Below are 140947 nucleotides of genomic sequence, written 5' to 3'. Positions count from 1 at the left end.
TAAACCTCTGTGTTTTCTAGCTGGACTAACACGCTCTGAGGCTGGCATCTGGCAGCAATAATTTTTTTGCAGGTTTCCTTTCAGTTTGCTTTGTTTTCAATTCAGAGTTAAAATAATAAGAGTGAAATCCGGATAGCTTCTCAGCCTGGTAATTATGTGAGCAAGAGAAGTGAACAAATGAAAATACCACCCTCAGTCTCCAAGACTGCAAACATGCACTATGTGACCTGAAATTTCGCATTAAACCGATGTGTCTAGAGGGCTTCTCGCTGAAGGAGGTGAGCAATAAAGGACAGTGGTTTCATGTAACCTTCATGCATCTGAGCCAGATAACCACGGAGGCTCCAGAAGCGCCGTAATGACCACGTCAGTTAATGTAAGTTGCCTGGGAGGAGCAGGGGCTGAGCTCAGAAATGGATCTTTCTCCCAGTGTTTCTGCACTTTGGTGGGAAAGGAAGACTTTTGTTTTGTTTTGTTTTGTTTTTGAGGTGATGCTGCTGTTGATTTAAGCTGAGAAAATGAGCCTGATGGTAGAAAACAGAGTATGGGTGTGCGAACCCCATCACTCGGTGCTCTAAGCAAAAGAGGATAAATACACAGCAGTGCGGCTGTGTCAGGTTCTCTAACCAAGTAATGGGATCTTCTCTATGGAGCAAAAACCCCAATAATTTAGTTTGTGGGTTTTCTTGGTGTATGTATGTGTGTGTGTGGGAGGCTGGTATGTTGTTGGTTTTTTTGTTTAGTTTTTTCTTTTTAAAAAAGGCTGCTTTGGACAGCAGATCAGACAAGAAAGCTTATTTGGCTTTTTTTTTTTTTTAATTTATTCTGAATGTTAGCTCAGATGCGATACCTAATATTTTGAAGACAAATGTGACATGAAATAGGATCTCTCCCATTTATAGATGAGCAGCTTGAGCTCTTCCCACCTGCCCGTCCTTGAAGGGCAGGTTTTAGAAAATGGAAGTTTTGCTCCACTTTTCCCCCACGGTCCCTGCAGGGTCCCAGCCTTTTCCTCTTTCTTTGACCAGAGCTGGCACTTTGCAGGCAGTGCCCATTCTGCTTCCCGCAGCCTCCCCTCCTCTGCCGCTTTCAATAATTTATCTGCAGGAAACCCATCTTGCCAAGGCACCAGCCCAACACGTGCCAATTCCCTGGGAAAACTGTCAAAAAAAATCAGGAATAAAAAAAAAATAGAAAGAAAAAGCCCTCTGTGAAATTCATTTTGGTTGGAGGCAGCTCCCAGCAATCAAACGTATTAGTTGTATTGTCGGCATGCAGTGGTGGCATTAACTGGCTCGCTCAGCTCACGTCGGCGTTGGAAGGCTCATAAATGTAATGAAGTCCCTTTGACACCTGCTCCTCTCCACACTTTAAGCGTGAGCCATTGGTCCGCAGGGAACCAGGGCTTTAAAAATAGAAATTATAGTAATTGTCTGCTGTGTTATTGGGAAGATTGTAATAAACGTGGAGCACAACACCACGGTGCCATGAGCTGAATGCTGACAGGATGCATAAATTGCTCCAGGTTTTGATTTTTATTTTTTTTCCCTCTCCAATCTCGCCATCTAACAAATCACATAAATCACTGTGTGTTAACGCTGTGTTTCTGGAGGGTGGGATGGATAGAAGCACTTGGGGACCTGTCATCTCTCTCCTTTTCAGCTGCGGTGTCCCATCACCTGGGGACATCACTCTGTCCCCTCTCCCTGCCTGCCCAGCAGCCTCCCTCCCTCTCCACCACCCCCAAACTCAGGGGAAACAAAAGGGTCCCCAGCCATTAGTGCATCCTCTGAGAGGGATGGATGAGGACCCCCAGCCCCTTCTGCTGGGTTTCAAGGCGCATATGGGGCTGTGGTGGAACATGTCATGGGTGCGTTGTCCCCTCGTGTCCTTCCTGCCCATTGACCAGGGGGAGCGTCCACTAATGTCCCACCTCTGGAGGGTTTATCCATGGATCCTCCTCATTTAAGGATAACGCAGGAGCTGGATGGATCCCCCTCCAGATGGACCTTGTTGAGGATGCTCCAAAGAGCACACATCAAAGAGAAGTTGTGTTTAGTACAGCAAATCCAGGTTGGGAATGGTCCTTCCCACCTGATGCATTCTCCCTCCTTCCTGTTATCCCAGGAAGAAATGTCCCAGCCCATAATATTGTAATAAAAAACAAATTGCCTTGTTCCCAACTTACCAGGCTCTGATCCACCTCCCTGCTCACTCTCCAACCTTCTGCACAACCCTGGCATTTGCTGCCGAATGAACCTGCCCACAAGAGCATCTATTTTGAGATGTAGAACCGGCTCCTTGACCAATTCAGCAACTTCATTGACAAGTTTAACAAAAATCCCATTGCTCTTTTTCTGGCCATGTTTCTTTACCCCACTGTGGAGTCTCCAGCTTTCGCTGCTCCCACCCCGGACACAACCTGATTTCAAAGCCCCCGACGCTGGGACACGGAGCCCATGCTGCACCCCAGAGGTGGCTGCACTTCAGCCTTCTGCTTCCGTGTGGCATGTTGTGATGTTTAATTAATATCAAGCTCTTTGAAGTCCCCGATGTTACTTATTCATGCCCGTATTCCCTGCAGACCCTCCTGTTTGATGTCTGTGTTGCAGGGGTTATTTAGATGCAACCCTCTTTGTGTCAAATTGAAGCGGAGATGAGAGGTTGCTCTTTAGGGCACTGCATGAAAAGTCATCATTCCCAGACACAAAATCAACTTGGTTGCAAATTCAGAGATTTCTGAATATGTGCTGGCTACTCACCCAGGTGCTTACAGCACTTCTGTGGTGTAAATCCAGATAGATCAGTTCTGGCTTTAATAAGCAATACCTCAGACATAGCTGTTTTCTATCTTAGGGCATCACATCTGGGTGTTTGTCCCTGTGTGGTACCCAACCAGCAGAGAGTCTTTGTTGTGTCCCAGGATGTGGAAATTAATTTAAGGTTGCTAAATTTGAACACTGTGGGTTGAATGATAAAAATCGATGTAAGAAACCTCTGCTTCAAAATTGTGGGAAAGATTTCCCTGCCACCCGGGTATTCACACAGAGCAGCAACCACGGGTGAGGTTGTCCTTTAACAATGATTTTCTTGTTATCTTTCAACAATTATCTTTTCTTTCCATTCCAGATGAGTTTAGAAAATGATGATAAGAGAGCACGCACGCGATCGAAGTCTATCAGAGGTGAGCAGCTGGTGATCCCGCAGTGCAGGGATGTTTAGACCTGAGCTCCCTGTACTTTGCTTGTTCCAAATAAGCTTTGATTTTTCACGTCCAGGCTTAACTCTAAGTTATGCCCACTGTCTCTCCACCAAAATTTGTCTAGGAAACTTTACAAGTCCCCCTAACATTTAACCCTCTTCCACTACACCCAGGAGAAGAAGAAAAAAAAAGTGGGGGTGGGGGGAGAAAAACGCCTTTGCATGCTTTGCTTTAGGGGAATCGCAATCACCGGAGCTTCAGATCAGTTCCTGGGGCTTTCATCACACACACTCTGGCAGCAGCTTTGAAGTTGCACATCTGAGAGCGCCTGGCAGAAGCTGTGCGTGCTGGAGAGGCAAACAGGGTTGTCCCTGGCAGGGACGTGAGGACAAACGGCTTGTTAATGCAAAGCTTGATTGCTGTTTATTTTCCAACTTTAAAAAAAATGTGCAGGTCTGTCTTTGGGTGCTTTCTGTCTGGGAGAAGGTTCTGGTACAGAGCACAGGGTGGCACCTCGGGTGGTCCCATCGCCACGTGTGATGGTTACGGACTGGCTTCACCATTCTGTTTCCTTTTTGTGGATGTGGATTTGATGAATTTGAAAGGTGGCTGGAGGAGAAAAGCAAACAAGGCTGGCTGAAAAAACACAATAGCCACAGGAACGGCAGCATCACCACACAGCCGTGCTGGACACCTCCCTTTGTCCTGACCCACCTTCCTCCTTGCTCTTTTCAGCATCCGCATCTTTTTAAAAACAAAACCCTGATGCTGCCACTTGTGCTGAAATGAGCTCAGCTATTTGAGTTTCATCGCTTTGTTGCACATATATAAAGGTGCTTGCTCAGGTTGCTAATGAGTGTGCCCAGATTCTATTTATTTTCTCGCACCCTGCCTTCCTCACACTCGAATCTGGATTTCTTGATGTGAAAAGGTAATTTATTGCATACACCCTGGGACTTGCCACTGCCTCCAGTTTGTTGAAGCTTGTGAGTCATCCCACCGGGAGCTGGATCCCAGGAAACCAATTAGCTCAAACAAATTGAGCAAGCGTGTTATGGTTTTTAGCCCAGGCAAATTTAGACTTGTGGGTATTTTTTTTCCCCCTGATTATTTGGATTCCTGGCTGGATGTAAGGTTTTAGTAGCAATGAGCTGTTGTTGTATGTTTTTATTGTAAGCATTGACATGTTCCCTTATTCACAAGTGGGGAATAATCCCTAAAATCCCTACAAACTGTTGTTGACTCTAAAAGCCAAGTAGCACATCCCTATCACGTGTCTGAGCATAGTCAGGGGCTCCCACATCAGTATGGTGTGACAAGGAGAGAAAAACGTGCCTGTGTATGTTAGAGGTAAATGTGGCCACTGCAGCAAAACAGTAGTGAACTGTGCAAACAGTAACTGAGGGGCATCTTTTACAGGCAGACATAGAGACGAAGGCATGAGAGAACTCAGTCTTTTCTTAAAAGTGTTGGAGTCATATGCATTTGTATCACTATAGCATCATGTATTTAGAGAGAGATGTGGTCTCTGCTGCTGCAAACATGCACTTACACGCTTGAAATTAAGCACAGCCATGAGGATTTACAGGCAGGATTATGATTTACCACAGGCTGGCATGTAGTAAATGATGGCAGGATAGATTTGCCCTTTCTTTCCCAAATGGGATGTCTGAGGAGGCAACAGAAATGCAGCAGCAGGCAGGAGAAGATCTCCAGGGGAGGGGGATGTCTCGGGGGGCTGAGCATCCCTCTTGTGTTTTTGACCTTGTATTTGTTTCCATTGCTGTGTCCTGTCCCCTCGCCCAGTGCCCACGGAGCTCATCGGCCAGGAGGTGAGGTAAGGACCCTGCTCCTCGGTGCCGGGAGGGAGGCGGGGACCTGTGCTAGGACAGGCTTGGGAACTGGGGAATAAGGGGGTGAAGGGCTTGCTGAGGAGCTTATATTGGTGGTACTTGCGTCCAAGTTCTTGGGGCACCACTTGACAACACACATCAGAGGAACCCTGGGAGTTAAAGGGATGAAAACACAAGCTCTGGATGGTTCACATTAGATGCTCTAGCCATCCTCTGTCCCACCTTAGGTCTAAACCCTGGCAAAACCTGATGCGCACCTTTTGTGTTGCAGGGTCATTAGGAACAACGTCCTAATAAGCAGAGTTTCTTCTCTATGTATTTTGCATCCTCTTGTTGCCCCTAAATGATCTTGTCACATCACTTCTCGTGCCAGACGCTCCTCCTTTGGCCCTACATCCCCTGTTGTGTCACCGAGCTCCTGTTGTCACTCAGCAGTGCTGGCATGCCAACAGCACCAGCCAAAAGAGCCGGAGCAAGCCTCTGCAGCCCAGCAGAGTTTCTCTTTATAAATATCAGCCTACCTCATCTCTAAGCTCCCTTTAAACCCTGCACAAGGGCTTACACAAGAGGTAGGAATCTTTAACCTGGACTGGCGCTAATAGCAAGGGATGCCTCTCCTATCAGCCTCCGTTCGAAAGCCGTGTGTGTCAAAGAGTAATTGGACCTTATCCAACCCAATTTCAGAGCATTTCTGCTCTTTCACTCTCCCATTACTCCGGAGAGGCAGGAGGAATGAGCAGTGGACAAGCCACTTCTTCAACTTTTATTGCTGAACACTTGAGCGGAGGTGGTAATTGGAGCAGGTGACATATATAAGGGGCAGGACAGAGTGCTCCACAAAGCCATCTCTGCAGCTGTCACCTAATTGCCTGATTAACTGGACGATTAATCGACTAATTGGAAGCAGAGCATCGTCTGCATAACAATAAGAGGCCCTTTTGTCAAGCATATGAAGGCTGGGGAGGCGGGGAGAGCAGGTCGGTGTGGTGGCTCTTTTGGGGAAGGAGAGCAGCTCTAATGGACATCGAAGCCATTTTCCCCTTTTGGGACTCCTGCCAAAATACATGAAACCTCCCTGGAGGAGACTGGGGACTAGAAAGCCTGGCCATGTTGAGCATCACCTCTGTGCTGGTGTTTTCTAAAGGGATTAAATTAACCCACCAAAGCCCGAGACATCCCAAATCACCACCTGCTTTGGAAAACCTTGATGCTGAACCACTTGGCTCTTTCCTGCTCACTCTTTAGTGCAAGCTTCATTTCACCACATCAAAAATGGGATGGGAGAATCAGCCTTAATTGATGCAGGAAAGCTTATAAAAACCTGTAACATCTTCATCAGAGCTGCTCTTGTTCCCCACTGAATAAGGCCTTTTTCAGGCAAGTCACTGGTAACATAAACATCACTCTGTCTTTTGGTGCAGAGTCATTTAAAGTGTGTCTGGGGCTGCTCAGGACAGAGCCGCCTCAGTCAGGGCTGAGGGCAATTAAAATTAAATAAGACTTTCAGATCATCAGCAGAGGGAGCAGCAAAGGAGGGAGCTCCCTCTTCTAATCATGTACGTTAGCGGGATCAGATCTTTTTGTGTATGACCTGGGGCGTTTTGCTCAGTGGCCAGCAGGACCCCAGGCATGGTGGGGCTCAGGTTGTGTGCACACTGCAAAATTTGGGAGCTGTTCCCCAAGTGATGGCATTGGAAGATGCTCAGGATCTTGGGTTGACATTGGGCCATGAGCAAAGGGGACAGCAGAAAGGGGGAACTTTGTCTTGGAGGGGCCAGGAGGTGCAGCTTACAGCTACACATCCACCTCATCTAGAAATTCATGTCCCCTTAGGAGACATGCTGCTGTCACTTAACCTCTTAGTATTAGCTTTACTAAGCTAAAGCAAGCCAGTCTCCCCAAAGCAATTGTTCAGTAGCCCTTTCCTGTCCCTGTTTTGGGTTGAATTCTGTTCTTTGAACGCAGATTTGACTTGTGCAGGGTGTTCTGGGGAGCGGAGCCATTAATAACTCACTGGTGCACCCAGAGCTGCTGCATCGATTAGTGCACTTGGATCCTCCTCATCTTCAGCTTTCTGCAAGGACTGAGCTCTCTGCTGAGAGCAGGAATTCTGTGTCCCTAAAGCCTGACTTAGCACTTGGTACTTATTTAATATTTTCCTGTGTCTTTTACTCCAAGAATAACAGGCTGGCCAGATGCCCCCTGGGCTGGCAATGCCTTCTCCTTTTGTACTGTCATCAAGAGATTTCATTAGTGCTTCCAACTTCCCGGGCTGAGGGTGATACGGTGCTAAATGAGGTTATTAATCCTACATGACTCCAGGATTCCTCAGACGGCAGGCAAGTCACTTGGGCATCCTATAATCAATGCCATAATCTGGTTTTGCCAGAAAATGTTTGCTTTAATGCTTCTTATCTGAGGCCTTTATAGCTCCCGGAGCTGGGACTGATCGTGGCTGCAGGGGAGGTGTGTGGCCCCATGCCTAGGGATGCAGTGAGCAGGAACATGCTGCCGAAAGCTCCCTGGAAACCTTTAACTCATCCTCTTCTGCAGAGCAGCAGGAACAGATGTAGAGATTTGGGAGATCTGGTCACATAAATCCCATCTGTTCCCCCCCAAAATTAGGTTCTGAGGTTGTTTTGCAGGTTTTTGTCCTGGTGTTCTCCATCCAACGTACTCTTGCTAAAAACTTCTTGATCCATTCCCAGCCTGCTCTTTCCAACAAGCCACCCATTTCTTACTGTAAGGAATCCCAGTTCCCTGATAAGCCATCAAACCAGTGAAAAGCCCGTGTTTTCCTCCTGTAGCAGCAGAAAAGAAAACTGCAGAGTGGCAGTGGGGAGGCAGGGTGCTGTAGTTGTCTGCTTTTTTAAAAGCTTGCTCTTACACATGCAAATCTTTAATTAAACATACTCATAAAACTATAATGAACCATTCATCTAATTAAATGGGGTGAGTCATTTCATTAATTTTTAGCAAACTGCAAGGCTGCTCTCCTGCCCTCCTCCCTTGGAATTCAAAGGGACAAGCTGAGCCATTTGCGGGGAATTATTTTCCCTTTTGCGGTTATTTTGTTCCTTGTGCACAGGATCTGTTTAACTGACCATAGTTTATACACTTCTAATTAAAAATGAATTCTCCAAGTCCTATTGCTGCTCTTGACGGTTGCCTGTTTCCCTCTCAAGCTGTCCAACCCCAGGCTGTAACGGCTCAGGACACATCCGTGGGAAGTATGCAAGACACAGAAGGTGAGGCTGGGTCGGAGGTATCTGGGGTGGAAAAATGCAAGAAAGGAACCCAAAGACAGACATTCACTGGAGAGAAGCTGGTTCAGAGCATCAACCCAACCCACCTGCCCCAAATCTGCATAAAAGAGCCCATTTTATGATAGAATCATAGAATGTCCTGAGTTGGGAGGGACCCACAAGGATCATGGAGTCCAACTCCTGTCCCTGCACGGCACAACCCCACAGTTCACACCATATGTCTGAGGACGTTGTCCAGTTTCCTCTTGAACACTGTCAGGCTTGGGGCTGTGACACCTCCCTGGGGAGCCTGTTCCAGTGTCCAGCACCCTCTGGGTGAAGAACCTTTTCCTAATGTCCAACCTAAACCTCTCCTGGCACATCTTTTCTGTCTCTCCATCAGTCCAGCAGGGATCCTGGGGGAGCTGCTTTCCCAGGCTGCACAGAACCTTCCCACACACCCCAAACCAAGGCAGAAGTACCTGGCTCAGGTGCCTGGGGTTGACAGGAGCTGTCTGCAGGCAGAGATTTTGGTCTGCTTGGTGCCTCTATGGACATGGAGGGGAAATGAGAGCATGCTGGCTGCCTTGGAGGCTGTGCCAGCCTTAACTGATGGATTTCATCACCCTGTAATGATGGAATCGGAGTAGCGGGTAGACATGTCCCAGGGGCTTGTTCTGCATCCCCTACCTGGTTTCATGATGGCACTGGTGGCTGTCACCAACAGTGATGCTGGGAGCTGTTGGTCCTGCTACTCCCTGGACAACCACTGCCCGTGGGCCAGATGGTTGGAGTGAGCTCAACATCATCCTTGCACTGACTTCTGAGCAAAGCTGATGAAGCTGCACAAAGTCAAGGTCTGAGAGCACATCTTCTGGCCATGAACGGTTCAAACAGATAAAAATCTGGGTTGTTGAATAATTATTTTTTTAGTATTTGTGTATTTGTCCCCCTTGCTTTTGCCTAACGGGTTCAGATGCCATAGCCGTGCCTTTCTCACTTGGCAATGCCTCCTCTCTGCTCCTTGATCCCATCTGCAGTTTACAAAGCTGCCCTCTGGCAAAGAAGAGGAAACTTCAGGATGTGGAGACCGAACATCTGGTGTCAAAGAGAAAATCCCATCCACTCAAGCTGGCCTTGGATGAAGGCTACAATGTCGACAGTGATGGCAGCGAGGAGGCCGAGGCGAAGGAGGAGTCCGGCTCTGAAGAGTCGGAGGGGACACTGGAGGAGGACGAGTCAGAGGTGGTGGAGCAGGAGGAGACCCACAGCCCCGAGTCGGCAGAAGGTACTTTATCGTTATTGATTGCAGATGAATAAAGGGCAGAGAGTGTTAATAACCAGGAGTTATAGCTCCTCTGAGTTATATATAGGATGGGTCCTTCCATTATTACGTTTGGTGGAAGCACAACAGCAAAGCTCTGGTTAAGCTGAGAGGGGACATGCACAGATTGTCTCTGGTGTCCTAAAAATGAGAGTTTTTCCATTGAGGATGCTCCCTGGGGAAAGACCCATGGAAAGCACAGAGGAGGTGGCGGTGTGGCTCAGATGGCAGTGGGGACGGCAGCTGGGGTCCCACCAATGGTGCCTTGAGGATCTTGGTCACCTCTCCCAGGGCAGGAGTGACAGGAAGAGGAACTGGGGTCCAGCCGCTGTGTCAGACCCTAGTTTGGAGCCCCTGGCCTGGGGAGCACTGGGAACAAGGCGGGCAGGTGGCTGTTGGTGATTGGGAAGCCATGAGCATCTGAGCCTCGTGAAAGCTTCCACGTGGAAATCCTCTTCCTACCTGCTGTTCCCAAGTGCAATAAATTAGGCTGCTCGAGGGGTATAAGAGCCAGGCTCTGGTTTCAATTAGGCTTAAGTAAGACAAAGAGATGTTTATGAGCTTCTATAATTACTTTATTTTCCTCCCTTTTAAAAATTTTCCTCCTTTTTTCATTTTTCTTTTCCCTTTTTATATTTGCTTTTTTTTTTTTTTCTATTTTCTTTCTTCTTCTTTTCTCCTTTTCTCACCTGTTTCTCCTTTTCTTTCCCATTTCCCTTTTTCTTTTTTCTTTTCCTCCCCTCAGAGCGAAGCCCAGCAAAATCAACCCATTATGGACAAAACACGGCAACAAGTACATCTGGGCCCAGCAAGGCCAACTACAGCAGCTATCAAGAAATAATTGCCAACTCCCTCCTCAACCTTGGCCAGATAGCGGAGGAAACCCTCGCCATCGAAGGGCAGCTGCCTGAAGCTGAGCTGCAGGTCTCCAAACCACCATCCAACGTTGTGCACCTGGTCCATGAGGATGCGGGAGAGGAGCTGGTGGAGGAGGAGTGTGACAAGGAGATCATCATCCAGACGGAGGACGCAGAGGAGGTCATCGAGGTTACCAGCGAACGCAGCAGTGAGTTGTATCCGGAGCACCGGGACGATGCAAACTGCGAGGAGTCCTGCAAACTGCAAAAGGCGGAAGCAGAAGAAGAGGATGAGGAGAACGAGGAAGAGGATGAAGATGATGATGAGGAGGAGGAGGAGGAAGAAGAGGAGGAGGAAGAGGAAGAAGAAGAGGAGGATGAAGAGGATGAGGAGATGGCTCCAGAAGTGATCTGTGAAGAAGCTCCTCACACTTCTCAGGACACCCAGAAAAGCCACTGTGAAGGGCAGTTCAGCCCAAAGCCCGAGTACTCTGTCATTGTGGAGGTCCGGTCGGATGATGACAAAGATGACGATGCCCGCTCCCAGAAATCAGCAGTGACTGACGAGTCAGAGATGTACGACATGATGACGAGGGGGAACCTGGGACTGCTGGAACAAGCCATCGCCCTGAAAGCTGAGCAGGTCAAAATCGTGCGGGAGCCCAGCCGGCTGCCAGGAGAGCATGTTAAGCACTTCCAGGTGGATGAGAAACAGAGCAAACCGCTGGACAGCATTCGAAAGAACTACTACGGCAAAGGTACTGGGATGAGCCTTCACGTGTCTCCTTCCTTCCCACCCCTAGTGAAAAAGCTGAATTTTTCTGCTCAGCACCTCATCAAAACTTGGCTGCTGGGGGGTTTCACAGCCCAAAGGGTCATTTGGCCACAAATCCACAGTGCCCAGAGGGATGGGGTCAGAATCACAGAGTGGTTGGGGTTGGAAGGGGCCTCTGGAGATCATCATCCTAGAGGTCAATAGTGAATGTGCAAAGTAACAGTGTCCTTACATCTCAGCAGGGGAGTTGCCTGGCTAATTTTTTTGTTTGCTTTGAAAGTCTCAGCCTGGTCAGTGGGGCTGGTTTTAAAATCCAAGTGAGTTTTAAAGTGGTGGTAGGAGTCTGGCCACAGCAACACGAGGGACGTGGCAGGGGCTGCAGAGTCCCCTGGCCAGGCTGCCTGCTCGGTCGCTGTGAGCAGCTCCATGCTCCTAGCCCAGTTAGATGCTAAAATTCACCAATTTTAATTTTTGAAATTTCCAGTGTTACGATTCCACCTCCAGTAAAAAAAAAACTTCAAACCCAAAGGTTTCAGTGTTTGACTGGAAAAGCGGTAAGAAGCATCCTCAGTGATTTTTCTCCCTCTTCCCTTCCAAATCACTGACCTGCTTCTCACTATTCTTTCCCCACAATCTCTAGATCCCTCAAGACCTGAGAAGCGAGAGATCAAATGTCCGACTCCTGGCTGCGATGGGACTGGCCACGTCACGGGTCTCTACCCTCACCACCGCAGCCTTTCTGGGTGTCCGCACAAAGACAGGATCCCTCCCGAGAGTGAGTACACGGTGGGATAACAAGGGTGGCTGAAATTACTCTGAATCCTTATTTCCTTAGGGGAAATTCACACCTGATGGGTAGAGCTGTCTCAAGGCCAACGAGAACTCCAAACAGTCCTGAACATGTGAATTTTGTGACTAAGTCCCTAGCACAAGCCTGATGTTAATCCTTGGAGTATAACAGAGTATCTGGCATGGGACAGTGCTTTTCCAAATTGTTTCAGGATGCTTCCATCTGCCAAAGTGTTATCACTCTTCATAGGAAACGCTATGCAGATTACTAAGAAGTTTCTACTGTTCTTAAAGATTTTTAGCACCATCCTGTGGAGAATGAGGTCCCTTCTCTGAAAATCAAAGAGATGCTTTACAAATGATGCCCCCATCTCCAGAGGTGTGTTAAGGAGTTCCCATCTTGCACTGAATGTCACACATTTTTCCCTATTTGGGATATTGCACTGGGGAGAAAGGGACACTTCTTGCTTGCTGTCCAAATGTGCTGAAGTTGTTCAGGATGCGCAGGATTGTTGAGTATCCTGCTACACTCGCATCACTGTAAAATTCACAAGGTGCTATACTGAGATTCATCTATTCCACAGAAAATATTTATCGTCAGTGTAACAGATTTATATATATATATATATATATATATATGCACATAGAGAGAGATTCTATTTCTACCTCTCTACCACCATCCTAAATAGCTTTCCCTGTACATATACATAAAAACCAATGTTGTATGTTTATGATAACAGCATAATAGACCAAAAAAAAAAAGACCCCTTCCTTATCAGAAATTTCAAAGGTTGCAGGCCTGGCATAAACACAGAACTGCAGGAAACAGGGAGAAAGTACAGCTACCTTCATACAAGCTCGAATGCAAGAAAAAAATTAATAAATAACTAACACAAGCAGTGTGCTTTAGAAAGGCTTGCAAATCAAATGATTTTCTTTACTTTTAAGGTCAGCACTGCAGGAAGCAATAATCCTGAAGATTAAAATTAGAAAAAAAAAAATCAAACAAAGACTAGTCCTAAGGATAAAAGCAGAGATACAACTTCAATCACTTAAAACTACCTGAAATTAGGAGACCTGGCTCCAAACCAGTGGTGGGCAGGAGGGGCTGGGTGGGGGGAAAGCGGATTGCAATCAGCAAACGAGGAGAAAGCCCAAGCTGTGTGCAGAGATGCTAATCTAGTGCTGACCTGAGCACTGCTGCCTTGTAAATCTTTTTTTTTCTCTATGCAGACACATTCTAATTACAGCATTTCACGTTCCCTGATTTCTAGGAAACCAACGTACAAGACTTGATGATTTTGTCTTTTTTTTTTTTTTTCTTCTTCTTTTCCTCTGATTTTTTATCAAGTTGTTTTTGCTTCCCTTCCCTTCTCCCCTTCCCCTTCTTGCTCCGAAGTCTTGGCGATGCACGAGAACGTGTTGAAATGCCCCACGCCAGGCTGCACAGGACAGGGTCACGTCAACAGCAACCGCAACACGCACAGGAGGTACTGGCTTCATCTTCTTCTCCTTCATGGCCAGGGCAAGGATGGCAGGAGGGCAACCAGCCCGAAAAGCCTTGGCTTTGCTCTTGCACTGGGAGATGGTGGAACTAAGATGGGTGAAGTAGGGATGACCCTAAAACAAAGAAAAATATAGTGAAAGCAAGACAGGGTAGTGATTTCTGGCTGGATAATAGAGCATAACAATGCTTCCAGGTGGAACTATGGAGCGGTAGATGCAGATGGAGGTTCAGGGAAGAGGTATTTGTCATTAGGGAAGTAGAGGGTGTTCAGTGAGGGTGATGCTGGTGTGGCACTTGGCAGGATTTCTAGGAATTTCCACAATATTGGGGCTGAAATTATTGATGAGCTGGGGATTTAGGTCCTCTTGCTGTAGGACCTCAGTCCCAGGAGAGGACAGAGTTGTGTGTTGGGACCTGTAATTATACCCCGTGCTCTGGCTTTGGTTAAACTTGAGCACTTTCACAAATGAGAAGGCTGAAAGTGGAGAGGATTGCGCACTTAAAAGCTAAAAACCTTCCAAAAAGCCAGACTAGCTTGTACTGCGGGGATGCACTCATGAGTTTATGGTTTACCATTCGTTGCACTTGAGCTTAATTGGCAGAGTGTGATGACTCTGCAAGTTCCAGCGTGTTCACAGGTATGAGGTGAGTTTGTGGTGTCCCTTGCTCAGCCATGCAGGAAGCTGCTGGATGCTTCGTCACGGCCATAGCTGCTAGAGAAAAACTGGGGAAATCTGCTTGGTTAATGGAAAAGCTCATTTTAATGCAGGCAGCAAGTGATCGCGGTGAGGATGAGGTTGATCCATTGATGTTGGTGGGTTATGGAGTGAGCTTTAGGCACAACACTTTGGGTTGAGACCCAGCGGGTTTGGAACCTGGAGATGAAGATCCCTCGGTGCTGGCTGCTCCAGCGATGCCTGTGATGATTTGGGGTTGGCTGGGAGGCTTTGAGCTCTGCTTGTGAGGCGTTTTTACCTTCCCTGAGCAATCACCGTAAGATCCAAGCTGTCCTGAAGAGGCAGAGCCAGGCTCGTGCCCAGCGTGCGAGCCAGCAAAAGCCATTACAGCCCCTGACGTCCCCAGGCACCGGTGCGCTGGCAGCCGTGCACATCAGAAGTGCAAATGTTTCCCTGCAAGTGCCCCTCAGAAGGCTGCCTTAAAACAGCCTCTGCAAAAGATCCAAATAAATGCAAATCAAAAATGCCATTTAACTGCTAAAACCACTCCAAGAAATCAACCCCTCCCCTTCTGCCCCTACTGTGTTCAGCCCCGGGACTTGCCTCCATGGCCCCCTCAGGCCCTGGGGATGCTCCAGGGCTCATCGTAGGGAGATTTGACACTTGAAGTTTGGCTGCTTTGCTGCTTGCCAAGACTAAAAGTAAACTAGGATAATGATAATTAAAAAAACCCTTAAATGCAAACACTATTCTCATGGGCTCAGTGCAGCTCTGTGTTGCTGAAATGAGTGAAGATGTTCATGCTCAACCCTCATGCTTCATTTACTTCTCCTTTTTCTTCCTTTAAAAAAAAATATATCTATATATCTATATATATCTCCACAGTTTATCTGGGTGCCCCATTGCTGCTGCTGAAAAATTAGCCAAATCACATGAAAAGCAACAAACCCAGTCTGGTGATCCCACGAAGACCAGCTCTAATTCTGACCGGATCCTCAGGTAAATGGGACCGCGCTGCCCCAGCCCCCCCCGCGGGGCCACGCTGGCACCGGCAGCTGTCACAGCTCCCTCAGCTGCATCTTGATACTGCTGAGCCCTGTTATTATCATCATAGGTTTCGCCAAGGTGGGGAGATATTTAATTGATGATCCCAGGGAGGGCATTGAGGACAATGAATTGCTTCTGTAGCATCAATTAATGCTGAGGCTACAGGCCAAAGTGTTTTACTGGTGAAGCAGAAGGCGTTTGTGCCGATCGCCCTGCAATGCAAACTGCCAGAGAATGACGGCTATTATATTAGCATTATAAGTAGGGTGGGCTCGGGGAGGGGGAAGAGGAGATTTAGGCTACATATAAATCACTCCATGGCAGTTTCGCATAAGTCCACTCGCTATTCTTCCTTAGCCCGCACGTTTCAGAGGAAAGAAACCTGCCACTCATTTCCAAACCAGTCGCATTTATTTTGTTATTTCACCCATCTCTATCTTCCCGGAAGAAAGGGCTGTCGCACATTAAGGATGTGCCTGATAGATTCTGGCTTCCGTAGCTGATGTGATTCATGAGGCTACAGATGGATTGTAATATGGTTAGTTATTTTGCAACGAGAGCAGGACAAAAACCGCAGCACGAGCCCTGAGCAGCGCTTCCACAAAGGCATCCAGGTCTGATTAATTTATTTCTTTGCTCCCCAGGGCTCCTGAGCACCCCAGTGCTTTGGAAAGGCCATTTAGGGTGATTACTTATTTATTTGCAGCAAAGCCCACGCTGGGTGCTGAGCGTTCTGGGCGCATCACGAGGACGGTCCATGCTCCAAGGAGCTCCCGCTCCGAGGATTCACTGGTGCAAAGAGGTCAAGGGAAGGAGAATAACAATAAGCCATTTATATACAATTTATATGCAAGACAAATTGATTCATGATAGGCAGCCCAGCATAAGCGGGGCTTTAAGAGGGACTCTGCAGGCAGGGGGGAGGCCCTGGTGCCTTTGCAGTGAACATGCAGCAGGGAGCGGAGCTAAACTGGGGTCCTCACACCTTGATGTGCAATCCCGTGGCATGGGTCCTGTCAGTGAGGGATGCCCAAGTTTCTGTTGCTGTTGGAAAATGCTGCAAGGATATTGTTTTGAATGGGATCAACACCTTGGTATTTTGCTTAAAAAGAGAAGGAAAAAAAAAATGAAAAAAATGGAAAAAAAAAAAAAAAAAAGAATCTAAAAGGTCCAAACCAGATGCAGACTTGCTGAGGGAGAACAAAAGGGCTGTCACTGCCCCTCTTCCCCAGTAACACCTCAGGGACAAGATGCAGCCATATATCCCCATCACGTCTTGTCCCCTCCCAACAGTCATCTTGTTGAGGGAAAGAGAAATCACTGTTGTTCATTGTTTAATCTTCAGGCCTATGTGCTTTGTGAAGCAACTGGAGATCCCTCAGTACGGAAGCTACCGGCCCAACATGGTCCCAGCAACCCCCCGGGCCAACCTGGCCAAGGAGCTGGAGAAATACTCCAAGGTCACCTTCGATTATGCAAGTTTTGATGCTCAGGTTTTTGGCAAACGCATGCTTGCCCCAAAGATTCAGACTAGCGAAACCTCACCTAAAGCCTTTAAATGTAAGTTGGGAGCAGGGATGGGATGGGTTTTGCATGGCTTTGGGGTGATGGGGGAGTCCTGGGGCTGAGCTGCTGGATCCATTGCGCTGCTGTGGATCCAGGGGTGAGAAATGAGGCTGGGGAGGCTGAGGTCCCAAGTTGTGCACCTTTGGTGGAGAGAGGAGCCTGTGGCTGCTGGAAAAGCTTTGCTTGGGGAGAGTGGCTTTGGCTTTGGGAAGAATTGCATCGAGTGCTGGAAACATTAATCTGAGCGACGTCTTTAGGTGGGATAAGTTACACAGTTGTCCTCAGTCGATCCCCGTTGCTTTGCAGTTCATATCTATTGATCTGTCTTGCCTCATCTGGCTAAATGGATTACAGTTTTCTTCTCTTCCATCTTCTATATGACCCATTCTGCCCATTTGTCTTCTCTGCCCTGCTCCACAGCTCTGCTACCTATCGATCACCTACCTCCTGTCTCCCAGCTCTTTCCTAGCGTAGCCACCCACCTCTGCTCTGCACTGAGGACCTGGTGCTGGTTACAACACCATGCAATGAAAGCGTGGGGGAAAATGGAATAGTTAAATAAACCCTCAGGGACTGTGGGGACAAGAGGGAACCTGCATGGGGAGCCAGGCTGCACAGGCTGATGCTCAAACTCCTTCTTCCCTTGGATATCAAATGTGCACCTGAAGACATTTTTTGAGGAAAAAAACATAGAGTTTAGGAGCCCAGTTTGCAGAAGTCAGCAGCCTCAAGAGGGCTTTCTGTCTGGCTAATCCCGCTTCCACAATCCTGTTTAATCCTGATGCAGCTGCTCTCTGAGAAGTGCTCGTACTTGAAAGCATCCTGGTTGTTGCACTACAATGCAAGTGCCCTTTATTACAGTACTAAATCTGTAAAGGATCAGACAATGAAATTGGATGGAGGCCAGAGAGCACAACTGCCACTGTCATCCTGGGTTAGGGCTGATGGAAAAGTAATTTGTTTCCCAGCACAAGTGATTCTCTTGCTAAATAGATTGTGTTATTTGCAATATTAGCGAAGAATTTTCAGGGTAATTGTACTGACAAAAATAATTCCAGCAGACCCACTAGGATAATCCTTTCTATTTTTTCTCATCACTTATTTTACTAATTTGCTGATTGCGAGTCTATAAATGGTAGAAATACTTATGAAATGGAATAGCATCGCTGAGCCTATAGTGTGAAATTGCAATTGGCATCTCACAATCCTGGATATTGTCAGGTTGGGCTGGTGAATACCCGCACCCTGCCGCAAAGACATGGATTAAACTGGACTCAAAACCAAGTAGCCATACACAAGAATAACGATTTGGGCATATCTCCAATGAGTTAATCAAAGCGACAAGATGAATATGATTGCCAATCATAGTGGGGAAATCTGTTCCTTTCACTCATAACTTATTTTAAAGAGATCTTCATCCAGAGGGATTTATATTCCCCTGCATGTGTGTGTATAACTCCCATTAATGTCAATATGCATTATATACGCACACAACGAGGAAGAAAGCAGTCCTCAGGAAGATTAGCATTTTATAGTGTCTTATATTATGAGTTTGTAATGAGAATAATGAAATCGCTTTGCTCTGTAGCCACATCAGCCAGGATTGTCTCGCTGCTTTGCCATTGTCAGGCCAAAGCTTGTGAGTCTTCCCCGGTGAAACTCTTATTGAAGGGGTGGATTTTTTTTTCCATCAAAAAGGGAAGAGTGAAATGAATTAGGAATTTGAAGATTTTGCTAATTGATTCAGAATACAATCTTGTGGTTGTTCGAAATCGGATGATCCCCAGTTTGCACCCACTGAAATTACTGATCCAGATGGACTCTGTGTGGGTCAGGACCCTCCTGAATGGGTCCAGGTTCAAGACTAGGGCAAGTTTTATTGTGGGTTAACCCTGGGAAGTACTCGCTCTTTACACTCGTAGGGTGTAAAGAGAAATTGTCTCTCCGGGATTGTGCTGCTGCATGGTGTGACACACAGAAGCCGTGCGGTGCTATGGCTGTGAACGGCTGTGTAATAAATCCTGTTATTCAGGCATATTTAAATGATATGTCAGCTGCCAGAAAATCCATATTTCACTGGTGTCTTCACTGGAAGCTCGTATTTCATGGCCACAGTTTTGCTATTAACGTAATTTTTTATATTGTAAGTTTTCAAACGTGCTACAAGAAATCCCCCTGTAATTCAGCTCTGCAGATAGGTTATGAACAGTTTAAAAAAAGAGCCAGGAAGATTCTCTAAGCTTTCTCTTTTAACTGCTTCCACTGAGGAGTGTGGAAAACCACACATGTTTTGGGGACTTGATGGCAGAGTCAGTTAATGAATGAAGTTTTCACACTGAGAGACGCTTTGCACGAGCCACAGCCAGGACCATTCCTATTGCACATCCCGGGCAACAAAATAGCTCATGAATGGCAAACCACCACTGAAACTGCCTATATATTATCTGTATTGGACTGACTTAACCTTTCAATGCTGCCTGTGCCGTGATACATGAACCTTGTGTTGTTCCTCCTCTTTTTCTTCCAGCCAAACCTTTTCCAAAGGCCTCTTCCCCCAGCCACAGCCCCTCCGGCAGTTACGTGAAGAGCACTTCATCTTCCTCCACAGCCTTCGACTACTCCCACGACGCCGAGGCCGCGCACATGGCGGCCACCGCCATCCTCAACCTCTCCACCCGCTGCTGGGAAATGCCAGAGAATCTCAGCACCAAGCAACAAGAAGCCCCCGGCAAGGTGAGCGTGGGGACCACCCCACCACCATGCAGCAGGGGGATTAAAATGAAGTTTGGGATGGGATAAATACCCCTTTTTTACATTCCTTTTCATTTTAATCTTTAAATACTGAGAAAATCCAGAGACTCGTATCACCCTTTCACTCCCTGTATTGGGTGATGTGCTTTGGAGGAGGTAATCTTGGCTCTTATTGTGTTATGGAGATGCATCATGGTTCAAATTACCCATCTGAGACGAACGCTGCTCCCAAGCAGAGTCTCAGGGCTGGTTTTAATTGCTCGCTGGTTTGTATCTGATGCCATTTGAGATTCTCCAGTTGCACCCAGGCTGACCTCCAGCTGTTTTTCAGAGGAACATGGGTTTTCTAGAAGTCCCACATTGCACCCCCAGCCTTGAGCAGATGTCATGGATGTTGTGGGGCATCTCAAATGGCACTAGATGCCTGTGTTCAAGCAACTGAGTCAAAATGCCAGATTGCTGGTAGTAGAGGAGCGCATTTGAATGGCATGTTTCTGAAATATTTATGAAAGAGCATCCCTTCCATTCTGTTCCTTTTAACTGACTGTGGAGAGGATGGGACATGAATAACCTGCCCTGCACATGGCAAAAGCCAAATGGGGACAAGATCCCTGTAGGGAATTGCTTGCAGCTGCTAATGTTGGGCATGTTTCCAACCTTCCAGTCCATGGACATTGAGGTGGATGAAAACGGGACCCTGGACTTGAGTATGAACAAGCACCGCAAGCGGGAGAGCACCTTTCCCAGCAGCAGCAGCTGCAGCAGCAGTCCCAGCGTCAAGTCCCCAGACGTGTCCCAGCGCCAAAACAGCACCAGTGCCACGAGCAGCACCATGACCTCTCCTCAGTCCAGCCAGACCTCCCGCCAGGATGAGTGGGATGGGCCCATCGACTACACAAAACCAAACCGGCAGCGGGAAGAGGAGCCTGAAGAGGTGAGCAGTGACTCTTGATGCTTAAATAACATCTCATGGGGGACTAAATGCCATGTGTGCTTGCACAGTTGTCCTGTTTGTCCCCAGAACCTCTAGTTTGTCCTTTGAGCATAGCAGAGAAGTATTATTAGCTTCATCGGTGCTATTAGACACCATCTGTGGACAACCAGGAAGGAGGCAGATGCTCTTGCCAAGGAAGATCCCACCACTTGCCTTCTCCTGGCTCTGCAGTGTTTTCTTCATTGTAAATACTTTCAACCCATTGCACCAGCGCTGCTCCTGGTGATGTTCCCCTATTTGCTCTCTGGTTTCGGACATTTCAAGGTGCTTGCAAAGGGCTCAGGGGTGTCAGCAATGCTACACTAACAGGGATGAGCCTGGGGTCCTTTCCCACCATGGCTCAGAAGCAGTGACCACCACTACAACCGCTTTTTCTGGCTGTTTTCTTGCAGTCAGAGCCTGCCGCCCACTCTTTTGCCTCCTCAGAAGCTGATGAGCAAGAAGTGTCAGAGGAAAACTTTGAAGAACGAAAATACCCCGGGGAAGTTACTTTAAGCAACTTCAAGCTTAAATTCCTCTCCAAGGACATCAAGAAAGAGCTGCTCACGTAAGTCTTGTCTTCTTGGCTTTTCCTTCAAAATGTATAAAACATGTACCCAGCACAGGCAGGCTGGCAGGAGACAAAAGTTGTTAGCAAATATGTTTTAAAAATTAGAAGTCTAGTTCTCTTTTGTATTGTGATTTGTCTTATCTAAGCAGTTCAAATGAAAGCTCAGAGAGAAACTCTCTTTTCACACAATTGCGGATCATTGAGGCAAAGTACATTCTCATGTGGCCTTGAAAGTCTGCACTGATAAGGGATCTTTCTGAGGAGCTTGGTGCCCTCAGGATTCATGGATGTGGATGTGGAAACTTCCTCATAGAGCCTGTTCTCCCTGGTATTTTACTGCAACGATGTTCCTGGCACAGTGATGGAGACTGCCTGATCTCCTGCCCCCTCATTTGGGGACACTGGGCTGAGATGTCCCAGGACATTCTTGCAGTGTCCCAGGACATCTCTGCTCTCCCACATACCCCTGGCTTTGGGCAGGCAGTGTTATCAAGCTATTTTTGCAGCTATAAGGGCTAAAATAAAAAATCCCTTCAGAAAGCTGAAATCTGATGCTTTCAGGGAATAAACTGATTCCCGCAGGCAGAGCTTCAATATTGGCAGCACTGAGACACTGGTGTTCATGCCACACACAGGCTGCTTTATGTCTTCCACCGCCAAGCAAACCAAGCAGCTAAGTATTTTGAATATTTTCTACACATTTTCCACAATTTTTTTCACTTTTTTTTCAAATTTTTTTCAGGATCCTTGTGATCTTTTGGGAACAAAAAAGGGAGGAAAGGGAGCTGAGAGGGAAACAGCTGGTTTATTTGCATGCAAACATATGCACAAGTGCTGCGGTCGGATTGAAGGAGCCAGTGTTTGGGGTCTGGATGAGCCGCCCCAGCCAGACCGGGGGCTCGGGGTGACTGTTTCTTCCCAGCACTGACCCTCCTGTTATTGTTGTTGCCCAGTTGCCCGACCCCAGGCTGTGACGGCAGTGGACACATAACGGGAAACTATGCCTCTCACCGCAGGTGGGTTGACCCTTCTTTCACAATTGGGACTCAAAGACAACATTTTTAATTTTTTTTTCGTATATTTTTTGACCATGTGGATAGTTTGGTTTTGTTTCCTCCCCACCTTCTGTTGCCCCTTCCCCTCTCCCTCCCCACACCCTGGCCCTTTTTCTTTCTCCTGTTTTTTTTTTTTTTTTTTTTTGCTTATCCAGATATTCCATCTCTTCTCTTTCAGCCTTTCTGGTTGTCCTCTTGCTGACAAGAGCCTCAGAAACCTCATGGCTGCCCACTCTGCTGACCTCAAGTATGTTTGCGCTCAACTTGGAACTCCCTTTTTCTTTTCTTTTTGTTTTTTCTTCTTTCCACCCTTTTTTCTCTCTCCCCCCTCCCTGCTTCTCTTCCTCTTGCTCTGCTTTGGCTTTTCCATCCCCTCCCTTCTCCTTTCAAAGAGCCGATCAAAATCCGCCTGCAAGGAGCTCTGATGGAGTCCAACCTCCAGCTGCTGCGTTGAGAAGAGGTTTATTTTGGGGAGGGGGGATCACGGCAGCGACTGGAGATAACCCGGACCCCTGGCAGGTTTCCTTTGGGCACTGTAGGAATCCGTATGCTATTTTTTCCTTCATTTGACATTTTTTTCCCAAGCCTTTGTTCCCTAGTTTGTACCACAACCCTTTTCATTCAGCATTTTTTGTGTATCTCTCAAGTAATCCAAAGCCTAGATAAAGGCACACGCTTTATTTTTGGGTAGAGACACAGCTGGGAAAACACCTCCAGGACACAGCAAAGCCAATGCTTTTGGAGAACCTGATTTTAATGCTAAATTTGAGGAACCATTTGGGATGTAGTGACAGAGTTTCCTGTTCATTTCCACGGGAGTTTGATTTGTGAGGGAATGGAAGAAGGAGCAAGAGCAAGCAAACCTGGTTTTGACATTTTCATTCAAATATCTTCCTCTGAATCCTGTTTTGAGCTTTACTGCTGTCTTCCCAAAAGTCGTCATTTTCAGGAGGAGCTTATTCTTCACAGAGGGTTTCGCAAATACTCTCTTAGGTTGCTTCCCCTAAAGAAAGGTTTGATAGAAATTGTATTTAAAATAGATGGAGACACTTGGGGGACCCTGACCCCCCTCCATGCAACCTGCATCTTTGGGGGAAAGGTATTCGTGAATTTTTTTTCGACATCTCTTCCACAGAGCCAGCCTGCCTTTGGAGTCCAACTCTCCCCCGAGCTCTCCACTTTGCTGAATCCAGTTTCAGGATTATTTAGACACCAAAATATTCATAACTATAATTGAGGAGCCTCTACTGAGGATAAAACCTCATGGAGGACTTCACATTGCACAGGCTCGTAATGAAAAAAATTATAACACCCTGTGTCCTATATATGCAAAAAGTGATGTCTGGAGTCGTAACAGAGGCAAGTGGGAGCCCCTTTGGTCATTAGGGTGGTTGGTAAAGTCCCAAATCCTTTTGGTGGCCTGGAGGGCGGCGTGGGTCTGGAACCAATGTGGGTGCTGATACCAGGAAAAATGTTCATTAACCGTCTGCTACTTATCACAGAGGTGGAAAAAGTAGCTGGATTAGTTGATATTAATAGAATATGCCAGTGGATGGAAAGGATGCGCATGATTAGCGCTAAGTACGCTTAATCATGCATTATTGGCGATATACATTTTGTAAGAACCTCTTAAGAGAGCTTTGCTGAACTGGTGTTTCTCCAACAGCCTTAAAGAATAGCCCAGTGATCAGGCAATTAGTGTTAGAGATATTAAAAGCTCTCCGGAACGGTGCCCATTTCCAGTAAGGGCCCCAAGATAAAGCAAAAGGGCTTGTCCCTGAGACCAAGCATCGTGCCGAGCTTTGCTGTGCAGCATCCCCTACTCCCCTTGGGCATCGGATGTCAGCGCTTTTTATCAAAATCCTCTGTAAACAAGGAGATTTTTGGCCAAAGCAAAGCTTTTTAGTGTTATTTCCCAAGTACTGCTTTTTTTTTCCTAGTGAGAGTGGGAACAGAGGAGGGAGGAAGAGGATTTGGAGATGATATTACAGATAGCGCAGTCATACCTTTTCACAACTTCAGATAAGGCCATGTCAGTGTTTCTATTATAAATTCTATTTCAGGCGTTAATATCCTTGTTATAAAAAAAAATAGCTCCAGGCTGGAACATGCAATAAAAGGTCTCTGGTGGTATGATTTGTCTCCAGATAATTAAAAATAAAAATCAAATCACTTCTCTCCCCTCTTTAAAAGTCCTGAAAGGCAAAAGGAGTTCAGTGTTAGTGTTTCCATAATTTCATCCCACCCTGCAGCTAGAAAAACAACAATAAGTAGTTTTGGTTTCTATTCCAACAGCTCCAAAGTGAGCGGTTGAGCATCTCCCACTCATCCCGTGGCAGCTCCGTGGATTTTCTCCCCATAGTCCTAATCACTTGACTCAAAAAGCCCTGGCTAATTGATATGTCCTCGGCGAGCACTCCTCGCCTCTCGTCCTTGTCCCCATGACAACTTTTATGTCTGCTGCATCACCTACAGCATTCGGAACAGATCTTTGTGCACATGGTACTTCATAACCCCACACCTTCCTCGCTCCAGCACCTGTGGTGCTGAACTCGTGCCGTTATCTTGGCCCCTGCCAGCCTTTGTGCAGGTTTGTGTGATCACAGAATGATTCTCCAGGCTTTGCTTTCAACCACGGCCCGGAGAGCTGGATGCTTTACCTTCAGCCCCATGATCACGGCTGCATCTTCAAAGTCCCCTTCGTATCACCAGTAGTTGAGGACTGAGGGGCAGATTTTGCACCGAAGCACCAGAAGCTGTTGGTGCACAATGCGTGGTCACCTGGTGATCCCCAGCCCAAGATGCCATTGTCCTCCTACATACATCCCTGTCCCTTGCCCATGGTGTTACGGAAGGAGGAGACCCAAGGTTCACCCAACCTTCTCCCTCCTACTCCTCCATCAGAGATATCTGCCCATTTTGGACCCCGAGGACCCTCCTGCAGTGGGGTGTCTGTCTGTCCTCAGTGACATTGGCACCCACCAGGTCACCTGAGACCTTCTGTTGGGCTTCCCCTTCGTGGTGGCCAAAGTGGCCTCTTTGTCTAGAGCTGTAGGCTGTGCTTCTGGTTTCTTGTCCATGTTTGAATCCAGCCCAACAGCACTGGGTGGTGCCTGCTGTCTCCTTATGGCTTCCTCAAGATGACAGACAATGTCCTGGAGGTCATTTTGTGCCTATTGTTATCTCTTTGTGAGGGTGGGGATGGAGGCTGGAACCTGTGACCCTGTGCTGGAGAGCAGCCACCCACCGTGCTCCCAACATCCCCACTGTGTCCCACTAACATTCCTCTCCAACGCCAATATCGTGCCGCAATGCATCGACTTAGGTGCCATGGATATTACAGACCAGACCTTGTTCTTACAGAGGGAGAAGGGGCAGGAAGAAAAAAAACTCCCTGTGTGGTGATGGTCCGAGATTTCTCTTTGAAATGAACTGTCGTAAAGTGTCGATCCCCTGCTCATGTCCCCGGGCTAATCCAAGCATCCCTTTCCTCCGCAGGTGCCCTACTCCTGGTTGTGATGGCTCTGGTCACATAACAGGAAATTATGCATCGCATAGAAGGTAAGATCTCCCTTAAATTATTTTCTCTGTAACCTCTTTCTGTTTTGTTTTTCTTTTTTTTTTTTTTCCCTGCAGTGGGCAGAGTTGTAAAGTTCTGAATAAAACATTAATGTTACTGACAACTGAAGCCTATTTTCATCTCTTTAATCTGACTTCTCTTTTTTATTTTTTTTGATGTTTCCAGCATCTGATTAGAAGCTCCCTTCAACAGAATAAAAGACAAAGGGTCAGATTTTAGCTGATGCAATGTTCCTGCTAATAATGCTACCTATTTATGACTTCTATTATCACTTTAGAACATTAATAGCAGAGATCTGAGCCTTCTGTTTCAACAATTCCATTAAACATCGCAGGCTGTTAGCAGATATCGTCTCATCTAGACACCATTAATTACTGTCCATTTCTCTCAATTTTTTATTATATTTTTTTTTTCCTCCTGACTTCTCCTCATGATGTGAAGCTGCAAAATGAGAGAGATCAAAAAATACTGTGCAAAATTCAAGGGAGAGATGACTGAAGCGGGGGAATAGGAAATGCAGTGATTCTGCCGCTCAGACAGGCCTTTCTTCTCTTTTTAACCACAGTCTGTCAGGCTGCCCTCGTGCCAAGAAAAGCGGGATCAAGATCACACCGACAAAGGATGATAAAGAAGACCCCGAACTGATGAAGTAAGTCTGGATGAAACTCCCGAGCGGAGGCTTTTCCTTGGCTTTGGCTCACACAGATTGACGCGAGGGGAGCAGCATCCATCCTGCATCCCCCCTGGCTCGCGCTGCTCCGAGCATCATCTGCCTGAGCTCTTCTGCTGCTTTCCGGGGAATTTCTCCCTGATCCCAATAATGGTGTTGTGATTTTGAAATTTGCTTGGAAAAATCAGGTGATGGGGAGGTAATGGTGTATTTTTTTTTTAGTTGTTTTTGTAGATGTGCAAGGTGGGCTGGTAAAGCATAAACAGTTCCTTCCTACCTGTGCTTATATAATTCTTAAAAAACCCCACCAGTGTTATAAATGTAAAATCCCACGTTTATTAGGGTTTATTCCTACTGGGAACAGAGATTTTAAATATCTCTTGGTCTGTCTCAGGAGCTTTTATTTGCTGTGAAATCCATTTATTCTGACTTCAAGCAAGCCTGAGCATCACGGGCTCAGGTTTGGGGACTGTGCCTCAACCCCACACAGCTACAGGACATCAAAGCCTTTATGGCCCGGCCAAGGCCAGCACTGACTCCAGCATCTTACTTTTGGTTAACCCAAAGCATCCCCACTCACTCAGCAAGTGAAGGTGGAGGCGGGTGAAAATAAATGTGGAAAAACTTATCAACACCTTCACAGAGTCTTTGGATGCCCAGGAGTGCTGGCATTTCCATCCAAACTCCTTTGGCTCTGCGGGCTGTCCCCAAATGCATCTGTTTTTCCCCATTTCAGCCCTGGTGCTGGTCTTGTCCTTGCGGAGCTGAGTCCCTCCGCAGAGCTGGGTTTTGCCCTGGAGCAGAGACTGAGCTGGATCATAAACCGTTGGGTGCAGAAGAGCCCCAGGGGGGCTGCGGAAAACTGGGATGCAGGAGCCGTGGGAAGGCCCTTTAAGAAAGATGATATTTGAGCCATCTGCTCTGTTCTTACTCCTCGGTCTACAGGAAGGAAAGCCTCCTGGTTCAATGAGCCATGTGATAATTAGCAGGAGTTAGCAGAGTTTATTAAAAATTAAGCAACCTACTTTAGAATTTGTGGGAAAAAAAATCCTGTTTTGGCTGAAATACGCTGAATACACTGGTGGTATCATAATGCCGTGCCGTTCAGCAGTGACATAGTGAGGGAAAGGACAAACAGCTAATGCTGCTGTGCAACTGCCAGCTTTTGCACATTTCATAGAATCACAGAACAGTTTGGGTTGAAGGGATCTTCCCAGCTCACCCAGTGCCACCCCTGCCATGATCAGGGACATCTTCATCAGCTCAGGTTGCTCACAGCCCCATCCAGCCTGGCCTGGGATGTCTTCAGGGATGGGGCATTCACACCTCTCTGGGGCAACCTGGGCCAGTGTTTTACCACCCTGGGTAGCCTTGGTGACATGACGCCATTCCCCAAAGTCTCATGGCAGGAGCAGGAACCCTGCTCCTCCAGAATGCCCAGAAGGAGCAGAAGATCCTCTGAGATGTGCAAAACAACACAGTGCAGTGGTCCCTTCACCACCACCTTCCCCCAGCCCTTGGAAAGCTCCTGTTCCACCTCCTGCAGCAAAATGTATCCGAAGCAGGTTCAGATGCTCCCATGGCAGGTTGGGATGCTTCTGGTGCAGGTTCAGATGTGCCTGGTGCAGGTTTGATGTGCCCAGTTCAGGTCTGGATGCTCCTGGTGCAGGTTTAGATACTCCCGGTACAGCTTCGGATGTGCCCGATGCAGGTTTGCATTAAGGAGCTTCGGCTCTATAAATCCATCCTCTGTCTGCACTGAGTGCATCTTGGAACCCGGCCGAGTTTTGCACATCGTCACCGAGGAGAAAGTCATTTACTCCGTGTTGTTTCTGCTGTTCATCCTTCAAGTAATTTGCTCAAGATGGGATTGAACAGATCACCTCAACCTCCAGCCCAGCCCTGCCATACAACGGAAGCGTCTGCCACTGCCTAATTGATCAAACGCTACCAATGCTTCCGTTAAATGATAACAGTTTAAAAAATATATATTAAAAAGAAGCCCAAGCCAGCTGTTTTGCACAATAAGGCTCTAGTTTATTTTTTTAACAATGAAAGTGTAATGAAAGTTAAATTAACAGTGTAAAATATGTAATGGTTGGACCGTAACGGCTGCGTTCTAACTGCTGGGGTTTGTCTCTTTCTTTCTCACTCTTTTTTTTTTTTTTTATTCCCTTTTCCTCCTGAGGATTCAGTAATTTGCTCGTGATCATATAAAAGCAATGATGTTATGAATTTACTGAAGATCCTGCTGGCAGGGATATTATAAGTGAATTGTGCTGCATTTGCAGCTGATTAAAATCGAGATCAGCATTTTTCAAATTATCTTGGGAAAAGGCTGGGTGTGCAGCTCCCCCCGCTTCTGCTGTCATCTCCCTTTTGTACAAAATATAAACAATCAGGGTAATCATTTCTGCGGCGAAACGCAGCTTGCGATTTGCAGGAGCAGCTCAGCGGATATTTTGCTGGGGAAACTTAAGCCCCTAATTGCTTTCAAACCAAGGACACGGGGTTATTTTTGCCATTTCTTACCTATTTTTCCTCCCACCCCTGCTTTTTTTAGAGTAGCCTCCCTTGAGTAATAAACTTTTAAGTGTATTTATAATTGGCTAGCATCTTTAAACAAATGCAAACCACAGCAGAAACCTTAATAGATACACCGGGCTTTGTTGAATGGCTGAATTTAGTGAGTATATCATTAGATGGGGAGTTTTGTGAGCTTTTTAGAGGTGTTCATCATCCTCCTGGAAATTAGCAGCTTCCACCTCTCACACCTCCCACCCACCCTAACCAGTAAATGTTGGGGGTGGGAGGGTTCATGTGCTGGTTTGATGGTAATTCCCACTTTTATCCCCTTGCGAGAGCAGGTTGATCTCTCAGTAGAGCAAGAGGAGGGAATCATAGAATCATAGAGTCATTTGAGTTGGAAAAGACCCTTAAGATCATCGAGTCCAACAGTTAACCCACCCCTGGCACTAACCCATGTCTCTGAGAACCTCATCTCCGCGTCTGTTCAACCCTCCAGGGATGGTGACTCCAGCACTGCCCTGGGCAGCCTGTTCCAATGCCCGACAGCCCTTTGGGGAAGAAATCGTTCCTGATTTCCAATCTCAGCTTCCCTTGGTGCAACTTGAGGCTGCAGGCTGAGCAATGCGCTGGGTTCATTCATCCTGTCTGGTGGGTTATGGGCTCAGAAACCTCTTGGACAATCTACTTACAGGAGCTGGTTTGCAGCTTTTTGGAGCACAAGTTGCAGCTTGAATGGTTCCCAGTGCAGGGGCTGGTCCCCAGGGCAGGGTTGTATCCCCAGAGGCAGACAGTCTTCTGGATCTCATTGACCGTGCTGGTGTAGGGTGATGAAGTTGATGACCTTGGGTTCCTCGGCAGTAACACTGGGCAGAGCCAGCTGTAAATGTGTGATGGTTCAGTGTGAGCGTGTCAGGCTTGAGGTGAAGTCAAGTAGCCCAACCTGCTGTCTTTGTCCACAATGAGGCACCACACCCATAGTTGTAGACACTCTTAGCTCTTCATTTCCCATCTGCCATTTCCATCAACTAAACATGAAGCCCAGATGAGATCCCCAATGCAAAGCACTCTTCCCAGGCTCCCTTGTTCCTGCTCATCCCTCATTTTCTTACATCCCTCTTCATTCCCATGCTGTAAATGTTGGTAATTCCCTCTGCCCAGGTGTCCGGTTCCTGGTTGCGTTGGGCTTGGACACATCAGCGGCAAATACGCCTCTCATCGGAGTGCATCAGGGTGTCCCCTTGCAGCCCGCCGGCAGAAGGAAGGATCGCTCAATGGCTCCTCGTTTTCCTGGAAATCGTTGAAGAACGAAGGTCCAACCTGCCCTACCCCAGGATGTGATGGCTCCGGCCATGCCAACGGGAGCTTCCTCACTCACAGAAGGTAAATCCTGGGGTGGGAATCACCAGGAGAGTGACAATATTGCCAGGGACAGTTCCACCTGGTGGTAGTTGCTGCTTGAGCATCGCTCAGCTCTTCATGAAGGCTCAGTGTCTGGTGTTTTTGGTGCTGGCCTCAGTCACTTTGGTCCAAGGTTGGAGCCTTCTGCAGGGAAGAAATGCGTAATTGTTTTAATATTGCAACAGTGAGATGCAGATTGGGCAAAATAATGAAAATTAATAAGACAATGTCCTTTTATGAAACGAACTTGGGCACCCCAAACAGGGTGTTTGACACCCAAACCAGCCAGACTCATCTCACTTTCCTCACCTGTCATGTCCTGTCTTTTAGGAAACAATGTGTTTTTAAATCTTTGTTCAGAGAAAATTGCTCTCGCTTCATAAATGGGGAGTTTTGTGACATTATTCATAAAGCAATTTCCTCTGTACCGTAAAAAGCTTTTAGAAGAAGTGTCTCGCAGCATGAACTCCACCAAATGGTACGTGCTCTTGTTGGGAACATAAGCACCTATAAATACCGAGAGTTTATGAAACCCATTTTTACTCATTTTTCAGTTTGTCAGGGTGTCCAAGAGCTACTTTTGCTGGGAAAAAAGGAAAACTCTCAGGGGATGAAATTCTCAACACCAAGTTCAAGACCAGCGACGGTAAGGATTTTCACTCCTCTTGCCTTGTGGGTGTGTGTCAATGTATTGAGCCTGTTTATCTTTTTCTTTTGCAGACTGGGGAGGTTTCAAAAACTGAAATCTGGCCTCAGGTTTTCAAGCTTGTCAAGTGCTATGAACCCCCATTTCTCGGTTGCTCGGCTATGGGGGTGTGGTGTGGTACCAGCACTGCTCCCCAGTGACACCCTGGGAGGGAGTAGTTGAAATGATAAAGGAGTTTCCAGGGTGAAATTCCAGGCAAAAAGAATTCCTGATGAAATGGAGATATTTTTTGAAATATTCACTGACATTTTTACAAATCCCTTACAGTCATTCAGCTGTTTTCACCTAGTCAGGGCTTTTAACCCCACAGATATTTCTGGATCTGGAATTTTGTTAGCAATGGCACTTTGCGTTTCCAGTGCTATTACTGATTTTTTTGTGGTATTTTACTTGAATATTTATGTAGTTTGGAACCTATAAATACCTGTTAAAAATACTCTGCTATAAATATTGTTTTATTTTATGAACCTTGGAATTTCTAACAAAGACATGCATTCGTTTTTTAAATGGCATCTTCCCAAACTCAGGACTGGAGAGAATGACCTGAGTTTTCAGGGCAATCAACCTTGTAGGGTGCATGGAGATGCTGGGCTCCAGCTGCTACGCTGTCATTGGCTTTTGCATTTACATATTGACCTATAAAATATCATTGAACCATGATGCTAAAAATGTTACTAAATAATAAAAAACACAGGTGAGATGTGCATCCTGTTATGAGGACACAAAGGTGAGGACTTTGCGAGTGGTGATGTCTGTGATTAGGATGGGCTCAGCAGAAAACCCAACATTTTTACTTTGCCCATGAGCATTTGCTGAGTGCCCATGACCTCTCCTGCAGTTCTGGAGAACGATGAAGAGATCAAGCAGCTGAACAAGGAGATCAGTGAGCTGAACGAGTCCAACTCAGAGATGGAAGCGGCCATGGTGAAACTGCAGTCACAGGTTTGTGCCCTCTGCCGCGTGCCCAAGACTGGGGACACATGGCCAAGCCATGGGTGGTGGTGGGTGCTGTCGCATGTGGGCTGGTCACCCTGCCATGCTCGTTGCTCTGCAGATCTCCACCATGGAGAAGAACCTGAAGAACATTGAGGAGGAGAACAAAATCATAGAGGAGCAAAACGAAGCCCTGTTCCTGGAGCTCTCAGGGTTGAGCCAGGCTCTAATCCAAAGTCTTGCCAATATTCGCCTTCCGCACATGGTAAGAAACTTTGAGCCAGTGCAATCGAGGGAGCTGTGCCAAACCAAATTCGCTATAAGGCCTATGTACAATTAAAGTGGGAGAATTTCTCTCCATACGCCTATGTGTTCTTTATAAGATCAGTACTTTTGCCTTATCTCTGAAGCTTGCATTGTATCTCCCTTTTGTTGTCATTTTTTGCCGATCTCCCTTTGTATCTATTGTTCTGTCTCATTACATCTGGGAGCATTATCACAAAATAGGAAACTTTATCAAGGGCATTCGGCGCCTTTTAGGCTAAGACAGCACCAGCGGAGATCAGGAGAGATTGGATTTCAACGTCACAAAGATCTTACAGCTCCTATTATAATGCAGGTAGTTTCAATTCAGTTTTGAATAGCTGGCAGCCAAAGAATAGCATTCTTAAAGAGAGTGTATTTTGTTTAATTTAACAAGGTCTAACAGCCCACAGCATGTTACCACAGAGTTACTGCAAAATGAAAAGACTGCATTAAAATAGTAAAACCACAAAAGGCTATTAATTACCTCCTTGCTATTCACAGCGATGTAATTACTGTTGTCAAAACCAGGTGTGCAGAGGGGGGCTCGTGTTGTTGGGGAATCTGTCCTCTTATAACTCATAAATACCATCACAATGATCAGAGGAATGAGCTTTTGATTTTTTTTTTCTGACATCATTTTTTGGGGGTGGGGGGAAGGGAAGTGCGGAATCTTTTTCATTGGGGTTCGTATTTAAATTCAGGCTGGTTGGAGAGGAGCCACCCTCCAGCAGAGCGGTTTTGGATAGTATTCACCCAGCTGTCTCACTGGCAGAAAACCGCTCGCTGAGTGCTTTTCTGTAAAGTATTTGACACATAAAGGTCAAATAAACTGCTCAGCAAATATTTTTTTAAAGGTTTCAGGCAACTCCAATTAAATCATGCCCACGAGACCTGTATGCTCTTTTCATTCCTGTTCTTTTTCCTCCTCCTCCCTTTCTTTTCCTTCCCGTTAACTCCAAGTTAGATATTTGCAAGTTTTCCACAATGCCCCTCAAAAGCGAAGCTGTGCCGCAGCAGGATGCTGGTGCGGGCAGATGTGAGCCCAAGGTGACTGGGCTCCTGTCCTGGCTTTGCCTTTGATTCCTTCTGCGATGCTCCAGCAGCCTCTGCCTCCTCTTGTCCTCCAGCCCTTCATTTCCACAGCTTAATTCAGCCTCAAGTCCATCCAGCTGCCTGCACACGCTTAAGCTGATGCTGTTAATAGTTTCATGAGGCCGATATATATAATTAAGGACCCAGTTAAGATATGTCAGGATCAGGGGTTGCACGCTGAGATTCCCGTACATACAGCACGGGCACAAAAAGACTCTGACCTGGAGACCCTTGGCTGTTGATGCAGATGATTAATTTCAAATAGAATCATAGAATCATTTTGGTTGGAAAAGTCCCTTAAGATCAAGTCAAACTGTTACCCCACCCCTGGCACTACCCCACGTCCCTGAGAACCTCATCTCCGCGTCTGTTCAACCCTCCAGGGATGGTGACTCCAGCACTGCCCTGGGCAGCCTGTTCCAATGCCCGACAGCCCTTTGGGGAACAAATTGTTCCCAAGATCCAACCTCAGCCTCCCTTGGCGCAGCTTGAGGCCGTTTCCTCTGCTCCTGGCGCTTGTTCCTTGGGAGTGGAGCCCGACTCCCTTGGCTCCAAGCTCCTTTCAGGCAGTTCAGAGATCAGAACGTCTGCTCTCAGCTCCTGTTCTCCAGCTGAACCCCCAAGGTCCCTCAAAGAAACATCTCAACCTTCTCCTGCTGTACTGCTAACTCTTGTATTTGCTTTTTTTTGGCTGCAGGAGCCAATTAGCGAACAGAACTTTGACGCGTACGTGAACACACTGACCGACATGTACACTAACCAGGACTGCTACCAGAACCCAGAGAACAAGGACCTGCTGGAGAGCATCAAGCAAGCTGTCAAGGGCATCCAGGTTTAGATGGGGATGGAGACGAGGAAACAAACAGACTGTAAGATGGAACTTTCCTCCAAGTATTCAGGTTTACAAGTTAGAAAACTTGTTTAATGAATGAAAAAAAAAAACAAACACAAACTTAAAAAAATAAGGACCAAAATGTAACCAAGAGGCCATTTCTGAGACATGGAACTGATCGAACTCAATGTTCTCGTTTACTTAACTTTGGACCTTCTTGAGAAAAGTGGGATTTTTCTACCTGGACTACAAGGTAGATGAGGATGGAAGGTTAAATTCTCCAGTAGGCTGTGGGGCTTGGTAGCTGGTGAAGAGCAGACAGCTTTCCTGAGCTGCCACGCTCTCACAGAGTTGATCCAAGGGTTGAAACGTTGCAAGAACAGGGTCTTGTCTGATCCAAGACTAGCCTGAGACTGGCTTAAACCCTCATGTTGTCCATGGTCGTATGTCCAGATCACCTGCTCACACATGAATTATGTTCTGTATCGCTACAAATGCTGGAGCGGCAAGCTACCTGTAAATCTGAACCTGTGCTGGGCCTCCCAACCCCGAGCTGTTCAGATACCCACTGGGCACAGGACCTCTGAAGTATTATAAAGTAGCTTATTTTTATTTTCTGACAGAAATCCGAAGAGTGGTTCTGGATCTCCAGTGGAAAGCGCAATGGAAAAAAGGTTCTCAGGGAAGCTTTTGGAGTTTGCAACTACAGTATTCCTTTGTCTGTCTTAACTATGAGAATAGCTATTATGAATAGGCCAATACCAGATATTTCATACAGAAGAATTCTTTAATGTGTCATGGTCCAGTGTATATGATTTTTTGGAAGTCTGTTTGATGACAGTTCTGGTTCTTTTCATTATTGTGATCATCCTTGCAGCAGCGCAGTACTGCCAGTCCAGAGATCATACATCGATGCCAGAGAACGTTTGAGATTGTGATGAACAAAAAGAAAAGAAAAAAAAAAAACCAACATAAAGAGAGATGTTAATTGATGGCCAGCAAAGTGCTTACCTACCCTGAATCAGTAGTTGATTTCTTAGAGATATCCACAGGGCAATGAGTATTTTTTGGTTTGGTGTTCTAAGTTTTGTGCAAAATCACAGCGCAAGCGCCATTCTGAAAAGACAAAAAAACAAGAGTATTCAGGTATTGGGTATCCTTCCAAAGAAGCATTTTGTAAGCAGCTTGGTACATGCAGCCCACTGTGCACTTACAGGACAACTCTATGAATGTCTTAGCGACGTGGCTCTCCAGCACCCGCCCTATAGCGCGTGGAGCTGACTGTCACCCCGCGGGTTTGCTGTCCCCAACCTTCGCTCCTGCCTGGAGGTCACTGTCCCCCTGCTACAAACGCTTTGGGAACGGAGCGGGGCAAAACCCCCCAAAGGAGTCCCAGTGTGGGGTGCATCCGTGTCCCGCATCTGCATCCTGCATCTGCATCCTACATCCCACATCTGCATCCCTCCTGGCAGCAGGGCGGGCAGAGCTGGGGAGGATCTTGCTGCCCCACACTGAAGGCAAGACTGTGGCATCATTTTGAGCCCAATCCTGCAGATATTTAGGAAAAACTCCACAATTTGGAGAAGTCAGTGGATTCCCAGTGATGGCAGTGGCCACCGGCTGGTGTCATTCCCGCTGGGTTCAGTGGGGCGGCTGGCACGGGGGGGTTGCTCACACATGTGTTTGCAGGATCAGACTCCACGAGTTCACTTATTTTAGAACCCATTCCAAGTGCAAAACTACAAAAAAGAAAGGGGAAAAAAAAATAATAATTTGAGGTGTTAAAAACACAATGTTCTTAACATGTAAATAGAGTCCAAATTGATTGTGACTGCAATTCAGTTAGTATTTAAAAGTAGAGAAATTGCACTTCCTGGAAGAAAGAGAGGAAAAAAAGAAGTAGTTAGTTTAATTATCCTGTAAATTATTTAATTTTGGCAAGATGTATGTAATTTATATTTACAACACCTTATGTTAACTTTTTGCTATTTATTTAACTTTTTTATTTATTAATTTTATACTTATTTTGAACTGGACACTGCACCATAGAAAAGAAAAGAAGCAAAAAAAAAAAAGTTAAAAATTTAAACTTTTGACCATAAAAAATGATATTCCCAAAAAAAAAAAAAAGAGAAAAAAAAAAGAAAAAAAACCCTATCTACAACTCCTACTTGTAATTTTGATGCAACCAAGTTATTTTTTATATATTTTGTTATTTATTCTTTTAACGATGGGAATTTTTTTAAAGATATTTTATAACTGAGACATTTTGATAATTTTTTGGTTTGTTTTTTTGCGGGGCGGGGGCACCGGGGTGAATAGAGACTTCTTCCGTTTCTTTCTTTTTCATTCATATTGTTTCAGGCACTGATAACAGGAAATGAAAATTCTGTATTTATTATTTATTTAATATTTAAGTCGGGGGGGAAATGAACTGTGCTCTTGTTGTATATTTATTTTGTCGTTTGTGTGTTGGTTATGTGATGACTGAGTACTTGTTTATGTGAAGGAATACTGTTAATATTTAAATAATAAAGAGTCACATTGAAAGTTATAGCAGGCTACATGTTATTCTGTGAAAACGATACTGTGATCTACTTTCCTCAGGAAATGTATTTTGCAGACAGAACTTCCTTATGTACTGGCAGGGTTATTTCGTAATAAAACCCAGTTCTGTTTGTGACTTTAGTTCCTATGGTCTTTCTTCGAGCTGCTGCCAACGTCCCCGATGGGTCCCTGATGGATGGGTTTTGTCCTCGGGTGTGTGACCCCTCAGAGCTGCAGCCAGGGACTGTCCCCCCAATCCTGGCTCTCCCCACCTACTAAACTGGGGATTTAGGGGGAATCAGGTTGCACTAGGGGAGGTTTAGATTGGATCTTGGGAACAATTTCTTCCCCAAAGGGCTGTGGGGCATTGGAACAGGCTGCCCAGGGCAGTGCTGGAGTCACCATCCCTGGAGGGGTTGAACATACGCAGAGATGAGGTTCTCAGGCACATGGGTAGTGCCAGGGGTGGGGGAGCGGTTGGATGTGATGATCTTAAGGGTCTTTTCCAACTCAAATGACTCTATGATTCTATGAATCTAGGTTTGGTATCTCTGAAGGCTCTGAAGAATCAGTAGCTGTTGTCATCTGCCTAGGAGGGCACCTAAAATCCCACTAGTCCCATGATGGGGACAATCACAATTCCAAGTACAGGTATGAATTTTGGATTTCTTTAGGCTGAAGTCCCTTGCCAAGGCATGGAGCTGCAGGCAGCGATCCTCCTGCAGGATTTCACAGCTTTGTGCTCCTGCAAGTGATGTGCGAGCAGAGGAGTTGCCATTGGGAGCAGTGCAGGAGATGCCAGCCCTGGAATGGGACACCAAGACAGACACTTTCCCCTCCCAGATTTAGAAAAAAGCCTCGCCAAACTGATCTCTGAGGTTTAACTAAAATGCTGGGAGGTGGCTTGTTTTTGTTAACCAGATTTCCTCACTTAGATCTGTCTGACTGCGATGTTCACAGATTCCCTGCCTGGAAGAATGGAGCTTTTTCACTGGCAAGAGTTTATGCTTTGAAGCTGTGGCAATGAAGAGAATTTCTCACCAGTCTCTGCATTGGAAACATCATTTCTGAAGTTGCCAAAATTCGGTTTTGCTGTGCTGTAGCTGTAGCTTCCAAGGTGAAATAAGGTAAATCACATTAAGGTCATTTGGAGCTGAGTGAGTTGGGTCAAATGGGAATTTCAGGCAGGTCCATCACCAAGAAATTAAATTCTCTGATTATTGAGCTGAACTTTCCTGACTGTCCCCCTGCAGAGGCACAAGCGCTGCTGGGTTACAGCAGGATGGGGGCAGCCACATGGCAAAGACACAAAGGTGAAAGGGAGACTAAAATGAGGATTAAAAGGTAAGAACTGTAGCCAGGAAAAATTGGAGCAAAGTTTGTGCAGAAAGAAGATTTCTTAAAGGCTTTTTCAAGCATGTACATGTTTTCTTTCCCAGTAGACCTCTCAGCCCCAGGAACTGTGGAGCAGCCCCAAGGACAAGCTCTCTGAGGCTTTGCTGGGCACAACTCAGAGTCGATGGCATTTTGTCCCCTCCACAAAGAGCTGCACATCTTAAAACAAGGAAAACAAGGTGATTCATGCAATGGTTCACCCAAATTGCCTGGCATGTTGTTTTTCTGAAGGGCATGTAATTGTTTTATGGGGGATTTTGCTAGACTTTGCACTGCCAAGCAGCTCCTTGTGCCAATATTTGATTATGATGATAGAGTTAATAGACGTGCTCGCTTGTCCTTTCTTAACGAATTGGCTGTGCCGCATAATAGAGCGGTTAGATTTGTGTTAAATTGCAGCTTTGGGAGCCATCACTGTGAGATGTTATCTTCTCTGAACTGGCGTCCTTTATCGCAGGGAAGGGAATTGGATGGGTTTAAGATGGTACACTGTCAGTTTATGGGCGTGCTTCGGAGAGCTCTTAAGCCTCCTCCAACACGAGCCGGGTGAGAGCTGAACGGCAGAGGAGAGCGGGTCTTCTGCTTCAAGGATACAAGGGAAAGGATACTTGTCAGCATAGGTTTTTTTCTAAACATGTTGATAAATCATTGACCAACAAGAGTGTCATCTGGCCTCACTGATGCTGCTGTTAATTGTTAAAAGCTGCTAATGACCCATCCCTCCATTCTTCTGCTCAGGTGGTACCTTCTATTTGTTAACATTTACCCATCCTCTCCCAGACAGCCATGGGTTTTGTGCAGAAAAACTTTCTGCTTTCCCAGCCTCCTGCATTTTTTTCCTGATTTTTGTTCCTCCTGCCCCAGAGCTCCTCTGGGTGAAGTCTCAAGGCTCTGCCCATCTCACCCCGCTCTCATGACCAAGGTGTCCTGAAAAACACACAGCTGGGTGGTCAGGAAGGGGTTGCCTCATTCTTCATCAGATTATTGGGGAGAGGGGGCAACTTGTGTCTTCAGAGCTGCCATTTGGCATCCAATTCACCCCCTTTGAGCCCTGGGAGGATGATGCTGAGGCTGGGGAGCAATTGGATGGGCTGGAGACGACACTGGAGCCAATGGAGCTGGAAACTGCTCCCTCCCAAGCAGCCCTGAGCTCAGCCTGGCTGGATTAAAGGCTCTGGCTCACACTTGTTAACACACTCACTGCTCCTACACTTTTATGAGAAGATATATCCTGAAACGACCTCCCGCTTTGTACAGAAGGGCTCGTGGGATTGAGGCTGCTGGGAAGTACGCGAATGATGCATTCTTCAGACAAATAGCTCTCGTTATCCCAGATGCCTTCATCCCCTTCTTTCAGTGGGATGAATAAATCACCAATTGTTGTAAAAATGGTAGTATCAGATTTAAAGACATTTTCGACCCTGTCAACAAGGAAGTATAACAACCATTAAAGCCTGCTTTCGTTTATATAACTGCAATGCTCTTTTGTTTGAATGTCAGTGACTATCTGTGATAACATGGAGAAACACGAGCCACGAAGGGATAGAGCAAGAACAGATGCCCTGCCTGAGCTCCAGGACTAGCACGAAGGTCTGGACCACCCTGGGAAGACTGGTCTACACTAAGATGCGATGTCTGATCCCACAGCATCATGGCCACAGTTAACTCCAGCTTGCCCTTATTTAAGCCAGGATGTACCAAAACTCTTCCTTGCCCGCTAAGTCCCAGAGTCCCCCCAAACTGAGCACAAGGCATTGGCCAAATGATCTCAAACAGGGACAAACCTGGCTTTAGCATCACTGGGGAGCTGGGTTTGGCCTGAAGCTCACAAAGTCCAAGATCAAGGATCAAGCAGGTTTTGCCATTTGCCAGAGGACTCCTCAAGCTTCAACATTTAATAATCCAGCCCAACCCCATTGAGGCTGCTTAGCAATTAAATAACATAAATCCAGAAGCTAGATTAATAAACAGACCAGTCTGTCTAGAGCAGTCTACAAGGTGGGGAGATAAAACTGTAAAATATTTATTACCAGCTTGGGGATGAAGTCATTAATTTAATAACTACCCATTGCTTTTCTTCTTACAGTTGTTAGCAGTCTGAAGGTTACAGAAGATTAGGTGGGAAACTTAGGGCCTCCCTGCTGAGAGGAGCCTTTCCCATGAAAGCCGGAGCCCAGCTCCCCCATCTGTCACCCCATTACGTTCTGAGGTGGTGAATATATTATCAAAATAAAAACAAAACAAAATTTCTGCTGGCCACATGGCAACCCTCCATGCAATTTAATGAGGACGCTGCCCTTTGTGCACAGGGCCATTTTGAACAGCTGTGGAGATGACGGCAGGAGGATGTTCACTCACAACGCGGCTCCCGGCAGCATCGCCAGGGCTGGTGCCTTTGGGGATCGACGCTTCGGCCGCCTCTTGTCCTGAGAGGTGGGGAGTGTTGTCAGAACCTCCCTCATCTGTGATTTCTCAGTGGGTCTTCATGTTTTCAGGAGAGGGAACACGGGTATTAGTTCGGTCCCTGCTGTGATGTGATATTGGGGAGCATCAGGTCTTAGATAGGTGCATCCTCTTGATCCTGGTGATGGACGGAGCCCCCCGATGAGCCTAGCTCCCCTGCTGACAGCCACAATTTGCAGCAATGCTGCAACAGAACTTGTGTGGGGGAGTCTGTGGGGTGTCTCTGCACCCTTGGCATATTTTATCATCTGTTTCATCCAGGGACAGCAAACACGTGTCATGCAAACAGAGGGCAGAGGGATAGGGTTTGAGCAGGGGTGATGTGTGACGTGAGGGGCCGAGATGCTGTTCATCCTCCCCAATGACCACACTGACAGTGGAGTTAACCGAATCACCTAAATAGCTTAATTGAATTTTTAGCCTGCTTCATCAAATAAATAAAATAACTTTCTAGTTTCTGTGGGCTCCCACAAAGGAGACACTTGCACGAGGTTTGGGGGCAGCTCAAAGCAACCGACTACAAAACTGGGTCTCCAAGGTCCTGGAGATGAGAGGCTCTGGACAGGTGGGTCAATTCTGATGTCTTGGCAAAGACTTCGCATTATGGCTTAATGACATCAGGTTGTATTTTAGCACAGAGTGAGATTTTAGTGGTAGGGAGGAGAGGGAAAGAGAGATAAAATAGTTGTGAATCAGCCCGGCTTATTCAGTGCTGAATGGCACAACAGACCCTTAAGATATTTCTGTTGCCACCAAAAAAGTAACAGAAATGTTTCTGCAGAGTGTTAACCTCAATTTTTCCCTCACAACATACTAATTTGCAGCTGTCAGCACAAGCATCTTTGTCCCGACCACCCTGCACACATCCTGCATGGGCAGGGCTGACTGCGGAGAACCTGCCCCACGATCATGTCATCACATTTTCTTTCATCTCTCTTATCAACGTCAACATTCAGTTCCGCTCCTTATTCCCAGCCGTTATCACAAGGAGCCAAGGAAGTGCAGAATATCAGCCAGGAGGGAAAAAAAAAAAAGAACAGGTGAAATTCTGATGTTGTCAGCTAAAAGAGTTTCCAGATGAGCAGTGCCCACAAAGAAGCTGAATCTTGGTGATTTAGTTGCCAAATTTTACATTTGCTGCCTCTCCTCCATCACTCCTCCTGGCTGCACGCTCAAAGCGGAGTCCTGACACTGCAAAGTGCTAATAGAATTAGTCTGCTGCTATAAACTGTTCACTGGGGCTTGTTAGTTCAATTGTTGATGCTAAATTCTTATCAGAGCCACCTAAAAGAGCATTAATCAAGAAAGGCTGAACTCCCCGACTGGGTCACAGAAATTTAATTAAACCCCAAGTAAAACTGGAAAATCATTTTGAAAAGAGAAGAAACGAATGCAAAACACTTTTCATCCTTTGACTCTGCATCTTCGCAGTTCAAACCCTCAGCGTTGATTTCAAAGAGAGTTTTGCCAAAGCAAAGGCTGAGTGAAACACAGACAAAACTTCCCTCCGTGACTCCTTTATCACAAGGTCCTGATGCTCATGCATGGTAAATAAAATATGGAAAATCACTGATTAAGACCTGCTAAGGACAAGAACCCACAACTGCAGCAGAGCAGGATGCCCTTCCAGGTAAAACAGTGATCTCCTTCAGTGAGATTGTGTTATGGTTATTGGTTTATGGATTATCTATTTTTCATTTGCTGTGCAAAAAAGCTCATGCAACAAACCATTTATTTGGTAGATTCAGAGGAATATTACTACCAGCATCAGTAGGACCTCACACGGGGTATTGTGTGTATTCTAGGATGTCTCTTTGGAAAAAGAAAAGATTAATTTATCCTTGAACAGGTGTGAGGAAGGACTGGCAGGGTGATTAGGAGAACGGAGAACCTATCTTAAGAGAGGAGATTAAGAGAGCTTGGCTTGTTTAGCCTAGAAAAACAAAGGTTAAGAGGGGATATGATTACTCTTCATAAATACATTCAGGGTGGGAGGAAGGGGAATGATTTAAGTTAGAGGATAATATGGGTAGGAGATCAAATAAGGCTCATCTTGGCCAGGAATGTATTTCCATAGCAAATCTGAAGATGTTTTCCTGTTGCTGGAGGAGGGAGGTTCTGGAAAGGCCTTTTGAGCAAGACAGCTGAGCCCTCCTGGTTTTTAAGGAGAGGATGAACCAAAGTTGTGGCTGGTGCAAAGCCAAAGCAGGAAAATATGATACGGCTGCCATTTTGTTGATTTTTTTATTATTTATGAATCCATAAAATCCATTGATTTTTATGTAATCCATGAACCACTTGAGAGATCTGGGATTTTTTTTCCCCCATAAATATGAAAAGCTTGATTTTTGAGATTTTTATTTGGCAAACCTCTCCTAAATCATGGCAGACAGGCCTTAGTGAGCCAGGAGAGAGCAGGACACCAAACAGGGCTGCTCGGTGACCCCAGCACCAGGGGCTTCTGGGGACACGTTCTCCCACCCTCAGCCAGGCTGCACCATCTCCTGGCCGCTCTCCTTTGACGACGCAGTTAAGTGAGATGAATCCAGGTCTTTACGAGTCCTTTCTCCAAGTGGCAGCGGTTATGCGCGGTGCGGCACAGTGCAAATCATGACATATGTTCTTCCTCTCGCTTCAGCAATTACTCAGAGCCCTTTGATGAAGTGAGGCGAGAGGACAGCTTGAGGAGACACACACACATCTGCCCTTTGCATGGGCAGGAGGATCTCGGGTGGTTTGCTGTCAGTGTGCTAATAGTACTTACTATTAGTGTAAATGCACATGTCTGTATGTATTTACATATATACATAAGTGTGTGTTTATGCATGTATAGCATATGCTTCTGGAAGTGATACAGTGCCAAACTGACCAGAGCATATATTGCGAAATAAAAAAAGGAAACAATGTCATCCTGTCACCCACCAAATTGTTGACTTAAACATCCACCTGTATTGTGAGGCTGAGGTCAGACTGTCTGGGCGACTACATCAGGGCTAAACACGTTTTTACAATTTGCTCTTTCGAATAAATAGAAACATCCCATTTCAACTGGCAATCGCTAAGATCGACTTTGGAAGTTAATTCATGCTGACTGATGCTTTAAAAATATTTATAAAATTAATTGGTTTAGAAAAAAAAAGGAAGGAGGAACTGTAAAACACAGGGAAATAAAGACAAGGAAAAACAAGAAATATCTTGGCTTCAGCTTGCCCTCAGGAAAATTGATTGTGCTCAGCAATTAAATATCTCAGCTGATGAATGATGAAGACCTGGTCGTTTTGTTGCTGAGGGCAGGGCCAGGGATTGCCCTTGCGCTCGGTCCCTGCCGTGCCCCAGCCCAGAAGAAGATGCTGAGGTGCCACTTCCAAACCCTGCAGCGATGCCCGAACTGCTGGGGACACCTTGTGGTACACGGCTGAGCAAGAGAATAACGCTGGGATTTACCCAGTGTCACCAATCCCAGCTTTCCCAGTCCTGCTCACGTTTTTTCCACTCTCAGAGGTTGCCGGGGCTCTTCAAGCTGAGGGCAGATGCCCACACACATTTGCAGCCCACGCACACATAGGACTTGCTCATCTCTTGCTGACTCTAACTCATGGATAACAGAGCCCCAGGTGAGCTGTGAGGGTAGAAGGAAGGTCTTTTTTTAAAAAGCCGGGAAAGAAATAGCACAAACAGCAATCACAGACCGATTAAATCACGAAATACCCAACCATTTTGTTTTTCTAAATGTGGGTATTTTTGCAATTTTATCAGACAACTTTGGGTTTCCTCCGGAGCTGGAACCCGGTGCTAGGACCTACATGGAGGAGTTTTCAGCAAGAATTAAACTTTTGAAGAAAAAAGACCATCTTCCTTCAGCTATTCTGCCCTCGTGGCTGTGCTCCGGCAGGTTTGTGCAGGCAAAGAGGTGGGGACTTGGAGTGAGAAAGCGTCTTCTCTTTGCGTGTCACCCTGCTAATTTCTGCAATTATCTGGAAAACGAAGGGCTATGAGTCTCATCGACATCGCAGCCGCTCTAGCAATCGTGGGAAATTGTTTACCCAGCTTTTATTTTAACAATTTTTGTGCAAAAAAAACCCCCACCAATAAATAAACCAACTGCTGTTTTCCAAGCAGGGAAAGCAGATGCTGACTGGAAGCCCTGGAATCACATGTGTAAGGAGTTTGTCCGTTCTGCCTTTGCAGATTCCGACTGCGTTGCTGTTACGCTCGAGCGCTTTCCGTATGAAAGGAGATGAGGCGAGCGCAATCCCTGCGCCCTTTTCGGTTGAATCAGCAAGGAGGAGTTTCAGCGCTCGCTCTCCAGGAATAATCCCATTCTCCCAGGCAGCTGCCTCTGCAAAATGAAAGTGCAGACATCTACAGAATTACCCCTTTGCACAGAGTCTGCTCTTATCATGGTAATGAAGGGAGCTGAGCTAATCACCTTAAAGCATAAATACATCTATGATGCTGATTAACTTTCTCCTATTTGAGTCTATTTACCAGGATAATTTTTTTTTTTCTTTTTCCACTGCAGGCTTGTTGTGTCTGAGATAGCTATTTCTTCTTTTCACAATTAATCTCCAAACAACTTAAATCAAGAAGCCTCTTGTCTAGACACACTTACTCCTTCTCCTTTTGTAGCCATAGGTACTATCAAGTCCTAGATCTAAGGCCGGTTCAGACAGCTTTTTCTGATCTGCAGCCTTAGAGGTCGCACAGCTCATGCAGCCTCAGCCAGTGCTGTGTGGGTCACTTATGAAGACAAACATAAACTTTTAAAGGATAATTTCTCTCATTCTGGGATGAGTGGGAGGAAGCACCTTTCCCCATGTCTTGTTGGGCTCTGCCATGTTGGTTATAACTACTTAAGGAGCCTACGTGGCTGAGTAAAATCTAAATTAGGTGCCTAGGACTCAGCCAGGTCATGTCAGGGACAGGGATCCCTCCACTGCACGAACAGCAAGTCAGATATTGTGGCAGTCTCACACTTCTCCATGTTTTCTTCAAGCCCCAAGTCCTGAAGTCATCTCACTTATTCTCTCCTCAGCGAATTTCTCCCTGGCATTTCTGGTTGCAGGAAAAAAAATCAAAGCACGCCACTCAAGTTGGATGTTCATAGGCTCAAAACGCAGAATATCAATCAGCTCCTGGAGTAATTTTTTTTTTTCTGAATTCCCGTGATTTTTTCCCGAGCCTAATGATATCAGAACATCTGGTGTTGGCTGTTCTTCACGCGGGAGGCTGAGCTGCAGCACAAGGACCGTGCGTGCCAGCCGGAGCCTGGCACCTCCCCAGATCCTCGGCTGCTCCCGCGCCCCGGGAATCCCTGATCCCACTTGCAGCAACGCTGGTACAGCGGGGGGTGTGTGGGGTGTCCGGCGGGGGACGAGAACTGGGAGAACTGGGAGAACTGGGCACCGAGCTGAAGGAGCAGGTGTGGAAACGCAGCCCTGGGCTGGGAGCCGGAAATCAGAACAGGGAAAAGATCAGGAAAAAGTGAGTCCTGGTCTTCATTTAGGCCTGGTCTGTATTTAGGCTGGATCTGAGGGTGCAGGCTGTTGGCCCGGTCTGTATTTAGACCCGGCCTGCATTTACAACCGGCCGATATGCCTGTGCTGCAGACCCAGGCCATATCTAAGCCTGGCCTGTTGGCCCCATCTGCAGCTCTGGTCCATAGAACCTGCCGGGTCGCCCAGCACGGAACCAGCGCTGCCCCTCCCCACCCCCCCCCGCCCCGCAGTGGTACTGTCATCCCCCCCCGCGCCGGATCTGCATGGTACATCCCGAGAGCCTCCCCCCGCGGGCAGCAGTGGTGTGCTCCCGCCCCCCCTTCCCGCGGCGGTGGTACGCGTCGCGCATGCGCAGTGGGGCGGCCGGCGCTCGGCTGTGTTTACAGCTCCGGAGCGCAGCGTGACGGCCCCGCCGCCGGGCCGGGAGGGGAGCGGGAGCACCGGGCTGGGCCGCGCCGACCCGCCGATAAGGTACGGCCGGAGGAGGGTGGGCGGGCGAGGAGACCCTGCCCGCTGAGGTGCGCCCGGTCCCGGTTCGCCCTGACCTCACCGGGCCGCTGCAGCGCCCCTCCGCCGGCCCCTTCACCTCAGCCCCGGCACCCAGGGCCTCGCTCCGGCCCTGCGGCTCCCACTGCTGCTGGGGCTGCCCCGCGGGGCGGACACGGCGCCTTCCCGTGGCCTCTCCCCCGGGCCCAGCGCCGCCTGCCCGGCCGGGGCTGCCCCAGGGCCGCGCTGGGCTATGGGCACGGCCGGGAACAGCGGTGGGTGGGGAGCGGGGCCCCCCGGGGGTGATCAGAGCCGGGGACGGAGTGGATCACCCAGGGCTTCCCTAGACCCACCTCCTGCTCCCTCCATCACTTTCCTTGGCCTCAAGATGATAACGCAGGTAGTGATTGAGCTACGTGGTGTGGGGGGTGTTATTGGGTAGGGTTAGAAGTGATAGAATTGAAAACTGTGCCGGATAATTTTTTTTTTTTTTAAATTGGTAAACATCCTCATGTTTGTTATTCATTTTGGAGTGTATTATGTCAGAGCAGGGATTACCCTGGAAGTCTTTTGGGGTGAAAAACTACCTTTTTGTGCCTTGTGTGTTGTTTTGAGTCTTGCCCTGTGCATCTCCTGGCCTTTACCTTGGAAGAAATTTCGGTGTTTTGTTTCAGGCATCTGAACGCAGCTTCTTATGTCTGACTTGGTTTTGTTTGTTAATTTTTCTGCTTTGTTTTTGTTAAAGGGAAAGATGGCAACATGCAATGGAAAGGATGTTTCAACACTAAAAGGCTACTTGGTTTGATTCCTGTGTTGTGATCTGCTAATGCTCATAATTTGTGGATGTGAACTTTGTCCCGGCTCAGATTTGTGGAAATCTGTGCTTCACTTAGAACTGTGAAAAGTGCAACTGTGCTGATTGTGAAGAGACAGGATCTTGTTTTAAAAAGTTTGTTAACAAAAAGTCCTGCTTATAGTCTTGGTTCCCACTTCCAATAGGAGAAGGGAAACAAAGTTGAATGAAGATGTGGAATTATCTGAAGAGGAATTTAAATGCTTGAGTTCTATGTTTTGCATATAAAACATGCATTTTATTGGAAGTAAGCTAGTGTCCAGTAAAAGTAATTGTTTCAGAAGTAACGGGCACCTGTTGCAACTTGGGTGTTCATTGATCTCATTAGAAAAATGTCTTCTGTATTGTAGAACGTGGAAGAGTAATTATTGATCATACAGCTTAGTTAAAACCAGGTTGGACCAGTTGTCCCACTGGGGCTTGTGTAATCAGAAAGAATTTGTTTGGCATCCAAAGTGGAACACCGTTAAAGGCACAACTTTTTAGTCATACTTTAAAAAATGTAGCTCTTTTAATAGCTAAAAGAGCTTAAGTGGAAGCAAGAAGCAAGCCTAAGAACAAAATATACCAAAAAAAAACCTAGGGAGTCAGTGCTCTCAGGCAAGAGAGTGTTTTAATGCAGAATGTTTTATAGAGTATACTGACTGAAGATATAAGCAGCTCCATGTATGCAGGTGCAACGCGTTGTGTATGTAAAGGAAAACAAAACCAAACAAATTGGCTGATGAACCCGCGTAAGCCTTCAACTTGACGTCTTTGCAGTGTAAAGTAACAAAACACAATTATTTTTTATAGAGAAAATGAAGGAGTAACTATAGAAAGGAGAGGTGTGGCCTTTTTTAAGTTCTATTAATGGTCTGAAACTGGATTGATGTGTTTGAGACAGGAGTGTATTAAAAACTGGCTCAAGTTGCTTGCATAAGTATATCCTATTTTGTGTCTCTCTGCAGGTAGCCAGGATGGTGTGTTATTTGAGTAACTGAAATTTCCTTAGACTGCTGTAGCTTTTCTTTGTTTTCTCTGAATCTGAAAGTATATAATCTGCTCTTGCTGAATGTAACAAGTAAAACCCAACAATTTAGCTGTAGGCAGATCTTCTGGTCCCAGGAGTGAACTCTAAAGCTGCTGCTTCTGTGGTTGTTCTTGGGATCAGAGAAAGGCATTGTAAATAAAAGTTGTGTTTTTTTTATTTTAAGATATGGATGGGGAAGAAAAGCTAGATTAATTTTGAGTAATAAGTTTTTCTATGTTCTTCTCCCCCTGTACCTTTTTCTTTAAAATCTACAGATATTTCACTACATTACGTGTATAGTCAAGGAAGGCGCTTACTTTCTGCCAACAAGCCTGAGTAGGTTGCTGGAGATGACCGTGCCAGTGAAGTCAGAATTGTTTTAACTCATAAATGTGTCACTGAAGAGTTTCCAAATTGGGATTAGCTCATCTAGGCAATTCCACAGGCTTCAGTGGAAACTCTCTCTGCAGTTTCTCTGTTTTGTTAAGTGCTTTACTGATGCTGGTGGCTCAAGCGCTAAGGATGAGCTGGGGGAAAGGGCAGTTGCTAAAGTGAGCTTGTTCTCTAGGTCAGAGGCTTTTTTAACCTCCGTGAAATCAGCATCCTGCTGCATGTTCCAATAAAATGTAATTTGAGATTTTTCTGGTTCTTGCTGCCTGTGTCGTAGTCTTTTCATTTCCCTTTACTGCTATTAGAGATGGAAAGTCCACGTGCAGTAAGAATTCCAACAGACAAGCCAGACTTGCACTTTTGCCATGAAAACTGACCTGTAAGCAGAGGAGCTGGAATAATCCTTTACATAAAAGGGTTTGGTGGAACAGCTGACATGCTAGTAAAACATTGGTAGTGTTTGAAGATGGGCATTCCGCGTTTAAATTGCCTATTGTGATTTTTCCCCGCTAGTGTCAGGTACTAGATGCCAGATCTGCTGCATTTTGGTTTTCATTGTTTCCATGGGGGATGGGGGTCCTGGCTGTAATGTTTTTCTGCTGCTTGTGGTCCTTAACATACCTGAAGGTCTCTTTCAATGTACTTCATATACAGCAGCATAATTTAGTATTGAAATGCATGTTCTGTGCTTCACCTCCCTTTATTATTCCATTAGTTTTAGTGCTTATAGAAAACCGTTGAAGATGGGAGGTGCAGTGAGCGCAGGAGAAGATAATGATGAATTAATTGATAACCTGAAGGAGGCACAATACATCCGGACAGAGCTGGTAGAACAGGCGTTCCGAGCCATTGACCGAGCAGATTACTACCTGGAAGAGTTCAAAGACAATGCCTACAAGGACTTGGCGTGGAAGCATGGAAATATTCATCTCTCAGCACCGTGCATTTACTCTGAGGTGATGGAAGCTTTGGATCTGCATCCAGGGCTGTCGTTTTTGAATCTTGGCAGTGGCACCGGCTATCTGAGTTCTATGGTTGGACTCATCTTGGGTAAATACCTTTTCAGTCGTGTTAACTATTTACATTAGATTTTTTAAAAAGTTTTGAACTCGGGAGTGAAGCATTCCTGAAGTAATGAAAGTAGAAAGCAGCTAGGAGTAAAGAATGCATTAATCCAACTGGCCAATTTATCAGATTCTTGAGGCCTTTTCTCTGGAAGTGCATGGGATCCAGATTTCTGTGGCGGTTCAGAACAGGCAACGATGTGACTGCACAGGTGGCTGTAGTGGATTCCCACAGGGCTGGACACAAACGGGTTTGTTGCCCCTTGAGCAAGAATACAGCTCAGGAGCAAGAGTGCCACATTTGAGCTGGGACTGAGCATGTCACAGGAACCTGGGACTACAGCTGCTCTGTGTCTGCCTTGTTTTTACACTGTCCTGTCTAGACTGAAACATGTGAGATCCTCTGTTGGCTCTGACCAACATACAGGCGAAAATAATCTCTGGAAAAGAGTTAGTGCATGGGAACTGACTTTGTGACCATATCTACAGCAGGTACAAATCAAAGTGTTAAAGTGCAATTATACAATTGCAATTTGCCCTAATGTACTTCAGCCAAAACCTGTGCTGCTCTGGCTGCCAGGATAGGTAACAGGTGACTGTAGAGTACGTGTTTTCTTTTTGTGGAGGTGTCAAGAATTTTAACTCCTGAAATGTTTTGTCAGGGTGAACCCTCATTCCCATCTCCCATGGCTTTTCATGGAATCATGTTTGTGGCTTGCTGCTAGATTTGTTCACATTACCTAGGATGCCAATGAGTCATTCCAGGGCTTTTGAATTCTTCTGAATTTCTTGAAAAGTTAAGTCAGTTCTGGATAAAAGGTGTGAGTACCGAATAGCTTCTGTATTTTCCAGTTTATTTTTGCTGTTAATTGAGGTACAATATATGGTGACTGTTCCTGGTTCCATTGAGGAGATTTTTAGCATATCTTATTTTAGTAGGGGGGGTATAAAAATAGCACAAAGATTTTTTTTTTTTGAGGAATTTTTTAAAACACACAGGCTGTTGTTGCATTGGAGTTTTCTCCAGGTAGTCAGTTTTACAGCAATAGTATCAGTGTTTCCCTCCTACAGAGGAATTTCCTTCATAGTTAAGGGCAAATCATTTGAAATGAATTGTGCAAAACAGCCTCATTTACTGCCAGAAATTGCAGGTATAGGGTTGCAGTTCCCACTGTAGTACTAAAATAGCTAATCCTATGCAGGTGCTGACTGCATGACACTGAAGGGACAGTCTGTTGTAGGAAATAACCAAAATTCTTTTCAATCCTGTTGGATTTTGTGGTGTTGCCTGTTACCATTATCCTCCTGTTCTAAATGTGCAGGTCCTTTTGGCGTTAACCATGGCGTGGAGCTTCATTCCGATGTGATTGAATATGCAAAGCAGAAACTGGACTTCTTCATCAAAACAAGCGACAGCTTTGACAAGTAAGAATGCGGAATGCCTGCTTGGATTCATTTTGTGCATTTGGCTTCAGTTGCGGCGGTTCTTGCTCCCACGTGGCAGCTCTGGATTCAGGGTAATCCGAGGATTCTGGCTCCTTAGGCTTGCTGAGCTGCAGAGTGTGACCTTCTAAGCTGATGTGTGTTGTGGGGGAGTTTCAGAAATTTTTGCAGTGTTTTAATAGCAGTTGTGTTGCAGCATTTAGAGGCAGCTGAAGATGGTCACTTATTTTAAGAAGCACTTGCAGGTAGCAGCTTGAAACTTGCAAATAACAATAATAGTTCAGTTAGTGATCTGAGAGCTTGCATGGTTATTAGAAGAATATGAACTGATTTCTGTGGTAGCCTAATATGTTTTATCTGAGTAGAAGAAAAATGGCGTTTTAAAATATGAAGGTATTTTTATGATGATTAAGTTGGTACTAAAACTGCTTGAGATTTGATTTATCTTCTTCCTTGGAACCTCCATTCTGTTGCTGTCATAAGTAATAGCTTTCCAGCGAGATAACTATTGCTGATAGTAACCTCAGCAATAAAAGCTGTAGCTGTCATATTTTTGGATCCATCTCACAGTTTGTTCAAACAGTGAGGTAAAGCATCTCTGGATACCTGATAGTCCTCCTCTCGTGGGAGGAAGAAAATTAAAGTCATTACATGCTGCAATTCAAACCGCTCAGCTTTGTGCTGTTACTGCTGTACTGGAAAGCTCCTCATTAGAGGGCTGTATTTTCCTGATGTTGGCAGCAGACCGCAAGTTTTCAGCTTGCACACAGATGACTGGATTGTTTTTTTCCAGAGTCAGGTTGCTGTTGTCTGAATAGGTGTTTTAAGGAAGACTTTTTATTTGTTTTCTCTCCAGACAAATACAGCTATGGAGGAAAAGTGAGCTGAATTCAGAAATAAACACGATTGGAATATTGGCATTGCTGAGAGAAATGTCTGCTGGGTTACACGGTTAGGACACTGTGTGCAGGAGCTGTTAGCTGGCTGCTCTCAATCTCTAGCATGCTTTGCAAAAACAGAAAGCTTCAGGAAGTGTTGAAGAATAAATAGGTGCTATATTGAGCTGCCTCTCAAGATACCGGTAGAAAAATCTATCAGTCAGCCCTTAAACGCAGGGCTTAAACCTTATGCAGTTTGGGATCATATAAGAAGACCAGAAGCATCATGGAATCATCCATTTTTCTTTTAATCTGAATCAGAAAAGCTATAGGCAAAATCTCTTTTTCATAAAGGGTGAAATCACAGCTCTTTTGAAGCTACTGGCAAACCTTCCAATGGCTTCAGCAAAGCATATTTCTGAAGCAGCAGGTGATAGTCCCCGATGGCATCTGAAAGCCATTTAAAAGCTTTTGAAAATGCAAAAAAAACCCTGATTAGCATTTGGAATTACAGGTCTAATATTTATGTCTGTGTATTATAACTGAGTCAGCATCAGGTGACTAAAAATAGCTCATTTTAAAGAGTTATATGCAAATCACATATGAAGTTATTTATCCTTTGGAGATTTTCACCTATGAATTCTCACCTCATTGTTCTCTGGTTTTGAGACGTCTAGCTGTGGTCTGTTCCAATGAAGTCTACAATATAGGGGCTTTGGAGGAGGTATCCTATGAAACTGTGGTTTGGTTTTTCTTTTCAAGTATTTTTCATTGTTTCTTTTTTTTCGGAACAAAGAAAATCATTCATTTGATAAATTGTAATATTCTTGTGTGATACACGTCTTCTTTTTCAGATTTGAATTTTGTGAGCCGTCTTTTGTTACCGGCAATTGTCTAGAGATTTCTCCGGACTGTACTCAGTATGACCGCGTTTACTGTGGGGCTGGAGTACAGAAGGAACATGAGGACTACATGAAAAACCTGTTGAAAGTTGGAGGAATTCTCGTGATGCCTCTAGAAGAGAAGGTTGAGTGTCTTTCTACTCATGTTTCTCTTGTTAATTCTGATGTTGGTTTAGTTGGTAGCTCTTCCTTTCATTTGTCCTTCTTGTAGCATGTTGAAGAAAATATGCACACTTCGTAACAGCTAAGAAATTCATAGTTCTGCCACTCTTTCACACGTACCAATCTGTTGTTATAAATTGCAAATTTACTTTCATACAGTGGAAAAATGTCAGCAACTTTGTATAAGTTGTATGATCCCCTGCTGTACTTAAGGTGTAGAATTTTGTATTTTACCATTAACTGGCTTATGGAAGTGTGCAAATTGTCCCTATTTAAAGTGTTAGTGGTTTATTTTTAGTAAAAAGTAGGTATCTGCCCTGTATGTGAGCTCAAGAATGTCATGCAGAGGATGTTTTTGGTGTAGCGGTGTGTTGTTTTATTGGACTGGGTTGGCTGAGGTGCAGGGATCTGCTCTTTTACCGCTGTCAGGGTAGTTGGGATGGGCAGAGCGCAGCGTTTCTTCCCATAAGATGCTGTGCAGTCAGTTTGCGTAAGAGATTTGAGGTGGAACAGAAATCTGGCGGTCTGCAGACTTCCTTTGAGAGTGAGTGTTATCAGTGATGGACACATTTTCTCAGTGGTCAGACACAGAAGTTGTGGTTCAGAATTGAGGAAGATCTGGGAAAGCAGAGTGAGCCGAACTGCCAGTGCCCAGAAGCTGTTGCAACAAATGAGGTTACTTGGAGCTAATCCTGGAAGAACTTCTCAATTTTCTGAAAATAACATGGGTGTTTTTCCTTTTTACCTAATTCTACTGTTGTAGCGTCTAGTACTTTAACCACTTGTCTGGGCAGAATAGTCATTGGTTCATTTTTTTTTTGTTAAAAAAAAAATCTTCTGTAGTTCACACAATGGACGATAATCTCCTTGGTTTGCTTTAGTTGACTAAGATAACTCGTACGGGTCCTTCTGCCTGGGAGACCAAGAAGATTCTTGCTGTGTCTTTCGCTCCTTTGGTTCAGCCCAACCACGCGGATTCAGGAAAATCCAGGCTTGTTCACTTGCGTGAGTACAGATATTCCTGATGATGGGGGAGGTTTCTTCTGCTCTGTGGTTATAAGCTGCACCTTGCTTGGATGTAACATTCTGTAAATCCTTTCAAGGAAAATAATTCCAACTGCTTCCTTCTTTGAACAGTTGAGGGACAGAAGTTGTGCAGTTTTTGGTGAGCTGTCTGGAGCGCAGTGGCCTCAATCTTCAGATTAAGGCTTCGGTGTAGAGAGGCCTCTTAAGAACATGTGAAGACAGAGATACTTCCATAAAGAGATTAGTCAGGCTTTGCTCATTTTCTGGGAAGGTGTCTTTGCATGACAAAAGCAGCTCAACAAGCAGTCTGTACTATAAAGTTCAATACGGACTATGAAGTGCTTTAAAGTCCATTAAGTGCATATTCCAGCACACTTTGTATGGTGGATTTGTAGTGAGACCTCTATATATTACGTGTATTTTTTTCTAGTTCCTTCAGGTCACAGGAGCACTTACTTGTCACTGAAAGACGGGGTTTTGTTTCTTCCATCTTCAGTGCACAGATGTGTGTGCGTCAGTACGTTTTTTCTTTCTGCAGCATGAATGACTTGTGTTGTGCACTTATGGGCTGGCAGCAAATAAGTGCACAAGACAGAACAATCTTCCAAACTATTAATGTGGAAGGTATTTTAGTGCAATAACTTACTGCATCCTTCTATAATTACTTTTACCAAATGGTTTCCAGCCAGTCTTCACCCACTTAGTCTGAAGCAGGTTTTGAAGAGCTTGGTGAAGCTGAAGTAACTTCACAATAGAAAAATAATTTAATGGAAGAGTTAAATAGACTTCAGGTCTATGGTAGGAAAAATATATTTTTCTACATTATTAAGCAGTCACAGTTTCAGTCGCTAAGGCTGCATTCTTATAGTCTTTAAGACTTGTATCTTAAAACAATTATGAGGACTTGACATCCAAATATGAAACTCTTTTTTCATCCCATTTTTTTCTTCAGATAATGAGAGAAATGCATAGTTAAATTTTGTTTGGAAAGTTACAATACAGTTTATTTGAGTTGACAGGATTTGAATAGAGCTGTTTTTGTAATCGCAGCAGGGAATTCAAGCGGCCTGATTTAATTTGAGCGAATGCAACTTTGCCTGTGAGTACTCTTGAGGGAAGTGTCTCCATATCTGTTAATGGTTTTCATTTTGTTTTAGCCCCAGTGGCTGTTCGCAGCCTCCAGGACCTGGCTCGCATTGCCATCCGAGGAACCATTAAAAAAATCATACATCAAGAAACAATGAGCAAAAATGGAAACGGGCTAAAGAACCCCCCCAAATTTAAACGAAGACGTGTGCGTCGCCGTCGCATGGAAACTATTGTTTTCTTGGACAAAGAAGTCTTCGCTAGTCGTATCTCCAACCCGTCAGACGATAACAACAACAATGAGGATCTGGAGGATGAGAGACAAGAAGACGAAGAAACTAAACCCTCCGAATTAAAGCCAGATCCTCCTGTAAACTTTTTGAGAGAAAAGGTCTTGAGTCTGCCTTTGCCTGATCCCTTGAAATATTACCTGCTTTATTACAGGGAAAAGTAATCTCCTTCTTTTAGAAAGTGGGAAGTAGGCAGAAAACAAAATACTACTTAGGGCTTGACAAATGTACCACTTGCTTGCCTGCTAATCTGACCACCCGAGGCAGTAGGTTAGCTGGGGAATGTGGCTGCTGTATACTTCAACTTTAGAGCTTTTTAAAGTTTTTCTTCTCAGTTGTGTGCTATAGTTTTATCCTACAGCAGGGATTCCTTAGGAAGCGAGTTGGTGAAATGCTCAGCTGCTTATGAAAGGGGGATTTAACTCCCTGAAACTGACTACACAGAGATATTCTAAAAATCTCATGGCTGCTCTACTGAACTGCAGTTTTAAATATTCCTAAGCAGTTCCCCAAAGACCTTTGCTGTCTGTGCTCTCTCCCTCTAAACCTGCCATGTGTTTCCTGTGGTGTGTGTTTAATGGAGGACGAAGATTATTAGTAAAAACTGACCTGGCAAACCTTGTTTCTTCCAGAAATGTGAAAAAGCACAACTTTTACAAACTGAAAGAATTTTTGGTGTTACCCTTGTGGCATCCAGGTTTTGAATGAGAAGGAAAGCATCAGCTCCCCTTTGGTTGGTCTCAGTTTTGCTTATCAACTCTATATAATTTTTCCAGTGGAAGGTAAAAATGTTTTACAGAATATTGGATTTTTTTTAATGGGAGACAGTTGTTCTAGTGAATTAGTCTAAGAGATGCAAAGTTGTTTGGTTTTTTAAGTGATGGAGGCAAGTGAAGAATTGCAGAGCTGATCAGCTGTGATGGGATGGGAGATTCGGCAGGGCTGTGACTGTCTCTGGAAGTGTTCACAGAGTAATTCTGGGTGAGGAAAAGCGTAGAGAGGAGACGCGGACCAGTGAGGTTGTGAAAGCGGAATCTGCAGATTTTGCTGTTGTGCGAGATTGGATCTGCTGGGCTGAACAGAGCGAAGCGCAGAGCGCTGGTCTGAGCGGAGTGGCTTGTGTCCTGGTAAATCGGCCCCGTGTAGTTTTGGGGAGAACATGTAGGACCTGAAAACAGTCTAGAAAATCAAACAGACGCAGTTTGTCGGTGTTCCTGTCTGTGTGGCCCGGCTGTAGCAAAGGGGCTGGAATACAACGTGTACACGTGGTCCATGTGCGGTGGATGGAATGAAGTTGATTGACTTAGTAGGTTATTTTATTCCTGCAACAATTAAGTAGATGCTTTAACAGGCTCATATAGAAGGACCTTCCACTCTGCAGTTCTGTGGATGTGAACTCTAATTTTTATTCCCAAGTCTTCCTGTAATGGGGATGGAAGGAGATAACGTGTTTAGAAGTATTTGGTTCAGCCTGTTTGAAAAGATCAACCTAAACTGGTGAAGGCTGGCAGGAAAACCTTGAGCTTGTATTGATGTGAAATACTGCTGGAGCTGGGGGGCAGGGTGACAAACCCCCTTGCAGTAGGTACTAAAGCTGTGTGAAGATGTTGTTCCATCAGAAGCACTTCAGTTGGTATCACTTTGATATCTTATTTTCTCTTATGCCATCTCATTTTCTGAGGAAGGATGAATGAAGATGGTCTTGCCAAAAATACGCTGGGTTTTCGGTTAATGGTACCGAGTTGTACAACTTGCTTAATGATAGTGTTTCAGAGTTCTGTGTGGCTTTGAAAATAAACAGATAACTCTTGTACATCAAAGCCTGGGCTGGAGAACTCTTCCGTGCTTAATAGGCTTTTTGTAGATCTTGAGAATATTTCCTGTATGAATGATATGATAGTACAGTGTTGTGTGGCCACTGCCACATAATACAGCGTGGGCTGTATTTTGCCTCTGGTTTCCTAAGTCTCCACGGCTGGTCTCAGTGGTACCCCAAGCTATTTTGTTCCCTCTGATTTTTATTTCTTGATGTTTAAATGGGGCAGTTCTGTGGCCACTGAGCTGATGGTTTCCTGTAAACACACAAGTGCCCATTTTGTAATTCTGGCAACTACAATAAATTTTTCTCTACAAATGAAAATACTGCATATGGTGGTAAATGGAGGCTTAGTAGAATCTCAGTGTAGCATTTCTTTGTGCTTCCCCAAAGCTGTCACCTCTCTGTTTATAAGGCATTTTTGCTTAATAGCTGTCACACCAGGTATTTGCCTTTCTGAATGGTGGCACAGCTTTCACACCCCTGTGTAGTACAGGGCACCTCTTATTTTGGCTACCAGCTCATCCTGCAGTTTGTTCATTACTAAACTTCTTTTAAAGAGCTGTGTTAAAAATGACATTAAACTTCAGGTTTGTATTTGTTAACCAGGCTGAGATTCTGCTAAGGCTGACCAGTAGAGGGAGAACTATCTTTCATTAATCCCTGTTTGATTTTTACCTCCATCCCCCCCCCAGTTCTAAAATATATTTTGTCAAATTTTTCACCAGATTTGCCTTTTTTATTACATTTGCTAGATTTTTGTAGCTTTCTATAAGATGCATAAAATACTGCTATTTTTCCTGGATAAGGTCAAATAAATAAATATATATACAGGAGATTTATGTTCTAGGTTGTCAGATTGTCCCCTTGTCCAAAAAAACACAAATCCAAACAAACCCATAGTAGAAATTTTATGTGTAATATAATTGTGAAATACTATTGCTTATAGCCTATACGTGAAGGGGAACTGTAAATATGTTTTCCCTGTGCACAAGCACTTGCACTGTAGTTTTGTATGCGTTTGTAAGACGGTATTTGTAGCATAACTGGTTTTGTGTAGTCTGTGAACTGTCTAGGAATTTTACCTGCTTTACGTGTTTCCTTTTGTCTTCACTGTAACTGTGTGTTACTCCTTATAGGTTTCAATACGGCAGTAAACTTGCAAAAAGAAATGAACTTCAAGCTGCTTTGATCATTAGTGTGTAAGTTGGAAGAATCAATGTGTAGAAAGTGGCGCTCAGTTGGCCCCAGGCGTGCGGGAGCGTTACGCAATTTATTAACAAGTGTTTCTGTATCAATAAATTCAGTAAAGACTTTTTAGCCTTCTTAACATGGCTTCGCATCATGTCATGATTAGAACACCTTGTAGATAAGTACTTACCTTCATAATTGAAGATTAAAGCACTAGAACACTAGAAAAAGCACTTAATAGTATGGTGCAGGTAGTTTTGGATAAGATCCTCAAAATATAACCTCTTGAAACCTGCCCAGCTTGTGATTTCTAAACCTTGATGTGATGGAGTCATGCAAGGCGGATCTTGGAATTAGCACACGTAGAACTGACCTAGATATAATATATCGGAATGGTTCAAGAGTGAGCTCACTTACCTGGCTGTTAGACCTGCAGACAGCGGATATCAAGAGGTTATTTAGTGCATTTCTGTACTTCCAGAAATCACCAAACCAAACACATCAGGAGCTCCTTCAATGTGTTCTGAGCTGCAACTCCCTGCTTGTCTCTGCTCTGCTTCAGTGCTTAATTAATGCATGTTTTAAAGAGCTGGTGTTCAAGGCTTCATTTCACTAGTATAGAGAACAATATTGTGGCTTCAGCTGTAATAGGAAACTTATCATAGCAAATACAGCTGTTGCTAATTAAATGTATCCATTAACCTTTATTCCACAGGATAATTACCTGTAGTCTGTGTTTCTTCCTGTCATTTGTGTGTATGATAGATCTCCTTTTACGGCTATAACAGGAGTTACCTTTCACTCCTGGTGCTTGGGAGTTCACTTTTACTTCTTGTTCAGAGCTGCACGCTCCTTTTTAAACAGTTTGTCATGTCGGTAGAAAATAAACAGGTCATTGAGCTTCTTAGAAGCTGTTTTTGTCAGAGAGGGCCGAGTGGCCACTAGAGGACACTCTGCTCTAAACCATCAGTTGGGTCCACAGGGGAGCGGGGAGGAGCTGAGGGAACTTGCTGAGATTTCAGAGCCACGTCAGGACAAACAAACAGCAGGTCACCTGAGGACCAGATGCAGAAAACCCGCAGTAAGATCTCCTTTTATATCTGGGGAAAAAACATAACTTTTACCATGTAGGGCATGGAATTTGTAAGTTGAAACCCCCTAAACCCAACACTCTCCCCAAATGCTCAAGTGACAAAGAATCTGAAGGGAGAACTTGGGAGGTTTAAATGTCACTCTTGTTAAATACTGTTTTGTCATGTTAATTCTATTGCAGTTTACAGGTTAAAGCAGATGTGCAGGTTGGTGGGAAACTTTCCTTTGATCATCCAGGTAATGTGGGATGAGGCCGTGTTTGAAATTCCTCAAGCACTTTTATATCCCAATAAGCATTAGTGCCTCATGCACATGCTAAGCCCACAGTTTTAGGATACTGTATAGTGATAACCTAAAACAAGCTGGTTTCACTTTTAAGTGTGGGTGGGTGGTTTGTTTGTTTGAACAATAAAAGGTGATTAATTCTACTGGAAACAAGTCCTCCCTTTTGCATCTCAATTTTAGCATCCAACAGGAGAGAAAGAAACTGAGGTCTGCATTTCCTACAGGTCAAACTCAGTCGATTTCATTGGGGTTTTTCCTCCTCTCCACTGCTCAGTTGCCTTTAATTTCTCTCAAATCCTGACCTACTTCCAAATGACAGCCTTGTTGAAAGAAATTACACCAGCCAAAGGTCTTTGAAGTGAATCAGATTTTACTCTGCATAAGACACTTTACATAATGCTTTCTATCAGATGTGGGCGTTTTTGTTTGTTTATGGTTTTCTTTAAATTTTATTTATTTGCAGGTTATTTATCTCTGTTAGTGATCTCCCTTTTCAAATCACTTCTCTAGGATTCCACTCTCATGTCAATGGTTGGAAATGTATTTTTGCTGGATGTTGTAACTACATGTAATAAGAGACAGACTGTGTCTTAAAAATCTTACTGCCTGATACACTTGACAGGTGGTTAGATAAGGTACTATCAGTTTGCAGAGACTGTGCTGAGCCAAAAATTTTGGCTTAAAAAACTTGACCCTGGGCCGTCTGCCCTGGCAGCACGGGGTCATTTTTTGGTCATTGTCCACAGAGGCGCATCCTGCAAAATGCTTTCAGAGAAATGCCCGAGGAGAAGGTGAGGAGTTAACTGGCTGCTCAAAAAAAAAAAGAAACAAGGCAAAAATAAATCACAAACGAAGAGTTTCTCTTTCAGCACCACAATTAAAGAGGGGTGGGAACAGTCTGATCTTCAGTGATGTACATAATGGCAGGGGAGGGTGGGCGGTTGGACTGTCAAACTGCCTTAATTTAATTGCAAACACATGCTGATGAGTCCCCTCCTCCTGGACCTCAGGGCTGGGAAACTTTTTCTTTCCTTGTCAGCTCCCTGCAGTTCAGAATTGAGGCAAATCCACTCCAGCAAACACCAGCCATGCTCATGAAACCCGCAGCTCTCCCAGGCTTTTTGTGTTTTCTCCTCCTGCCCAGTTTCTCCTGCTCGTGCCCCAGTCGCTGCCTGTGCTTCAGGACCACAGTGAGATGCATGCATCTGATGCTGGAAACCATCCCCGATATCCCACCCCAGACAAACATACTGTGAGTAACAACTTCATTTTACTGCCTTCTCACCTGCTTGGGTTTAGAAAGAAAAAAACAAGGCAGAAGTTTTTATCCTCCTTTTTTTTCTGCAGAACTGTCTGCATCACAGACCGTTTCATGCTTTTAAACCATGAAACAGAAACAGCTTCTTTTGGCATTGGTTAACTGTTAACAGGATAGTCAAGGGAATTGAAAACATTAATCAGAATAATGCCAGGGCGGTCACTGGAAGCCAGTTTTGGAGAATCTAAGGTCATGAATGTTAAGCTGAGCTTATAGAAAGGTACTTTTCTAATTAAATATAACCTATTTCTTTGCTAGACTTCTAAGTACTGGTTTTCCAGTTTCTGTCTGAACTATGCAAGCCAAACTAAAGGCTTATTTGGAAAGCAATAATTGTGTCAGCTCCCAAATGCCTTGAGAAATAAAGTACCTGTTGCAGAGGGCGCTGAGTCCACTTGAACAGAGGAAGTGGAGGAGAAGGGCAGGTAACGCTTGGAGACTCCTGGGCAGCTCTTTCTGATCCAGAAGAGCAATTCACTGTGATTCTGAAGTAGTTCATCCTCAACCTAAAGGTGGATTTAAGATGCAGTGACAAAATACTTCCCTTTGTGCTACTCTTAGCTGATCTCTTGGTTTAAAAGACCTTTCTTTGTAAAGAATAGGAAAGACTTGTCAAAAATTTATCTCTATGCTCATTCTCTTCAAACTGCTGCCGACTTGTAAAACTTTTTCAACGCTAGTTTGAGAAGTTTTTCTTTGTGCCTGTAATGAATTTGGTCTCAGCCCGAACACCTAAATGAGCATTTCTCCTGCAAGTATCTCGCTGCTATTGCTGGTGCAGTTTCTCTGCTGGCAGCCAGAGGAACTTGGTGTGGGCAGGATGCCGGCGTTTGAATCGCTGCCACCCGCATGTGCTTTGGTGGAGGGAAACCACAGAGGTTCTGGTATTAGTGGCACACAGGGAAATGTCTACACTTGCTACAGCTGCCAAAAATACCCTGTTGGGGAAACTGTTTGCAGCTGGGCTGCTTGGGAGTCACCCCGACATGGGGCAGGTCAGAATCTGGACTGGTTATTCTGCAGTGTGGAACTGGTTAGTGCAAACCGAGTAGTGATTATCTGCTCCACAGCAACTTGCAGGGGCTGACTCTCCAAACGTTATAGCCCTCATTCCCTTGCATCTTGAAATATTAAAATATTTAAAATACCCTTACACTGCTTGATTTTAGCAAAATAAATAGTTTGTCCTTGTTTTAACGTGGCTTTTTATTGGGGAAAAACTGGGATATTTCTAGACTCGGTAAAGCTTAATTTCTGTTCTGTTGGAAAGGAGACAACATTTACTGCCGTACTGGACAGCCTGAGCATGTTACTGGTAGAGATTTTTTGAGTGTTGTGGTCACCGCCTGTTTTTCAGCACTGGAATATGGTGTATTTCTCAATGCCCTCTGGAAACAGCACAGGTCGTGTGGCTTTGTGTGGTGTGTGGCAAGTGAAAATCCTGACTTTCTGGCCATCTTGAAGATCTAATGTATGTAAATGCATTTGCCAGCTAGCATCCTATTGTATCTGTTACAAATACCATTTGAATAATTAAACTTTTTAAACTGTGAAAGATCAAAGAATGCTTCTTAACCAAGCCGCTGACTACTCCAGCTTTTTGGTATGTTAATCTTTCTCCTGGGAAGACCCTTGTGTCAGAGAGAACATGCAGAATTCTAGCAAGAATAATCTTGATTGTGGCATTGTTCTGAGTAGAAAATGTGGGATGGTGATATTTTCCACATTTGCACTTTGGTATGAACAGGACCTGTGAGTGCAGATACAAACCCCGACCCCGGGCTCCAGCTCGGTTCCCTCACCGAATAGCTGCAGTTTCCAGATGGAGTTTGCTTTGAAGTTGGGGGTTTGGGACTTTGTGACCGCTGGGACTCTGTGCCACCCTCTTCCCCAACCCTGGAGGAGTGGGGAGCTCTCCTGTCCAGCACACGCTGTGCTGCAACCAGCCCCATTGGCAGCTGGTCCCCCCGGGGCTGTCGCCAGCTGGCGGTAACATAGCGCAGCCCATAGCCCTTCTCCGAGCGATGCTGGGATTGGCATGGAACCAGTTCCAGGATTGATGAGCTGTTACTGGCACCTCTTTGGTCACCATTTCCCTCCTCCCTTCCCAATCCCAGCTGGGTGCAGCTGAGGATCTGGCCCAGTGTCTGGTTTTAGCAATAGACTATTTGTCTCTGGTAATGAAGTCTGTTTGTTTTATCCCGAGCAGAGAATAGGATGGCAGGAATGGCTACACGTGTACAGATAAGTAAGCTATAAAAATTCATGGTGTATAACTGCAAATGTATTTTCGCTGCTGTCTGTTCAACTGGAACATGATTATCCAGATGTGATCTGCTGGTTACCACTGGGATTCAAGCAGTTCTTTTTGCCAGCAGCCCAAAGAAGAGAACAGCTGCAGAACATACACTCAGAAAATTTCAATAGGTCTTTAACCTTCTAAGCCATTAGTTCTGCAGTGTGACATTTAAAACAATAAACTTTGAAACGTGTGGGTGTGAGTAGAAGGAACCCATGGAAAGAAGTTCCCCTCTGGCTGGCAGCGAATGGATTGCAATCCAATTATCCATGGGTGATTCTCCCTTCTGCATTATGCATAGCACTTAATGAATGAGCTCGTCCAGAGAAACACAGCCGAGGGCACAGGCGAAGGCGGGCGCAGTCGCTGGGGTCTGAACGCGTCGCTGGCATGAACCGAACGTGACCCAGTTGTTCACAGACCTGGTTGCTAATTGGGCAGTGTGAGCACCGCCAGCTTCACAAGTTTTATTTCCCATCATTGTGGTGCTGCTGCTTTGGTGGCCGCTCGGTTCTTTTCTCCCTCCCGTGGGTCATTGGAAGGCTGTAGTAGGACAGGGTGTAGCTCTTAAGGGGCATAGTCTTGAGAAGGAACTTTACACGTTTGTTGGGGAAAGGTTGACTGAGCAAATGAATTCTTGGAAATGCTGCTCCCTTTGTGGTCTCTGTCGTGTGCTGTGGGTTGAAGAAGGGATTAATCATTTCCTCTGCATGTGATAGTCTCACACACAGCCATTAAACGCACACCCACGCATTCTGGACGTACCAGGTGTGATCTCTTGCTGTCTTCTTTCACTCTACTGTTTTATCTTCATTAAACCTTTTAGAGGTGACCAAAGTCTTCTGTGTATAGATTTCCCTTCATTGGAAGGAAAAAGGGAAGGGTAAGTATTGAAAACATATTTTCCTTCCTAGAAACATTGCAGCATCTTTTGGTGATGATATCCAAAGTCTTGGGATTGTAGCTCCCTGAAGTGTTTAGAAATGCCGCTTTCACTGAGCTTCACAGTGTTTCATCAGCTGGTTCCCACTTGAGTATTCGCATTTTCATCGACCTCGCCACGTCCTTCTCCCCATGGGCGTGCCAAGGTTTTTTCCTGTGCCCTTTAAGGAGAAGTCAGTATCTTTTGGTGAAATAATGTGTGTATTCTGGGTAAAGACTTAAATGTTCATGTTCTTAAAAACGAAAAAAGTTGACACCTGTGCTACATGAGACTTGATATTAAAGAGTGCCCCAGCAGTGTGTTTTTGCTGACGTGTTGCTGCTTGGACTCTTCATGCTCCAAAGTTTTCTTTTACTCCTCAGATCTGTTTGTGGCAGCTGAAATCTTCAAAAGCTGGTTTCGGGAATGCCTGTGGTAATTCCTTAATTAAAATCTAGTGTGCCAATCCCCAAAACTTCAAAACATAAGCAGCGTGGCAGTGCAGCCTCCTGTTCTGCAGCATGGGACTCTGCATCTGCTCACCCTTCGGTGTTTCAACCACAATCGTATAACCTCATTTATTAGTCTTTTCATGCCGAACATTTTTTCCTTCCTCTTCGCTCTTTGAACAGTCAAATCTTGGTGTCTTAAGCTGATACACTCCAAAATAGCCAGGACTTGGAAAAAAACCCATCCCTGAGCCCCACTGTGGTCTCATCTGTCTGGCAGTGATGGCAATGCTCCGCTGTCCATGTAAGGGCTGGGAGATGACGGCTGTCATTTATTAAAGCCATTTGGGAACTCGTGTGTGAGAGGGACATTCCTGAGCTGGGGAGCTGATGACAGTGAGTCTGGAAGACTCTATTTCCATCTCAGCAAGGCTGTTCTCCCTTCCTGCCAGGACCGGAGCTGTTTGGCGTGACAGGAGAACCTGAGGAGCTGACTGTGATGCTCTGTGGATGAGTAAGAGAAATGAGTGTCATCTCGATAGATGTTATAGCTCTTCTTATATATTGGAAGTTTGACTTAAAAATTGCATTTCAGATGTCTTTCACATGCTGCCTTCCCCAGGAAACGCTGGAAGAAACCTCAGTGTCTTATCTCTTTTTGTAGAACAACCTTTACTCTCTGTCTTTGTTCATAATGGTTGGGTGGCTGCCACTTACTCAACCAGTTCTGGGTGAAGGTCCAAAACCATCAGCATCATTACTGTGCACAATGTTTTTAGCACAAAAAATGCTCCAGTGAAACAAACCCAGTAATTTCTTTGGAACTGCAGTAAAATACCTCTTGTAGCTAATTATCTGCTTAGTTAACATAGTAATACATGATTCTGTAAAAGCCTAAATAGATTAAACAGCAATGGAAGTTTCTTGTTAAAGCAGTTGATTGCTTTATATGCTAATCACTGTTAATTATTTAACACAATGCTTTCAGGAATGATTGTTCCGATAGCAGCTGAGAGGATCAGAAAGATTTAATTGTCACTCTATAAAGACCTGTTTCCCCAGCCATCCGAAAATTCTGGCATTCTGGGACAGCCTCTGCAATGGGGTTAAGAGTTCCCAGAGTCAGCAAAGGTGAGTTATTTCAATAGCGCATCCTGGATTGTTTGCATATTCCAGCCCAGTTTCCTGTCAGAACTGTGGTGCTTTGGGTTTGGTGAGATTTTCTCCAAACTGTATATGATGGTAGACAAGGATCTGGGCTCTTGTAGCAGCAGCTTTCCCTTGTGGAACAGTATCTTGTAATCCCGGACTGATGGCCTTGAAAACATGGGAAAGAGTTAAATCATAAGGGATATATTTTATTTTGATTTTTTCCTCCCATTTTGCAAATTCTAAGGTTGGAAGAAGCCGACAGGAGCCGGGCAGCCTGGCTGCCGGTGCACACAGCAGCTGCACAGGCTGGGGTGGGAGAAGCTGTGTGGTGGGTCCCCGTAGAAAATCACTCTTGTTCCTGAAAAGAAATGCAAAGTTTCCAGAATGAGTGCCCTGAGAATAGAGAGAAACAAGTGTTCTGTGTCAGAGAGGACAAACTCTGCAGGGAACGTTCTCAATCCAATACACACAAGGCAGGAATTCCCCTGTGCCGCCCTACGTGGAATTTGTTACCAGACAAAGGCAAGGGCTGGCATGAAGTGCTGGGGATGAGCCAAAGTCAATTTTTGTTTTATTTTTCTAAATGCATGAGTAAGGAGGAAGGTGTGTGTTCCTCTGAGCCTCCATGGATTTTGCTGTACTTTTTTACCACTTTCTGGGATACAGGGAATGAAATAGTCCAGCCCTTCTGCCTCCAGGGCTACCTAAACCATATTGTGGTTAATGTCTGTCTCAGCTGCAGTACACCTGAGTGTTTTATTAGCATTGCTGTTTAAGGTATTTTTTTTTAAATGCAGAATCTGCAGTTTTAGTCAGTGACAATTTGCCCAATTCTATTTTTAGCCATGTTCTGACATAGTTGTTCTATCTATGGCTAAATAAGCCATTTCATTTCTTTTCATTGTCATGTTTTCTACACTTCAGATCATTCCCGTTGCTTTCCCCTGGATTCTCTCCAGTTAATTCCCATCACTTCTTGAAATGAAGTGCTCAGGGCAGACACGTGCTGTTTCAGCTGCCCTTTGTGTCTGTGGGGAAAGCTGCTGCCTTTGTGTGATGGAGAGCAAAGCAGAGAGTAAGCTTTCTAAAGGAGTGCGAGACAGCTGAGTTCCAAGCCAGGGGTCTGGGGACTCATTGTAAGGTCTTATCTGGGAAAGAAAATGGAAGGAAAATCACAATTTTTCATTAAAATAATAGGCTAAGTTTTACAATGTGCTTCTTGGGGGCGGTGGAGGGAAAACGTTCCTGCGTGAAACGAGAGCCCCGTTGCTGTCTCAGCAGTGGCAGGAGGCATCTCCATCCAGCTCTCCATCCACGTGCTTCTTGGCAGCAGGAGCATCACTCAGAGATGTGACAGCCGGGGGACCTCCCTGAGTGACTGGGGTCACTCCTGCCCGACTCAGTCACCTGTGGTTCTGGGTTTTGCTTTTGGTTTCAGCTGTGAAAGCTTACAAGGGGCAATGGGTACAAACTGGAACGCAGGAGGTTCCACTTAAATATGAGAAGAAACTTCCTCATGATGAGGGTGGCAGAGCCTGGCCCAGGCTGCCCAGGGGGGTTATGGAGTCTCCTTCTCTGCAGACATTCCAACCCGCCTGGACACCTTCCTGTGTAACCTCATCTGGGTGTTCCTGCTCCATGGGGGATTGCACTGGATGAGCTTTCCAGGGCCCTTCAACCCCCGACATTCTGTGATATTCTTACGTGCGAATGCTGGGAATTGAAAGATTGCAGTTGTCTTTGTTCATTAAAATAGTGGTATTTTACACTTCACTGCCTGCTTCCCGCTGCCTTCCATGAGCATCAACAGCTTCAGCCCTGACTCCTGTGTATTTCTTCCATTTATTTGTTATGTTTGCTATTAACTGTACCCACTGCCTGGACTAATTGCACAGCTCTCTACAGGCCCCCGGGGCAGGCAGAGTTGGTGTCTGTGTGTTACAGTATATAAATCAAGTTTGCGTTTCTTCAGCTTTTTTCATGGCCTGGCCCTTCCTCATTTCATTTAATGAGGCTGTGGACACTAGTCAGTGCATTGTACTATCACTTGTGCCAATGTTTAATTGTATTTGGCTTTACGGTGTCAACCATTGCCTTGAAAAATCCATACAGATATCCTCAAATTCACATCATCAGAGGGAGAGACGTGTAACACCTTCCAACGACAAGAGCAAAAACCACACTTTTGAAGCAGTGCAGGTAGAGCCAAACACACCAGAAAGTATCAAAGGTAAAGTCGCTGTTAAAAACTGCAATTCCAAAGGGTGATCCTTCGGGACTGCAGTTTGCAGTGGATGAATAGTGCTTGGAAATTACAATTCAAACACTTTTTATTTTTTAAACATTGAAGCTGTATTCCTTCCTGCCCTCTCACTCTGCCTAAGAAGTAAGAAAACTCAGTGGGAACTTTTTAACATAACTAGCTTTGCAAACTGTTAAGCTAAAGAAACGTTACATCTTGAAATTGGCTTTACTTACTATGCTGTTTTCGAGCTCAAAGATGTTTCAGCCCCTGTGGGTACTCACTGTCGGTTTGAGTTCACAGCCACCTGCAATCAATGCACCTCTTTCTATTCTTCATTTTGTAAAGGCCACTGTTCTTGTTGGTGCCTGCTCTAAAAATAAGTGTTGAACTTGTAGCTATTTGTAGTAGTTTTGTTTTAAACTCTGCTTCCAATTCCTCTGTAACTTACCACCATAACGATGGGCAATTCAGCATGTTTGTGTCTTTGTTGCCTCTTAAAGCCTTAAAAGGTTGCCTTCAAATCGAGAAATAGCTGCGTATTCTCTCAAAGTGATAGATCAAGCAGTTTAGGATTAATAATAATAAAAAAAAGGAACTTCATTGTTGAGCTTTGGATAGAAACTGTCAGCAAAAGATACGTCAGTCTTTTGTGTTTTGTTGTAATACACCGATCGTGGAAGGTGCCAAGTCAATGCACATTCCCTATAGAAGTGTTTCTACTTGGTTAACCAAGTTAAACCACTTAGCTCTTATTTTATTATCTCATTAGGAATCAAAGCCCCTTGTTTTAGGGCTCCAAGTCGATGTAGTTACATGGACAGCCCCTGAAAATTGCCAGAATCCCCTGGACTCCACTAATTCTAATTGAAGTTGGCACAAATTTGAAATGCAGGCAGCGATAAGCTGTTCTGAATCTTGGAGCATTGCAGAGCACAATGTGAAATGCTTATTATATGAGGTTATTTAATCAGATTTAACCATTTTAGGGCAAAGGTAATTTTGCTAGGGAGCTAAAAAATGTCTCCGTGTGACGGCGTGCATTCCTCTGCAAATCAGTATGAGATGCAAGCGTAATTGCACATGAACTTGGGGCACTGAACAGCAGACATTGCCCTGTGTTCATGGAAATAATCACTTGAGGCCTTTCGGTCTTTGGTTTTCTATGAAATGAAAATGAATTTTGTAAGTGTAGGCCTGTCTTTGCAGACACGAGCAGACCCTGGTCACTGTCCCCGCTCCTTCTCCACCCCCTTCCCTGATCTTTGGCTGCATTTCTCCAGTTTGTGCAGGACGGACTCCCCCAGCAGCCCAGCTCCCTTCCTCCTGTGGTGATGCTGATTGCTATATAAATTTATACAAATATAAATTGCTCATATCACGAGTGCACTGATTGTATTTTCCACTTTCAGAGATTTACGTTTCAACCACATCAAGGAGATACAACCTGGAGCCTTCAGGAGACTGAAGAACCTCAACACGCTGTAAGTTCCTCCTGCAGTGAGGATATCCATTTATTACTTATGTCAGTACTAGTCCCCATAATGGCTTAAAGGTGGCCTTGGGCTTTTAATTATTTCAGCCAAGGTGTGCATAAAGCTAAAGCTTTAAAACCCTCTCTGTTCTACCCTGGATCGTGTTTCTTACCCTTTTACATTAAATTTGCAATTTAATAACTTTCATTTTGGCAATTAAAAGTCCTGTCACTGCTCAGGGCTGTTTCAGCATGTGTGGCTTTAGAGCAGCCTGTGAAGACAGTTCTGGCCCCAGGTCAAGACAGCAGAGGGATGCATTAAAATCTTCCTTTCCACATTAGTTGCTTGACATGACTTTGACTCAAGTGAGAGGGCATCCTTCCAAATGCTGTCTTACCACTCTGCCTTGCCCTGGAATAAATGTTTACACCTGCCCTACTACAGATAGCAGCAGCAGTAGAAGGTGATGCTGTATGTTTTGTGAGCCAGCCGGAGCAGACACACTCATGTTGGTATGAAATACAGCTCTACTAACAAGTTTCTCACTCTGCTCAAAGCAAACAGTGGGAGCCTTTACTGCATGTTTCCAACTGTAGGGCTGGGGGTTGAGGATAGATATGAGTGTATCTGCACCATGTGGCCAAGGAGTTGAAAACAAACACCTCCCAAATCAGAAACAGAAGCTGTGTCAGCTCGGCACTGTGATGGATGTAATTGGTCTGTTGAGACTCAGATGTGATTATTTGAGCTGTAACATGGTGCTAACAGCTCTAAGATTTCCAGGTCCAAGCTCGAACCTCTGCAAGGCAAACCGATTAGCTTGGGAGCCTACACGTGCTCAGATTTCCTGGATTTATACATTCACAGGCCCAAACGGCAAGAGAAATTCCAGATTGTTTTTTTCTGTCTGGCCTTGAGAGATCTGAAGACCCTGATCTTGTAAAGATGACAGTGCTGAAGGGCAAGAAACCTGGGCAATGAGGAGTTCAGTCAACTGCAAGAAGTTGTAGGAAGAGGAGGAACCCAGCAGGACTGTATCGTAGAGCCCCGTTCAATAGCTGTCTTTTAAAAATCAACATTTGCTAAAGATTGTTCCACTGCGTGTGGGGGAATGATTGGCCAAACCCTGACTTGCAGGATCGTTCCAAGTACCCTGGTTGTGACCCAGGTCCCTGCTCATAGCACTCGTGGCCAACAAGTAGACTGGCAGAAGACTTTATTTGCAATGATCTGTTCATGCAGCAAACGAGAACAGCCTGTGTTAGTCTCTCAAACAGCACCATGTGGTACTGAATTACCAAAAATAATAGAGAGAAAGGGTGCTTTGGATGGATTTCTGCCGTTTGAGATAGTCGCATTTATCACCCTGTCTGAGCCTAAAATATCTAGAGAGAAAATAAGAGTGTGATTCCGTAGGGTTTTACCTGATCACAAAGCTCTGCTGAGGCATCCTGGTCTCCAGACCAGCTCTCCGAGCCCTGGAGCTCTCCTGAGTCGCGAGAGGAAACCATTCCAGATGATGTCAGCCCTGGGAGATGCAGGCGGCTGTTTGGCAGCGGGCTCGGCAGCACCGCCAGGCTCGTTTCAGCTGAACCCTGGGGAAACTCGGCACGCTGGAGAGCCCTTCACATGAAGAGACACTCCACCCAACCTGCGGAGCTTTGTCAGAGATCCCAGTTCCTGCTGGTTTGAGATCCCAGTTCCTGCCCTGCCAGTGCCTGGTCTAGGCAGGTCCCCGTCAGCTGCAAGATTTCTGCCTCTTGCCACTCTACTTAAACCTAGATATAGATACACAGCCCAGCTGAGGTGGAAAGACCTGTCTCTCTGTAATACATGTTTACGCTCCGTGAATTTGTTCAATTCTTTTTTATGTCTGTCTCCACACCCTCCTGGACAGGGAAACCAAGGACAGCAAATCCATGAACAGATACTAAAGGGAATAGGCATGAATGTACCTGCGACATCCCTAATCTCATGGTTATGGATGCTGGGTAATAGAGGAAGGTGTTTTGCACAGGCAGTGGTCAGGCTGTCCTGCTTTCCCTAAATAGTGTTCTATGACTATCGTCAGATCTGAAATAATAGACCAGGTGGGGAAAAATTGCAGCAATTTTATATTTGAATTCTGAATATAAAGTACTTTTTCAAATGAAACCTTTCCATTTAGATAGTAATTCGTGTGCTTGGTTATATCTCCTGGTTTGACCAGCAAACTGCAAAAATCAGTTATCCTCCCACTGGCAGTAGTTAACTCCCATGGGTGAGGAGCTTGGTAACTGAATGAGAGAACCTAAAACCTCGCACTCCTAAAGCAAATTTCTCTCTAGGCACTTTGGTTTGCACAATTGCTACATCAAAACTAACAAGAGCTGAAAAATTTGCTGATGTTTCTTAGATGGTAAACTTTTGCCTGAGGACTCATATAGGTCTTCAAGTGATAAAGAGAATAAATCCTTTAAAATCCCTGAGAGACTTGCTGCGAAAGTTTGTCCAGAATATTTGAAGAGGTTTGGAGGACAGAGTAGCTCAGGTTCCATATGCAGAGCTCCGAGTGTGCAGCTTTTTGCTGTGGGACTTGAACAGAAGTCTCTAAAGCAGATAAATGATTTTCAAAGAGCCTTTTCCTACAGTGCTTGGGCCTGGCAGGGGGAGGGCAGGAGATTCTGGTGAAGTTTCTGTTCTGCATCACCTTTTGGGCAGGATGGCTGTGGTATATCCAAGTCTGACAGTTTATAAACCACCCTGATAAGGAAACCTTTGTGGCCTGGGTTGGGTGTGGGGAGGTGAGACGTGAGACTGACAGAAGAGGAGCCTGACGTGAATGTCCAGTGGGACTTTTCAACAGTTCAAACCTTCCCCTGCCTCTTTTCTCTCCCTGCTGTGGGGGATTTGATAAATTACTGAGCACTACTTTAAAATTAAAAGCAGGAGCCCTGTTTGTCAGTGGAAGAGATACAGTCACCACAGGTAATAATCAATTATCCTAAAGCCTGCACCATTTGGAGCTTGCTCGTTAACTGTCTGCAGTGCTGCATTGGCGAAGTCCTCTTGGGCTGAAGATCTTAGAATTTGCAAGGTTTCCTCATCATTTCCTATTGCCTCTTCTCAATCCCTGTGCAGATGTTGGTGTCAGGATCTCCTTGGTGTATTTTTAAACTGTTAATATGCAGGGAGAGGGAGGGGGAAAAAATGCTTGTGTGCCATCCACAAAATACCCGCAGCTCCTCAACAGCTGTTCTGCTTGTTTGCCAACACCAGCCTCATCGCCGAACCCAACATGAGCTCACAGCAGGTGGGGGACTGTGGAAAAGAGAAAACACATTGTGAGCCTGTGGTGAGGCACAGAGTTTTATTGCTTTCCAGTCTTGGCTGCTTCAGGTCATCTTTGGGTGGGATGGATGACAACACCCTTGTGTGACCGTCCCCTTCCATGTCCCCACAGGAGGTCAGCACCCTGCCGTATTGGCCCAAATGGGCCATTGCTGTATTTGCAAACCACGGCCATCCCAGCCAAATAGTTGCTGCTACTTGGATCTCTCCAGCATCATCTGTAGAAATGCCCAGCTCTGGGACCAAAGTACTATTTCTGGACTTGCCCAGTGGGTATTTTGTTTTGCCCTAGAGAACTGGACTTCTGTGGAGACCGCACGGTGGCATGTGCTTCTGCCTGTGCCCTTGCCCTGTCAATGTTGTTGCACATTTTATTTCTTTTTCTGCTCAGGTGAGTGCAAAGGCAGTTCTGGGGAGCTCTGCAGCTCCTTTAGCTGCTGCTTGTGAAGGGTTCCAGGATGAAGGATGGGGGAACATGGAGCATCTGTCTTGAGCCCTCTAGTAGCTCTTGAGAGGACATGTTCTGTCAGCAAGGAGGGGATGTCAGAGCCTGCTTGGGTCTCAGAGTAAAAGTTTCTCCCTCAGATATGGGAAATGCCTATTCCAGATCATCCTGTTAACAATGGAAAATAATGGCTGAATGTTAAAGTCACTTTTTCTCCCCCTTTAAATACACTACATGATGATTTCTGTTGATAGTGGGAGGAGAAAAATAGCTGTTATGTCACAACAGCTGTAGCATGTCGTTTGTCAAAAGGAAAGAGGAAAGAGGAGATAGTTTGAGTCTGAATTCTGTACTGTCACATCATTTAATACGTTTTTGAAGACAGAAAATGACCTATTTAATGCAACTTAAGCCTGTGCTTGGCAGCCCAGAGAGAGGGTGGGGAAGGGAGAGGCAGTCAGGACATAAAATGTGAAGGAAACTCAATGTAAAATGTTCTCTTAGTGAATCTGAGCCAGATCTTGTGGTGCTTGTATATCTCAAATCTCCCAGAAGATTTTTCAGGAATAAAACCTGTGTGAATGAGTCCACCTACTCATTTGGAACCCAGTTCACCAGCTGGCAGAAAGGGGAATGCCACATCATTTTGCTATCTTTTGATAAGCTCCAGGAAATGTACTTCTGATACTTTTAATTTAGCTTGTTTTGCTACAGGGTATACTCCAGACATGCATTGATAATGATCTTTCCATCTTCCGTCTGCCAGAGCATTTGTTCCCAGCAGATCTCAGCTTTCAATCCCCTTTAACGTTAGCAGGGATTTGGGTGGTTTTGCTATTGATTGCAGCTGGGATCAATACCAAGGTCATGCCAGGACTCTGGGTGAGTTGCACAGGAGTCAAGGAGCAGACAGCTGTGCAGAAGCCATCTGAAGTCTTTTTAGGAGCCACATGTGCTGATTTCTCTGAAAGCAGCGTTTTGGAGTATGTGGACTGTGAAGGACTTCATAAATTATCTCACTTTTGAGTTTTTTCCAGGACACATCCTATTACAATGGGGAATCCTGAGACAGGAAACAGAAATGGCTTCTTCCATACGCTTTTTAACCTCCAGTTGGGCAATGAACAAATTTTTAAGTATCAGACGATGAGATAAGAGGCCTGCGTACCATATGCCATCTGAACTTCCAGAATCTGTCTTGTCTGGCTTGGATCACTGATTACACCCGCTTGAACTGTCCTGAATAGCCAAGACAACAAAACAGACTAGGTTAATGCTTTTTAAATAGCACCAAAACGCAGTCACACAGCATGTTGCATTTTGAAATCCCATCTGGACTTCATTCCTTGTCTAAAATCATTGCATTAAAGATGTCTGTGAAGGATTCCAGCCTGTTGTGGTGGGTGGGGCTGCTTGGGCTGTTGGTGTGACCCTGTGTCAAGGACCTGGTTGTCATCTCTTGTTCCCTAAGAAACGAGCAGTCAATGCCGGTTGTGTAGCAGGGGACAGGTGCTCACATCCATGGGAGTGATGTCAGAGCTGGCAGCTGTCTATCAGCCGATCTTGTGTCCTCAGAAGCGGGGCCAGGAATCAGATAATGGAGAATAAGCTGCTTTCCTTCTCCCCTGGCTGTGGATGAAAGCGAGCTGACGGAGGGCAGGGAAGACAGCATGCATGGCTGGTGCCTGTGTTGTCTTTGTCCTGTGGGTAAATAGACAAAATCTCTCTCCCACACCGCTCTCAAGCAGTTATTTTCAGTCCTGGGGTGTTCAGTTGTCAAATAACTCTTTGGGTCGGTGTTCAGGGGCTGTATTTCCACTCAGCATATCTGACTGTCAAAGCAGTATCGTGTGTTCCAAGGACCTGACATCATTTTTGCATCCTTATGAGTGAATTTGGGTTGTTTAACCTCAGCCGTGTGTATCCTTGTTTCCAGCTGTGCTGAAACCTTCCAGCAATTTTTTGCCTTGACCTCTTTGGGCTGCTTGGCCACAGCCCTTGGCTGCAGTTTGGTCCTGGCACCTGCATCCCTGGGAGCCGAGCAGCTAATCCAAAGAGGATGGACAAACCAAGGGCAGGGAGACTTTTCTCAAACCCTTATTGTTCTGACTTCCAAAAGTTTCTTTGCACTCAAGTTTCTCATGTGCTTTTTGGACCCTTGATGTAAAACTCAGCCCGAGAGCAAGGTATTGGAAAGCTGGTGTGACTCAGGTGCTTGGCAGTAGCTTGTAAAGCTGTCACAACACGTGTGTGTTTCTGGCACCTTTTATCTTTGCATCCCTGAGGTGTTTGATTTTTATCTGCATCTTCTTTTCCCACACGTTTTCTTCCGTTTCTCCCCACCCCTTTGTCTTTTCTCTTCATCCTTTACCTGCACAAACTGTTCTTCCCAGGAAGGGACCTTTGCTGGCAGTGCCAGGGGCTTCCTGATGCACCATCTACACTGTTTTCTCCAACAAATGGGGGCAGAAGATTGGGCTTTGCTGCCAGGAAAGTGCTCAACTGTCCTCTCACCTGCTGTCTGGTGGCAGATCATTTCTGAGGAGCACAGTCACCACAAAAAAGAGCTTGTAAAATAGAAAATGCACATCCAACACGTGTTGAATTTGACCCAATGTTCTAAGGTCTGGCTGCTTGCAGAGGGAATAGCAGTTTTTTCTCCAACCTGAGAAAGAACAAATCTTTGAAATACATGGTCACAGCTCTCCTCTCCTTTTAGGAATTTTAAGAATAAGTGTAACTAGTAAAATCCTTGCTCTGAGCTATTGAGCTATAAGCTCCACCAGCTCTGAGCATCAGTGGGATCCCACAGCCAAAGACCCGCGGGACTGCGGTTGGGCAGCCACCATCAATAGTCAAATGTTGTATATTAAAGTGCTATTTATAAGTGATTTATTTGGTTGTCTCGGTGTTGGGCTTGGCAGTGGTGGCAGCAGAGATTTCTGGAGTGTTCAGCTATGTGGTTATCACCGTTGCAGTGGTTTAATAACCAAAGCTGAGCTGTTTCTGGTTGTTGGCATAGGCCATCGTTTGCATGCAGTCATGGCAACTGCACATACAAGTCAGAGACTGCTTGCCAATGCGGTTTTGCCCATCAATTTTGTATTAAAATCTGGCACAAGGTTGTCTAGATTGAAAGAGGCTGTCTCTGAATAGCCTCAGGTGTCAGATCTGTGTTTATTTATTTTTCCATTGCACATATTTGTACACAAAGTGATTAGAACACAGTGTTACCATTTTATAACTCCCCTGCGAATGGGTATTTTAAAGTGTGTCAGTACTCTCAAAACATGGCTCTGCTCAGATGTTGTTGAACACAAACATGCACCTTCACAAACCATTGTGGTTGTACATGGGTGGCAGCAATGATTTAATTCCTCCCTCCCCTCCCTTCTGCCTGTCTCCCTTCCCCTCCTCCCTTTCCTGGCCAAAATTGTAACTTTGGGATGAAAACCACTGTGGCAAAAGTAAAGAAAAGTTTTTGAACACTGTACATACTGGAAGCATTTGACACCTCTGGGCAAGAAACCTTCTCATTGACTTAGCTGGTGTGAGTACCCAAACTTTGACCCCTTTGAATCTTAAGCTCTACAAAACACAGGTTCAGGGTTGTTTTTAGTGGGCATCCAGGAACACAAATGCCACAAGTCTCACACATGCTGAATTCACTGGTTGTGTTTTTCTTTCTTGATTTGAACAGGCTGCTGAACAATAATCAGATAAAACAAATTGTGAGAAGATCCTTTGAAGATCTGGAGAACCTCAAATACCTGTGAGTTGGTAGCTTGGTGGTTTCTTAAGCTCTTTGACATTGACTTCTAGTGCTTCCCAGTCAAGAATGTGTTTTCTCTGCTCAGAATTTCTGAATGTCAATGTCAAAGCTATAAAACATTGCCCTTTAGTCCAATCAGAAAGCTCTGCTTTGTATTGAGGTCCACAGGTGTTTCCTGTGTCTTTTTAAAACACAGCTGCTGATCAGTTATCCTAATGTATTTTTCTTTCTCTCCTTTTCAAAGCTACCTTTATAAAAATGAAATTCAGAGCATCCAGCAACATGCCTTCAACGGGCTCCATTCTCTGGAACAGCTGTAAGTACAAATGAGCTTTGTTTGCTGCTGAATGTGACGTGTGTAAGAGCTGATTTATTGGCTCCTCTGCCCCAAGTGCTCTGTTTCCAGTAGTGAAGAGCACCAGACACTTAGCATGGAGTAGGATGAGGCTTCTACTGTTTTATCATCCAGCTTTGCAAGACTACGCTGGCGTCATTTGAAACCAGCTGGTCCCAGCACTGATTTTGGTCAGTTAATACTGAGATATCTTCCTACTGATGTCCCATTGCAGTGATGCTCCTGCAGTCCTTATTTGCTCCCCTTCTGTGTATGGCAAATCTGTGCTATTTAGCCAGTCAAATAAGTTTTGGTTTTTGACTCTTAGTGCTCTGAGTTCAAGGTGAGATGGGGAGACTGAGGTCTAACTCTTCTGAAGTGTCTTGCTAAACTGAGATTGGATTTTTCATCCCAGAGGTCGTGATAATTTATATGCATGTTTGTAAACATATGTATGCATGTGGAAAGAGTGTGAGTGTGGATATTTGAAGTATAGGAATTATTTGCATCACTGGAGAACAGGCACCAAAGGAGAAACCATTCCAATTAATGGATTGTCCCCAATGGCAGCATTTATAGGGCTGGAATATAACTAAAAATGTTGGTGTAAGAGGGATAGGATCCAGCTTGTTCTCCAGGCTGACAGCAGCAGTAGACAGAGCATAATGGGAAGTTTCAGGCAAGCTTAATAACAGGTGTGCTGCCAGCCTTGTGTACAGTGTGGCTTTTATCGACCAGCTCAGTAAGAGTACCTGGCAGAACACATCGGAAGCAAATACCAGCTCAGCTACACTTAGAGAGGAGAGGATGCTGGCCGCAGTGATATTTTAACAGTAAGCGTTCCAGACTTGATGTCACGAATAAAAGAAAAAAAACCAAACACAACAAAGCCACAAAACCAACAAACAACCCTCTGAAAGGCCCATCTGTTTTCAATCTCAGGCAGGCATGGTTCCAAAAGAATTAGCTCTGCTCAAATCCTACCCCATTTCCCTGTTACCCCACAAGCCAGCTTTTCAAGAAAAAGTAAAACCCAGTTGATGGACAGTATCAGATGCATTCCTCAAGGACCAAAGTAATGACAGCAGACATCCAAGACTTATTAAAGCACATACATGTCTCCCTGCTGTTGCCCTGCACTGCAGAATCTGAGTCACCATATATCGGTTTGTGCTTGGATAGTGGACAATTTATCACTAATCCTTCCATTACAAATCAAACAACCATGTGGCAGCTTAGGCAATTATTTCTCGATGCAGTCAGCTACAATAGCAGAATGAGTATTTGTAGATCCGTGATTAATCGCTATCTGCTGTGAAATTCATGCCTGTGTATAATAAGGGGAAAGACTTTAGGCAACTTTGAAACTGTACTGAAATAATCTAATGGGCAGTAATGTGTTAGTTATGCCAGTGAATGTCACAGGTATCATGGGGTGTTGTTCTGCAGACCCCAGTTTTCCGTTGCTGGTGGCTGAGGGAATTGAGATTTTAGTGGAACTAAAACCATCAATCTGTATGAGCAAGAACTGGGCTGTTCACATTGATGTGCCACTTAGACCCAAGTGTTCCAGCTGATGGCACAGTCTTTGTCTTTGGAGGCCTGTGCCTTCCCTCTGCAGAAACAGAACAGCCCAATGGCAGCTGTTTCCAGATGTTTGTGCTCTTGCTGAGTGGATGACGTGTTGGGAACCCCTGTTAGAATTGCACACAAGTGCAGGCTGGAAGAGACCTTCAGGTGCCTCCAGTCACACCTTCAGCAATAAGCAGGACCAATTTTAAAGCTTTATCAGGTTGTTCAAGGTGTTTTTATACAAATTCATTATCAGCAAGCTCTTGATCCCGTTCAGAAATACTGCAATAATTAGGCTGGAACAAATGCCACAAGAGGAAAGCTATTTCTTAACTCTTAACTAGCCAAGGATGTGTTGGGCAATGCTGATGGTTGTGGTCTTAGGCCTCAGGGAAGAGCAAACCTGTCCCCCTCTCAGTGTGTGTTTAGTTTATTAAGAGCAAGAGTAAATAGTTGACAGAATAGGGAAAAGCCAGAGTTGGCTGCTGTGTTTGCACATGGGAAGTGAAGACATCAAAGTGGGTGCTGCTTTCTCTGCATCTGCCCTGAGATGTGTGGTGACCAAGTGCTGGGTGTTGGTGGATTGATCTGAAAAGATCTTCTCTTTTTTAAATTGCAGATCTGTAACCGTGTCCTTTGTGATTTTCTGCGTGACAGGTACCTGCATTTCAACCACCTGGAGAGCCTGGAGCCAGAGACTTTCAGTGACCTGCCTAAACTTGAAAGGCTGTGAGTAAAGATGGGACCTTTCTTGTGAGGAGAAGGGTGAAAAAAACCTTATTTTGTGCAACTGTTTTGATGTGATCTCCAAAATGGAGGTAAATGCAAAAAGAAACTTCCTTGAAGAGGGAGATTTTAATTTGTGAGGTAGAAGAGTTACTGAGAACAAAAAGAGAATCTCCTGTGTTGTGTTATGTTCACATTTGTACCCAAGCAGGGGTAAATCTGCAGAAAGCCGAACGGTTGGCCAAGCCAACTGATGTTTTACACTGACCATAAGGTCAACATTAGTCACTGTTGGGCAGTGTGTATCAAAAAAAAAAGGGTGGAAAAGGAATAAAGTCAGAAGAAAGTCCAACAAGAAAAACATACATCCTTCTTGAAAGCAGTTAGGAAATGAATTCCTGTGTCTCCTGCTCCCCGGGTTTGCTTCTAGTAATGGTGCAGCAACTAGGACAGAATTTCCCACAGTGGTTCCCACTGGGTCCTGAAACCACCAGACCCTTCTGTGCTGCATGGAAATGTGCCTTATGTCCATACACGCTAGGAAAAGAAAATCTTGGGATCCAAACACCCTGAGGAAAATTCAGACCTGGATCTGTACGCTATGGCTGATCTCAGCCTCTGTATTTGATCCAACAAAAATTCTGGATTTAAATTTTAGAGGGAGGTTTTTCAGCATCCAGCTAGGCTGAACTCACACATACATGTGTGTGTGCAGACATTTGCATGCAAGCTGTACTGCTTTTGTATTTTGTTTGTTCCACCATCTACTAAAATTTCTTCCTATCTTTTGTCTATGAGTTTTAGATGTCACCAACATAATAAAATTTCTGCCTCCGTTATGTGAATGGAGAGTTAATTATTCCGTCTTAGTCCCCACTGAATTTTAGCACTATCAGGGTTTCTTTCTAAGAACTGGGGAGTTTTACCTGTGTGCTAAGAATCTGGAAGTGAGATTTGATCAGAGGCTGTTGTTGTCTGCATTAGATTTACTCATGGATTTGGGTTAATAACTATGTTGTAGTTATCCAGCATCTTCTGCTGGAGCCTTACCGCAATGGAAAACTGCTGTGTCTTCTGCAGGGGGGACAAGAAATGGTCCCTTCAGTGCCTGGGTCAGATCCAGTTTAGAAAACATCGGGTGGGTCCAGTCTGTGGGGATTTCATGCCCTTTCTCCTCCCTTTGCAGAGCATGAAGCAGATTAACTTTAAGGTTCCAGTTTAAACCTGTTACATCACATCTTGAGTCACCGTTTCCAGTCCACACCCGCTCTCCGCTTTGGTGCATTGTATTGCACTCGCAATGAATGAAATCCCTATAGCTCAGGGAAATAAACACTGTAAATATTTAAGTTCCATTTTAATGAGCAGCCCTTGTATTTAAACTGAGTTTTGACCTGGGATGTTGTCGTCCTTGTAGTGCAAATAACTGAATAATGTTTTGGCATCTGTTCTCCCATTGCAGATTCTTGCACAACAATAAGATTTCCAGGATTCATCCAGGGACATTCTCTCAACTGGAATCGCTCAAACGGCTGTAAGTAAAAAAAAAACATAGCCTGCAAAGAGCAATTGTTTGTCTTTGATCAGATGGCCAGGACCTGGGAAAAAATGTGCCCGGTTGGCAAAACTTTAAGTTGTTGTACTTCTAAGGCCACCGCTAAGTTTATAAAATAGTTTTGATTGGACATGAGAGCTGATTTAACCACTTAGTAGTTTCTTAATGCTAGTGTCTAATTATAATCTAATAATGTATTTACAGCTCAATAATGCCATAGGAATGAACATTCCTGGAAAGTCCTTACAACCATCTGAACCTATAGAACATCCTTTGAAAATGTAGGGAGTGCAGGTTACAGATATGACACTGGTCATGCATTCTTACCTGTATCTAACATGGAAGGGAAAATCATAGTCATAAAAGGAAAGGCTTTTTCTCTAGCAATTGAAAATACTCAGAGGAGCGCTGGGGTGCACGACTCTCCTCTCATGCAGGAATGCCCTGGTGTGTTATTCCTACATAACCTGTGGCCTCTCAAGCTCACTTGTTGCTTGCTTAAATGTCCCAGAGCTTTACTTTGTTTGTCTTTTGTGAGCTCTGGAAATAAGTTCTATGATGTATTTTGAGGACAAAAAGCAAAACCTAAAGAATTTTGGTTTTCTGCCATGATTTTAAACCAGAAGAAAACAATGTGTTTCTCACTGCAGCCCTCCGTGATTTCTGCCAGCAGGTAAAATGCTTCACTTCTGTTTAACAGAGAATAACTTGTGAAATGTTGTCTGTATGTGTCAGAGGAAAAGGTTTGGTGTCTATAAAATACTCCATTATGGCCTTGTGTAAAATATCATGTTCTCAAATATTTGTCCCTGAAATTGTTAGGCTTTTCTTCCTTTTCCTTAATTTTTTTTCAATGGCCCAGCCCCTTCTCCTGTAAAACCATCAGTGGGGAAAGAGGCAGAAACTAAATCCCCCTGTGGTCTGTATTTATTCTGATGTGTAGAACAAGAGCTGCACATAGAAGTGAGGTCGGGAGAGAGAAAAACATGGATGCGCTAGGAGGTCACCGGGGCTCCATTCAGCATGGTCCAGGTGTACGATGCAGGAATAAAAGTTCTTCCAGTTGTGCAGGAACGCTGCAACCTCAGGCAGCTGCTCATAGGAGACTGATCTGACGCACAGAGCTTTTTGAGCTAGGAGTAAAAGAGCGTGGAAAGCTCTAACAGGGGTGGTGTTATCTGCTGCTCTTATATATTTCAGTAAAGGTTGAAATCTCCAATATTTCAGTGTTTCTCTTTGCCTCAAGCCAAAAATGCATAGTCTGTTTTAATAGAGTAATTTTAATTTGAAACTGGAATGGCTGATGAGTAATGTTAGTTTTTCGATGAAATCTTTCTGACTTGGTTAAGCATCCCATTTAAACATTGTGGGATGAAATATCTCTAATATTCATTTGGGGTATGATCAAACACGGGGAAGAGCAGCCGAGTGATCCTTCACTCCAGGGTGCAGTTTGCCTCCCGTGTCTCGTGTAAGGCGGTGGCGTTCGGGACCTGGGAAATGAGCAGCTTTTTCCTCGCTTTTGCAGGCGGCTGGACTCCAACGCTTTGCTTTGTGACTGTGACTTGATGTGGCTGTCGGAGCTGCTGAAGAAATACGCGGAGCAGGGCAGCATCCAAACTGCCGCCACCTGTGAGGCCCCGCGGGACCTGCACGGCCGCTCCATCGTCACCCTGACCGCCCAGGACTTCAACTGCGGTGAGTGAGCTCAAACCACTCCATCCACCACCCCCAGCCCATGGAGTTGGGTTTTGGTTTAGGAACTGTTTCCTCTGCCCTTTTTCCTCCCTCTTCCCCATCCCTGGCATCCCGCTTTCTGCCTTCTTTTGCTGCTGAAATGAGAAAGTCCCAGTTGGGTCACACGAGTGATCAGGATAATGCAGAGAAAGCAGACAGTCATGTGGGAGTTGACAGCAGCTCTATTTTGGCTGCCAAGTGACTTGTTGGTTTTTAGATAGAGTAGGGCCAGTGAAGGACTTACTGACGCTGGTGGTTAAACCAGCAACCAGAAGAAACATCCCACATTGGGCTGAACAGAGGGGTAGAGCTGTGATGGCTAGAAACACAACTGAAAACCAAAGCAAACTCTTAATAGATACATTGCTGAATGTTTTGTTTGACTATGCTAAGTGCTGGGTTTGTTAAGCTGCTCTTCCTTAAATTTAAATAATTTCTCACTAAAAAATGCTATTTTGAAGTGAAAGGTTTTGTTCTGAAAAATTCCAAGGTTCAATATGTCATGCAGAAAAAGACAAAACTCTAACTTTTAAGTGTGGGATGGTACAAGCACCGTCTGTGGTTCCTTGATACTTCAGTACTGGTAGATTCAGTCAGAGATGTTCCCACTCACCCCAGCTGTTAGCATCCCTCCTGGATATGCCAGTCCAGCTGTGTGTGGCCATGCTGTGAGCCAGATGTGTGACATCAGCTGGATTTTGCAAAACTGTCCCATGAATTCTGCTTTTTTTCCTTTTTTTTTTTAATCTTGACCATTTCACAGCTCAATTTAATGCACAGCCATGCAAAGAGCTGAATTGGCACAGAGTCTGTAATCTCGAGGGACAGGGAGAACAGGAAGGGTGTAGAGAAAGCAGCTGGGAGCACATGGGGTGGGACCCAGTGCAAGTGGATGTGCTGCTCATTGAGCTTGGGCTCCAGGCACACACCCGGTGCCACGGTACAGCCGTTAATGTAAATTTGTTCTGGTTTAGGCATGGGCACACAGTGGGATGTCTGTCAAATTAGCCTGAGCACCTGGTGGGAAGACTTTGCTGGCGTTAGGTTTTTATGCTGGTGTTGTGCCAGCTGGGGAAGACAAATGATGCATAATTCAGCGTAAAGCTCTAATGATGCAGGCAGCTGATATCTGAGTCAGCCCGAAACCTGCTGGCATCAACTTAACCCACCACTTTTTAGCAGATGTAAGCAAATCTGCACTGGATCAGTGTTTTGTATCATGGGGCTGTGGTGGGTTTAGTCCCACACTGGTGTTGCCATTGGGGACACATTGCCAAGCCATTCACTTGTGGTCTAAGGAGCAAGGGCATAGACCTTCCACTGGAGAAGGTGACAGTTTCTCACTTAATCTTACAAATAATCCAGCTGGTTTTACTGGATTACTGGTGAGTGTACGGATTATTGGATGGGTAAGTATTCTGCTGAATAGAGATCAAGCCCCCCCAGACCACACACATAAATTCCTTAGTATTTTAGTACATCCTTTAGATGTTTAACTTGCTTCACGCTTGAGTACATCTTAAAGTGAAGCACATAGTGAAAAGCTTCGTTGAACAGGGGTCAGCTGGTGAATTAGGGACATAATGGATGAAATCCAGTTGAAAAGGTGTGATTTGCAGAGAGCTGGCACGATGTTCAGATGAAGCTGAGAGCAGCAGGCTGACAGGGGCAGAAAAACAGCCCAAGCGAGGATGCTACCGACTTCTTCCATTATTTTAGGGAAACCAAGAGGGGCAGCTACAGTGAACCAGTGTTCAGCCAGCTCTGGAGCTGATTTACTGCCCAACTTACTGGCAGTAAGAACAACCACTTCGATTCTCCACGGCTTTTATCAGGCTCAGGTGAACGATGCTGTTCCCTCTCTGATATCAGTAATTTTGCTGATGTTGGTGGGAAGTTTTGGGGTGGCTCTGAGTGATGTTGTACCTAGGGCTCTGCTGGTACCTGCTCACTGGGAGCTGCAGGATGGGTTGTAGGTGGTTTTGTGCTGCTCTAGACCGGAATGTGTTAAAACTGTCTTTTGCAGAGAGGCCTCGCATAACCTCAGAACCCCACGATGTTGACGTCCTCTTGGGAAACACAGTTTATTTCACCTGCAGGGCAGAAGGCAACCCAAAGCCTGCGATCATTTGGCTGCACAACAAGTAAGTCACACAAAAATGGGCCCTGAAGTAGCAAAGTTTTCCAAGCACCAAGCTCTTCACTGTAGTTTTGTAATTACAAAAGCTGTTTCATGCAACATAAAATATAACAGAAAAAGGTATTCCGTTGGTTATATTTATTATACCTTCCTTTTAATAGTGTTCTCTGGCGACCACATAACCCATGTGGCGTTTCCATCTGCATTTGAAATGTTTCATCTGCATTTGTGATGGATTCCAAGAGCTTATAACTTTCCCATAAACATACTCTGCAGGCTGAAAGCTGTTGTCTTTTGATCAGAAAATAAAATTAGTATGTCGAGTTGCTCTCAGCCGTCATGTTTGCCATTTTATTAACTGCTGAAATGCTTCTAGCTTCTAATTTTTTCTCTCTGAAGGCCTAGCGTGCTGGGAAAATGGCTTTTTTTTTCAAAAGAAAAAATCATGGTGCTCCACTGACAGACCTTGCAAAGCAACGTGTAGATTATCATTCTGTATAGCAACACTGAAAAAGTATGCAGCTGTGCCAGATGCCAAAGCATTTCTGGGAAATGCTACACAATGAAATATTCTACACTCAAGCAGTTGCCCACTGTGGAACTGCAGTTACTTTGCTGCTTTACGAGCATCTTGTCTGTGGAAGCCTGGATAGGGCTCGGTTATTAATAAAAATGATCAATGTGTGCTTCTCCAGCAAACTCCCCACCAGGCAGAGTTTCAGCACAGAGCAAAAGTTTATGGCTGAGTTAAGTCCCTTGGAAGGAAGGTTTTGTTAGGGAAATGCTGGCAGGCTCCCAAAGACAGCATTGTCAGAGCGGTAACGATAATAAATGTTACGCAAACGAGATATGGCTAGAGTGGGGAGACATCAGGGGAATTAAATAAATGCCCAGCAAGCATATTAGTTTTCAGAGTGGATTCAGCCTTTGTCCTAGGGGGGGAGAGGTCCCTTCTCCCTTTTCAATCATCTGCAGCCATCCAAGATTCCTTCGTGCTGGGACAAATGGAACGCAGCAGTGGGACCTTCTGCCGCGGGCTGGGATCCAGGAGTCACAGGTCACTGTAGAAAGGAAGAAGATATTTCACAGCTCTTGAGTTGGGTTGGAGTCCAAACTGTGTTGGGGTCCCACAGTGACTTACTCAGAGATTTTTGCCCCTCTGCAAAGAGGCCTAGAAATCGCTGCACACAATAACGATATTAATTAACTGTTATATTTGCACTTGGTAAATAATGAGAACAAGCTTTCTGGGCCTGGATATCTTGACAATAGCAACGACGCTCTTGCGTGGGAACAGTGTGCTCTGCTGATGGGCTGTAAATGTCGTATGTGATCAGTGGTGAGAGACAAAGTAGCTCACCCAGGGAGCGAATCAGAGCTGGAGTTCAGGGCTGTAAATCATAACTCATGCTATAAATTTCATAAAGTCTCAGCATAGCTCCAAGGAACACCGATTTACTGCAACACATGCAAAGTCCCACTGCTCCCAGCAGCTCAGGGAAGACCACCCATCTTTACTTCTTTCAGATTTTGCCTGTTTTGCGTCTGTTTTTCAGTAACAAGATCGACATGAAAGACGACAACCGCCTGAACCTGTTGCAAGATGGTACCTTGATGATCCAGAATACCAAGGAGTCGGACAAAGGCATCTACCAGTGCATGGCCAAGAACATCGCCGGGGAGGTCAAGACACAAGAAGTCGTCCTGCGCTATTTTGACACTCCATGTAATTGAGCCTTGTGCACCACTTGAAAGCCAAGCTCAGATTTGGGCTAGGACTAGAGCTAAGTCAGAGTCAGTCTCAGCTTTTTATGTGCCAAGATGTTCTTGCTGTGCTGGGGAAGAGTGGCTACAGCGTAACATGGTCTGAGCTTTAGGGGGTTCCTTCATGGGAGTGGGAGACTGAGGGTTTAGAGATCAAAGGTAATTTGTGCCTGGGGAGGGAGTTTGGGGTTAATTCTGCAGCACAGAGATAGCGGGGCGAAGGGGACACAGGAGTGGGGATGCTCCAGCCCGAGGTGACCGGGATGGGGAGTTGGTGGGAAGAAGCGGTGCTGGGGGAATTGCTCACATGGAGGATTTGAGCTCAGGGAAGAGCCAGGTGGCTGCATGAGATGTCCAGGCAATTCCTGCCCATAACAGAGCAGGCACCAGGGTCTCTGCTTTCTGACGCACTCGTTTCCTTCCAGCCAAGCCCACTTTTGTGATCCAGCCGCAGAACACTGAAGTGCTGATTGGGGAAAGCGTCACCTTGGAGTGCGGGGTCTCTGGGCACCCCCACCCTCGCATCAGCTGGACCCTTGGCACGGGCTCTCCTTTACCGCAGGATTCCCGTTTCACTATCACCAGCTCTGGAGGACTCTTCATTCGGAACGTCACCTTCTCGGACCAGGGCCAGTACAACTGCAATGCCAGCAACACCGAGGGATCCATCCAGGCAACAGCAAGGGTCATAGTGCAAGGTGAGGAGTCCCAGGCTGATGACATTTCTGGGATAAATTATTCAGTCGGGGCGGGTATATTTAAGCCCCATGACTGGTTCTGCTTCTGTGAACTGAGAATTAACTCAACTTTGCTGCCTGAGTTTTTTCCTGCTGCTCACTCACTGCTTTCCATTCCAGATTCTCCCAGGTTTCTCTTCATCCCCACTGATCAGACAGTAACTGAGGGACAAAGTGTGGACTTTCCTTGCTCTGCCGAGGGTCACCCTCCGCCTGTAATCACCTGGACGAGGGCAGGTACGGCCTCACTTGACTTAGGGCTTTATTTTCCTTCTGTGCTCCCATCTGCGGGGTGTGGGTGAGAACAGCCCAGCTCCTGGTCCAGGGCAATGACTGGGAGTGGTGACACGGGGCGGATGGTGATCAGCACAGACCTGGTCACACTGGGAGGTATGTCAAGGATCACCAAGGACGGTGTAAAGCAGTGAGGAAGGAGCCTCTTAGATCTCTGACATACTAAGTCATCATGTCAGAAGGAAGGAGTGTTTTTCATCGAAAAAGCCTCAAGCATCCTTCTGTGGTGGCTTCCTACCTCTTTGAGAAAGCAGGTCTGGCCACTCCGAATCAGTGGGTATCTCCAGGTACCAGCTCTCCATCATCATAATTGATTTGCTCCTCTTGGGGAGCACATTGCAGGAGAGCACTGCTCACCACTGACACCTCTGGGGTTTCTTTTCACTTTGGAAAAACTGCTTGGGACCAACAGGTGCTGGTGAACTTTTAAAGGCTCGGATGATGGTTAGTGCTGGCTCCACTGAACTGATCCCTTCCAACACTTTCTGGGACAGAAGCCAACAATGCCTGGCCCAGAGGCCCTCCAACTTTTCCTTATGCTTCACAAGCCATAATTAATGGTTTAGCACTGTGGAGAATTCATGGCTATTGTTTCCCAGCCTCCACAGCTGACGTGGAGTTAAAAAGGACCAGCTAAAATTCTCCTCCAGCAGCATGTTCTCCGTCTCCTTTAACCTGTTTTTCTCCACTGCCCAGATTTCAGAGGATATTTCTTAAAGATGTGGAAAGGAGGACAGTGACAAGAAGTAAAATTAATATAATAACTGCTGTGTAGCCAGGTTAGCTTGGTCACCCGGTGATCCAGAGATCAGCCAGGCTTCGCAGTGCTGTCACACAAGGGATGCTAAGAGCAAGACAAGAGAAGTGATGGACCATTGCTCATTCTCAAAGCTACTTTTAACAGTGTGGGGAAGATTCAGATTCCTTTTGTTACTTGGGATGAATAAATAGAGCCCTTATTTGGAGGAAAATGGAATATTAAAAAAAAAAAAAAAGACACTAAGCTGAGAAGCTCTAATAATTTTTTGGGGGTTTGGTAAAGCATTTTAATTTTGAACTTTTCTCCTTAAATAGAGGAAATATTGAAACAATGCAGTTTCCAAACCAATGAAAATCAAAATACCAAATGAAAAAAGGCAGTGCTAGATGTTGCTATGTATTTGATTGAACAGCCAGCTTGGACAGTTGAACACAAATCTGTTATCCATCAGGGGTCAGTAAATCTGCAGTTTGCACGAAGAAGAGGATTACGAGGAAAGAAGAAGGGTACAAGCCCCTTTCCAGTTGCTTAGATAAGAACTCAGTCACAATCCTGGGTGTGGGAAGAGCAGCATCTGTCCCGTTCCTTGCTTAGCAAGACCAAGATGGTATTTCAAGGTGGCTGATGTCATGTTGGGAAAGAAATGAAATTTTTAACTGTCACACGGATATTTGCAGTGATGGGAAGAGAAATCTCACAGACAATTAACAAATCACACTTCTTGTCTGACCAGGGGGGCCGCTGCCAAGCGACCGGAGGCACAGCGTCCTCTCCACAGGCACCCTGCGGGTGACCAGGGTGGCTTTGGATGACCAAGGCCAGTATGAATGTCACGCCATCAGCGCCATTGGAGTGAGGACAATCCCGGTACAGCTGTCGGTGACCCCCCGAGGTGAGGCTGGGGGAATAAGGGCTGGAAAATGGGTTTATAAAGTTCATGTTAAGGTATAGAACACGCTGTCTGCCAAGACGGGGAATTGCCCTGGTTCCCATGGGATGAGATTTTGCTTTTGCCCATGAATGGCCATAGAGTCCTGAGAGCTCCATCAGTTGGTGGGAAACTTTAAAGAGGTTTCCAGAGTGCCAAGATTTGTAAATTGGAAGAAGCTGCTTCAGTTTTCCTCGAAAATTTATCTGGTAGTCTAGAAAAAGTACAACCAGGGGAATGAAACTCATTCGGTGTGGCCAGGGAATGGGCTGGTATCAGTTGGCATCTGCACGAATAAACACTAGGGTGGGGTTATGGGATCTAAATGACCTTTAATGCCCATCAGATGAGATCCAAGCTGGCCAGTTTGAGTGAAAAATAGGGCCCTTGAATTTGTTTGGGAGTTGTTTGTAAGGAAATTATTTACCAATTATTGGTAAAGGGAACAAAGAATTTTTGTCTGAGAATTTACAAAAAAAAGTATTAATTAAATTCTTAGTAATTTTTCCTTTTTTTTTACTATTTTTAAATCTTAGCTTACCTACAGGTTGAATTGCAAGATTCTTTTTAAAATGAAACATCTTGCAAAAAACCTGATTCCTGATTTCTTTCTTCAGGAAGATCTAACTCTGGCTCCACATACATTTATCTTAAACATGAGCTACCAGGTCATGGGTTCAACCTAAACATAGGTATTCTAAAATCAAGCCTCTGTAAAACACAAGTCACACAGGAATGCTTTCAGGTTTTTATTTGCTTTTTTGTTTCTGTATAAATAATTACTCAAAATAAGCAAACATCCCTACTTGTTCGCAAACATGGCAGAATTTTGCTGATAGTAGACCTGGGGGGAAAGAAACTGCCTAGAAACATGAAATTAGTGATGTTTCAAGCACAGAATTCACCAAATATTTGAAGACCAGCAAGATCAATATAATTATTTAATCTGACCTGAGTAACACTTGCCAGAGAATAGTTCCTGAATCAATTAATGATCCTTGTTTCGGCTTAAGCATCTTTTCTAGAGAGCCTTTGAATTAACCATTTTAAATGACAGGGAACCCAACACATTCCTATGTAATTGTCCCAGGTAAAGACACACAGGAGCAGAAAATAACGAACATAAATTACAGAGGACTTGGTAGAGAGACTGAGACCCCTTTGAAGAGCCCTTGCAAGAGCAGAACGAGCCCAGCAGCTCTGGTTTGCCTGTGCTGAGATGTTTTTCGTGCAGATTTCTCTTTTTTCCTTGATGCATTTCTTTCACTTGTGACTTTTTTGAGCAGTGATACCCGTGTTCCTTCACCCCCCGCAAGACGTGGTGGCAGAGACAGGCCAGGACGTTGCCATTGCCTGCACTGCCCAAGGAGATCCACAGCCAACCATCACCTGGGTCAAAGTAAGAGATGGGCAGGAGGAAGATGTTTTTTTCTCTTGAGGGTGGTGAGAGCCTGGCCCAGGTCAGCCAGAGAGGTGGTGGATGAACCATCTCTGGAGACATCCCAGGCCAGGCTGGACGGGGCTCTGAGCAACCTGAGCTGGTGAAGATGTCCCTGCTCATGGCAGGGGGGGTACTGGGGGAGCTGGGAAGGTCCCTTCAACACAAACTGTTCAATGATTCTATACTATCTTGTCCTCCATGGGGTCATTAAACAACTCTCTTGTTAAACATCTCTTCCAGCTCAACTAGTTAAATCAGTTTGTGCGGTACACATGGAAGAAATTATGCTTGATTAAAATTTAAGGACTGATATTTCCACTGATCTAGCATTTTTAATGGTCTGAAAGAATTGCTCCTTCTCAAGCTTAAAACCTTGCAACGCACATTCCTGTTTTCTCTTGCTCTTCCTTCCAAACAAGTAACTTGAAGCCAGTGACCCTCCAGGATGTTAGAAACACTTAATTGACTATTCCTGGAGAACACTGAAAATGGATTTTTTTTTTTCCCCTAAGTAGTTTGTCCTTATTTCCAGGATCCCCACTGGTGGAACTGGATGATGCTGGTTGGCTCCAGCTTTGATGAGGCAAACCCACGATCCCTCACAATAGCGCTGCAGCCTGGCTGCTCTTTTCAAGAACTCCTTAGGTGAAGCTCCTTAGATGTTTTCTTGCTGTGCTGTAGTACAACACCTGTGACCTTCCCTGGGACCTACCTTACTTTTGAGCACAGTCGGGCACAGGACAAATTAGAGGGGAAAATGCTTGAGCCCCAGAAAGATGTTAAGAAACAAGAGAATTAAGAAAGTAAAATCTGAAGCCCCCACCCAGGTGGAGAGGTTGGGGTTTGAGGGAGCTGCTGCTGGCAGTGCTTTGATCAGGGATGCTGCTCAGGGCCTGCAAAACCTGGTATCTGCAGTTCGAGGCCAGCAAAAATCCGTCAGTTTCAGGTTGTCCCATAACTGAAGACTTTTAGGCTTATTTATATGCTGTGAAACTTCTGTGGCAACACCAGGGCACAGTGCCGGCTCCAGCCAGAGCGTCTGTAAGAAGTGCTGAGAAATGCTGTGAGTGCCTGGAGGTGGCCCAGGGTGAAGGAGCTGAGCGAGAACCTCCTGGCAGTGGGTCCAGGCAGGAGGACATGTCCTTGGGTGGCTTTCTGCTTTCTCTGGAAGAGCAATGCTAACATCTGGTGGCCACATCACTTCATCGCATCCATCTGCGGGTTTGCTGAATGGGCTGAGGGCTGGGATGGTGGGAAGCTCTCCACACCCTGACATGTTTTCTGTCTTTTCACGGTGCAACAGGAGGGCATCCAGATCACGGAGAGCGGCAAGTTCCACATCAGCCAAGATGGGACCCTCTCCATCCACGACCTCGGCGTGGCTGACCAGGGCAGATACGAGTGCATAGCAAGAAACCCCTTTGGCTTCACCTCCAGCGCCATGCAGCTCTCCATCACTGGTAGGGCATCTCCTGTGCTCCTCGGGTCTTCTCCTCCTCTTGTGTAAGGAAGGGCTACACTGTGTTGATGCCTACGCTTTGAACATATGTCCGTGTGAACATGAACATCTTATTTCTCCAGCTTCTTTGCAGACAAATCCCTTGCAGGCATGATCAGAGTCACTCTGTTGTGTAAGCCCGAGCATCTCCAAGCTGCTCCTCGCTGTTTTCTCAGCTCAGCTGCAATTTCTCCCTGCAAAAACAAAGGTGTTGCCTTAAATCGCCTCCTGCAAGCCGAGCTGTTGGTGTGCGTGTAGTTACTGCCTCTCCTGGGAGGGAGAAAATTAGTAAAAAACTTATTAAAATGTGCCAACACGCTCACAAGTTTAATGGTTAGACTTGATGATCTTGAAGGTCTCTTCCAACCAAAATGATTCTATGATTCTAAGTCATCATCTGACTGTAACCTCGCACACCAGGGGAGGGCAGAGGAGAACGACATTGTTGCTGCAAATACAGGGTTTAAAATGTTTGCTCAGTCTCTTGGGGATGAGAAATTAGTCGCTCGTTTTCAAGTTCCCACTCCGTGCATTAGGGAGTTTGTGATGGATAAAGAGGTCAAGAGTGGAAATTGTACTTGTTAAAGGGTGAGGAAGAACAGGCAAGGGAAAAAAAAAAAAAAACCCAAAGCCAAGCAATAAAGTTAAAAATATAAGTAGAGAGCTATTCCTCAAGCACGCAGGAACAACCAGCATGAATATTGAGTAGCTTATTAGGTGAATTTAGTGTCATTTTCTATACAGGGATTGTGTGCAAGGAGCTGAGAATAATCTGAAATGACTTTGTTGTTTGAAATTATTCCTGAGATAATTTCTGTGATTTATTCTTGATTGGTAACTCGTTTTCCAGCTGGCTGTCACATACATCAGTAGCCAAATGGGAACCGGTTTGTTCAGCTGTGACAAAGGCCCTGGCTTAAAAAATGCATTCTGTAGTAATTGTTAAGAATTCATGTGTTTAATTCTGAAGGTATTCAAGCAACAGCTTTCTTTTTTGTTTCAAAATGATGTGTTTGATGTGTTAACTCTAGATTTGTACTGAATTAGAAGTGTTCCACAAATGGAAAATTAATGTATGAGCAATACATTCAAATGAATTTTAGAAGTTTTCTTTGTGGGAAGTAAATACATTATTTTGGGTTAACTTCCTATGATTTTTTTTTTTACATTTTCTTTTTCCAGTTTAACCACCAAACAAAACATGCATTTATTTGCAAAGCCATACAGGAGCAAACTGAATATGTGTTCCACAGCCTGAGAAAGCCATCTGCTTTTTCAGGCAGTTAATTTGTTCTTTAGAATATCTGCTTTTGAATTCATGATGCTTATGTTGCGAATGGAAACAGAGTTTGACCTTCAATGGAGTTACTATGGGGCTTGTATCTATATACAAATTTTTCTTGAGCTTGGAAGATAAATTAATATCAAATTAAGAATGTTTTGTTCTTTCTTTCTTCTTTGGGAAGCCACGTTCGTTGGTCGGAGCGGCGACACGTTTGTGGCCACGTCGATCCGAGAAGCCATCAGCAGCGTGGACCATGCCATCAACTCCACACGCACCGAGCTGTTCAGCAAGTAAGTGTGTGAAACGCCACGATCCGAGACTTGGAGCAGAAAAGAGATAAAAAGACAGGGAATGAAGCTTTCTCAGATCTCATTTTATCATTGACAACCCACAAATGAAAGGTACAGTGTTGTTTTGGGTATTGGAGGTTGAAGCTGTACCATGTAGAAGTGAGGATGTGATAGAGCTTCATAACAGGCATTTGGGATTCTGGAAAAATCTCATACATTAATATCTGATATGCAAATATCACCTTTTATGTCACTTATATCTGCAACATAAATTTTGTCAGCTGGAGCTGACTCCAGAGGCAATGCCTAGAAAAGAAAATAATCAGCATTGTCATATCATAAATGCAACTGACTTTGTGCAGGGTGAACAGAAATATGTAGTTTGAACCCTTTCCTCAATGAAAAATGACTTCCTGAGTGAATGGTAATTCCCTCCTCTTCCACTCCAATATATGTTTTTATTGAAAAGATAGATAGTTCGTATTAAGCCCAAAACCTCTGGGTTTCAGCTGTTGGAATGTGAAAAATAATTTACTATAGCAGGGAAAAAAAACCAGAAACACTAAGGAAATTAAATTTGTGCATTTTTCTAGGGAAAAATATCCTTTCTTTAATCATCTGCAATATGCAGGCAAGCCTCGTCATTATTATACACTAGTTTTGGGGGTCAAGCACTGGGCCAGGCTCAGAGCCTGACTCTTGCTGCCTGTAGAGTTGATTCATTTAAATCTTCAGTCTATTTATTTTAATGCTCCTGCATCACTTCTGCCTCTTGGAAACAGACGCCCCAAGACGCCCAATGACTTACTGGCTCTTTTCCGTTACCCTCGGGACCCCTACACCCTGGAAACAGCCCGGGCAGGTGAGATCTTTGAAAGGACTTTGCAGCTGATCCAGGAACACGTGCAACAAGGTCTCATTGTGGATATGAATGTCACAGGTATGAGAGATTTTATTTTCCTGCTTCACTTTGTGCATTGCGTTAAATTAATACAACTGTGTGTAGTTATCCAGAAAGTTTAAAAAGTGCAGTTTCGAGTATGCCAAGAAATGTGTTGTCTGGGTTGCAATTCTTACATCTTGCGATTTTCATAACAGCCAGAGGTCTTGAGGTGACTGAACCAACCCCACACTTGGGAAAGTATTTCCATTCCCTGTTCTGGTAAAGATTTCTTGGCTGGCTATAAAGCCCCCAGTCTTTAAAAATATTTCACCACCTGACTCCCAAAGGAGTGCTGTGGTGGGTCTGAGGTTCAGTCCCCCAGCAGCGCGGTCTGAGATGTTTCCTGCCCTCCAAGTGGCAACGAGAAAAATACTGAAAACTGAAGTATTTGGGCGCTGTAACCGAGGAAGGGAATATCACTTTGTCTTTCTACCACTTAGACCTTTTAGCTACAAACTCAGATGGGTTCCAACCACTCGGGTTCCTTTTATTGAGTCAGGATAGCAAGCACCAGAGCAACGCAACAGTAAAAATACCAAGAGAGGTCCAATCACCCAGCAGCTGAGCTCCAAACTTGTTGACTGGGACCTCCTTTATATACAACAGACATGCCCGCACGCTGCAAGTTTCTACCTATATGTGTGAGTCACTGTGTATGTTTGGGGCTCGTAAATATTTTTGCCTGCCTGGATGTGCTCCAGGCTGTGAGGAGCCTCTCTCCAGGCTGCAGGTCCCGTCCGGGCTGGTTGTTCTGCCAGCCTCTCCCCCTCCTCGTCCCATCAGCATCCGCACAGCACAGCGTTATTCAGTGTTATTCAGTGCTTTCACACGACGTAACGCCCTGGCAGTCACCCGCGGCTTCCCTGCAGCTCCTCACGTAGGGTTGGGATGGTTGATGGTGCTCGAGGTTGCAGTTATAACCCAGAGAGATGTAAAATAAACCCAGGATGGAGACCAAGATCAGTCACAACGTTTCTGGTTCTACCTCTGTGCAGTTCATACTAAACTCTTTTCCCCTTTTTTTCCTGGTATGGTGCTATGCTTCATTTAACCTTACACAACTGACATAGCAACACCAGAATCAGAGACCTGACCTTTCCGTGCCCACCATGACAATCCCAGCAGCAGGGGCCACCCAAAACCCTGACATGGGGTGGTGGGAACATGATGGCTCCAGCGGCCGTGGTCTGACCTGGTGCTTTGCCTTTGCAGGGTATCGGTACAACGACTTGGTGTCCCCCCACTACCTGAACATGATCGCCAATCTATCGGGCTGCTCTGCCCACCGCCGCACGCCCAATTGCTCCAATATCTGCTTCCACAAGAAGTACAGGACCCACGATGGGTCTTGCAACAACCTCCAGCACCCAATGTGGGGTGCATCTCTCACAGCCTTCCAGAGGCTCCTCAAACCTGCCTACCAGAATGGATTTAACCTCCCCCGGGGCTTTTCCTTGGCACAAGATGCCAGGGGGCTGCCCCTTCCTCTACCCCGCCTTGTCTCCACCACCATGATCGGGACTGAGACCATCACCCCCGATGACCAGTTCACGCACATGCTCATGCAGTGGGGACAGTTTCTGGACCACGACATGGACCAGACGGTGGCAGCCATCAGCATGTCCCGCTTCTCGGATGGAGCACCTTGCAGCCAGGTGTGCAGCAATGACCCACCTTGCTTCTCCATCACAGTCCCGGCCAACGACCCCCGCGTCAGGAACGGGCGCTGCATGTTCTTTGTCCGCTCCAGCCCCGTGTGCGGCAGCGGGATGACCTCCCTGCTGATGAACTCTGTCTACGCCAGGGAGCAGATCAACCACTTGACGTCTTACATCGATGCTTCCAATGTTTACGGCAGCACAGAGCAGGAATCGCGGGAACTGCGGGATCTGAGCAGCCGAAAAGGGCTGCTGAAGCAAGGGCGAGTTGTGGCCAGCTCGGGGAAGCATCTCCTTCCCTTTGCCGTGGGGCCGCCCACGGAGTGCATGAGGGATGAGAACGAGAGCCCCGTGCCGTGCTTCCTGGCCGGGGACCACCGTGCCAACGAGCAGCTGGGTCTGACAGCCATGCACACGCTTTGGTTCCGGGAGCACAACCGCATTGCCACGGAGCTGTCGGCCCTCAACCCCCACTGGGATGGAGAACTCCTGTATCACGAGGCACGGAAGATCGTGGGTGCCCAGATGCAACATATCACCTATGCCCAGTGGCTCCCCAAGGTCCTTGGGGAAGGTGGGATGAAGATGTTGGGTGAGTACAAAGGCTACAACCCCAACGTCAATGCGGGGATTCTCAACGTCTTCGCCACTGCTGCCTTCCGCTTCGGCCACACCTTGATCAACCCCATCCTGTACCGGCTGAACGAATCCTTCCAGCCCATCCGTCAAGGCCACGTCCCTCTGCACAAGGCCTTCTTCTCCCCTTTCAGGATCACACAGGAAGGTGGGATCGACCCCCTCCTCCGTGGGCTCTTTGGGGTTCCTGGGAAAATGCGGGTCCCCTCTGAACTCCTCAACATGGAGCTGACGGAGAAACTCTTCTCCATGGCACACTCTGTCTCACTGGACTTGGCCGCTATCAACATCCAGAGGGGGCGAGACCATGGCATCCCACCTTACAACGACTTCAGGGTCTTCTGCAACCTCTCCTCTGCGCAGGAGTTTGAGGACCTCAGAACTGAGATCAAGAACTTTGAGATCAGGGAAAAGCTTAGGAGGTACTGTAGCCTGGACTTGCAAGCATCAAAATCACTGGAGATCAGTCAGTGGAAAGTTTCTGCTTCTCCCAGGAGACCTATCAAATAACCTTCCCAGATATCACTCCTCACAGATGCTAAGATAGGGTAATAGCTGTGGTTTAAGAACGGGGTAAGACAAATGAGATCTCCCCAAGTGATCGGTCTGGTTTCGAGTGGAATGTCATCAGGCACTGCTGGGGTGGGGTTTGGGAACAGGTTGAGCCTTGAAGCTATTTTCCAGTGAGACTAAACTGCATCCTATCTGCACTGGCTGCTTCTTTCCACGGCAAGGCCTTCATCCCACTGTCTTTTAGATAAAGACCATTGTAAATATGGTCCTTGCATACAAATATGAGTTCCTTGCATACAAATCCCTATGATGTGATCAGATTTATATTATCTCCACTCTTTGATCATCTTTTAACTTCTTTTATTTTAATATCTTTTATCCTGCAGCTTATATGGGACTGCCAAAAATATTGACCTGTTTCCAGCACTGATGGTGGAGGATCTTGTCCCTGGTACCAGAGTTGGACCAACGCTGATGTGCCTGTTAACCACACAGTTTAGAAGGCTGAGGGATGGAGACAGGTATTATCAGTGGAGTCAACCCAGAGTCTTTGGTATTCTGTTTGGGGGGATTTGCTCCCTATGGGGAGGAACAGAAGCTATACGTTTTGATTATTTCTTGTCTTACAATACGAAGCAGGCCAGCTCATTTGTGAAAGGACTTTCCACAGTTACTGTCAGTGTGTACTTTCCTGATTTAACAATTTCCACTCCACCGCAAGACACTGGACACTACTGGGAATGTGCCCAATGTCTTCTGAAAATGCTAGAAAATATCCGCAGGATTTTCCTTCTAATTTCCATTTGCTGCTTGTGTGAATAAGACACATCTTTGCCTGGTGATGCAGGAGCATTGTTTCCCCATGCTCCTGTTCCAGCAGATCTGTCTGAGTCTTGGGTTCCCCTGCATGGGCTGTACCTGCTGCTGGTGGCACCTGCAGCTCTGGCCAGCACCTCACAGGGATTCATGGGTTCAGAAAAGGGCAGTCTCTATTCAAAACCACCTAACACCAGAATAAAAGCTCCTTTTGAGGTGTGTGGGTGCTACCACAGGTGAAGGGAAACTCTCCTCCCAGTCTCACTTCCCAGCCTCTTCTCCTACCCCTGAATCACGCTGTGATTACAAACCCACTGCAGGTTTTGGTACGAGAATCCCGGAGTCTTCACGCCGGCGCAGCTGACTCAGATCAGACAGACATCCCTTGCTCGTGTCATCTGTGACAACAGCGACCACATCCAGCAGCTCCAGAGAGATGTCTTCCAGGTGGCCTCGTACCCACAGGGCATGGTTGGCTGTGAAGAGATTCCTGCGGTGGATCTCCGCTTGTGGCAGGACTGTTGTGAGGGTGAGGAGGGAGTCTGCTCCAGCACTGATTGACGTGGGGACAGCTCTGGGTGACATTTGTCACCTGCTATGAGCTTATAGGAAATGCCAGGAGCTGGTTTCACGGTACATCATGAGAACAGTGTGCCAGAAAATGGTTGCAAAGAGAAGAATAAGAATAGGAATAAAGAATGAATAGAATTGCAATGGAATGGAATGGAATAGAATTTGAATATTTCAGTTGGAAGGAACCCACAATGATCATCTAGTCCAACTGCCTGACCACTTCAGGGCTGATCAAAAGTTAAAGCAAATTATGAAGGATGTTGTCCAAAGCCCTCTTAAACACTGACAAACTGGGGGTATCGCCCACATCTCTGGGAAGCCCGTTAACTTCACTGAATGTGGTTAAAGGCCCGCCTGGCTGAGGGCTTCTGTCTCTAGCAGCCGCCTATAGCTTGGCCTTGTGGGGAGAGACTAAAGCAGGACATAGGCACAGTGATCCCCACGACATATCACTTTAAAGATTCATTTGGGAGTCTGTAAAACTCTGCCATTAAACCACAGATCTTACCATGGTCCCTTTGTACTGTATCCTGGCCACAGATGTCCAACTGAGCCATGGGAATCCATGCATGATGTGTGTCCTGTTACACACCTTTGTTGCCTCCTTCCCTCTGGCACAAGAGATGTCTGGGTGGATGGTGGAGGAGAAGGTGGATGGTGGAGGGGACCAGCATTGCCTTGTGCTGACTTCAATCTGCATGATTCTGCTTTAAACACCAATGCTCACTGCAGACTTTGCATTCTTTCCCAAGACTGCCAGACACGTGGGCAGTTCAGGGCTCTTTCTCAGCGGTTCCGTGGCAAGAGGTCTCCTGGTTTCAGCTACCCAGAAGAAAACCCTGCCAAACATCAGCCTGCCTTCCCCAGGTGTGGTATCACCGCTTTTTTTACCTCCATTTTATGAACTATAAGAAAAGCATTTAATAACTCGATCCATTCAGGCCTTTGCAGTTGGCATTCTTCAGAGGTCTGGAGGCCAGGAGTGTTTTAGCAAAGAGGTGCTGAGCTTGGTGAAAGTTGTCCAACACTTTAGTGCAGAGCCCAGCTCTGCTATTTAAATATCTGGGCTGAGTGGCCGGTTGGCATCTCTTGTCAGCTGGATCTGGGAGTTGGGCCCTTCTGTTCGGTGCTTACTTGGAGGCTGATGTTGGAGAAGGCACAATCATTCTCTCATCTGACATTTGCATAATCCCTTTCACTTTGTATCCCTGACCCCAGGAACGAGGCACCTTCTCCAAGCCCATCATCCAGAGAGAATCTTGAGTCTCTTGTGGCTGTACTGGAGAAGACAGTTGCTTCTCTACAGAAACAGGTAAAACTTTGTGCCTCAATGTTTGTCTTCTTGTCACGCTGGGAACAGGACTTAGCTATTAGCTATGGGCAGCCTCTGTGACTTCTGTGCCCTTCAGAGCCAAGAACAACCACCTGATCGGAGGAGACTAGCAGCAGGTACAGGAGAGGTAGAGTAAGGAGAGAAGAGATTAAGCCTGGCTTTGTGAGCTCAGACCTCTGCAACCAAAGAGTAAAACACAGGTTTGAGCCTCAGTGGAGGTTAACTTGAGCTGGCACTTTCTTCTTGGATTTGGGACAGGTTAATGATGATCTGCGCAAAGGTGCAGACTCAGAGCTGCTGCTTTCTCCTCCCCACCAGGTGAATGCACTAGAGAGCCAGCTGAGGTGGCACCACAGTAACATCAGCACACATGGACAGGGGAAGAAGACTGGAGACAAATGGAGGAAAAGATGACGATGTTGCCTGTTTCTCTAAGGTCAGTGTGTTTCTTCTGGACTGGGATCCAAGAGGTGCATCAATGTGGTGCTGCTGAGCATGTAGTGGGACACCTGAGGAGTCTTCACATAAAGACTTGCAGAAGGGGATGGAGCAATCTGGTGATGAATGGGACAAGAGGTAATAGGCTTAAATGCAGCAGATTAGACACTCCTTCCTACCAGTAATGATTAGTGACTCACTGGAATGGGTTGTCTGGGGACACTGTGGCATATCCATTCCTGGAGGTCTTGTAAGAACCGGTTTGGCAAAGATGGGGAAAGACATAAGTATAGCGTGGACTTGGTGGACTGGGTGAGGTTCTCCTGAGACTCTGGGTAGGTTTCTTCTAGCAACACTTAATATCCCAACCCCAAATCCAACAGCCTCCACAGGACCTTTGTGGGGAGAGATATCACAAAGCTCCATGATGGAGTAGATGGACTGGTCCCTCCAGGGTAACCAGGACATCTGGGCAGATGGAGTAATCTATCATTTGCGTACATGTTGGCAGAGATTTCCCCCTCAACGTGAGTCACGGCGCACCTCTCTTCCGTAGGACCAGTCCTCTGTTTGCTCAGCTCGAGCCAAGAAGTTGAGGATGTTCAAGCGCATGTGTAAAGTCACTGTCACCACCTTCCAGCCTGGGGATCCTGCTCAGCTGTGCAGGGTGCTGGCAGAAGCTGCACGACCTCTAGACCTGTGTTTTGGGACACAAAGAGCAAAAACTGAGCTCCCTTAGGCTGCGTTCCATGGGGATCCCTGCAGCCTTGAAAGAGAGGATGAACAGCTTGCTGGCACCTGCCAGTCTGGAGGTGTTTAAAGGCTTTTACATGTTGCAAATGATTACTCCAGGGACAGGAGCAGAGGAGTTATGCAGAAGTGTTGTTCTGCCAGGCAGTCTGTACCAGAAGTCAGATTACAGGAGAAGGTGAGCAAAGGCTGGTCTGTGTTAGTAATCAGCAAAAAGCAGAAGGGGAAGCCTGGAGACTGGCCACACTGTTTTCCAGTCTAATTTGGTGTGTTTGTCCCTATAGATTTTCCAGTTGAACAGTGATGCCCCTTTAGAAATTTGACATAAATTGCTGTGTATTGTGTGAGTTGCCTTTTCCTTGCTGTTGTTTGCAGATCCTTGAAGAGCCACTCTAGGGTTTACAGGGTCCCTGGAAAGTATTTCTGTGGTTTTAAAGGGCTCTGAGCAACCTGAGCTGGGTGAAAATGGCCCTGCTCATTGCAGGGGTTTGGACTAGATGAGCTTTGAAGGTCCCCTCCAACCCAAACTGTTCTGTGATTCTGTTTTTGTGCTGCAGTCGTGCACACCCCAGACCTGCCAGGCACTGCACAAACATCTCTCTCTGCCTCCAGCTGCCTCCCATTTAATTTTTTTACCTTTTTTCTGCCATTTCAGGTGCCCTGTGACCTGCACTCCCCCTCTCCACCAGCCAGTCCAACCCACTCCTAAGGGCTCAGCAACAGCTGCCACGAGCCCCAGTGATGCTCTGCCTCCTCTCACACCTCCTGTACTGCTGCCTGTCCCCGGACAACTGTACTTCTGCCTGTACTGAACCCTCTGCACTGCCTGTCCACCATCCCTATGCCTGTCAGCCACCAGAGGTGGGCTCTGCCCTCTCGGATGGTAACGGACCAGCCATCTGCTGAGATGCCACTTTCTTCTGCAGTCCCTGCAAACAGAGGATAATTGAAGCTGCTTTAGTGTCACTGTTCTGCTCTTCTCCTCTTCCCACACAATGCTGTCATCATCCACCACCTTTTGTCTGAAATGTCCCATGGGCACCCAACTGAAACAATTCATTAAGAGGCAAAACCTTTCTTGAATGCGCTGTAGTGCCAGGAAGCATCTGGAGAAATCTTAAAAAAAAAAAAAGAAAGAAAGAATAAACAAACATGAAACCCAAACCAAACCTTCAGCCATCTTCTGGTGCGAAGAGAAGGACCAAAAGGAACCTGAGGGCCCTGGCACTGTTTGGGCGGAGCTTGCTGTCCCTGCCAGCCCCGAGGGGGTGACCTCAGGGCTTGGGGAAGTCCCCCGGCTGTTTGGGTGCTCCAGGACGGGATGCCAGACATGAGCCGCAGCCACCCGTGGTGCTGAGATCAGCTGCTGAGCTTTGCCAGACATTGGGTACCAAGTGGTGCATCCTCAGTGACGTGACCCTGCGAGTGACCTACTGTCATATGCCCAGTGCTCAGAAACATTTTCCTTGCCGTGACCTTAATTCTCCAACTTTCTGCCCCTTTAGAGGTTTAATTTGATTTATATTCTGCTTTCTTTTTTTTGTTTGTTTTTTGTTTTTCCAAAAGGCTCTTTGTTGGAACATGTATTTGGAGTGTAAACATAACAGAACCTGGAACAGAACCTCAGATGATTAGATATACTGGGCGCTCTCATTAGTGGAGAGGAGCTGCTGGTTTCTGTCAGTTTGTACAGGAGAACATGATGTGCAGTATTTGGCACGCGGGTGAATGCAAAGTGCTGTTTGTGTTTAGTGCTCCCAGGTGCTCTGCAGCTAAGCCAGGACTATGTAACCAGCTCTGCAGAACAGGTTTGCTGGTTTGGTTGCTCTTTGGAGGTGCTTTTTAGTGGTGCTAGGAAGTCCCTGTGTATCCACCATAGCCTCAAATCTGTTTGGACAGATTGGTTTTTAATACATCTTTGTAAGCTGGTCACAGGGACTAAAGAGAAAATACTTGATCCATTAGATATCTGTGCCTTCCTTATCTTTCCTCTGTTCTCCCACCTTCCTTCCCACAGTGCAAGGACCAGAAACTTTGATGAATGTGCTTGTTCTTCTCCCCCTTTGTTTTTTTTTTTTAATTTTTAGTTGTGTTATAGTACCAAAGGGATTCAAAGCAGCAGGGATGCTCATGGAACTGAATAGGAAAATAAAAAAGATACTAGAAAAAGGTTGTGATTTATCTCCTGTTTGCTGACGTGGGACATGGCGCCGTGCACGCGTGTCCTGTGCAGACGTGGGTTTGCAGCGATGAGTGTGTGTTATGTGTGTCTGGTCCGTTCAGCTCGGAGGCAGCGTTTAGTCCTCAGGGCTGTTTGTCATTTGGAAGTACTCTTTCATTTAGGTGCAAATCCAGGTCCAAAGCCTCGCGCGTTATACATCAGCTGCACTTGTCTATCACTTGTACCACTAGAGAATCTCATCTGGCAAAGGTCAGTAAAGGTAAATCAGGCTCTAGCCTCCTGCAAACCACAAGTTTACCAAGTCCCCAGTCAAAACAGCAAGGCATAAACGTTCAGTGCTTAATCTAATCAGATAATCTCTGAATGCATAACCAAGCAACCCATTTTCCTCCTGATGGAGCGGGAGGTGAGGAACAGACTTGTCAGAAGTGCTGCAGAGGGGATTTTCCCTTCCCCATGTGTTGCAAACCTTTCTATGCTCCATCCTCCGCACACTGAAGTGGGGAAAACACACAGAGAAGTTACAAATGCCTTCATGGCAGCAAGTGAGGCTGTTTGCTGGGCAGTGGGGAAAGATCTCGGGGGAATTAACCAAGTATTCAGGTGCTACTTTGGTAAGTAGGGAGCAGAATATTAATGACTTTTTTTCTTGCTCCCACCTGTGCAGCAGCACCCGGAGCAGAGCGCGCTCATGGAGCACTATCCTGCCCTGTGCCCTTCTCTGCCTGGTACAGAGCAGGGATGAAGCTGAGCCCAAACCCAGATATAGAGATCCAGCTTTTGCAGGTTGTTTGGGCATCATGGGACACCCAGGACACAGCAAGGCTAGAGCTGTTGGCCCAGGAACGGGTCCAGTTTGCTCCTCATACACCACAGGCTTGCAGTTTGCATGTCAGACCCCTACAATAAATTTTCCTTTTTCTTTTTTTTAAGCAACCTCTTTCAAAACGCAACTGCACATCTAGAAATGGGGTACCCAGACCAAGTATAAGCAAAGGAGGATCAAAATAATGGGCTCGAAGCCAGGAGCAGACTTGCCAGGGCTAAAACTCTCGGTAATTAGATGGAACAGTTAAGTGACAAAATCCAGGCTGGGGCTGAGGGGCTGGCATTGGGATTTCTCACCAGAGCAGCAATCTGAAAATGCACGTGCAAGATGTGGGATGGAAATCTCTGTTCCTTTGGCCATCTTTGCTGGAGGCTGAGCAAGCACTGGATCCCAGTGGATCTGGGAAGTGGATTCCCTGGAGATGCTCTGCAATGAGGAATTACCGGGAAGAGGGAAATGCTTTGGCAGGGTGAGCCTGGGAGGCCACTGCAGACAGAAAGGAAGAAGGATCTTGTGTTATAAACCCCACAATATCCACCTGGCAAATATCCAGACCACTTCAGATCTCCTCTAAGGTTATTTCCTTAAATCTGTTCTAACTCTCACACATTTGTGGATGAAATTATTTTCTTATGAATCAAAAAAATATCCTCCCACATAAGTGAGATCAAGACTATTAACTGGAGTCAGCCACTTATCACAAGAGCTGCTTGAAGAACAGAGATCTGTGTTTACCGGGGCTCTGGCAACAGGCAGGAGAGCACACTTTAAAATAATAATTTAAAAGAAAAAAAAAAAGATAAGTCATTCTCCTCTCTCGAGAGCGGTGAGCCCGGCTCCAGCTGTGCCCGGCTCCCAGATGTGCCCGCGGGTCTGAGCGTGGGACTCCCTCCTGCAGACTCATCCCACCTGCAGACTCGTCCCACCAGATCAACCAGTTTCACTTTCAGAAATAGGAAGTTGGTCGGGAAGGGCCCAGACGCGCGCGAGGGACGCGGGACGGCAGCATGAGCCGCCTGCCTGGTGCCGTGAGCCCGGGATCGCCCCCTCCTCCGGCCTTCAGCAACGTGGTGGCTTAGACCACCTCACCCACCGCATCCACCAGCGATGGAGCAGTTTGTCCGCAAGCGTTTGACCTTCTTGACATCCTTCTGGAACAAGCTCCGTCCCCGCTCTGTGCCGGAGAGCTGCTCGCTGGGGTATCTCGGTTCCGATTCCATTTCGCTGCACTCGGAGCCAAACTCTGTTTCCTTCATCCCCACGTCCTCTCTCTGTATCGCTTTATACACTTTCACAGCCCGGAGCGCGGACGAGCTGAGCGTAAGCGCAGGGGACAAACTGCGTGTCCTCCGAGAAGAAGGAGAGTATGTCTTAGCCCGGCGGCTGCTGGGGGAGCCGGCCGTGGGCTATGTCCCTGCTGCCTACGTGGCCAACCTCAGCCAGGGCACCTCAGCTCATCGCCCGTAAGTACCCCGAGCGCTGGGGGATGGAGGCTGGACTGGGGTGGCATGTCCCTCTGTGGCAGTGGGGAGCAGGAGCTCCCTATCCCCTGCTTTTGCCACCAGCGGTGGTGGGACCGAGGGGAATCCCTGGTGTGGAGCTCCTGCAGCTGATGGCAGTGGGGTGGGGGTTTTCAGCACAGGGAGCAAGAGCTGGGGGATGTACCCAGGGAAAGAGAGCCTGGTCCCCTTTCCTGGGTGCATCACCCTGGCACAGGATGGGGTGGCTCTGGGCTTGGATTCAGTGTGTTAGTGTGGATGGGTGCAGCTATGGTGCCAAATAAATGGGTTCCAGCTCCTCTTCCCCTGTGTTAAAGGGGAGGGAGGGAGCTGGGGAAGCTTATGCTTGAGTCCTAAGAGCCCAGGAGCTGTGGGGTGAAGCAGTTTGGGTTGGGACCTGCCGGGAAGCCTGGAGCTCTGTAGGGATAAATCATGCTGCTGCCATTCGTGTTCTGTTAACCCAGGGCTGGGGGCTCCCTCCTTGCTGGTGCCTCTCCCACCTGATGTGGAGCTCAGGTTGATGTCTCAGCTGGGGAAAGCCCAGGCTCATCATTGCATAAGGCAGCCTGGTCCCGACATGCCGGGCAAAGCGCCCCAAGACACAGCAGGTCCTGAGACATGCTGAGCAATGGGGAGCGTGGGGATGGGGGGTGTAATAGCCCTGCAGACATCCCTGGTGCTCATGCAGTGCTGCCGGAGCACAGGGGTGATGGAAAGGATTCAGGGGGGCTGCGGAAGGTGCCCTGAATTCAGGGGCGATGATTGCAGGTGGTGGGATGGGAGAGAACCCCCCTTTGCTCCCCACCCTGCAGCTGCTCTGGGGAAAGGCAAAGCCAGTCTGGCTGGGACCAAACTGAGGAGGACGGAGGGGTCAGGTCCTGCCTTGGTCCCGCTCACAAAACACTTGGGTGGGCAGCAGCGTGTGTCTGTATGTTCACACACAACCTGTGCGCAGCCCCATCCTGAGGCTGGAGGGGAAGGGGATGCCGCCGTGCCAGAGTGAGCACACGGCTCGGGGCTGGGTGGTAATTTGTTCAGCTGTGTAACCCCAGCATGTATAATTCACATAATTTCCTGCACAGCTTCTCAGACGCTGCTGATCTCAGTTAATGACGAAACCCTCAGCTTCTCACGTCCTGGCTGTGTTAGGATGGAGCAGCCTCTACCTTCCCTTGCTGTGTGCCCACTGAGGACCCAACCAGCCACTCTGCCTTGTCACGCTGGAGATTTCATGACAAATCTCAGCACTGATGGGGCAGAGAAGAAAGATCTGGCTGGGTCCTCCCTCCTGGCTCAATGCTGCCAAGGTCCCCAGCCAACGCTGCCATGTTTGGAGCAGCAAATGGCAATTTCCAGAGATATTTTCATTGATGAAAACACTGAGACCTGGCCAGCTCAATGCAACTGTGAGCAGACACTTCTGGAGCAAATGGTTTGTAGCCAGCAAGCTGCAATAAAATGCAACGTATTCCTGCAAAAACATTGCAACTCCAGGTGATGATGGTGTGAGCAGGGAGACACATTTACAGACTGAACTGCTCACTTGGTGGCTGCCGAGCAGAGCGAATGGTGGGAAGGAGTAAATCTTGCTCAGGAGGTGCAGAAGTCCCTGGGATAGATGCAGCCCCATCCATGTGCCATCTCTTTGCACCTCTAACTGCTCTGCTCTTCTCCCCCAGCTGGTACTTCAGCAAGATCAGCCGAAACGAAGCTGAACAGCTTCTCCTCTCACCTCCTAACCAACACGGCTCCTTCCTCGTCCGGGACAGCGAGAGCAGCAAGGGCGAGTACTCTCTCTCAGGTAATTTAGTGGCAATTATCCAGAGAAAATGAGCAGAGGGAAAGGAGCCAGGCTAGTCCTTAAGGCAGCTCCTGGCTTGGTCAGCACGGGGTGAAAAACATGGAAATACATTTAAAATGCTTTCCAGCATCTTGTTAAAGTGAATCAACTGCTTTCTAAAAGAATGGGGATAGCTAATAGATGCAGGTTTGGATTGCTGAGTTATTGTGACAAAAGAAAGTATGTGTCTCCCATCCAGGATATGAAAGCCATCAACAGTTCACAGCAGCTTAATGATGGTTTTGTAGCGCTAAGTCCCAGGATTTCATTCCAGTGGCTTTTGTCATCTGAGCATTGTCTGAAAATATGTCACTGCACCAGATTGCCAGAGCCTGTGCTGCTCCCACACACAGAAATCTGAATTCAGGGAGTTTTGGGTCGGGCAGTGCCAGTGTGACCAGGTCCCATCTGTGTAAAAACAATCTGGAGAAATTCCCGGTGAACCCACATCCCACCCGTTGCCCCCCTGGCTGCAGAGGGTCTGTGGGAGGTTGCCCCCGATACTGGTTTATCCACCTTGAGCAGCAATGAGCTCTGAGCAGGTTGTTTCTGTGGGAATTATTCCTGCTAATAAACTAATATCATCACTGTATCACTTCTCCAGTCCAAACGAGCTCTGTTTGCCCATGGCCAGGAGTCTTCTGAGCCAGGAGGTGGGAGCAAATGGGGCAATTGGGATGGGATGTGACACCCCAGGGGTGAGTTGGGTGGCTTTAGGGTGAATTAATAGACCGAGTGCCTGCAAAGGAGAGAAGGTGTGAGTCAGGAGGGAGGTGGGAAGGAACTGGTGATTGCACGGGCTGAGTTTTTCTCCCTACTTGGGCTTCTCCCCACAGTTCGCAACCATGGGAAGGTCAGTCACTTCCGAATCTGCAAGAGCCCCAGGGGCAGCCTCTACATCCAGAAGGGACGTCCCTTCCCCAACATGGAGGAGCTCCTGGCCTTCTACACCGAGCACTGGAAGGTCATCCAGAGCCCCTTGCTGCAGCCCTGCAGCCCCGCGGTACGTACACCAACAGTGTGGCCAGGGCAGAAAAAAAAGGAAGATAAATTAAGGAAAAATAGGAATAATTAGTCTATTTGTGATTAGAGCTTTATTAAACTAAATTTAAAGTACACCACTAGTATGGCTACCAGCATCACCTTTAATTAGAGATATTAAGGCTGCACATGGCTCTTATATGTATTTTTAACCAGCCAAAATGCACAGGATTTCCTGAAATGTCTTCTCCATCTCAAAGACTAGAAACCATTTTGTTGTACATCCCTTCGATACTGTATCTGGAAATACCTGTGCTTCCAATTTTTTTCCTAGAGTATAAGATGACCACATTATTTTAATATTGTTTTCAGGCCAATTAGTGTGGCAGCCATAGATCCAATTAGAGTATTAATCCCATATTGCCAGCTCATTTCCTGATTAGAATTCCATCCACCACTTATTACTTAGAAATAACAATTAAGCATGTGCATAATTTGAGAGAGAAATTGAAAGGTGTAAGATAAAAGAAATGCTTAATGAGCTGAAGTCTAAGTCAGCCATAATATGCAATAATACCCATTTACTCATTTTTATTTATTGGTGGAAATGGAGAAAAGCCACATTTGAGGTCTGATGAGGAGAGAATTATGACTTGAATTCCTAATGCTCCATGTAGTCTCCAAAAATCTCCCCTCTCACGCATGCTGGTTCCCAGCAGAGGGGATGCAGGGCATGCCCTGCATGTTTTGTGCCCCCAATGAATCATAGAATCTCAGAACAGTTGGGGTTGGAAGGACCTTCAAAGTGCATCCAGTGCCACCCCTGCCGTGAGCAGGGACATCTTCACCAGCTCAGGTTGCTCAGAGCACTGTCCAACCTGGCCTGGGATGTCTCCAAGGATGGTTCATCCACCACCTCTCTGGGCAACCTGGGCCAGGCTCTCACCATCCTAAGGGGAAAAAAATATTCCTTATATCTAGTCTAAATCTCCCATCTTTTAGTTTAAAACCATCACCACTTGTCCTATCACAACAGGATACATTTAGCAGAGGAAAAAGCGATACACAGGCCGTAACACCAGTGCAATGCAGGTGGTGGAGCACCATGTCCTGCTCACTCCTCTGTGGCCACCAGACCTTGGTGGGCACCAAGAGCTGGTGCAGGCTCCACCAGCAGGTCGTGCCCAGTGGCTGGTCCAAGCGTGAAATGCCCCTTTCACAGACTCCTCCCGAGAGGGACGGCTGGGAGCGCCCACGCTGGGAGTTCACCCTGCGGAGGAAACTGGGTGAAGGCTACTTTGGTGAGGTGTGGGAAGGGCTGTGGAGGAACACGGTGCCGGTGGCCATCAAGATCATAAAAGGTAGGTGGAGGAGCAGATGTTGACAGTGGCCAACTGAGTCTCTCGTTTACCACCTTGTTGTTCACCTGTTTTTGTTTCCTGGTCCTCTTGGTTGTTGTTGTCTACCTTATCAAGCAAACTATGGTAGGATGTGGCAAGCAGCCACTGGACTACTTCTGTGGATCCACCTAAGCTTGGGTTGCACCTTTATAACATGGCTCTGTCCAGTGGGTTTGTGATAATCATGTCAAGTCCAGTGGGTTTGTGGTAAGTCCTGGTGGGACTACAATCCTGAAAATGGGATCCAAAGCCCCATGGAAAACACCTTTTGGGTGTTTTGGTCTAAGACACAGCATGTGCAGAGACAAACTTTGAGAGCAGGGGTGGGCTGTGAGGAAGAAAATAGTCCTCAACCCAGCTGGAGGTGCTAAGCTCCCAACATCCTCATAAGTAGCTCTCAACATCTGTGTTGGCTTTCTCCCCCAGCTGACATGAAGGCAGAAGACTTCACCAAGGAGATTCAGAACCTGAAGCGCCTGAGGCATGAGAAGCTGATCCAGCTACATGCCGTCTGCTCACTGGATGAGCCCGTGTACATCATCACTGAGCTTATGCGGAAAGGCAACCTCCACAGCTACCTCAACAGTGAGTCCTGGTGCTGCTCTGTATAAGCTTTTTGTGCCCCAAAATGGCCCTAAAAACCCAAGTGGGGACCCTAAGAGAACACCAGCCTGGTTTTGGTTCTGTTTAGATCAGCGGTAGTGCAGAGCAATCCATGGGTGCTTGGTGGAGACGGTCTTGGGTGACTCCAAGACACTGTGTGTCATGATCCTTTTGATGTCCATGTGGGCTGGGTCCATATCGGTCCCTGGGAGCCCAAGCATGTTGGTAGGGGCCTTCATCCCTCCTTCTTCACCCATCCATGATCTGCCAGCTTTCACCAGTGCACAGAAACCCCTCTGCTCTGGTTGGGCAACTTCATTAGGAAAGAAATGGCCAAACCTCCCACTGGTTTTTTCACACACAGAGCTGGTCATAGACCATGGTCCACCCAGCCTTTAGTTTATTTTTCTTGGCCTTTCTTTTCCTGACCGGGTAACCAGTCTTGAAGGGAAACAAGACAAACAACTCCCACCTTGCTAGATTGCCGTCAACGCTTGGATTATCTGGGTTAACAGGTCCTGAAGGGAAGTCCCTGAGCACCTCCCACCTGCTCAACATTGCTTGCCAAGTGGCGGATGGGATGAGGTACCTGGAGGAGAAGCACATTGTCCACCGGGACCTGGCAGCCAGAAATATCCTGGTGGGAGAGGAACTCACCTGCAAAATTGCTGATTTTGGACTTGCCCGTCTCCTCAAGGTTGGTTGGTGGGATGCTGTGGTCCCTCCCATCACTCCAGGCCACCCAGTTGTCCTATGTTGCAGCTGTTCCCCTGCTGTCCCCTTTCCCAGACCACAGCCCCAGCAAAGCCCCCAAAACAGCGGCTGTGTTCAGCAGACTAGCCCTCGTGACCCATCTCCCATTGTTTTTCAGGATGACATTTATTCCACCAGCAGCAGCACCAAAATCCCGGTGAAGTGGACGGCCCCGGAAGCTGCCAACTACCGCACCTACTCCCTCAAGTCCGATGTCTGGTCCTATGGGATTCTGCTCTACGAAGTCTTCACGTACGGACAGATCCCATACGAAGGTAGGACAGCCAGCCCCCTCCACCACCACTCTGTCCATACACTGGGCAGCTTGTTCACGGTCCCCAAAAGCCAACATGTCATGAATTGTTGTATTGTCCCTTCTACAGTGGATGTAGAAGCAGCTCCAAGAGCACAAGCAAGTTATTGTCCACTTTGGGGGTTACTTAGAATGTGTAGATGAGGTTCTTAGGGACATGGTTTAGTGACAGTCTTAGGTTAATGGTTGGACTCAACGATCTTGAGAGTCTCTTCCAACTGAAATGATTCTATGAGGTTCAGTGCTTGCAGTGTGGGTGCAGGAGATGCGGGTAGGTAGGTGGTTCAGGCTGGATGATCTCCCATAGCCTCTATTCTACCAGCTTCATGGCAGAGAGACACCATTTCACAGCAGCACCAGCTGACATCTTGGCCCATTGCAGGGATACCTTCAGGACATCCTTTGGGGCTATTAGATTCAGGCGCATCTTCTCCTTCCTTGCAGGAATGACAAACCAAGAAACTGTACGGCAAATCACCAGGGGCTACCGCCTTCCCCGGCCCAGCTCCTGCCCTCCTGAGATCTACAGCATCATGCTGGAGTGCTGGAACGGCAACACGGAGGAGCGGCCCACCTTCCTGGCCCTGCGCGAGAAGCTGGGCTTCATCTACAGACGGCTGCTCAGCTCCTTCTCCTGAGGGACCCCTTCCCACCACCCTTCCTGCACACGCCCCTCTAGGCCAGCTCTTGCCAAGCGGTTCCTTCCTTCTGGTTTTGCCCTCTGACAGGGCTCCAGGAAAAGCACATCTACCCCCAAAAAACAGCCCGTGGTCCCTGTTGGTCAGGATGCAGGGAGGTGGCCAAGGGAGAAGGTGATGAGTTGTGGAGAACCCATGGCCGGCGCTTCGCTGTGTAGCAGCCTGGAGAAGCCACATGGCAGTGAAGGCATCACCCAGAGTTTACATCTTCAGCCAGCCGGTGGGGTGGGAGGTCCCTGCCGCTCCCCGCGCCAACGTGAAGGTTTGCAGTTTGTGGTCAGTTGTGGCTCTGCTTGTTTTTTCTTGTAGTGTGTGTTCGGTGTATTTATCAATAAACGTGTGTGCATCCACCCACTGAGTCCTTGCTGGATGCTCTGCCCTCCCTACCCAGAAAATGATGGTTTGCAACCAGTCCTCCTCTTGCAACCCCAGATATAACCATCTGCGTGTCTCTTTGGTCTCCATTCATCCAAGTGTGTGTTAAACCTTTGTGTTCCTCCTACAAGAAACTAAAGGACTGAAGCCATGTGTGGCAGGTGATGGATATATTGCATGTCAAAGGGCTGGGACATGTGTGGTGTGGGCACAACACGGTGGTTGCAGCAAGATATTAGATTTGCAGGTCTGATTGCCACCAGATGGAGCTAAAAAATCAAGCTGGAGGAGGATGAGGGTGTGTGGGAGGTGAGCAGGGCTGGTGGGGGGAGCAGCGTGCATGGCTGGGGTCCCTGGGGAAGCCAGGGTGACATGGGGACACGGGCCAAGCCAGCGCTGCCCATGGGAGCTTTTCCTTCCTCCTCCATAGCTGCTTTAAAAGCCGACCTGCTGCCCGGGCTTGCCCTCCAGCGCGGTCTGCGGGGTTCTGGCATTTGTCTGAGTCATTACTTGCTTTCTAAAAGTAGAGTTTGGGGCGGCGGGGGGAAGCCCAGATTTTCTCACCTTCTTCCAGGATCTCAGCCTGGACTGGGCGCTGCAGCTGTCCCCTGAAGTCCAGGCTGCTACGGGCTCTTCCCAAAATCCATCTCAAAAGTAGAGTTGCTGGGGCATTTCCAAATCCCCCCCGGGTGGCCATTGCAAACACGTGTTGTTAAAGGCTGCTCTGCTTTCAGCCTGGCATGTGCCCTGTTTGCAGATTCAACTTGACTGAGTGGGATTTAAAAAAAACAACAAAGAGTGTCAGGCTAATGCAATGTATTTATTTGAGCTGCACAGTTTGTTTCTATTTTAAGGTCCCACATTGGTCTTTGAAGGGTAACGGGGAAGCAAAGCTGCTGGAGGGGAAAAAAAACCTAAAAAAACCCTGAGCAGCAAGAGTCAGGCAACGAAAGGAAATATTTCTTACTCCAGGACTGGAGCGAGAGGTCCTGCGAGGACTGCGGGGTGGCACAGGGGCTGCTGCAAGGGCTGAGAGTGAGTGAAAAGCACCAGCTATTTTTTGCCCAATTATGTGAGTTAATCAATAGCCAAAATGCAGCACGAGGGAGCAGAGGAAGGGATGTCTGTCCCCGGGGGTTTGGTGCCATGGGTGCTGGGTATCCCTCCGATAGAAACCTGAGGGACTGTCCTGAATCTCATGCTGGGACTGGGAGCAGACCAGAGCAGGAAGATTTTGCACCTTTAAATCCACCCCTGCCAGGGCTTTGTTTGCCTCCAGCAGGAATGAGGACTTTGCCCCCACACTGTTTGCTCAGTGCTTTATTGAGCAGCACTTAGCTCTCAGGCTGACCAGAGAAGGGCTAAACTAATTCACGGAAAAAAAATCAGTCAAAACATCACTTTGGGCAGTAGAATACATGGGCCAGCCGGGCTCCCAGCCCAGTGCATCCCCCAAGGTGCCAGCTGACCACAAGCTTCAGCCTGAGATCAGCCCCACAAAATGCAAGCCCTGAGCAAGGCTCATCCCTTCCTGCATCACAGAGAGCTCCCTCTGCTCCCAAACCCTTCCCCGGGCACTCTCTGCTACCTCATGGAGCACTGGAGCAGGGCAGCGATGTGCTGGGAGCAAAACCAGTTTGGTGCCAGCGAGGACAGGCTGTGCAGCCAAGGATGGGGGAGGCGACGGCAGAGCCAGAGCTGCTCATATGCAAAACAAACACGCGCCGGTGAGTCACGCTGGCAGGATGGTGCCATCTGGAATTACCGGATCCTGCTGGAAGTGCTGCGGTCGGACACTGTGACGTGTCCCGGCCCAGCCACACTGACATGGAATCAGAATGGTTTGGGTTGGAAGGGACCTTCTCAGCTTCCCCAGTGCCACCCCTGCCATGAACAGGGACATCTTCACCAGCTCAGGTTGCTCAGAGCCCCATCCAGCCTGGCCTGGGATGCCTCCAAGGATGGGGCATCCACCATCCCTTTGGGCAACCTGGGCCAGGCTCTCACCACCCTCAGTGGAAACAATTTCTTCCTCATGTCTGGCCTTGATCTCCCCTCTTTTAGTTTAAAGCCATTGCTCCTTTTCCTGTCGCAGTACGCCCTTCTAAAAAGTCTGTCCCCATCTTTCTTATTGGCCCCTTTTAAGTACAAAACAACCACAATAAAGTCTCCCTGGAGCCTTCTCTTCTCTAGGCTGAAGACCCCCATCTCTCTCAGCCTGTCCTCATATAGATTTTCCACCCCCCCTCATCTTTTTTGTGCCTCCTCTGGCCCCTCTCCAACAGGTCCATGTCTTTCCCATACCAACATCCACAGCTCTGCCCTCCCACCCTGGATGAAGACCAGTTTTAAAAGGCTGCTCAACTTTATTAGTTGCCATTGTACAAGTACAAGGTAAATAAAACGTGTTACCAAGCTTGTGCAGAAAAGGGTGTCGTTGCATTAAGGAAGAGTAAAAAGGCTGGTGTGGGAATCGCTGGGGCTTTGCTGTGCTTTCTTTTTTTTCTTATAAAGCAGTACTTTTGCCTACTCTACGGGGGAAGGGGCTGTACCCGCCAGCTCACGCCAAGGGCCCGGAGCTGGGCTCGCTGGCATGACGCCTCCGTCCCGCTCCTGGGGCTGCCATTGGGCCACACGCCATGGGTCCTGTTGTCACCTGCAGCGCCCCCAAGCTGCAAGACAGAGCAGAGGAAGGGTCAGGCCGACATCAAGGTATTTCATTCTGACTCTGCGTTTATTTTTGCAGTGAAGGACTCGGTGCCCTGGGCATGAAGCCATCACCCATTGGGTCAGGATGCACCTCAAGGGACGCACCAGGGATGTCCCCAGCTGCCCTGGGTGCTGCGTTGGCACTTCTCTGCATCATCTCATCCAGGGAAAGGACTCACCTCTCCGGGGATTCCGACACAGTTGTCATGGCTGGGTGAGTTGTCTTCCCGAAGAAGAAGCTGGCCCACCAGTGGCCGGGGTCGGACTTGGGCAGACCTGGGAGAAGGGTTGGGTCAGTGCAGCCCACTGCCCCCCAGTTCCATCCCACAGGAGAAGCTGGGGCATCTCGAGTAAGATTTGCAGTGGAGGGACTGGGAGCAGAGTGTCCCCCCATTGCTCCAGGGCAGGGGTCACTTACCTGGGGGATGGGGGATGACCTCCCCAGAATACTCAGAGCTGCCGCAGGAGCTGTTGCTGGATGTGGAGCTCAGGCGCCCTGTGGAGACATCATGGCCATCAGAGCCACCATCGACCCTTGGTCATGCCATGAGAAGCAGAGCACAGCCTTGGTCCAGCTGTCCCTGGGGTGACAAGGCTCAGTCTCATCACCACCTCCCTCTAGTACCTGCCCAGCTTTAGTGGCAAATCAATAAAAACCACTAGGAAGAAAACACTGGAGGGATGACAGGCTGGCTAACAGCAGGAAGTAGAATAACACCTAAACACACATGTAGGAAAACACTTGCAGTCCCAAGGACATTATTTAATGGTTTTGCATCTGTATGCAACACTCTGGAGGCCTTTGCAGATAATTTGAGGTTGAGAAGATGCAGATTTCTGCATATAATCCATGCAGGTTTAGTCCAGTTGCTACAAGCTTGTTACTAGTTTCAGCTCAAAGGGAATACTTTAATTTCCTCTGGTTTAGACAATCCATTAATCCAGAAAGTCTCTTCCCTGGAGATGTACCAGCAGCTGCCATTGCCTGGACTGGTTTTACAACTCATTTCAACAGCAATGGTGCAAGATTCATTTAAAACCGCCACTTACCCCCACCGACAACTTTAATGACAAGTGAAGGAGATTGTGAGACCCATCTCCAGCTGGTACAACTGGGCAGGGGCTGCAGTGGCCCAAAGTAGGGTCCCAGCAGCAGGATGGGATGGCTGGTGGCTGCCCTGGTTTGTCACCAAGGAGACTGGCAGCTCTCCTGGGGCATCAGCTGGAAGCTCACACCCAACACTGGCTTCATCTCAGCTGGAAACACGTCCCCCCAAGCCTGGCAGAGGATCCTGTCCGTGCACCCCCCATGCCGAGCCCACCCTGAGCTCTTACTTCTGTAGTAGTTGTGTGTGGCCATGAGCGAGCCGCCCGATGGGATGGATGCCATGGTTCTTGATCTTGGTTCTTGTGCAGATCTAAAACCTGCAAGCAAAGGGGCAGCCGTCATTGCAGAGGGGCCCCCGCAGCCCCCACCCACCCAGGGCCTGACCTGCACCCAGCCACAAGAAAACTGCAGGAATTTGAATGGTCCCAGTGTGATTTCTCCACAGATTTGACATGTGTACCATCACGGCAGCCCCGCACTGGGGATGGAGGTTAGTGGTGACGGTGCTACACACGGTTTAAGTCTGCAGCTGTAGACCTCTTACATGCAAACCCAAAATAATTTCCTCGAAAACGCCTGCTCGCACAGAGCCCAGGGCTGGCGAGTCTGCACAGCAGCTTCCCTGAGCGAGTGTTTTGCTTCTGTGCAGAAATCCAGTTCCCTTCACCGCATCAGCAGTTGGGAGTTATGAAATCTCGGCCAGAGGTTGTATAAGTAGCAAAGGAGTGTTTTGCTCGGGGCGCATACCAAGGATTTTCGTGCAAAGGGCTCCAGCCCCAGCCTGTCCCCAGCAGCACAACCACCCCCTGGCCCAAGCTGCGGCCAAACCTGCCTGCCGTGCGCCGCCATGCACAACACATCCCCAGCTCCACGGGCAAGAAAATGGCTCTCCCTGGCCCACAACATGCCCACTTCTGTGCTGGAGAAATAGTAATATTTTTCTCCTCCTGATACAAAGCACCTCCCTGCTCAGACACTGACTCTTCCCACGCCTCAGAGTCTGACCCTCTCTCTTTCAAGCAAGCTCAATCAACGGCGCCGCTTGGCAGCACAAGGCACAGTCCCCTGGGCCTGCAAGAGGACACCGACCCCATCGCCACCCGCAAGAACAGCTGTGAGTACCCAGCGCCCCGGAACCCCCACTATACCCCGAGCACCCAAGTCCTCCCTAGCTCTGATGAGGCTTTCCTTGGTCTAACGATAGACCCACTCGTTGGATGTCTTGTTACAAAACGTCCTCCACGCACTAACATCCCGGTTAATACAGCAACCCCTAGGTGGGGAAACTGAGGCACGGAGCCATCTCCCAGAAGCTTCACCCCAAAAGGACTCGATGCAGCCTTGCGGCTGACCTTTCCCAAAGCAACCCTCCCTTCCCCCCCACCAAATTGCTACGGGCCACCCCGTTTGCCCCCCCGCTCCCGCCCGATCGCAGCGCACCTTGGGGGGGTGGCGGTGGGGGTCCAGCGGGCGGGCACTAGGGCCGCGGGGGCCGCTCGGCGGCGGCGCCGCTCCGGGAGCGAAGCGCCCGCTCCGCACGGCGTGAGCCGTGGCGCTGTTGGCTCCGCCCCCCGCCCTTATCTATCTCCTCGGGCCACGCCCCCGCGGGGGCGTGCCACCAATCGGGATGGGGAACGCGCCCCGGGGCACGCCCCTTTCCTGCGAGGGGTGGGGCCTGCGCAGGAGCGTGTGCGCAGCGCCGGGAGCTGTGGGGCCGCGGTGGGTCTCGGTTGCGCCACAAGGAGAAGGTTCCACATAGCAGTCGGATAACACTGGAAGTTCTGAGCGAGGAGGTTCAAAAGAGCTCAAGTGATACGGCCTGATGCCAGCTCTAAAATTCGAGTAAAAATGAATCAAAACATAAATATGGACTTGAAGGGATTCCGAGCTGGCTGGGCTGGAAAAGTATTTTAGAGGAAAGAACCTGCAGCAAGGTCTGAGTACAACCCACACCAGTATACAACTCCTCTGTGTTTGTATACCGGTATAATTCTGTAGAGATGCTGGTCTATAAACCACCGGTACCGCAGGGTCCGAGTCCTGGAGAACAGAGGCAATGCTGTATCTATGTAAAATTAAAACAGAAACCTTGCAGAAAATCACTTTCTGCATGGAATGGAAATGTGGTTGAGAACACAAAAGTGAATCCACTTTCATGAGAGCAGCACTCTCGAGCAGCGCAAGAGCCCTGCGTTATCTCCACAAAGGCGGTTTGATATTTGCAATAGCTAAAGTGTTATTAATTTATTGTCTCTCTAGAGCTCAGTAATCTTTCAAAGCAGAGTGCTCCAGCCCGGCACGCTGAGGGTTTGCAATAAAACCTCACAGTCTGGGTGCAGCTGTGGGAAGTGGGGATTTTGGGAGGTGATGCTCTGAGCCATTTTAGGATTCCGAGACAGGAGGGAGCCCATTGTAGCACAAGCTCTTCAGGCAATGGGACTCATTTCTCCCGTGTTCTAGGTGTGTTCTAGGGCACAGGCTTGGAAGATTTTTCTGGCCAAGAAGTGAAAGACAAGCTAAAAATTGTGTGCTTCAGATCTGAAAAATTACTTTTGTTTTAGTGAAGCTGCTGTAATTTCTCAGGTTCCTCCTCAATTCCTTCCTGAGAGGTGATTCCCTGCACCCCAAGTCTCTTTAATGATCTACAGAGCAGTAAGAGTAAATTGATATAGAGTATACTTTATAATGAAATATATTCTTCCCAACTGGTACAGGATGGCTTTGTACCCTACCAAGCCTGAGTGGGCTAATTGCTTTAATTAAGGATAGAGATGAACAAGCACTTCCCAGTCCCTTTGTGCAATGACACCACTTACACCCACGTTTTGGGGCTGCTTTTTAAAGAAGCAGCTCATTAAGCAGATCGCACCAGGAGCATGATGTTGCACCTATAGTTACAGGGGATGAATGGGGGGAGATCAGTCTCTGTGTGCAGATGAATTCCAGCCTCCAGCAAAATGTGCCTTGCTCTGCTCTTCATCCGGAAGCCAAATCAATTTCTCCTGAGCGATGCAGCGGGAGCAGTGCCGGTGGGACAGAGCAGCCAGGGGGGATAGGTGGAGCATCCATCTCGTTTCCCAGGATAAAGCCCATCCTGAGTGTATTGAGGAGAAGATAAATTTTGTTTGTATTGATCAAGAACCAGTAGTTTTGAAAGCAAGCAGATTACAAGATTTTGATAGATTTTCTCTTTGATTTTCCTCTAATTAGAGCCTCTGAGTTAACTGCAACTCTCCGTGCAGTTTGCTTTTGAGCAAGGTTCCTGTGTTTTCCTTTTGTTTTTCTTTAAATCTATCTCTCTGGGCTCCAAGTTACAGATGGAAACTGGCTTTTGTTATCTGCTGGTTGCGTGTGTCATTGGGAAATCACCTTTCATGTCACATTTTGTGCTTGGCAGAAAATCTGGAAGCCAGCAAAGGCTGCAGAGCTGCAGGAGCTGCCGCCTCTGGATTCCATCAGCACTCATGGGATGTCACAGATGGGACACCCCAGTGCCCAACGAAGCTCAGTGCTGCTGCCAGATTTCCTCTGGGGATGTGACTTCCTGGTGGCTTCAGGAATTTGGTGAGAAAGTCGCCACGCAGCCCCTTCCCTATCACCCTTCACCCAGGCGAGATGGCAGCGCTCACTCCAGGCACAGCAGAGATACAAACCTGAGCTCCGTATGGTGCCAGAGCGCCCAATCCTGCACCACTGAGAGGTTTGCTTAATTCTCGCTCTCTCGGGGACATCTCTCAGTGAAGGGAGCAGACACGACCTGTGCTCACGCTCTGCCCTCCTGCTCCTCCTGGGCTGTGTTTTCCCTGCTGTGTTGCTTGGTGCTGGGTTTGGGACTTGGGCAGCGTCCGTCCGGTGCAGGCAGCTGCTGCCACCTATGGATAAAAAAATATCCAAAATGTTCACCCCAGATACCACGTTAGGATCATCCTGTCTCTGCTTGGAGCCTTTGCAGCCACACTGGGGTCAGAGCAAGAGCAACCGTGAAAGCAATCTCATGTCGTGGCCTGACACAGGTGACTTGGGCATGTTTAAATTAGAAAAGGGGATGTCCTGGAATGCAATAAGTGACTTTCCTTAAGTACGATATGTGAGCAGTGCATTTTACCTGTTGGCTGGAAATTGTGCTCTGCCTTTCTGGAATATATGCAGCAAAGTGACCCAAGTGCCACCAAGGCAGGAGAATGAACTGAAGTGAGATCAGTGCGGTGACGGGAGCAGCTCTGCTGTCCTCACCTGCAGCCTGTGCCAAGGGGTGCAGGCATCCAGGGCATGCTGCTGTCCCATCGGGGTGACACCAGACACCGTCCCCAGCTGGCCGGGTGGCCAGAGGGCTTGGGCATTTTGTTATCACCTCCCAAGTTTATTTTTAAGCCTCTGGCTCCAATTTAAAGGTATCAGCAGCATGCGCTGAGTGCAGGGCCTCAAAATACTCCCCTCCTCCTCCTCCTCCTCCTTCGCCTGCCTTTCTGTCCCATCATTTCTGTCTTCGTCTCCCCTCTCCAGGTCTGCATGGGCTGAAAAACCTTCTCACATTCAACATTTCATGAAGTGTTCTCCTGTTGGGTGCCTTGGGCAGGGGCTGCTGCCAGGCAAACACACAGAGAGAGGAACGTGTCAGCACAGGGACTGGACAGGTTGACCTCAAAGCCAACCCCATGTAAACGTGCTCTAGAAATCTCTGGGAGATGCAGTGGGGAAACCCATCCCATCTTAACCCCAGTTAAACTGAGGCTTAACAGGAATGGGAATGCCTTGTTTATGTGCACCGGTGTTGGCACTCAGACTTGCTGCGGGATGCATGTTGTACAGATGAGGATGACCAGTGTCTGGGTGTTTTGAGCTTGTCTACTTCCAGCAGACAGTAAATGCTGAAACATATGGCTGCAAAGCCTCCAAAACTGGTGTGGAGGCAGCTGAAAGCCCAACCATGGGAAGAAGGAAACCTAAGAGTGTTCACCCCTTCTATAAAGCTGCTCTTTGGAGAACACCCGCTGCCCAGCACGCTCTGATCTGCTTTTCCGTTGGCTGTTGCACGAGGCCAGCACAAGGCCCTGCCTTTATGCTTTTCAGGGAAAATAACTCTATTGCTTTGCAAGGGAAAAAGGAAGAAAATAGCAATTTATAGCCAGATTTTTCCCTGGCAGGGCTTCTGGGGTGACACCAGGGCAGGCATCCCCCATGGCTGCTGTCTGCTCTGCCCAAACCGCCGCCTCCAAAGGAGTGTTTTATAGAGACAAAAACACAAGCGCTCAGTTCGCTGAACACGTTACTCACAGGAAGAAACACCCTCAGTGCGAAGGCAAATCCAGGCAGGCAGCCCGGGGTGTTCGCATCCCAGATACATACAAATTACCGGCAGTGCAGATTATTCGCTCTCCCAGTCACACTGTGCAGGACCTCTTTGGAAAAAAAAAGAAAAAAAATCTCAGTTATTATGTCTGGGCAAATGGGAATTTTGACACAGTTTAAAGCATCAGGTCCTAATCTGGGGGCTGGATGGAGTGGAGGTGATAATGAAAGGGGTGGGAGGTACCCGCCTTGCATGTATGCAGCCTGCGCAGCCCTTCAGGGGGGTTCTATTTTCTTAAGTGACTGCAAATCATTTGGTGATTTTTTTGGGGGGGAAGGAATTGAGCTGAAATAGGATGTGCAGGAATTGTTTCAGCTGGGACCTGAATCTGAAGCCAGATGGATGGAGACAAAGCGCTAAACTTCAGCTGCCCTCAAATTTTGCCCACTCTTGTCTCTTAATTCACGTAGCTGAACATTTGAGGACAAATTGCCATGTTTTCCAAGAAAACGGTTCCACTTGGGCATGATAATTGAACTTGATGGTCCACAGGGACCTCATGTATTTAATGAAACCCTTTTCTCTGGGCTGCGACCTGGGCGCACAGCTGTGACTTTAAGCTTCTCAGAGGCCGGGCATAAGGTGGCTTAACCGAGCCAGGATTAGCCAGGTCTGACAGCCCCCTCTCCTCCTATGTCCCGACCTATTTATAGTCTGATGTGCCATCAGGCACCGTTTCATTCTAGAAGTAAAGCCCAGTACACTGCCTGTTTCTCTTCTCCCTGCCTGGGAAAAGGGGTGAAAATCCCAGTTCTCTATGCTGGAGAAGGAATGGAGAGAGGAGAGGTCCAAGCAGCTGAGGGACGCGGGATTTACTCCATCTCCACAAAAGCTGAAGTATCCATCAGCAAACACAGCCTCTGCCCCACAGCCCTTGCATTAAAGAAAGGGGTTTATTTCTTGGCAAAACCACTAAAACACGGGTGTGAAGAACGAGGGATTTATATGCCCGTCTCTCCTCTGTGTTATCACCCTTGATGTCCATCCCTGGCACATCCAGACCCACTGGGTCAATCCCTTTAACTGCTGTCTTGGATTCTTCCTCTTGGAAGTTTCTTTTATTTTTTCTGGCACTCGGTGAATTTTATGTTGCGCAAGAAATGCCACATAAAAGTAAAAGGTATCTTTCCTATCATATTTCTAAGAAAATACCAGTGAACTATAACATTTAGAAAAAGAGTAAAATCTCCCTTTAAACATTAGTGGAAGGTTAGTAATATCTTCATCTGCATGATAAGTTTGTAACTTTTAGACTATGAAGGTAAAAGTACCCAATTTAGCTGTTAAATTCACTGGAAGGATGGTCTGAGCCATAAAATTGGCCTGGGCTATTACCTAGCTTAATTCAAAATTAGCTCGCTTTTGACCTATATTGGGCTTCAGGACACAGAAAATTTTGCATTAGCCTTGTAATTGCACAGCTGACACAGGTATAAATATTCTGACCACTACATGTTACTTTTTTAAGCAAAGGAACATTCATGGTCTTACCAAAGGAGATTACTTATGGTTTCCTTGTCCTCCTAGGACCTGAACCCCATCTCCTGTTAAATGAAATTATGATAATAAACCACAGATACTTGAGCAAGCAATACACATGTTGCAGGTGCAGAAACCTGTTTTTCTCCCTATGTCCCTCACTTTGCCCTTTGTTCCTGGGCTAAAGCATTTCCACCAAGGCAGAAATGTGGGTTTGCCCCATGTGTGCCTTGCAGGGACCCCTCTTGTCCCCATGTGTGGGACACAAAAGCCCTTCTGCACCACTGGCCCCACTTGGTGGCCCTGGGCCCCTGTCCCATGCCAGCCCTGTCCCTTCACCCACAGGCTGCCAAGGAGGACACGTGGGGCTCCAAGCCCCACTTGACCTCCATCTCTCTCACTTCCCCTGGACCAGGATATCCAGAATTTCTCCTCAATTCCAAAAAGCCCTTCCTTCCATCTTCCTCTATAATTCCTTCCTCCTACCATCTCTCTGTGTCCAATCTCTCCATCTCCCCCATCCCTCCATCTTCAACTCATGCCTTCATCTTCCATCCCTACATCTTTCTTGTCTCTCCTATCTCTCCGTCTCCCAAGGAACAAGTGATAGGACGAGAGGAAATGGCCTCAAGTTGCGCCAGGGGAGGTTGAGGTTGGATCTTGGGAACAATTTCTTCCTGGGAAAGGCTGTCGGGCATTGGAACAGGCTGCCCAGGGCAGTGCTGGAGTCACCATCCCTGGAGGGGTTGAACAGACACGGAGATGAGATTCTCAGGGACATGGGTTAGTGACAGTGTTGGGTTAATGTTTGAACTTGACGATCTTGAGGGGCTCTTCCAACCAAAATGATTCTATGATTCCACCTTTTATCTTTCCACCTTCCTCCCAACCCTCTGTCTTCTATCTTACTGTCTCCCTCTGACCTCTGCCGTCCATCCACCCATCTTGCCATCCCCCCACCTTCCACCCCTCCATCTCTCCCCCACCCCTCCATTTCTCCCATCCCTCCATTTCTCCCATTCCTCCATCTTCCTGCCATCCCTTTATCTCCCATCCTTCCCCATCCCTCCATCTCCCACCCTTTCGTTTCTCCCATCCCTCCACCTTCCCTCCCTCCCAGCTCCGTCTCCCTCCTCCCCCCCCCTTCTTCTCCCTCCTCCCTCCTCCTCCTCCTCCCCCCGGCGCGCCTCCTCCTCCCCCGCCCGGTACCGCATTGCCGTAGTGCGGGGGGGTCGCTGCATTGCGCTGTCGCCGTCAATAGGTGGGCCCCTCCCGGGGAGATAAAGCCGCCGGAGCCCAAGCTGGCAGCCTCTGCCGCCCCGACCGCTGCTCCGGTAAGAGCTCCAGGACCCCTCTGGGCGGGATGCGGGGGGGAACCGGGCTTTGGACGGGGGGGAAAGAGGGGTCCTTCCCCAGGGGGTGCGGCGATTGGGTGAACCCCACCTTGTGCTGTATGGGGTGGGGGGTACCCCCGGGTAGGGAGGGAGAGGATGGGGCTGGGCCATTCCTTCATCCCGCAGGTGCCTCTGCAGGTGGGAAAGAACCCGCTGCTTCCCCCACCCCCAGCATTTAGCTCCTTAAAGAGAGAAAAAATCAATAAAATAAATCCCCGTTCTCCCAGGTGCCCCTGTATCTCCCACCCTGGGTGCTGGGGGTGCCCCCCGGGGCAGAGGGACCTGCTCCTGGCGTTTGGGCATCTCAGCGGAGCTGCAAAATGTCCAAATTCATGTTCAAGGACAGGGAGGGACGAGGCAGCTGGGACTCTGCTGCCCAGGGAGGCTTTTCATGGGGATATTATTGCCCGCATGACCGGATCGCTATTAGAGCAGCAAACTCCTCCTGACCTCGTTTAGTTTTATGGGCAGATTCGCAAAATTGGATTTTATTATACGTCAAATTAAAGCTCCTAATTGTGCAGGGTTTGTGTAGCAGAACCATGGTAACGCTGGGAGATGCCAGAACAGCTCCCCGGATCTATCGATTTGCGCTTTTTGCTTCCTCCCCCCGTTTCATCCAGATTCATGACACCAAAATATAATAAACCCCCCCACTGCAGGCTCAGCCCGCGCTGCCCAGCTCTCGGCAGCCCCGCTATTTGCAGCCCTGCTCGGGGGGAGCGGGCGAGAGCTATTTTTGTCCGTCCTGTTTTGCGGACACCATGTTGTCACCCAAACTCTATGTGGCTTGGGAGGGCAGCATGCAGGGATGGGCACCCACAGCTCCTCCCAGGGCACCCACAAGATGGAGGAAGATGCCCTCAGTTTTGGAAAGAGCGAGAAGGTGGCAGGAGCATTCCTGAGCTGGAGAAAGGATTTTTCCGGGGAGGAAGGGCACCTTTGAGGCAGCGATGACGTAGCTCTGGGAACTGGGGGTCTCCAGGAGGGTGAGATGCTGGAAAACGTGGCATCTCGCTGCAACTTGGAGGCTGTACGTGGCAGCCAGAAATAGCCCGGCTGGTCTCCTCCGGGGGCGAGCTGGCTCCAGCCCATCTGGCAGAGCTGCCAGCCCAGGCCAGGCACCCCCAGCTGCGATGGGGCTCGTGGTCCAGCAGGAAGGTGGGGCGAGGGAAGGGGAAGCATCACTGATGGGCTGGGAGGGTGCTGTCACGGGGGCTCTTTTGACCCTCCTGCCTCTTTCTCCCCACCTCACAGCCTCCCCAAAAACGCAGCCGCGTTCCCACAGCCCTCCCCAGCACCGCCAGCCCCGCGTAGCCCACCAGCATGGGGAAGGAGAAGACGCACATCAACATCGTCGTCATCGGGCATGTGGACTCTGGGAAATCCACCACTACCGGGCACCTCATCTACAAATGCGGGGGCATTGACAAAAGGACCATTGAGAAATTTGAGAAGGAGGCTGCCGAGGTGAGGAGACCATTCCCCCGCCGTGCCCCCTGCCCCACACTCCCACCCACAGGGATGCTCCACGTTGATGCCCCACGGGCAATATTCCCCTTTTCCTGGTGCTGTCCTTCTCGTTCCTTCTCTTTCTCCCTCTGTCTCCATCTCTTTTTTTCCCCTCCGAATCTTCCCAACTCCTCTGATCTGGGATAATCGGCTGTTTGGGCACTCACCACCCTGTTCTCCGGAGCTGGGGGGCTCCCTGCCGAGGGCTTTTAATGAGAGCAGGGGCACAGTGAGGTCTGCAAGATAAGCTTAGGGTTCTGCAAGAGCCACAAACTGTGGTGCCTCAGGGCATGAAATTCCCTCTAAATATTGGGCATGAGGAGGAAAACCTGATAATCCCTCAGTGGTTGATACAGGACTCTCTGATTTTCACTCCGAAACATCTATTTCCAGTGCCTGCTGGGGACAAGCATCAGCTGGACCACTCGTTTGATTCATTTGGTTTAAAAACCCTATTCCTTTTTTTTTCCTGAAGCATATGGTCTGGCATGGAGCTTGATTGGTAGCCTTTAATACAGAAAAGCTGGCATGAAACATGAACATTTAAGTTAAAATCTTTTGTTTAACGCTTATAATGATGGTATTTGGAGCAATTTAATAGTGCACACATTTAGCAGGCTCTCCCTCACCACCCAATACCTATAATGTGGCAAATAGAGAGATTAAAGAGGATAAATAGTCTTGGGGAGAAAAATGTGAACTGGAAGCTCTCAGAAATTAACGATGGTAAATTCTAGAGAGGTGGGTGAGCCAGGAAAAGCCTGACTGTGTTATTGATAGGGCAGATCTGCTCTCAGAAGATGGCTTGTCGTCATCGTTACAGGAATCGTTAATGCAGATATCCCTCAATTTATTTATTTATTGTTTTTCCCCCCTGGACAACATCCCACATTTCAATGCAAAATAAAAGGGTTTATAGAGCTGCCACTCTCAATTAGACATTTTGCTGTCTGTCTGTCTTAACCCTTTGAATATGCCAATAGCATCCAAGCTAAACCACTCATTTTCCTGCCTCACTGTCAGCCCTTTTTTCCAGCCCTTACACGAAGGGTTCTTTCCCTCGTACAAAACGATCTCTTTCCCCCCTGCTTTAAAATGATCGCTGATATCCCTGCGTGCATTTCCCCAATTTACCTACAGATCGGAGATGGTATGATTAGGTTATTGTAGATGTGATTGCGGCTGTTTTAATTGAACAGACACTTTCACTGACTTGCCGGAATACTCGGGGACTGGGAGCTGCTATTAATAGCCTATTGACTGAGCTTCCAGACTCCATTTTCTGGTGCAGGGCTGGGGAAGGCTTTTCTTCCATTAGGTGGCATTCGCAGGAAATGGAGGCCTGTGTGCACCCAAAAAACCAACAAAAAAACCCCCCAAAACAAACACCAGGGTCTGATATTTTATTTTTAAGAGAAAAGGGCAAGGATTTTTTTTTTTAATTATATATATATATATATATTTTTTTTACTTGAGGGCAAAGGTAACAGTATCTCCTAAAGAAGAGTTGTTCTATTTAAAAAAAAATATCATTGTTTGTGGTCTCCAAATAGAAAGCTGTCCCTCCGCTGGGGTTTGATGAAGGAAAATCAGGCTGTTCCTGACACTGAACAGGGAAGGTATTGTGCAAAGCTCGATAATACCCTGTTTTTTTCAACAACAGCTCTGGGTAACTGAATACACCCCATGAAAGGAGGGAAACTGTTTGCTAAATAAAGGATCTCATTTGTCTTCAAGCTACGTATGTTGGGGGGGTTTCCACACAAAATGACTGGGTTTTGTGTGTGTGGGGATGCGGGTGCCCGTGATAAGGTGCTGATTCCCACTCAGCCCTTGCAGGAGATCCAGGGTCTGCTCTGTGCCTCAGTTTCTCCATCCAAAAATAAAGGAACAGGCTGCTGAGTGAAAAGCTGTGCTATTTGCTGATTGACTCCTGCCTGAAAATTACCCATTACTAATGCCTTGCCCAAAATGCACCACCGTTCCTTGGTGTATCTCCACCAGCTCCAGCAAATGATGCCCCGCCCTTGTCCCCCATTTCCATGCTGGAAAGGGTTAAGCTCCCAGCTGTTTGCCTCCTCACTAAGCCCGATGCCAGGAGGATGCTCAGCAGCAGAGATTTGATTCTGGATTTTTACACCCCCCCCCACTGCCCTTCCTGGAGGTGCGAGAGCTCCCAGCTGCCCCATGGGGATGGAGCATCACCCCTGAGACTGGGTGTCCCCTCCCAGGAGTGGGGAGCAGCCCCTGCCTTTGGGATTTTGCCCATAATCCTCCAGAGCAAGCTGCAAAGTCATCGCAGCCCTCAGTGGTTACGTAAATGGGCCGACACTGTTAATTCCTTGAGCTGGAGCAAGGCGAGCCTGGGGCAGAGCAGCCCTGGGGCAGGACAGGTTCAGATGTGATGCTGCCTTCACCTTCTTGGTGAGGAGCATCACTGAAGCATTGGCTGCCTGCAATCAGGTAGTGCTTCCCTCTGGAGAAGTGATTTATAATGGGCCATAATGAATTTTATGCATTGATGCTCCAAAAGAAGCTGTGGTTGCAGAGAACATGAGGATGGATGGGAGTGAGATATCGCAGCTATGTCCTTGCACAGCAGTTAGAGCCCATTAAATCATCCACAAATGACCTGAATTCCATTTCCCATCTTAAAAAATGCCCCTTGCATCTGAGGCCAAGAGCTGATGATCAATGCACATTAACCCTTTGCTTTGACTGATCAATGGACACAGCATGGTCACCAAGGGGTGGTCTTCTCCTGCCATGTCTGCACGTTGGCAGGATCCCAGCCCAGACTGGGCTCACCACCACCATACTGGGGGGTGAAATCCAGCTGTCCCAGTGCCAGGACATCAAAGGACACTGATCCAAAGGAGACAGGGGTTCACAAGTGGCATCACACTTTTACCAAGGAACGTGCTTTATCACAGGACAGATTTACTGTAGCTGATGTCACCCAGAACGGTTTTGTGCATTATGATGTTGGCTGAGATTTTGGCCATTTGGCAACAACAGTTGGTCTGGCTGCGGCTCACAGGAGCTTTTTGTGTGAATTCACACACTCTGTGGCAAAAATCAATCACATTTCTATTCTGCTCATAGCAACCATCTCGCATTTCATTTTCTTTTAACCCATCTCCTCCTACACCCCTGTCACTTGTGAGGTCACTCATGCAGCAATGACCTTTCCTACTAACCAGCTGTCTCACCGATTTGGTTAATAGGTTAAAATGCAACACTAAGAAGCTTTCCACCATTGATGTAGAGTTCTGTAGCACCGTGATTTCCCAGCACCTGTGCAGGACCATGGCATTTCATGGAGTAGACCTCATGGGTCACTGGCTCCAGCTCTTGCCTATCTGAATGTCACTTCCAGCTTCTCTGCCATCCAACTGAGGAATGTGTTGAGAACAATATCTCCCTTCATCTATATTTATCAGTAAATAGATCATTGCTGTTGGATTTAGAGAATTTTCCCTTCATTGTTTGCAATGTGACCCTAGGTGAGCTTGGATGGCAACCCCTGGAGAGTGGGTTGCCAGCACCAGTGCCATGGGCTTGGATTTCTCACCAGTTCTTTCCTTTGTGTTGGTCAGATGGGGAAAGGATCCTTCAAATATGCCTGGGTGCTGGACAAGCTGAAGGCCGAGCGTGAGCGTGGCATCACTATTGACATCTCGCTGTGGAAGTTTGAGACCACCAAGTACTACATCACCATCATTGATGCACCTGGCCACAGGGACTTCATCAAGAACATGATCACTGGGACCTCCCAGGTGAGGAATGATGGCAGGGGCTGCTGGAGGTGGGAGGCTGAGGCTTCCCAGTGAGCCCAGGGTCATGTAGGTGCTCTTGGAGTCCTTTTGGAGGTGGGTGGCTGAGACAGAAGACATCAAGTGGCATTAAGCAGGGTCAGTGCAAGAGGCTGGGTAACACCAGGGGACCCAGCACACCATGGTCCTGCATCTCCCTGGGCATCTGGGAGAAAGGGCCTCCTTGGGCACATAGAGGTGATTTCTCCATCCCATTCTCCCTGCTTGGAGGAGGTGGGGATGAATCTGGCCTCTCTGGGAGGTGGATGCTATGACCTACAGGCCTTTGTATGAGGCTGTCTCCCATATAATTTTATCCTCAACCAGCTGAGGTATACAAGAAACTTCCAACAATCCCTTAGACTCCATGAGTCTCCTTCCCTTTTCTCAAACCAGCTCTGTTTGTCCAATAAACCACATCACATTGCATACTCCATGGTCTACCCTTCTAGGATAGGGCAGTTTCCCCTCACAACTGTACAGGACATTCCTGCATCACCCTGTGGTTGATGGGTGCTGGATGAGACTCTCTGGGTGCCCAGCGAGATTCATGTTGTGATGCCAGCTGGGCTGGACATGGCTTTCCATCAAACCCGTTCAGCTTCTGCTGGGGGCTCTGAGTACAGAAGTGAACCAAGGAACACAGTTTGCATGTCTGGAGCCTCCCATTCAAGGTGGTTATTTGCAAGACTGCAATAGGGTTTTAGATAAGGCTTTGGCTGTGCAGCCCCGGATGATCAAGGTGAGGTCCTAGTTAGAGTCATGCTACGTGGAGGGACCTATCCTGGTTTCCAGCCTGCGTCGCAGAACCTTTGCACAGCTGGCAAGTCTGAAATAACAGAGTTAGGTGAGTTTTGAGGTAGATCAGCAGGGCTAAGGGTAGCAGCTGGCAGGAAATCTGTTCAAGCCAGGCTTATTTGGAGTAGTGTTCATCTGGGACTGACTCAAAGTTCCCAGGGGTGTCACCAGGAACAGAGCTCTCTGGGGACAGCAGCAGTTCATTACCTCTCTCCTCCCAGGCTGACTGTGCCGTCCTGATCGTTGCTGCCGGCGTTGGTGAATTTGAAGCCGGCATCTCCAAGAACGGGCAGACCCGCGAGCACGCCCTGCTGGCTTACACCCTGGGGGTCAAGCAGCTCATCGTGGGCATAAACAAGATGGATTCCACAGAGCCCCCCTACAGTGAGAAACGCTACGATGAGATCGTCAAGGAGGTCAGCGCCTACATCAAGAAGATCGGCTACAACCCAGCCACAGTTCCCTTCGTGCCCATCTCGGGCTGGCACGGGGACAACATGCTGGAGCCCTCTCCCAATGTAAGTGTGTGTTGTGTTAGACTTTTCCCCACATCTTGATTATTCCCATCCAAGCTGAAGCTGATCTCCATGCTCTGAAGGCCATGGGCACATTTCATGCACCCGTCGTGTGTAATGGCCCATGTTGCCAGCTTCGATGTGTTTGTCACGTAGCTCTGATTGCGCCTAGCCAGGATGAATGGGCCACTGTTTGTGGGCATGCTGGTTGCTGTACTGTGGCCAGACACCCCAGCAGCTAAGCACAAGCATCTCCAGATGATCTGCATGGCTTTGCTTCTGGGATGTGATTTGAAGGTTTCACATCGTCAGTCCCATGGTGGCATTAGAGCCACTCGCAGCAATCGTCACTCTCAGCAGGATGTAATGTGTGGTTTTAGCGCATTGTTTTCTGAGGGAAATAGCACAATCTGGTTACAGGCTTGGATTGATTCCCACCATGCAGCTGGGCTCCTGTGTGTTGGGTATCAGGCCCTCTTCCCCACTGGTGCCATATGCTGCTGTGGTGGCGACACGTCCAGCTCCACTGGACCTCACTTCTTGAGGTAGCCTTTTTTTGAGGAGGTACCAGGTTTCCCATGCCAAAACCATGGTTTCCTAGAACATCCGTTTGGAGCTGCTTCTTGTCCAGTTGATGTTTACAATGCCTCTTGGTGTTGGGGATGGTGGAGATACAGAGAAAGGATGCTCTGAGTGAGTCCTTGCCATTATTTCATATGACAGCAGGGGAGAAAGAAAAGCTTGAAGAAGGGCAAGGACTTCTTGGCAGACAAGCTGCCAATAACAGTTATGGGAAATTTGACTTTTAAGGGTGGTTTAGGACTTCACCTGTGGATTACAGGTCAGGGGTCTATGATGAGGGAGGCAACATGTGAGTACAGCAGCAATCGAGGGAGTTCAGGGATCACAAGCCTGAGCTTGAGGAGCACTGCAGTGTATGAAACGCAGCTCACAGGCTTGCACGGGAAAGGGGCTGTCTTGGAAGGAAGGAATTTTTGGGGTGCATGGGAGATTCCTGTCCCCTGCAGAGCAGACCTGGGGTAAAGGTCAACTGCGGCCAAGCCAAACCCAACCGCATGGTTCCTGGGGGCCTCAGATCAGACAGACTCCAAATGTCAGCAGCTGCTGGGCTGGGAAGATGATCCTGAACAATTCTCCTATTAATAGGTTGTGGAGGGGAGGCACTGAGCAGGATGGGGTTTGCTGGCCCCCTTCCTCTGGATGGGTCTCAGAGAATGTTTTCAATGTGATGGGCTGCCCGAGAGAAGGCAGGAGCCGAAATAACTCACTGCTCTGCTGTAAGGAGGCAGCTGCCTCCAGGGTGGGTCCCCAGGAGCTGCCTGAGGTGGGGAACTGGAAAGAAAACCTGGCCAGTGGTCTGGATCAGCATGAGCTTTGCTGGAGAGGGTGCAGGGTCCTCCCCATACTGTGATCCCCAGGAGGTTGCCTTCCTGCCTTTGCCAGCACACCGGCTTGGGACAGGCTTCTCTTTCCCGTCTTGCACCCTATCTAGGAAAGCTGGAGCAGCAAGCTAGTGTAGATCTCTCTCCTCTCATTCCTCACCTGAAAAAGCTCTGATTTTTTTCACTCGCAGTTTCTGGCAGCATTTCACTGAAGCACAAGGCAGTCAAGTGACTTGTCTGTCTGTCAAGGGACTTATCAGAAAGTGGGGATTAGAGCCATGACGTCCTAGCAGCTCCTGTCACCTCTGGGCAAGGGAGGTGAGATGGGATGTTGGGCTGGAGCCAGATCTGCATGGAAAACTCCAGCCCATGTCCCTGTTCTATAGCAGCCTGAGGCCAAGTGCAAAAAATTATGGCTGAACTATGCTTGCATCAAAATTTGACATTTGAGAGGCTTTGGCAAATGGGCTTTTACATGAAGTCAGTTTTCTGTTGCTGCAGCTGGCAGAATTGGGCCACTCAATGTGTTTTGGGAGATTTTTCACTCCGTGCGATGCAGCAACACAAACACGCCCATTCTGTGGTGCAATGGGACGTGGTGGCCCAGGGCTGCAGCCCCAGTGTTGGGGGGTGTGGGGTGGATGTGTTGGGATGCTCAGGGACTGAGTAAAATCAGAGAAAAGCGACTCGTCTGTAATATGCACATGGGGTGCAAAAGCATTGGAGCTCAGTTGTTATTTAGGGGGGCTTGAGCCTGCAGTTTAGCCTGTCTGGCTGCAGGCTTTGTTCGGATCCTGCTTTTGCCATAGGAGTGATGGAAGAGAAATTGCTCTTTGGGAAACAGATTTGGGGAATACATAAGAGGTGTTTTACTTGGGTGGCCTTAGGAGGCAGCAAAACCCATGGTTTGTGGATGCTTCTCAACCTGGGGGCACACTGAGGTTTCGCAGAGTGGATTTGCTCCCAAAAGGTGTCAAAGTGCATCTTTATCTGATTCCTGGAATGCCAGAAGTTTTCTGGATAAAGCATCAAAAGGAAAAAGGACAGCTCTGAGTGCCAGGTGGCACAGGGCAGAGGTTGCCATGTCTTCAGTCTCCAAATTGTACAAGGGCAGGGGGATGGGAGCTGTGGGGACATGAAGGTCTGAGTCACCATGTGCATCACATGTGGCTCCATCACTGTCTGGATGGATTTATCATTTCGATGAGCTGTTAGCCCGGCGCTGGCACTGGCTGCGTGATCTGGAAGGATCCCTCCGCAAAAGTGTCCCCAGGCTTCTCCTGCCACTGTCACCAAGGAGGGCAGTTGGTGTCAGACATGACCCTCCAAGGATGCTGATGGGGATGTGTTCAATGCAGGCTGAATTCCACAGATGGACCCAGCTCTTCCCACCTCCTTCCCAAAAGTGGAGCAGACTGTGGTATGGGAAACCAGCCTTGGCACAGCCATGTCCTCCAGGGATGGTGTGAAACTGGGGACACTTTGGGGGTCCTGTTTCACCCCCAGCCCCATGCCTGATGCACCGTGCCTCTGGTGTTGGAATCTAGGGGAAAAGCCACATCCATAGCATGTGCGATGGAGCTGGGGCATTTTACAGATGAGTGGGAAAATATTGTCTAAACCTCTCTGTGTGAAAGGGGAGTGATCTTGCAGACTCTGATCTCTGTTGTATCAGGGTTGTTTCAAACCCAGGACTGAATTTTTCTCATTAGCAAGCCCTACAGCTTCCAGATGTGCAGCATCACCCTGAGAAAGCACTGTGATTCCTTGCATCAAACCCTGGCCTCTGCTGAGCACATTTCCCTACCTCTCTGCCTCTTTTTTCACCAATTTTAGCTTCAAGGGGGCAGGAGCAGAGAGCATAGAGCATCTGTGAAAAATGATCCTGCCCCTCAGCAGCCCTAGTGCAAGCGCCAGGTTTCCACCATCCTCCCAAGCCAGGGTTTAAAAACCAAACGCTGGAGGGGTGATAGCAGGAGGGAGCAGGGAGAAGGGTCTGGCTGGGGCTTACCTCGAAGAAGCTCAGTTCCCAGGAGTGAAAGTTGGGTGCTTTGTAGCTGGGACTTAGCTGGAGACCTTGTGGTTCCTGTGCTGGAGAAACCTTTGCTGGAGGGCAAGGTCCCGGCAGCTGGTGCAGCACCTGTGAGTTGGTGTTGGAAAAGGGGGCTGTGAGTTTGCTGATTTTAACCACTTCCATTCTTTTTCTCCTGTTAATGAATGTTTTCCATGTTTCTAGGACAGAGGGGGGAGATTGAGCAAGGGGGTGCAGATAAGCATGTAGGGATGGTGAAGTAGAAAGAGCTCCTCATTCCTGAGGTAAAGCCAAGACATGGCTGGACCAGCTCCATGAAGATTGTCATGGTGGGACATCTCTGGGGGATCACCTTGGGATGCTGAGGTCGGGCACACTCAGTGCATGCTGTTGCTGCTCTCTTTCCAGATGCCTTGGTTCAAAGGCTGGAAGGTGGAGCGCAAGGAAGGCAATGCCAGCGGGGTGTCCCTCTTGGAGGCCCTGGACACCATCCTGCCCCCGACCCGCCCCACAGATAAACCCCTGCGCCTGCCCCTCCAGGACGTCTACAAGATTGGAGGTGAGCAAAAACCTTGCCACTGTCCCTCCTCCTGCTGCTTTAACCAGAGCCTTCATTCTCTGGGGATTTGGAAATGACATTTCCAGGCATTGGGGAACTGAAGAGATTGAACAGTGAAATCGTGAGATAACGTTGGGGAGAAGTGTTAGCTTCAGGGCAAAGATTCCATTGACATACCCAAAGGTGCCTGAGGACTGCAGAGGAGCAGCAGATTTGTGAGCTCTTCCCAAGGAACTGGTGATGCCAAAACGGCTGCAGATTCGGGTGTCCCAGAGGTCACAGCCAGCAGAACAAGTTGGAGGCAGCAAAAACGTGGCACCGATGAGGGACAAGGCTAGCGGAAAGAGCCACCCGTGAGGCTGGCATGTGCCAGCTTGGCCACAGTCTGCTCATGCTTCCCAAATGTTGGTGTCCATCACCAGCACCTCCATCTGCGAAGCTGGGCCGCAGCACCAGCCATGTAGGGAATGTTTCGACTGGCGCATCTCCTGTCCTCTCTATGATGGGGACACTTTTCTGAGCTATAAATACCCCTGAGCTCTCTAACCTGCTGGCAGCAGCGGGCAGCCCTGCTGACTCCCCGGCTGCCGGATCCGGCAGGTGCAGCCATTTCCAGCCCTTTTCCACGATTTCCCAAGGACACGTGTGCTGTAGACATCAGGCAGGGATTGAACATGGGTTTTATTATAGCAGGATTTTGAATGCAGTCTTCTGTTTGCAATGGAGATGAAAGACAGCGAGCAGGTCTGTGTCCTCCCCTAGCTCAGCTGGTGGAAAGGCAGATATGGTTTTAGCATTAGGCCAGTCCTTAGAGAGCAGAGACACTGTGGGAAGCGGGGAGGCAGAGGAGCAGACAGGTCTAGCCAACCTCCCCAACCTCTTTTCAAGGTTGTTTCTCTTAGTGGTTATTCACCTCACTCCAAAGGTGAGTTTTGCCAAAGTCTCCTGATGACAGGGGGTGTAAAACCTTCCCTTCATTTAATTAGCTGCCCTCATTTGCTGGCAGAGCTGGGCCTTATCCCATGGTGCTGGTGTGTCCATCAGGGATGTGGAGCATGTTCTACACACACTATGATGTGCCCAGTGCCCATGCAGGAGATGCCACAGCTCCTACAAAGGAAGAGCTTTCAGGGCACATGGATTGCTCAGGGCCTTCTGATTATGACATTACTCCTGTGGGTGGACTCATGGTATTTTTTAAGACCTTAATGTTGATCTTGCAGCTAAAAGCTGTATTTTTTTGGGGGGGAAAGAAGTAGGCATGGCCTTTGGTACAGACCACTGGAGATATTTTGCTTTTGCTGCAGCCAGGTTCTTGCTACAGGTTACATTTTGCTCTGGTCTGTCCTTGTTTCCACAGGGATTGGCACAGTCCCTGTGGGCCGGGTGGAGACTGGCATCCTGCGGCCCGGCATGGTGGTCACCTTTGCACCTGTGAACATCACCACCGAGGTGAAGTCCGTGGAGATGCACCATGAGGCCCTGAGCGAGGCTCTGCCTGGGGACAACGTTGGCTTCAACGTGAAGAATGTCTCCGTCAAGGACATCCGCCGCGGGAACGTCTGCGGGGACAGCAAGTCGGACCCACCGCAGGAAGCAGCGCAGTTCACATCTCAGGTGAGCAAAGCTGCTGGTGCCACTGCGCATGGTTTGTCACCATCCTCTGGCTCCCAGCCCTGCCCTGACACCACTCTGTTCGCCAGGTGATCATCCTGAACCACCCTGGCCAGATCAGTGCTGGCTACTCGCCTGTCATCGACTGCCACACCGCACACATTGCCTGCAAGTTCGCTGAGCTGAAGGAGAAGATTGACCGACGGTCCGGCAAGAAGCTGGAGGACAACCCCAAGTCCCTGAAATCAGGCGATGCGGCCATCGTGGAGATGATCCCTGGCAAGCCGATGTGTGTGGAGAGCTTCTCCCAGTACCCACCCCTCGGTAAGGGAATGGCTCTTTTGTGGTCTCCCAAAGAGGAGCATAGAGACTCTGTAGGTGTAGAACTCACATCAGATGTGCTGAGCCTCTCCCAGTTAAACTGGAAAGGGAGCTGAGCACCTTTTGTTGCTCCCAAACATGTTGAGGTTGCAAAATCTGACGCGTGAACTGTGTCAGGGCTGGTGGGGTGGGACAGGTTCTCTGCTGAGCTGGGGGGCTGTTCCCAAAGGCAGGGCTGGATTTTCCCTCTGGGATCAAGAAGATCTTTCCTTCCAGGTTACTAAACCCTGATAGTTTCTGGATGCAGAAACATTTCTCAGCATCCCCATCTCTGCCCTGAAACAGAGCTGATCAGGAGAAGAAGGAAGTTTGCTCAGTAGAGGTCACCTTGTAAAGCAGGGAAATGCCATGCTTTCCATGGATGGTGTTACACGTCTGGAAGCTTTAGCAACACCAGGAGCTTGCAGAGCAGATGTGATTTAAGCTTAACAAATAGTCATTTAAACAGAGGAGCATCAGGGCTAGCTTGGCAGCCAGAGCAAGGGTTGAAGGCTCAGGGTTCATTCCTGCAGGAACCTGTTCCAAGGGCAGGGGTGACAAATGGCACCATGAGGGGTGGGTGTAGATCCCACCATCACCCACCCAGAAGATCTCAGCCTTAGCGGGGACCAAGTGGCTGCGTTTCGCTCACATCCCCCCTCTCTCCACCCCTCAGGCCGCTTCGCTGTCCGTGACATGCGGCAGACTGTGGCCGTGGGCGTCATCAAGAATGTGGAGAAGAAAAGCGGTGGGGCTGGTAAAGTCACCAAGTCTGCCCAGAAGGCCCAGAAGGCTGGCAAATGAATCGTGGACTCCCAGTGCATCGCGCAGAAACCATCCCTGACACCAGGACGCTGCCACCGTCTCCCCCGGGCGCATGTGTGCACATCAGCTTGTAAGAGTTTATATGTCAACGACTGGATGCTCACCATTAAGGTCCAGTGGAAATTCTTTAAAAGGAAAAGCATGTTCCAGCGTTTGTGAGGCTTCATGTTAATTTTACCAATAAAACTGGTACAACATCCACAGTGGAAAAAAAAAAATAACAAACAAACAAAATACCCCAAAAAACAAACTAAACCAACCAACCCAAAAGGTGCGGAGCTTTGTGTGTGTGTCTGTCATTGAGAAGGGCTGGTTTTGATGGGCTTCCTGTAGTTCCACTTAGAACAGATGGCGGAGACAGGCACAGATGAGGCTGGGATGGAAATTTGGAGGCTTTGGAGGAATGAGGAGAGTTTGGCATCTGTATTCAGGGTGTCACTCAGTGCCCAGCTCTTGCCCCTTGACTGATGCAGATGTCCAGTCTGATTCCCCCAGCCAGGGGCTGCTCTTACAGCAGCCTGGGTTTTGATACTGTCTTTAACCTGCTCAACCTTCTAATATCAACTATCAGGGCCGTTAATATATTCTTTTTCCATACAACATAAGATTAAGTTAAATCTCTAAATTTATGCCATTTGAAGAGAGAAAATAGCATTCCCCATGCCTCCTGCAAGGGCTGGCAGCATTGCTTGTGTTCTTTATAATACCCCATCGTTTTGGGAGAAGCATCCAAAGCTGCCTTCTCTCTTCACCTTGCTTTGCCTCACATGTGGTGGGTCCCTGAACCCTTTACAAACAACGTGACAGGAACGTTTCTCCCCAACTGAAGCCATGTGCTGGAGCCCAGACATGACTCAGGACTCCTAAGAAGCCCCCAAACTCATGGTCTTCACCCAAGATGGTGTCTTGGCTCACCTTGCAGCCTGGGGCAAGGTCTGTACCTCTCCCCACCCCACCCAGCATCAGCTGCCCCAATCCAGAGGGTTTTGAGTGTTTAAGACTGACCAAAATCCAAGAGCCGGGTGCTTGGAGGGGGAGCGGGTGGGAAGACCAAGAATGGGGATGAGTGGGAGTTGGTACGGTGAGGCAGGGAGGTGGAGGGATGATGTGTGACATGCTTCTGCGGACATTTCCAAGGGATGATTCCTCTTCAAAGGTGGGGTTAGCAGCCTGCTGGGGCACCCTGAGCTTGTCTGTGCTCCTGGCTCAGATTTTAGAAGATGCCACAGCGTTGGGAGCAGATGCCATGCACAGGCTCAGCGTCATGGGAGGTTTTTCCCAGGAGAGCTCCAGAGGAACAAGCATCATTACTGTTTGTGTTGCAGGAGCCCTTAATGATCCTAATTAACATGTGACACTCCACAGCACTGAGTGCCCCAGGCAGAGCCTCAAGGAGCTGACACCAAGCTGAATTACAGAGAGTATGGCATGAAGCCCCTGTCACCTGCTCCCCCAACACTGTCTCCATCCCATGTCCCAGATGACAGCAGATGGACATGTATCAGCTCACCAAACCATGTTCCCAAAACGGTGCGCACAAGCCACCGAGGCTCCTTGCCCCTCACCACACTCCCAGCATCATCAGAGAAACCAATTTCATGGCCAAGGTCTTTGCAGCATTTGGGCTTTGTGAAGTGCTGTGTCCTTGGCTTGCCACAAATTGGAAAGAGACCTGGGAATCCCTCCAGGCACAGTGGGACTGCAGGAGAAGGCTCTTTTCCCACTGCTGGTTTAATCTCATCTTCCAGCACCTCCTGCA

At 47.2% G+C, this 140947-nt stretch overlaps 6 protein-coding genes across 6 annotated transcripts; 5 read left to right on the top strand and 1 right to left on the bottom strand.

The window, feature by feature from the left end:
- Positions 1-3129: 3129 nt before the first annotated feature.
- Positions 3130-34411, top strand: MYT1 (myelin transcription factor 1; the record flags this gene model as incomplete). The annotated part of the gene is made up of 20 exons (XM_080354890.1): positions 3130-3206; positions 8241-8303; positions 9341-9588; positions 10370-11239; positions 11897-12031; positions 13445-13535; positions 15115-15228; positions 16622-16836; positions 19451-19575; positions 20258-20527; positions 20980-21134; positions 22091-22153; positions 22371-22439; positions 25691-25753; positions 26338-26421; positions 30130-30351; positions 30924-31015; positions 31914-32017; positions 32130-32273; positions 34104-34411. 20 exons carry the CDS (start codon positions 3130-3132, stop codon positions 34242-34244), a joined length of 3345 nt encoding a protein of 1114 aa, XP_080211016.1. The 3' UTR covers positions 34245-34411.
- A 12124-nt stretch (positions 34412-46535) lies between these two features.
- Positions 46536-58879, top strand: PCMTD2 (protein-L-isoaspartate (D-aspartate) O-methyltransferase domain containing 2). The gene is made up of 7 exons (XM_080354756.1): positions 46536-46612; positions 49598-49932; positions 51269-51371; positions 53122-53293; positions 54213-54336; positions 55515-55834; positions 56366-58879. The coding sequence occupies exons 2-7, from the start codon at positions 49626-49628 to the stop codon at positions 56435-56437; spliced, it is 1098 nt and encodes a 365-aa protein (XP_080210882.1). The 5' UTR covers positions 46536-46612; positions 49598-49625; the 3' UTR covers positions 56438-58879.
- A 7267-nt stretch (positions 58880-66146) lies between these two features.
- LOC308046598 (peroxidasin homolog) lies at positions 66147-104111 on the top strand. Its single transcript, XM_080354545.1, has 24 exons — positions 66147-66236; positions 69912-69983; positions 73597-73695; positions 77450-77521; positions 77766-77837; positions 80085-80156; positions 81616-81687; positions 83237-83406; positions 85472-85589; positions 87142-87311; positions 87775-88047; positions 88207-88323; positions 89874-90032; positions 91355-91467; positions 92813-92969; positions 94474-94582; positions 95365-95522; positions 96738-98241; positions 98719-98853; positions 99469-99677; positions 100474-100588; positions 100940-101033; positions 101373-101490; positions 102898-104111. The coding sequence occupies exons 3-23, from the start codon at positions 73661-73663 to the stop codon at positions 101466-101468; spliced, it is 4020 nt and encodes a 1339-aa protein (XP_080210671.1). The 5' UTR covers positions 66147-66236; positions 69912-69983; positions 73597-73660; the 3' UTR covers positions 101469-101490; positions 102898-104111.
- Positions 104112-106360: 2249 nt separating this feature from the next.
- SRMS (src-related kinase lacking C-terminal regulatory tyrosine and N-terminal myristylation sites) lies at positions 106361-113280 on the top strand (the record flags this gene model as incomplete). The annotated part of the gene is made up of 8 exons (XM_080354446.1): positions 106361-106716; positions 108432-108553; positions 109429-109595; positions 110796-110934; positions 111400-111558; positions 112092-112273; positions 112448-112604; positions 113087-113280. The coding sequence occupies 8 exons, from the start codon at positions 106361-106363 to the stop codon at positions 113278-113280; spliced, it is 1476 nt and encodes a 491-aa protein (XP_080210572.1).
- Positions 113281-116180: 2900 nt separating this feature from the next.
- PPDPF (pancreatic progenitor cell differentiation and proliferation factor) lies at positions 116181-117845 on the bottom strand. Its single transcript, XM_080354526.1, has 4 exons — positions 117760-117845; positions 116843-116920; positions 116604-116700; positions 116181-116387 (listed from the first exon to the last, which is right to left on the bottom strand). Exons 1-4 carry the CDS (start codon positions 117812-117814, stop codon positions 116276-116278), a joined length of 342 nt encoding a protein of 113 aa, XP_080210652.1. The 5' UTR covers positions 117815-117845; the 3' UTR covers positions 116181-116275.
- A 9236-nt stretch (positions 117846-127081) lies between these two features.
- EEF1A2 (eukaryotic translation elongation factor 1 alpha 2) lies at positions 127082-139430 on the top strand (the record flags this gene model as incomplete). The annotated part of the gene is made up of 7 exons (XM_080354839.1): positions 127082-127225; positions 130867-131046; positions 132102-132398; positions 136239-136389; positions 137750-138006; positions 138093-138327; positions 139040-139430. The coding sequence occupies 7 exons, from the start codon at positions 127082-127084 to the stop codon at positions 139165-139167; spliced, it is 1392 nt and encodes a 463-aa protein (XP_080210965.1). The 3' UTR covers positions 139168-139430.
- Between the last annotated feature and the right edge of the window lie 1517 nt (positions 139431-140947).

Source organism: Nesoenas mayeri (genome assembly GCF_963082525.1).
Source record: "Nesoenas mayeri genome assembly, chromosome: 16".
In the NCBI taxonomy this organism is placed as follows: Eukaryota; Metazoa; Chordata; class Aves; order Columbiformes; family Columbidae; genus Nesoenas; species Nesoenas mayeri.
This window is presented reverse-complemented; position numbering and strand designations above follow the sequence as displayed.

Excerpts from the sequence above, each read along its gene's own strand:
- PCMTD2 (XM_080354756.1), top strand. The coding sequence starts at position 49,626 with ATGGGAGGTGCAGTGAGCGCAGGAGAAGATAATGATGAATTAATTGAT. Across the intron at positions 49,933-51,268 it reads TATGGTTGGACTCATCTTGG|GTCCTTTTGGCGTTAACCAT; the intron begins GTAAATACCTTT and ends CTAAATGTGCAG. Across the intron at positions 55,835-56,365 it reads TAAACTTTTTGAGAGAAAAG|AAATGTGAAAAAGCACAACT; the intron begins GTCTTGAGTCTG and ends TGTTTCTTCCAG.
- LOC308046598 (XM_080354545.1), top strand. The coding sequence starts at position 73,661 with ATGTTGTTGCACATTTTATTTCTTTTTCTGCTCAG. Across the intron at positions 73,696-77,449 it reads TTATTTCTTTTTCTGCTCAG|GCTGCTGAACAATAATCAGA; the intron begins GTGAGTGCAAAG and ends TGATTTGAACAG. Across the intron at positions 80,157-81,615 it reads CTGCCTAAACTTGAAAGGCT|ATTCTTGCACAACAATAAGA; the intron begins GTGAGTAAAGAT and ends CTCCCATTGCAG.
- PPDPF (XM_080354526.1), bottom strand. The coding sequence starts at position 117,814 with ATGGCATCCATCCCATCGGGCGGCTCGCTCATGGCCACACACAACTAC. Across the intron at positions 116,701-116,842 it reads GGTCATCCCCCATCCCCCAG|GTCTGCCCAAGTCCGACCCC; the intron begins GTAAGTGACCCC and ends CCCTTCTCCCAG. Across the intron at positions 116,388-116,603 it reads GTGTCGGAATCCCCGGAGAG|CTTGGGGGCGCTGCAGGTGA; the intron begins GTGAGTCCTTTC and ends TCTGTCTTGCAG.